The sequence below is a fragment of the Pipra filicauda genome, unplaced genomic scaffold (assembly GCF_003945595.2).
Source record: "Pipra filicauda isolate LSUMZ 115617 unplaced genomic scaffold, ASM394559v2 scaffold81_size6448238_pilon, whole genome shotgun sequence".
Lineage (NCBI taxonomy): Eukaryota > Metazoa > Chordata > Aves > Passeriformes > Pipridae > Pipra > Pipra filicauda.
In genome coordinates this window covers 6,303,421-6,443,814 of record NW_024104998.1, presented here as the reverse complement: position 1 = coordinate 6,443,814, position 140,394 = coordinate 6,303,421, and the positions used below count along the sequence as shown (strand labels likewise).

At 48.7% G+C, this 140,394-nt stretch overlaps 6 protein-coding genes across 10 annotated transcripts; 4 read left to right on the top strand and 2 right to left on the bottom strand.

The window, feature by feature from the left end:
* The first annotated feature begins 31,022 nt into the window (after positions 1–31,022).
* On the top strand, positions 31,023–37,136 carry PLEKHB1 (pleckstrin homology domain containing B1). The gene is made up of 7 exons (XM_027715398.2): positions 31,023–31,124; positions 32,238–32,300; positions 32,751–32,903; positions 33,716–33,818; positions 34,640–34,679; positions 35,652–35,757; positions 35,847–37,136. The coding sequence occupies exons 2-7, from the start codon at positions 32,264–32,266 to the stop codon at positions 35,981–35,983; spliced, it is 576 nt and encodes a 191-aa protein (XP_027571199.1). The 5' UTR covers positions 31,023–31,124; positions 32,238–32,263; the 3' UTR covers positions 35,984–37,136.
* A 3,492-nt stretch (positions 37,137–40,628) lies between these two features.
* Positions 40,629–83,682, bottom strand: RAB6A (RAB6A, member RAS oncogene family). 3 transcript variants are annotated; one of them, XM_027715393.2, is made up of 8 exons: positions 83,409–83,682; positions 58,159–58,217; positions 56,047–56,100; positions 54,196–54,301; positions 52,259–52,370; positions 51,132–51,225; positions 46,267–46,333; positions 40,629–43,618 (listed from the first exon to the last, which is right to left on the bottom strand). In XM_027715393.2, the coding sequence occupies exons 1-8, from the start codon at positions 83,476–83,478 to the stop codon at positions 43,554–43,556; spliced, it is 627 nt and encodes a 208-aa protein (XP_027571194.1). In that variant the 5' UTR covers positions 83,479–83,682; the 3' UTR covers positions 40,629–43,553. The 3 variants fall into 3 exon arrangements, with proteins under 3 accessions (XP_027571194.1, XP_027571195.1, XP_039246367.1); XM_027715394.2 differs by lacking the exon at positions 54,196–54,301 and adding an exon at positions 54,018–54,123 and having other exon boundaries at positions 83,409–83,681; XM_039390433.1 differs by lacking the exons at positions 54,196–54,301; positions 83,409–83,682 and adding exons at positions 54,018–54,123; positions 61,871–61,931.
* A 3,596-nt stretch (positions 83,683–87,278) lies between these two features.
* Positions 87,279–92,048, top strand: MRPL48 (mitochondrial ribosomal protein L48). Its single transcript, XM_027715392.2, has 8 exons — positions 87,279–87,562; positions 87,798–87,850; positions 88,015–88,052; positions 88,365–88,450; positions 89,349–89,521; positions 90,407–90,509; positions 91,174–91,263; positions 91,841–92,048. Exons 1-8 carry the CDS (start codon positions 87,542–87,544, stop codon positions 91,913–91,915), a joined length of 639 nt encoding a protein of 212 aa, XP_027571193.1. The 5' UTR covers positions 87,279–87,541; the 3' UTR covers positions 91,916–92,048.
* Positions 92,049–92,999: 951 nt separating this feature from the next.
* On the bottom strand, positions 93,000–94,189 carry LOC113984950 (cytochrome c oxidase assembly factor 4 homolog, mitochondrial). Of its 2 annotated transcripts, none has more exons than XM_027715399.2 (2): positions 93,927–94,189; positions 93,000–93,393 (listed from the first exon to the last, which is right to left on the bottom strand). In XM_027715399.2, the coding sequence occupies exon 2, from the start codon at positions 93,384–93,386 to the stop codon at positions 93,132–93,134; it is 255 nt and encodes an 84-aa protein (XP_027571200.1). In that variant the 5' UTR covers positions 93,387–93,393; positions 93,927–94,189; the 3' UTR covers positions 93,000–93,131. The 2 variants fall into 2 exon arrangements, with proteins under 2 accessions (XP_027571200.1, XP_027571201.1); XM_027715400.2 differs by having other exon boundaries at positions 93,967–94,187.
* On the top strand, positions 94,071–104,645 carry PAAF1 (proteasomal ATPase associated factor 1). 2 transcript variants are annotated; one of them, XM_027715389.2, is made up of 12 exons: positions 94,071–94,211; positions 94,618–94,655; positions 95,229–95,332; positions 95,649–95,738; positions 99,143–99,241; positions 99,987–100,137; positions 101,771–101,965; positions 102,252–102,343; positions 102,478–102,593; positions 103,668–103,750; positions 103,960–104,042; positions 104,385–104,645. In XM_027715389.2, the coding sequence occupies exons 1-12, from the start codon at positions 94,168–94,170 to the stop codon at positions 104,460–104,462; spliced, it is 1,173 nt and encodes a 390-aa protein (XP_027571190.1). In that variant the 5' UTR covers positions 94,071–94,167; the 3' UTR covers positions 104,463–104,645. The 2 variants fall into 2 exon arrangements, with proteins under 2 accessions (XP_027571190.1, XP_027571189.1); XM_027715388.2 differs by having other exon boundaries at positions 94,615–94,655.
* Positions 104,646–104,942: 297 nt separating this feature from the next.
* DNAJB13 (DnaJ heat shock protein family (Hsp40) member B13) lies at positions 104,943–108,913 on the top strand. Its single transcript, XM_027715404.2, has 8 exons — positions 104,943–105,034; positions 105,652–105,755; positions 106,011–106,172; positions 106,588–106,745; positions 107,412–107,525; positions 108,076–108,189; positions 108,276–108,352; positions 108,687–108,913. Exons 1-8 carry the CDS (start codon positions 104,967–104,969, stop codon positions 108,841–108,843), a joined length of 954 nt encoding a protein of 317 aa, XP_027571205.1. The 5' UTR covers positions 104,943–104,966; the 3' UTR covers positions 108,844–108,913.
* The last annotated feature ends 31,481 nt before the right edge of the window (positions 108,914–140,394 follow it).

Below are 140,394 nucleotides of genomic sequence, written 5' to 3'. Positions count from 1 at the left end.
CATCCAGGAAAACTTCATCCAGAAGAACATGTACCCCAGGAGAACATGCATCCAGGAAAACATCATCCAGAAGAACATGCATCCCAGGAGAACCTGCATCCCAGGAAAACATGCATCCCAGGAGAACATACATCCAGGAGAACATCCATCCCAGGAGAACATGCATCCAGGAGAATATGCATTCCAGGAGAACATCATCCAGAAGAACATGCATCCCAGAAAACACGCAATCAGGAGAACATGCATCCAAGGAAATCAACCATTTCAGGAAAACATCCATCCAGAACATCCATCCCAGGAAAACATGCATCCAGGGAAACTCAGTGTCACAACACACAGCGACTCAACATCTCAAAGCTCCTAAAATCAAAGGGTTTTTTAAGCTCCAGAGGATTAAATGTCCCACAGGACATAAGTGGGAACTCCAGATGAAAAAAAAAGTGTGGAATTCCTTAAACTGGCGAAGTTTGGCATCATCCTTCCACCAGGAACATCCTGGACACGTGTCAGGATTCAGCTGCTGGATATCAGCCCGACCACACCTCCCTTTCCCATCAGTCCTCCCATATCCCTAAAATAACTTTCCCGCTCGCAGGGTGCGGGCAGAAGGGCGGGAGGGCAGAGCAGGATTAGGAAAAGTGGCAAATCCCATCCACGTTTTCACTTCCTGATTAAAAAGAAACTCAAGTCTAATCCCCTGGAAAACTGAAGGGGTTGGGTTTGGAGCCAAAGAGCGGGAAAAGGACAACTGGGACTGAAATAACAACAGCTCAGCTCTCTGCCACTGGATCTTGGGGCCAGAGAGGATCCAGGACACAGCGGCAGGATGGGTGGATAATTCCCGATAATTCCAGATATTTAGTCACCCGCTCTAATCTGAACTCTAAGAGAGACTCAGGGTGAGATCTGGTTTATTTTGCTATTCAGTTCTAATTAAAAATGAATTGTTTTAATAAGGCCAAGGTTTTCCACCCACCACTGCACCATTCCCACCTCATCTCCCACCATTATATCCCTGGAATCTGCCTGTTCCCTCCAAAGCTCCCAGTTTGGCTACAAGGTCCGCAGAAAATTCCTGTGCTGATCCACAATTAACTAATTAATTGAGTAATTCATATGGATTAAGAAGCAATAAAAATCATTTAAGGTGGGCAGTTGCTTTTCCATAAAGGTGTTCCCAAAATTCCCCATAATTTTTCAAGGCCTTTAATTAACTTTCAATTACAAAGCCACTTTGAAGCAATTAAAAACGAGTTAACATTTCTTTCACTGGGGTGCATTAAGCACTTGTTCGAAAAATTCCCAACCCCTCCTTCCTTTTGGAGTCCTTGGCAATTTCCAGTTTTATTCCCTGGACTCTCTTTGCCACATGAATATCAGAGGAGCAATTCCAGTGAAAAACTCCCCAAAATTCAGAGTGATATCACCCAAATTTTAAAGAAGCCTCACACACTCAACCCCTTCCCCTTCCTGAGCACTGCCTGTGGATTATCAAAATTCCTGATAATATTAGAGACAATTAACAAGCTTTTTTACAGCTTTTGCAAAGGATTTTAATGATTTCCTGTTCCACCCCCCCCCCCAGTCCCAGCACAGGTCATTCCTAAAGCTAATCCTTATCCACAGGTTTTGTTCCTCCCGATCAGCTCAGGTCACTGAGCAGAAATGGGCCATTATTAATTATCCAGGAAATCCAGAGTTTCTGGTGTCTCCTCGTCCTCCTGAAGTTTCCCACTGCCTCTAATAAACCCATGTGCTCACTCCAAACTCCTCCAGGTTGTCCCAGAGCTCTGCCAACACTCCCTCTAATGTTATCCCACCCCAGACCTCCACATTCCACAAGCTCCTCTATTTTACTTCCACTGCTGACTCCTACTTGGAGAATAACTTTTCCTTGCACAAAAACACCCCGGACTTTCCTCCAAACAATTCCTAAAAATTCATCCTCCCAGTACTGACCACAAGTGTCCCCCCTTTAGAGACAAGAAATAATCCTCATTCCACAGACCAAGTCTAATCTCTCCAGAATATTCAGCAGCTTCCCACGGAAGCAGCCAAGTTAAATTCCTGAATTCCCTGCAGATCCAGGCAATGGAGGAGCACAGTTCCTCGAGGTGGGTATTTCCAATTTCTGTTGTTATTGGATGTTCTGCAGCTTTTGACACCCTGCAGGGACAATTAACTCCCTTTGGCATCATTTATAGGAATTTCTATGATTTTCCAGTTGAACCCAAGGCTTGTGTGCCCAATAAACTTGGGATACCCTGGTGCCCACCTCTTGAGAAGAGATGGATGCACTGCAAGAGGATTTCCAGCTCCAGAAATTATTCCACAAATAACAAAGACACACAATGTATTTTCAGCATGGGTCTTGGTGGGTGTTGGGGGGGTTGGGGTTTTTTTATCTTTATAAGAAAATGAGGTGGGACTTCCCTCACAGAATTCTTGGAGGCAAAGCAAGAATAATCCTGGAGTTACTCCTGGCAGATGTGCTTTCCAACCTGAATCTTTCTGCTGGGGATTCCCACGTTTCCTCAGGGAACAGCTCAGGGTTTGGGGTTGGTTTTGCTCCCCTGCCACAAGTTTTACTCCCAGTTTATCCACGGAGTTTTACAAGGTGCATCCTACCCCACCTTCCAAGCTGTTGAGAAAGATGTTTAATTGGCCTCACCAGAACATTTTTGGGGTGGGACTCTTGGAGTGCCCTGTGCAGGGCCAGGATTTGGACTCCAGGATCCTTGTGGGTCCTAACTCAGGATATTCCATGATTCTATTATTATATCCTACAACAACCAGCTCTCTGCTCACATCAAACCACTGACCTTTACAACTAGTTTTCCACCCCAAAATCCACCCCTCCCAAGGCTGTAGAATGTCCTGGAATTTCCTAAATCTAAGGAAGTGACACCCTCTGTGCTCCTATCACCCTCAAAGTTGGACATCTCCCTACCAGGAGCAACCGGGGAACACCGTGAGTGGTGTTTGCAACCAAGCCCCTCTGCACAAATGCAAATTCAATTCTGCTGGCACAGCTCAGATTCAGATCCGAGAAAAATTTGGGGAAGAAGTGATAAAACAAAGGTAAAGAAAATCATATCCAAGCCCCACCTCCGTGTGCTCTTCCTTGACCTGCTAAAAGCCTCCTGCAATAACCAGCCAAGCACACAGATGGCCCCTCCTGGGGAGGCCATTCACACTCCAAATTGTCCATAAAGAGGGGAAAATAAGGATTGGTGCTTCTGATGGAGAGAAAAAAAAGGACTTGCAAGAATTCCAAGCCCTAAATTTCACTGTATAGCTCAAAACACAAACAGACCTGGTGTTCCTCCACATAAAGGGTTCTGAGAGAAGAGCAGTGGTTTTGTAGGACCACCATGGGAAGGGCACAAGATCAAAAACCCGGAAAGCGGCTAAAAGCAAGTGGTGTGTCAGGACAACAGCAGAAATCCAGGGAAAATCAGGAAAATCCTGTCAGGAACGATGCGAAAGAAGGATCACTGAGTGACTGTCATTGAGTTATTTGGGACAAATCACCACAGAGCAACATCATCAGCGTCTGTCTCCGTTCACAACACGGTCCCTGGGCCACCCTGGCCACCTACAAATCCCAACAAATCCCAGATTAACATGGAGACTCCCAGAATATGCAGAGTAGGCCATAAGAAATTGGACAATGGGGGGAAAAAAATGCCCCCAAAACTTGCCTGCAAACCCAGAACAGGGTGAACAAAGAGAGGAGTGTCCCTGAACACCAGTGATTCCTGCTCACCCCTTCATCAGGATCAGCAGTGCTTCCCATGGACATCCAACAGGATTATCCAACCATGGCCAAACATCTCATCCTTGGCATCCTCAGTGAATGACCTGCTCACACCTTGGTGACAGTGGGAGAAAGGAATTGTTGCTCTCCCGAGGATAAATCATTGTCCTTGTCACGATCCCTGTCGGGATGTACAAGAATGAGCTCCAGAAAGTGTAATTTTTAACACTCACATCTCCAAAAAACTTCTTGGCTCAGCTCCAGGAAGGAAGGAGACAGAGAGAACAATCTTGTCTGATGTTTAGTGCTCCAGATAACACAGGAAAATTTCTCCTCCTGCCTCTTCCACAGCCCAGAAATGAGTAATTCCGTGCCAGGAGCTCTCATCCACTCCACAAATCAAGTCACTGAAACCACAGCCTAAAAACTGGGTTTCAAAAAGCCAATTTATTACGATTACTGTGCCCACACAGGAGAGCCCTTGTGTTCCTGCTGCATCAACAACCTCTCCAAAGCCACAGGAAAAAGAAAATCAATACTGGGGAGTTTTTCTCACATCAATTTATCTCCTGCTGAAAAAAAAGAAACACAAACCCACCTCGTTTCCGAGTGTGCCACACGTGACAGATCCCAGGTTTCCTCGGAGTAAGAGGAATAAAACCGGCTTTTGGCTGGTTTTAACCACCCAAGCCCTGCCTTGCTGGACTCAGATTTTGCTTTTGATAAAACCTGAGGGAAAAACTTGAACGAACTCAGGGCAGCCTGAGGAAACTTGGCAGTGGGACACAGAGCCTTTTGTTCCGGATCCTGCGGTGCTGGCGCAGCTCTGGAGCCCATTAGCAGGGAACGGGCTAAATATTCCATGAATCTGGATTTTCAGACATTTCCCAGGCCAGGTTCTGTCACCACAGGTCGCACAAACTGGGATGACAGTTGCTAAATTAAGCATATCCTGCACAGCAGCCTCTGCAAAGCACTCCCAGAGTCCTCATCCAGGAACAAATCCTTCTATTTATATATTTTATACATTTATTTTTATGTATTTTATATATTTTATATCTTTAACTTCATGTATTTTATATATTTTATATAGTTATATATTTATAATATTTTAAATCTTCATCTTCATATATGTTATATATTTTATATGTTTTATACATTTTATGTTTTATACATTTTATAGATATATCCAATATATTGAATATGTTTATTTACATATTTATTTTTATATACTTATTTTATATATTCTACATCTTTATCTTCATATAGTTTAAATATTTTTATATAAAATATATTTTACATATTAATTTTTACATTTTATATATTTATTTATATGTTTTATGTATTTCTACTCATATATTTATATATTTATATATAAATATATTTTAATATATTTTATTTTTATCTTTGTGTATTTTATATCTTTATCTTCATATATTTAATATATTTGATATATTTAATATTTAAATATTTAGTTATATATTTTAATAATTTATGTATTCAATCTACTTAATATGGTTATATATTTAATATAATATATTAAATATATTATTTATATAAGTTATAAATATAACTTAATGTGGTTATATATTTATTTTTATACATATTATCTACTCATTTAAAATATATTTTTATGTATGTCTATATACATCTCCAAAGTATTTTTTTCCCCTCCAACTACAACCCCCAAAATTCCACTGCACAAAGCCTTCCAGACTGGTGCTTCCACAGGAATCAAAACAAATCCCAGGACGGCACTCCCTGTTGAGCAGACTAATCTTGTCTCCCTCATTTTCTTTTTCCAGGTCATCAGTTTAACTTCCCTCCCTGGCAGCTCTGGGAAAGCCTCTTAAAGAACTTGGAGCCTTTCACCACCAGAGCCTTCCAACAGATCCCAAACAGGAACAAGTCCTCTCCTAAACTGATGCCACAGCTCTCATCCCCCAGGTGGGGATGACTTCCAAAGATTTCCTTGGATGCATCCAAAGCAGGACAACAAAGCCGGTGAAAGGGCTGTTGGGAATGTCCTGGGAGGAGCAGCTGAGGTCTTTGGGCTTGTCTACTGGAGAATTCCTTCCCACTATCCCATCTAGTCCTGCCCTCTGGCAGTGGGAAGCCATTCCCTGTGTCCTGTCCCTCCATTCCTTGTCCCCAGTCCCTCTCCAGCTCTCCTGGAGCCCCTTTAGGCCCTGCCAGGGGCTCTCAGCTCTCCCTGGAGCCTTCTCTTCTCCAGGGGAACCCCCCCAGCTCTCCCAGCCTGGCTCCAGAGCAGAGGGGCTCCAGCCCTGGCAGCATCTCCGGGGTCTCCTCTGGACACCCTCCAGCAGCTCCAGGTCCCTGTGCTGTTGTTCCCCTCACGTACACCGTGAGGGATCCTATGGATCCTATTCCAGCAGGTCCAGGCACCACACACGTGGGTCTTCATCTCTTCAGCACGTCCGTGGTGAATTCCTAGGGGTGGAATTTTGGCAGGAAAATAAGGAAAAGGAACATGACCGGCTCAGTGTGGGGGGAATGAGCTGCCTTAGTCTGTTCTCATCCTAAAAGAGTCTCAGCTTCCTGGGTTTGGAGCTGCCCAGCCTGAATTCCCGGGGACTCTTGGGCAACGTTAAGGAAATCAGGCAAGTCCATAATTTATGAACAGGAGATGTATTGAATGTGACAGGGAAAACAACGGGAGATTAGGATCCACAGGATGAACATTTGGGACAGCAGTAGAGCATTCCTGGAAGCTGGTTGTGCATCCTTAATGGTGCACAACAAAGGGGAATAAACCTTTAATGTGTAACAGAGGGGCTGGTTTTTGAGAATTGATTTTTATGATCCAATTTGTTTGGTTATATTTCAGTCTAAAAAAATAGGGGCTCCTGGTCAGACTTGGAATAAAACAAAGTTTGATGCTTTATATATATATATATATATATATATATTTTATATATATATATAAAATATATATATAATATCCATAATAGCCCTTCCTCTGTCTCTCTGTCCACATGTGACATGGTGATGCCACTCTGAGCATCCTGATCTCTGGGTGGGAACAGAGATCTGAGGGATACTGTCCCTGCTTTCCTGCGTTGTGGAGTTTTAGCCTGTCTTGTAAAATGGAAGAAGGGACTACAATCCATGGAACACACGGGGATTTTATTTAAAAATCCTCCTTTTTTGGGGAGAGTGGTTTAACCATGGAATGGCACATTTCACTCCATTTTCCATAAAATCTTGGTATGGAAGGGTGGCCATGCCCAGACCTGCTGTACATTGATTTTGTTTGCAAAAGCACTGTAATTATACAGTTCTCCTGCCAGTTTGGCACAGGAAGACAAGTGAAATCCCAAGTGGAATGTTTTCCCCATGGAAAGTCTTTCTCCACGGTTTGTTTCTTTCCCTTCCTTAGCTCCAACATCATAATCTGATTGGCAAACCATCTAAAAACTGGATTGCAGAGGTGGTGACGTGAAGTGATTGGCTCCAGAGGAGGGCAGAGGTGGGGGAAACATCCAACATCCTGGATTGTCCTCTTGGAGAGCCTGCCAGGCTGCAGTGACCTGGAATGTGTCCAGCTGTGCTGCCACCAGCAGCTCTTCATCTTTTAACTCCACTGCTGCTCTTGGTGGCAGCTGTTTCATTCTCCTGCCAAAGATAGTTCCAGGAGGGGGGAAAAAATCCTAAAAGAACTGCAAAGGAAGGAGTTGTTTGGAATATTGGGTCTCAACATAGTTGCTGCTGCTGCTGGTTGGGTCCATTTTTAGCCTGGTTTCCCAAAGAAATGAGGCTCATCCAGCAGGAACATCTGGCTGCTTCCTCGCAGGTTGGGAGAGCACAGCTCAGCTGCAGCCAAATTTGGGCCAAAAATAGGGGTTTGCTCCAAGTTTTGGTGTTTGGGGGTTGGGATATTCAAGTTTTGGTCGCTTTTTGGCCACAGGGGGGGATGATCTTCAAGGTCCCTTCCTTCTCTCACCATTCTGTGATTCCCTGACACGATTCCTTGATTCCCTGATTCCCTGTTTCCCAGAGACACGAGGCCCATCCCCATTTGCTCCAGAGTCCCAACCTGGATTTTTTTTGTTTGGAAGCAGGACAAGATCTGTCATTTCAGCAGCACCTCCCCAACACTGGGGTCATTGAAGAATTTACTCAGTGACCTTTCAGCTGCAGATAAACAGATCCACTCCTTAAACATTAACTCCTTCAAACCCATATTAATGTAGGATTTTTGGGGGAGGGGGGTGTTAAATTATCTTATATTTACCTCCCTGGCAGCTCTTGGGGGGGAAAAACTCCATCTTTTTAAGAGGATTTTCAATTATTTTAATCTGAAGAGCATTATAAACATTTCCCACTGTCCAGGAAGGACAATCTGGTGCTGTTGGGACATTAATCCTGGCAGGAACACAATAGGGTGAAATTGTTACACATGGCCTGGGGGTTATTCCAACACTGGAACAACTGGAATAACGGGGTGGAATTAAAAACTGTAAGATCCTGGTGCCCAAAAAGAGCAACATAAAAAACACAGAAATTAAAAATGCACCTTGTAGAAGCATAAAAAAAATATTTTCTAAACCCCAACCATCCTATTCCACTCAAGAAAAACAATAATCAGCAAGAAAATTCTCTTACTTCCATTTGGACAAGGAAAATTTACTGCGGAGAAGAACCCAGGAGTGGCAAGATGGAAGAGAGGAGAGATAATCTAATAGGGCCTTTTTCTATCTAATTTTTTATGATTCTGCTGAAAAATGACCTGAATAAGTGAAGTTATTTGCCCTTGTCCTCTTTGTTCATATTGGATTTGGTCATGAGGGAAATGCTGCCAAGGAGAGGATGTTTGACTCAATTTACTGCCCTTTGTGATTGCTCCATAAAATATTGGATATGTGATGGAAAAGGTGGGGGGGGTTTGGGGGGAGAAGGGGGTTTGCCGTGGAAAAAGAAGGAACTATTAAAGTAAAAAGTAAAAATGAAGGCAACGAGGAGTGATGGAATTTCCTGTGGAGAATGTTTATCTCTCAGAGGATTATATTTAACCTGGATGTGGGATCATTTTAAAAACCAGCCGTTGAGTATTGACCAAACAGCAGCATTTCAGTTCCAAGTAGGTCACAAATAACACTGGAGTCAGAAGCTCCATCCCTCTGCTGCCCAGACTCCAGGAGCTGAGGTTTCCTTTGAATTCCTGGGATTTATTATCCTGCTACTTTTGGACTCTGGCTGTTAACCCCTCCACTGCTCCTGGTTTTATAGCCATAGGCAGGAAATCCCAACCTGCTCTGCCTGATCTCACACCGTGCTCCAAGGCTCTTTTTTCCGTGGAATACACCCCCTGCCCCGACATCTGTGCCGACAAACCTGGATCACAGACCGTGATCCATAAATAACACGGAATTACGGTCACGAGCACCACCAATCCATTCCTTTGGACTCCAACGACCCCATAATTATGCAGGATCTGTTAAAAGCTGGGAACACGTTCCCTACACGCCCCACTCAAGATTCCAGTCAGAGCTTTTAGCATCTCCCTCTTCCCGTCCAATCCCGCCCCAAAAACAAGAGTCTGGGAAAACGCGGCTGCGCCGCCTTGGAATAAGCGGCGTCAAAAATTCCAAGCAAATGAGTACCACATGTCTGGGAAGCAGCTCCTTTTCCTGGGTTGACCTTGGAGGCTGAGGGGCTGCCCCTTTCCTGAAGAAAGGACTGCAGAAAGGAAAATATCCCGGCTGCTGCTGTGTAAGCACAGGGATAAGATCCTGAATCCATAAAGGACACGCAGTGTGTGTTCGGGATAAGATGCGATTCAACAGCTCAGTTTAAATATTCCCATTTCCCAGGAGTTTCCCTAAAAGCTGAATGGGCTCCTAGAGAGTGGGAGTTACTCCCAGAGTGGGAGTTACTCCCAGACAGGCATTGGATTTTAGGTTTTTATTGAGGATTCCCTAAATTGCTGCTGCTGCAGAATCCCCCATGGATTTACTATTGTCCTAGGAATGAAAACTGGGAGATAAAGTCAGAGCACAAGCCCTGCCTCACCTCCAGGTTCCTGGAGGTTGGATTTTTGGGGATCCCTGAAAGGATGTGTCAGACACGAGCAGCAGCAGGCCCAAGAATGCCACATGTTATTCCTTAACCTCTTTCCCAGCGAGTTCCTCCTGACCCTTTCCTTTGGATTAAATTACACACACTTACAAAAACTAATTGTCTCACACACATTCCAATTACAAGTCTAATTAGACTTTTCTAACTCTTGCCTGACTGACCTGGTGTGGAATCAAACCAGGCTTTTTGCTTTTATTCCATATTAAATTGGCCTGAAAGGCTTTTTGCAGCCCTGGAAGTTCAGGAGATAAAATAGAAGGGTCTGAGCACATAAAAGGCTGAGCCAACAAAGAGCTTTCCAAGCTCATATCTGAAGGATCCATCGGGATTTAATGAATCTTGGACTGTTCCCTGCCCAGGAGGGAGAAAGGTCTGTGTTTTCACCATTCTCCTCTCTCCTCTTCATCCTCCTTCCTCTCTTTGGGCATCAAATTTGCCTTGGTGGGAATTGCTGTCTTTACTTGGCTATTAAGTGTTTCCAAAAGACCAAAACAATGCTCCATTCCAAGCTTTGGGATGGTTTCTCATCCAAACAGAGGATTATGTCAGTCCCTCCTGCTCTTGGAACCTGTCAGTCCATTTTACATCACTGTTTTTTTGGAGGCTCTGAGCAGTCTATAAAAGTCTTGCAGCCACATATTAAGGCAATGATTGCAACCAAACACACACACAGTTCCATTCTGAATGGAATTCAAACAATCTTGACCACTGTGCTCAAAGGAGAGCAATCCATGATCCCACATCCAGCTGGCAGCCAGAAACAAGGAAAACGAGGCTGGTACTTGGGTTAGTCTTGTCCAAAAACAGCCATTCCTTGAGGAACACCACAGGCTCACGTCAGGAGGAATCACAGGATGGTCTGGCTGGGAAGGTACCCTAAAGATTGTTCCACCCCTTGCCATAGGCAGGGACACCTTCCACTAGCCCAGGTTGCTACAGCCTGGCCTTGGACACTCCCAGGGATGGGGCAGCCACAGCTTCTCTGGGCAACCTGTGCCAGGGTCTCCCCACCCTCCTAGTCAGGAATTCCTTTCCAATATCCCACATAACTCTGCCCTCTGGCAATGGGAAACCATTCCTTGTGTCCTGTCCCTCCATCCCTTGTCCCCAGTCCCTCTCCAGCTCTCCTGGAGCACCATCTCAGGCACCCCAGGGCATCGTGCCCAGCATGCTCAGGATCACCCCAAGGAGCAGATTAAGTCCAGGAAAGTGGGAATCCCGTTCCTTCTCTCCCTCTGCTGCAGGAACTATGCCCAAGTGAGCACCAGCAATTCCCACCCTCTTCTCTCCCACCATTTCCCTGTGGCAGAGTCCATCCCTAAGGAATCCCAGTGTGCACTCTCTGCTCACAATTCCCACCACCTCATTCACTCCTAATTAGCACGATGATCTAAGGTTCCTTTCTGATCTTAATTTGCACCACACCCGTTACTCCAACCCTGGTTTGGATGTGCACACACACCACAGAAGCTGGAGTCATTACAATTCCTACCCAGCTCCAAAGGAGAGAATCGGCCCCTTGAATTCCCAAAGAACTCGAAGGCTGCATTAATGACCCTCCTGGAACAACCATGAATGTCAAGTGCTCCCAGGGCAGCTTTTGAAGCCTCTCCATGGAGGAAAGGAGCCATCAGCTGGGACAAATCCAGGCTGGGAACTGCCAGGGGGATGGATCTGCATTTCAAACATTTGGTTCCATAAAACACTCTGAAAGCACGGAATATGAGGGAGAAAAGGCTGATTCCACAGGAGCTGAGGAGCCCAAACAGCCCAGTCCGGGTTCTGCTTCCTACAGGATGTGTCCCACCAGTCTCAGGACAGTATTCCTCATGGGAAGCACATAGAGGCTCTCCCACCTGCATGTGCTAAACAAAATTCCAGGGATGAAGCAGCGAGTGTGGAGCTGCCAAAAGGGGCTGGATCACTGAATGGAGATGGAGCCAAGATCTTTCTGTGAGGATGAAGGACCACACAAACCCTTCTAAAATCTAGTCTACAGTGACCAGAACAGGCTGGGAGAGCTGGGGGGCTTCACCTGGAGAAGAGAAGGCTCCAGGGAGAGCTGAGAGCCCCTTCCAGGGCCTAAAGGGGTTCCAGGAGAGCTGGAGAGGGACTGGGGACAAGGGATGGAGGGACAAGACACAGGGAATGGCTTCCCACTGCTAGAGGGCAGGGAGAGATGGGATATTGGGAAGGAATTCCTGGTTGTGAGGGTGGGGAGGCCCTGGTACAGGTTTTCCAGAGAAGCCCCATCCCTGGAAGTGTCCAAGGCCAGGCTGGAGCAACCTGGGCTAGTGGAAGGTGTCCCTGCCCATGGCAGGGGGTGGAACTGGATGATCTTTAAGGTCCTTCCCAACCCAAACCATTCCATGATTCTATGAAACCACCTGTCAATTAAATCCTGCTGCTGACATCCCACACTCCGTTGTTTTTCCCAGGAATCCATCAAATGCAAAGCAGTTCCACGAACACAAACACTTGTGCATCCCACACCGTATCAACGGGAATTCCAGTTTCCAAGGGGACTTTGCCATTAGTTCCTACAACACACCACCACTGAAATGCAGCATCCTCTGTTTCCTGCATAATAAAAAATTAAACAGACTCTCAAATTACTAATTAGATGCCACTGTTTAATTAAGTGTGCACAGAATGGCCAAAATAAAGGAGTTTGAATTTTAATGAAAAGACAACAGTGTCTGACTGACATTGGAAAGGTTGGACCAACAGTGAGGAGAAATTCCTTTTAGGAAAACAGAAGCCCAAAGAAATAAAAATAGGTTTACAAGCAAATAATTTAAATGAGCAATCTGAGATATTTCACTTAAATGTATCTAAAATCAGCAGTGCAAAAGTAGGTAAATGAAATAACCATCGACCATAGCCCAGGTTGCTCCAAGCCCTGTCCAACCTGGCCTTGGGCACTTCCAGGGATGGAGCAGCCAAAGCTCTCCAGCTTCTTCTTGCCAAGTTTTAAACCAGTATAATCCAGGACTAACTTCCCAAGCAGAGTTTCTAAACATCAAAATTTGGGTTGGTCTGAAAATTCCTGTAAGACTTCCAGGGAAATCTGATGTTTAAGGGGAAAAAATGGGGGGAGGGGGAAAGGAAGAATTTAATTCCTGTGGCTGAATGAACACTGACAATGTGAAGTTTTGGGGTTTTCCCAATCCCACAGGCAATTCTGCTGTGCAGGGATGAATGAAGCAGGTTAATCCCAGTGTGGATACTCAGCACTCCATGGGCTGCAGTTCCATCCATAATTCATGGTGCTGACACGTCTCCCTGCTGCTTGGGAAAGATGAGCAGAGGGAAACATGACACAGGGAAGAGCTTTTTCTTCCTTTTACTCTCATTTCCACCCTCCCAAAAGAAAAAAATGAAGGAGTCTGAAGAAGCAGAAATAGTGACTAATCCCAAAAGTTTAAGAATAAATGTATTGCTCCCACGCAAGGTTGTCCACGGCCACCTGAGCACACTCATAAAAAGCAAGTCTTACATTAAATTGTTAGAAGTTAGGTAGTTTACCTTTGCAGTTATAGGCCTGAAACTGCAGGAAAACATAAATCCCTATAACAACAGCCAAGATCCTTCTGATGGTTCAAAACTGAATGTTGCCAAACATGGGAGATTTTGGAAATAAATCTAAAAAACAGGGAGAGTTAACTACAGAAAAGTGAGTGATTTCTGGAATCATAAGATGGTTTGGAGTGGAAGGGACCTTACAGATCATCCATGGGCAGGGACACCTTCCACTAGTCCAGGTTGCTCCAACCTGGCCTTGGACACTTAAAGGGATCCAGGGGCAGCCACAGCTTCTCTGGAAAACCTGTGCCAGGGCCTCCTCACCCTCACAGTCAAGAATTCCTTCTCAATATCCCATCTAACCCTGCCCTCTGGCAGTGGGAAGCCATTCCCTGTGTCCTGTCCCTCCATCCCTTGTCCCCAGTCCCTCTCCAGCTCTCTTGGAGCCCCTTTAGGCCCTGCCAGGGGCTCTCAGCTCTCCCTGGAGCCTTCCCTTCTCCAGGTGAACCCCCCCAGCTCTCCCAGCCTGGCTCCAGAGCAGAGGGGCTCCAGCCCTGGCAGCATCTCCGGGGCCTCCTCTGGACTCTCTCCAGCAGCTCCACGTCCTTGTGCTGTTGTTCCCAGGGCTGGAGCAGCTCTGCAGGGGGGTCTCACCTGAGGGGCAAAGGGGCAGAATCCCCCTTGCTCTGCTGGATCAGCCCAGGGCACGGGGAGGGTTTCAGGGCTGGATCACATCCACCTTTTCATCCCCCAGCACCCCCAAATCCTCCACCCAGGGCTGCTCCCCATCCCTCCACCCCCCCAGCCTGTGTTTGTGCCTTTTTCCAGCTGCCTTTCCCTCCTGAGCCAGCCCTGGCACCGCTGGCAGGGCAGAACCAGCGGGGTCATGGCACGGAACACTCCACCAGTGAAGTATCATTTAGTTTGTGTGCAATTAAAACCATTTCATTGTCTCATCAGCTTCCCCGTGATACCCAATTAAGTAATAACACAAGGAAAGGGCTCTTAATTAATGAGGAAAATCCTCTACAAGCCAGACACAGGTGTGTGTATCTCAAGCGAGGCCTAAAAGAGTTGAATAGATCATTTAATCTTTATTAAAAAAGCCCCAAAAAACTCCCCACTCAAATTTGTACCTAATTAACTCAATAGCAGGATTCTCTCTGATTTCTTCCAAGGGGGTTAAATTCCTTGGCAATATTCAACAATCAAGTGGTTTAGGAAAGATTCAAATTAAAGCTGACACTTGGAGGGCAGAGTGATCACAATTTGCACGTTGTTATTCCGGGGTTGGAACAAATGGGTTTAAATCATGTTTCTTCCTGCAACGTTTGCACAAAATCAATCTCCTGTATTGGTATTGAAGGAGCACATTTGGATTTATTCTTATCCCCAGCTCTGCTGTTCGGGTTGAGCTAAATGAAAGCCCAGCACTGTTGGATTAATCAGTGCAACATCTTTTCAAAAAAAAAAAAAAAAAAAAGGCACTAAAAAAGGCAGAATATCATTCCAGGATTTTTTCTTTATGCGGTTCTGCAAGTGGGATGGCAAAATTTCACTGCAAAAACGACATTTCCATCAAGGACAGGAGTTTTGGACCCCCATTTCTTCAGCTAAAATCAAGTGGACATATGTTTTTCAATGCATTAAATGCACAGGATCATTCTTTAGGACTGGAAGGAAAATTATGGAGCCAAAAAGTGGAGCTGGGATGGATGAATTTACTATCCATTTGTCTCCCATCTCTGCTTGGTTTCAGTGACATTGCAACCTGGATCACTTGGAATTGTTCAAGCCACAGTTTTCTGACAGCCAATGTAACTCCCAGGAGCTGGACTCGCTGATCCTCGTGGATCCCTTCCAATCCAGGATATTCCAGGAACTCTAAACATCCCTGTGTCCCTAAGCTCCCCTGCTCATTTCCAGCCTCATTTTTTCCTGAAACGTTGGGAAATTCTCAATTTCTTCCCCTGAACGAGAATCAGATATGGAAGCAAAGTCCTAAATCCTGACTTGAGGAGCAGGAATTGCAGAAAACATTATTTGCAGAGAGTGAGGCACATGGAAATCTGCACTTGCCTTTCTTCCCAGATGCTCAAGCACAGTCACCTCCCTTGGGAGATCAGCCTTCCACCTCTTTTTTCCCTGGATAGTAAAGGAAACCAGTTTTCCAGAAACTCAAATCTTATTCACAGCACAAAACAGGTCTTTGATTTAAAAAAATAAAAATAAAAAATTAAAAAATGTTAAAATAAAATTCCGAGTACCTATCCAGGCTACAGGATCTGGTCCAAAGACTTCCACAGCAGATCCCGACAGGAAAGGCTGACAAAGAGGACAGAGCTGCCAACCTGCACTTTCATAACCTCCCACTCCAGTTTTTTTCCCTCACAAGGTTCTTCCCTAAGCTCTGAATTTCCTCCTTCAGCTGCTCATTTCCAGCCCTTGGTACAAAGAAGCCACCGAGAGGATTTTTCTCTTTGATCAATCCCGTCCCACTGTTCAGAAAACAGGTTAAAAGCCATTAATGCTGCTTGTGTTATCCGAGCACTTGCTGGGATCTCATCTTTCCTAGGATTTATTTAGCCCTGACTCTCCTCACAATACATCTGAGGTGTTCTTAGATCCCTTCCAAATCAGCCAGAGCAGCACTTGTGGTGGCAGAACTGGCAGGAAGGAGTTTGAAATGCAGACAAAGACTGATCAATGCACGGGGCATTTTTTGTGGAAAGCTCTAGGAATTGTGTCTGCCTGTCCCTCAGGGAAGTCTGGCTTCAAGGACCACTTGGAGCCATCCAGGAATACAACACATCACCTGGAGCCTGTGGATTTCAGAGCCTTTGCCTTGCTGCTCACGAGCCCTCACAGGATTCTTGTTTTACCACCCTTTGAACTCTGGTTTTTACAGTTTCCTAAATTCTTTTCCAAAAGTTGGGATGGGATCACTTTGGGGAGGAAGGAAGTTTACAGCTGGTGTGCACACAGCAAGTATTCAGGGGGTTCTGTGATCCAATCTAAGGGAACAGATTTATTCCATAAATAAGACTTTCCCCCTTAACTCCCAACAATACAATTCCATCCCCCTCCAATACAATTCCACGCCTGTCTCCAGCTCCAGTTAATTTGAGCTCTATCCCAAACACTCCTTCCCACAGTGCCATCCTCCACAGGAATTTTCTCCTAGAACCAGGTGATTATTTGAAGGTGAAGGTTGGTCCAGTCAGCAAAAATTAATATTTCGACTCCTCACACAACCTCAGGGTCACAACCACAGGTGACTTCCCACAGTTCTTCCTCCCTGGGAAGAAAACACTGCTCAGGATTCCATCAATTTAAAGGCCAAGAGGGATCAGAGCTTGCCTAAAACTCCCCTCCTGCCTACACCCCCTGTGCTAAGTCAGACTTAGGCGTGTTTTTTCTAGTCCTCAGCCTATTTTTGTGGTTCTTCCCTTCCCCTCCGACTGATCTGGGAGCTATTTCGAGATGCCGAGATGGAAATCAGGAAAGTCACAGGCACCAAACACAGAAAGGAAATCTGTTCTCTTCTAAGTATTTTCTTGCTCAGAAACCTTCAATCCAAAAAAAAAAAAAACCAAAAAAAAAATTGCCTTTTTTGCTACAGCACCAACCCTGGTGTTTACAGCAACCCTTGGAGCATCACTCATGACAAAAGGCCCTCTCCAGCTCTCTTGGAGCCTTTTTAGGCACTGGAATGGGCTCTGAGGTCTCCCTTCTCTACTCCAGGCTCCCAAAATCCTGTTGGATACACTGCTAGTTCATTGCAACCCCTCTAAAACCCATCCTGGTTTCGATAACCTGTTTGTAATAATAATATAACCTGGTTATAATATAAATATAACCTGTTTATAAGGTGATTATTATCATCTTTATTTGATAACATGCTGCCAATTCTCCTAATGACAATATCACTTGGTCCTAAAACGCCTCAGAAGTCCAGTTTGCTGAGATACAAGTGAAAGAACAGCTTCCCTGGATGCATCCCTGGAGGTTTTATCAGGGATACTTCTCAGTGCTGCTGCTTAATTTGACAACAGTAATTTAAGCACAGTCAACTGGATTTAATTTCCCAGTGAAGACAAAAAAACCTGGCAACTTATTTAGGCATTATTAACTCAATATTAAGTTGATATTCACTTGACTGGGACTTGCAAATAGATCTGCTCTAATAAGGTTGAGCTCAAGTCACCCCTTTAGTCACTGAGGTTTGGCTGTCTCAGTTCTTTTATAAAACCACTTTTAAGAGATGTTTCTTTGAATTCACTTCCTGGTGTTAATTGGGTTGGTGTTTTTTTTTCTGTTCCCTACAAATCCAAAATGAACCAAACCAGGAAGAAACCACCAGGGTTAATTATAACCAGGAACAAAATCTCCAGTGCTATTTGTGGCACCAGTGGATTTTTAGCCCCTCTCTACTCAATAAAACAAACACAGAAGGGAACTCTGGAACTACATCCCCACAGATTCAGGTATTTTGGGAAGGTTTAGGATGTGGTGTCCTTGAATCCTTTATGCAGAGTCTCCCAATTTTTGTGGTTTCTTGCTGTATCCAGCTCCTTGAAATGGAGGTAAAATGCCTGAGGGTTTTATAACCTCTCCTGCTACTGCTCATTCCTCCTGTTCCCACTCTGGCAGGAAACATGACTCCCAGAAAACTGCTCCAATTCAAACAGATTTCCGCTCTGGGAACCAGGAATAGACTCTGGATACTCCCCAATAACCTTAAAATGGATACTCCCATTACATTATTTCAATATAAAAAGATTTGCAGAGGGTGCTGATCTCCATCAGAGCATCTTCAGGAGAACAAATCTGAAATAAATTTAATATCCAGGTTTTTTTCTGCTCCGCCTTTACTCAATGGCAACATCCCTAAAAGTACCACAGGAATCAGCTCCTGGAGTCTACCTTGAGACAGGAAAAGAAACACGGCCCTGTTTTCTCCTCCCCCAGGCCAGCCCATATTTCTGGATCCCTTCCAGCATCTCAGGATGTGCAGGAACCAAAATTGGATTGTTTTCCCCGGTGTTCTTCCCACTACCTTTTAATAAATAGAAACACCCACAGAAAGCAAGAAATATGAAATAATAATAAAAAGGTAACAATCACAGGGTTTTTCAGGCCAAGTAAAAACTAAAAGCACTGAAGACAGAACTTTCTCCAGGTGGCACAGCAGGAAGCAAACTCTAGGAGCCATAAGCCCCTGGGCTTATCTCCATAGCCAGAAAATCCTGATAACACCAAGAAAAACACATTCCCGAATCAATGCCCTCCCTGCCCCAGGAGAAAGCTCTGCCGAGGTCCTTTCAGATTGAAAAACAAGATTGGCAAGCAAAGCCCAGCTAATCCTGGCTGCCAGCACATCCCAGGGAACGGGGTCTCGTCTCACATGGAGATAAGATCCAAATCAGGACTTTGGCGGATCAAAGGCACCGGCCTGGACTGGGAACCACAGTGAGGAAAACTCTGCAGTCCTGATGTCACACGGAGACATTTCCATAGGACAGGAATAATTTGGTGCTTCAAAAGGAGAAATTCCACATAGGGAACGTGAAGGAACCCAACCAGGTGACCACCACCAGAGGGACAACATTCCCACTCCTTTGTTCCAAGCACGGGGGGATGCTGCCACTGTGGCATCTTCCAAGGCTTCATTCATCTATGGAATAGATTCCATTCATCTATGGAATATTTGCCATATTCCAAATGGGAAACCAAGGCACTGCTTATGCAGTTTGGGAATTAGAGGGGAACTGTGGGCATGGAAAGAAGTAAATGCCACGATGGGATCACGGGAACGTGGTTCCTCACCGGCAAAATACAACTCACAGCACAAAAGGCTGGAGAATTGGGAGATGTCCCCTGAATGAAGAAGTTCAGCACAATTCTGACCCAGATGATGAATTCATCCCCAAAAACTCTCCATGGAAGACAGTGGAATTTGGGATGAAATGGTTAAAGCCGGCCACAAACGGTCTAAAAAGATGTGAGGGAAAAAGCCTCCCAAGGGCTGAACACAAAGAGCCTCAGGCTGTGTGTGGGGAGAAGGGGAAAATACATGGACCACAGGCAGGGAAGAATATTGGGAAAGCAGGAGAAAGTCAAGGACATCCAGAGGAAAACCTGAGTGGAAGTCACAGAACAGCTCTGCGCGCACGTGAGCACGTCCTTAGTGCTGGCAGGGAAAGATGACCTTGGAATACGGAGCAAAATGGGCTCCTGCTGCTTTCTCCAGCCTCTGCAAACGTGCCTTGGGCACCAGCATGGATTGCCTCCCAGGAGTACCTGGCTGCCATGGATTTCCTCTTCCCACGGGTCAAAAGGAACTGTGCACACCGGGAGCAGCGACGGCATCAGCTGGAACTAAGCAGGGGAGGAAAGATTTCAGGGATCCTGGAAAAGAGCTCCAAAGGAAAGTCTAAGGAAAGGCTTGGCAATCTTCGCATGCTGGCATGCCAGGCTTTTTCTTCCCACTGGATTGAGGGTGCCAAGAGAAACCTAGAGGAGCTGCCTGTCAAACAGGCAGGAATCTGCTTCCAAGCAAGGCAGCGGCTTTTCCAGGCTCGGGAATAGTCAGGAAATGCTGCCTCAAAATGCCAGCACTGCTCACTCCACACTCCATCCACAGCCTCCTGGTGCATCCACAGGTCATTGATCCCAGAGCTACAACAGGAATCTGGCACTAAAAGCAAGAGAAGGCCCCAAAGAAAGGTCATGGAACTGAACAAGGCTGATGGGAGAATACGTGGATTTGAGTGATGGAACGATATTGCAGGGAAGGGAGAGGCCGGGAACTGCAGAGCCAGCACCTTTCCCACTAATAAGACACCTTCCCAGATGAAACTGCTGATGCATCCAGGAAAGGGATGAGCTAAACACAGGAGAAGGACACTTAGAAGGGGAAACGAGGTTCAAAGTCAGGTAAGAGTGTCCATAAAGAAAATGAAGCTTCTGTTCTATCCGTGGGGTCGGGATAACGAGCAGGAACAAATGGAATCCTGACCGGCAGCAAGAAAAAAGGGAGCACGTGACTGGACTGGAAAATCAGTTCAGATAGGAAAGGGAAGCCACGGCTGCAGTCTATCCCTAAAAAAAAGAGGGGGGAAAAAAACCGCAGAGAAGGCAGAAGGGACACAAAAATCCTCATGCCACAAGGAATTACGGGAGATCGGCTTCCCGAAATCCCAGGTGACAGTTTCTCCCACCGAGTCACTGATTTGGGCCTCATCACGAGCAGTGAAGCTGCAGAAATCACTGGACTCCGGTGAGCCTTGACAGCAGAGAAAAAGAGCAGACATTTAAATCTATCTCAGTAATTGAATCACGATTGTGAAATGGCTGATTGCAATAATTGATTTCTGGGTGACGTTCGTGCTCCTGAGTTCTCATCTCGACGAAACACCAACGTAATCACAGAGTCACTTAGGCTGGAAAAGACCTCTGAGATACCGAGTCCAACTGGGATGAAAACAGGCATCACTTAAGATGCAGATTTTCTACAGATACAGAGGGGAAAAATTAAGGAATTTGCATATAGATGATCCACATATACTCGCTCCCAAAAGTTTCAAAGTGCCTTTGGGATCAAAAAGGAAACAGCTACAGAGCTTGGAAGAGCTTCTGAAGCAAATCAGAGATTCAACTCCCCTCACAATCAATGGGAAGACACTGGAAAAATTATTTAACAATTTCCAGAAAAGCAATTACAGGATAAAGCAAAAAAGTGGGTGACTGGAGATCAAACTGTGTCAAACCAAAACAGGTTGGTGGCACTGAATAAAGAGGAGAATCACCAGCAAATCCCAGGAGGGGTTGGGTGGGAAGGGACCTTAAGGATCATCCAGTTCCATCCCCTGTGCCAGTTACACATCCCACTATTCCAGGTTGCTCCAACCTGGCCTTGGACACTTCCAGGGATGGGGCAGCCACAGCTTCTCTGGGCAACCTGTGCCAGGGCCTCCCCCTCCCCACAGGGAAGAATTCCTTCCTAAAAGATCCAAGATATTGGAAAAGCTTTGAGCTGAATTGGTTAAGCACCCACTGGCAGCTTCCTCAGGAGGCTGAGTACCTCCAAAACGGGAAGATCTTAAGGAAAAATTAGAAACCAATTTGTCAGGGATGCTCTGGACAAAATGAGGGAAAACTGAGTCAGAACTGATCTGGATTTATAAAGAACAGGAACCAAATTAACGAGAGTTAACTCCATGTCATGGAAAATAGGCCCTGGCAAACAAAGTGATGTCATCCTTCCAGGAGATCCCAAACCAGGGAGAGGAAGGGAAGTGCTGAAATGGAACAGGCAAACTTTTGTTGAGCTTGATTAAAAAATTCTCACTGGAAATGTCACCAAAACACACGGAACAGATTTGGGGGTGGCGACGAAAAGAGCCAGCCATGGAAAATCACCGGCACCAAAGGGAGCTGGGGTAGAGCCCAGCACCATTCCAGAGGTGGGGAAAGTCCTGCAAATCCAGGGAACACAAGCTGAAAGCCACAACCTGAGGCACTGCCAGGCAAGAAATTGCTCAAGGCTCCCAGCACAACGCCATGAGTTCAACCTGCCCACAATAAACACCATTCCATTATGGAATCGAGGGTTCCCTCCTAAGGGAAAAGCTGTTGGGTATCAAAGCTCAGACAAGAAAAGGCCTTTGGAAGCAGTAGTTGGAAATTAATTCAAATTACACCTTGAACACTTCTAGGTTGGGGGCACCTGCCCCCTCCCTGGGCAACCTGTGCCAATTTTTACCACCCACATTGTTCCTTCTCTCCAAGGTTCTCCCACGGGTGGGGATGTCCCCCCATTCCCTGGAATCCCTCAGGAACCCACCCTGTCCCTGCTGTCTGCCCCAGCAGTCCTGGAAAGCAGAACCATGTGGGGAAGATACTCCTGAGCTGCTCCCCTACGTTTGCTTTTCCAAGGGCTTAAATATATGAACAGTAACAAAAAGATAAAAACAAAATATACAAACAAATAATTCTTATAGAAGCATTTTCTTGTCTTGGTTTCACCTCTCCCTGGAAGCACAACAAGAGGTCAGGGTGACACTTAGGAGAGTGTTTAGGTGGCCAAGTGGCCACCTCAGTCTGAACTCAGCACTGGCCACTCTTGTTCCACACCAGCTCCTCCTCCAACAAGCCCAAATCCAAGTGGAAACCTTATTCCAGCTGCCTATTCCACACAACCTCAAAAACAAGTGGAATGCTGTTGGTAAAAGTCTCATTAAAAAAGGAAAAAAAAGAAGAATATTATTTGTGGAATAAACTACTCCAGAATAAAACGTTCCCCACCACCCTGGGCATCCTGGGGGTTGACTTAAACAACCTCATAACTCATTGTTTTAAACAACCCCCTAAATCCCCTTGTCCATTAAAAAAAAAAAAAAAAAGCCAGTTGTCACTGCCTGCAAATCCAAGTGTAAAAAACCAACTGGAAAATGAGGGAACTGGGAACTTCCCAGCAGCCCCCAGGACGTGTTTCCTGCATCCCAACGATGGTATCGAACTCAGGGAGTCGGAATCTGATGGCAGAGAAAGCCCAAACCCTGGGCTTTAATTTGGGGCAGATAAAGAACCTGATGCCGTAAAAAGAAAAAAAAAAAAGCACATCTTTTTTATTAAGTTCCACAGCAAATTAGAAGGAAAAACCCTTTTCTGGTCTATTTTAACTTGTGCTGCAGTTGGCAATCTTTATCCATTTTATCCAAGAATTAGACATGCCTAGCAGGCACGATGGCATCTATTATTATTTTTTTTTTTGCCAGTTTAGTACTTTTCCTCTCATAAAATACTCTAAGCTTGTCTCCAATAATCCTCCCAAATCTCTAACCCTTGTTGAGACAAGGGAGGCAAAAATGCTCAGCCTCCAAATACACTCCAGCATTAATCTTCCTATTGAGAAGGTAGGAAAGGCAAGATAAACCCCCCCTTTTTCTGCTCTCACTTCTCATTTCCCCACCTTCCAGGTTTCCACGTGACTGTTTCAGTCCAGGAGAGGAAGGAAAGACAGGGAGAAGGACGGGAATGTGGGGTTTTTATTCAGCTTTTACAAATCCCACGGGGGTAATTTCCTAAATGTTTTGCTGGGGAGCATCAACAGGCCCAAAGTTTCCTCTCCATGAAAGGCACAGAGTCACCTGAAATTCCTGTGCAGTGCTCAGGGTTTCCAGCACATCCTTAGGAAACAAAACTCGGAGGAGCTTTGGGGAAAATTATCCAAGTCCCACTCCCACCCTAAAAAAATCCATTCAGCTCCATCAGCCTCAACAGCAGCTCATTCCCTACACAGGGAATGAAAAATAAAGAGCTTCCACGAATTCCAGAAGATCTGCAAATGCTGGATATACCTTAGAAGCCATATCATCCTTACTTCCTCCAAAAATCAGGCTTAAACAAATTTTATTGGGAAAGAATTCCTGGCTGTGAGGGTGGGGAGGCCCTGGCACAAGTTTTCCAGAGAAGCTGTGGCTGCCCCATCCCTGGAAGTGTCCAAGGCCAGGTTGGAGCAACCTGGGACGGTGGAAGGTGTCCCTGCCCATGGAAGGAGATGGAACTTTTAAGAGTCAGTATTTTTTAATTCAGGGATTTAACAGGCAAAAAAAACCCCACCCCAGACAGGTGGATTTTATTTATTATCACTGAAACAAAAACCTTCGCCTGGTCCCTGAGCGACACGAGAATCCAGGAACATCCCACGGGACCAATCCACTGGCACTTGGAACCAGCACAAAAATGCAGTTTAAGTAGTTTGGAAAAATATCATAAAGTAAGGCAAGAAGACTTTTCCCACTCAGTCATTTCGGAATTTCTATGGACTGAACATGAGAACTTACGGATTTTAAGGAGTAAAACCGAGTTGATGAGGAAGATCCCGGTGTGGGCACGTCAGGGAGTTAATGCAGGACCAAAACACAGGAATGCTGCAGCACATGGAGGGACTTTATGGATTGCAGAGGAAACAGAAAGTACAGGGAGCTCTTGTGCTGCGGAAAGGGAAACCAGGGGCCTCTGCAGATACAATCAGGCCCCAAAGGCAGGGCTGGAGATAAATGAGGATCCTGATCCGCACCGAAGGAAAGAGGGAGCAGGGAAAGGAAGATATAAAAGCAGTGTTTCCCTTTTGGCAGCTCATCCACTGCTCCCAGCCTGGGAGCTGGGAATGTGCTCAGAGCTCAGGGGTGGAAACCTTTTTCTCCTCCAGAAAGGTCTGAAATGCCTGTGGCAAAAACACCTGGATTTCAGCAAGGTGGAATTATGTTTACCCACAGCTCTCATGGCAGGTGGGACTTGGTGACATTCCAGCAGGGAATGTCCCACTTCCCCAGAAAGGAGATCCAATGCCACAGTGGTTGCCTTCGAGAACGTCCCGAAACCTGGATTAAACCTTTCCCAAACCTGGATTAAAGCTTCCCCAAACCTGGATTAAACCTTCCCAAAACCTGGATCAAACACCCCCTTCCCGTGCCTGCAGTGGCTGCATTTGCACCTCCGTGTCCAAACCGAGGTTCCCGAGCTCTTCCAGCAGATTGGATAATTCAATTTAGGCTCAATTTAATTATGGTTTTAATTATGCTTTCAGTGGAGGTACTGAAGGCCTTTCCCAGAGCTGCTGCTCCAAAGTGGTTTTATTTGCCTGAGGAATGTTTGCAGGAGCACCAAGAGCAGCATCACCTGTTTTCCCTGGTTTTCCCTGTTATCCCTGTCATGACTTATGGATCTAAGGGACCAGGAAAACTCAACTGCACAGTGGGGTTTTAAAAATCCCTGGATAGTTCACCTGCTGCAATGCAGACTTCACGTGGAATCTGACAGATGATCAGGAAGGATCTCCACATGTTCCCCCTAAAAGTCCATATCCCAGAGTTATTCCACATTAGTTTTGATACAATAAGTATGATTTCAGTTTCTCATTCCAAGGAATATTTCCCACTACTGAACTAATCCCAAACACCTTCGTGGCACACAGTCATTCTGCTTCCAATCCCTTTGTTCCAGAGGAGAATGGATGCGATTCCACCTCTCCAAAAAAAGTGTGTCTTTGCTACCAACCAGGAATTTCAATCAGCTGAAGGATACACCAAAAACCCCCCAGATCTGAGCAATAATATCTGTAACCCTTGCCCCACATTCCCTAAAATAAAGGCCACATGATTTGGGAAAGATTCCTTCTGAAAATCATCACCATTTCCTCGGGTAAATAAAAAGTTGGGATGCAGAACCAGGTAAGTTGATATTTTCAACTTCCAGAACAAAAGTTAATCAGATTTAATAGATATTTCATGCAAAATGCACATTGCTGAGTGATATAAGTCCTTTGATAACTACACACATCTTACAAAGATAAATCTGCAAAGCATTTGTAGGTTGGGTTTTTTTTTTTTTATATGCTCCATAAAGGTCAAGAAAATCCAGGAAACAGTTAAAATTTAAAAGCAGAAAGAACTGAAAAAAAGAAAAAAAAAAAGAAAATAAGCATTTGGCCTCTTAGTACTAATTTCCTTTTTCTTTACATTGCTCAACATCCCTCCTCAATTTGAGCCCTAATCAACAACCACTTCACAGCTCACATTTTATGAAATAATGCAGTTGATGCAATCAAGTCCAGCAAAATGTTTCCCTAAAGATGTTTCCATCATTCCCATTCCTTAAAAAAACAAAACACACACATACACACAATAAAATAAAAAAAGCTCTTCCTCCATCACTATTTTACAGCAAGAATAAACACACCACCGCATCTTAAATCATATTTGGATTAAAACATAAATAGAATCACTTGGGGTTTCTTTCTGGTTGGTACAACATGTCTTTGTCCAGGAGAGGGGGGGGGGAAGAAAAACCCTCAACCTGCTCATTTTTCCACAATTGCCAACATTCAGCACTAAATAAATGAAATTCAGCCTATGGAAACACAAACCATAACCTGAAAGCTCATCAGCATGGGCAGGGGAGGGGGGAAAAATTGCCCCCAAAACCCCAACTGGCCCCAAACCTCTTTTTCCTAATGAATATTTATTCTACTTCCATACTTCCAGGCTCCTCTGCTCTCCATAAAGCCCTGAAACCAAGCACCTTTTTGGCATTATTTCCACCCCCACCCTCCCCCCGACATCGATGGACTTCGCTGCCCTGGAAAAGCCACGACGCCAACAAACAGAGGATTCGAGCCACAAATACCCAACCCCCCCCCCCAACCACCACCTACAAAAAAATAAGGGAAATAGCCCCCATTTCCCTAAAGACAAGAGGTATTTTATACGGATAGGAGAAATAACGCCGCCTTACATCGCCCGACCTGGTTCTCCCCGCTCTCATTCCTACGGATGCTGCGCCGACATCCCCCCCCCCCCCCGCTCCCTCTCACCGAACCTTTTAACCGTTTTCAAACCAGCCCGACCATTTTAAAACCCCATTTCGACCATTTCAAAAAACCCATTTCGAGCGCTTAAAACCCACCGTGACACCCCCCCACCCCCCCCCATCCCCCGAAGGGCAGCGGTTTTGGGGATGGGGTAGGGGAGGGGTGGCACCACAACTCCCATCCCGCCGAGTTGCAGGCGGGCTCGCCGGTATTCCTGGATATTCCCTGATATCCCTCCCGCCGTCCCCACGTGCCCCTCGGGATATTTTTTTTGGGGGAGGGGGGGAACACCCACAGCCCGGGCATCCCACCCCTGACACGGGAGGGGGGCTCAAAACTGGGGGGGGGTGCAGCCCACTGAGCCCCCCTTGGGGCAAATCCTGACACCAAGGAGGGGGGAACAGCCCAAGGGGGGCAACGGGGTTGGAGGGGGCAACAGGATTTGGGGGGGGCAACAGGGTTTATGGGGGGGCAATAGGATTTAGGGGGGCAACAGGGTTTATGGGGGCAATAAGATTTGGGGGGCAACAGGGTTTATGGGGCGCAACAGGGTTTGGGGGAGGGTACGGGTTTTATGGGCGGGGGGGGACACACAACAGGCTCTGGAAGGGACAACAGGCTGGAGGGGGGGAAAGGGGGTCTGGGAGGGGGGCAACAGCTCTGGGAAGGGGGACACACACAACAGCCCCTGGGAGGCAAGGGGGGCAACAGCTTTGGGGGGGGCAACAGGTTCGGGGGGAGGCAGAACAGGCTCGGGGGAGGGACACACAACAGCCCCTGCGGGGCGGGGGGGCAACAGGCTCCGCGCTGGGGGCAGTAACCCCGCTGGGGACACACAGATCTGGGGGACGCACAGCCCCGAGGGACACACACACAGATCTGGGGGACACACAGCCCCGGGAGGGACACACACACAGATCTGGGGGACACACAGCCCCGCGGGGGACACACACACAGCCCCGGGGGACACACACACACACAGCCCCGGGGGGGACACACACACAGCCCCGGGGGGGACACACACACACAGCCCCGGGGGGGACACACACACACAGCCCCGGGGGGGACACACACACACAGCCCCGGGGGGGACACACACACACACAGCCCCGGGGGGGACACACACACAGCCCCGGGGGGGACACACACACAGCCCCGCGGGGGACACGGGCTCTGCGGGGGGAGCGACAATCCCGGCGCCGTGTCTCGCCCCCCCCCAGGGCTCCGCTCCCCCTTCCCCCGCACCCCGCGGGAGGGGGGGATGCTCCCCATCCTCCTCCCCATCCCCGACGGAGGTCGGGGGGACCCCGCACTCAACACCCTTCCCCGACCCCGCCTCTGTCACCCGGGGGTGTCCCCCCGCCGCTTCCCCTCGTCTCACCTGCGGCTGCTCGGGCGGCGGCGGCCCCTGTGCCGGTACAGCACCTCTCCCTTTCCTCCTCCTCCTCCTCTTCCCGCTGCTCCCGCAGCCGCCAGCCGGGAATGGGAAAGGGGGGAGGGAGTGGGGGGGCAGTACCACCAGCGGGACCGTTACAGCCTTTGCCCCGCGAGGACTACAGCTCCCGGCATGCCCCACGCGCCGCCGCTACGACCGCCGGCGGCCGCCCCGCGCGAAGCATGACGGGTAGCGTAGTCCCCGCGGCGGGCGGAGGGAAAGAGACACGGCGGCAGGGCCCGGGCGGGCGCGGGGCGTGCCGGGAACTGTAGTGCGGAGGGCGCGCCGCAAGGCACGGTGGGAGCTGTAGTTCGGTGAGGCATGGCGGGAGTTGTAGTCCGCGGCGGCTGCGCGGAGCGAGAAGGCCGCGGGTCGGGCGGTGCCAAAGGGGGATTCCACGGGGATCTGGGTTCGGGACACGGCTCCGGGAGACTCTCCACGGGTCTCCGGGCCAGGCAGGGCTGCGGGACGGCAGCCGGAGGGGAGTGGGGAGCGGCGGGGCCCGGCCTTACCCGCACATCGACCCCCCCCCCCCCCCCCCCCGCGCCGTCGTGGGGGTCTGTCCCCGCCTTCTGACCCCAAAACAGCTCCTCAAAACAGCCCCTCAAATCCCAAACCAGCCCTTCACCCCACAACTAGCTCCTCAAGACAGCCCCTCATCCTCCAAACCAGTCCCTCACACCCCAAACCCAGCCCCTCATCCCAAACCATCTTCTCATCCCAAAGCAGCCCCTCACCCCAAAACCAGCCCCTGCCCCTGTTTAGAGCAGGGAAAAGGAGTATTTTGGGAAAGAGGTGAAGAATTCCCACGGGTCTCCACCCAGGACTGACACGAACAAGACTCTGTCCCTGCTTATCTCCTCTTAACCCCTCAAAACTTGCTGCTGTCTGAAGTATTTGGCCTTTTTTTTTTGTGCAGATTCCCACTGGAAACGTTGTTTCCCCAGCAATGGACGTGGAACAGCTCCCTGGAGAGTCAGGGAATTGGGCAGGGGTGACAAGGTCCCTCGGCAGGAATGTGGGACTGAGCAAGTGTTGGATGTCGCTCCCCAGGTTTGGCTCTGAACTCCCAGAACTTCTGTCCCCAGGAGTCAGGGAGAATCCACAGGGAGACCCTGTTTCCCTGGGATGTGGGAAGAGTTTCAAAATTCCTTTGTTTCCTGCCCAAAATCCTGGAGAACCCAACCAGGCACGAGCCCAGCTGGAGGAAAGACAAACTGGAGGTGCCAAAGTCAGCCTTTTTTATTAAACAGCACCCAATTGCTTTGGAAAATGGGGGAGAATCCCAGATTTGGCTCTCCTGAGCGAGGGGCCGAGTGTGTTCCCCCATGGAATCCTCTCCTTTCTTCCACCACTGGCTGGAAAGAACCTCCTGGTTCCTTGGATCGCCTTTTCCACCCTGAGGACCACAAATTTATCCTATTTAATGAAAAAAAAAAACACCACAGTTTACAAAAAAAATTAATAAGCCAGGCCCCCCAAATCCCACACCAAGAGGAAAACCGATGGAAAAGCTTGGAGATAAATTTATGCCAAACTGGGCAGCCCAATCCCTGTGAATAACCCGGGGTAAATCCAAATATCAGTCCCCATCCCTTTCTAAGGGAACTTTTTTTACAGATTCGTTGCAGGACAAAACATTCAGCACCTGATTTCCAAATAATGTCCCTGATTTTGGGAATATTCAGCACCCCCAGGATGTTTTGCAGCTGGATAACCAGGTGTGGAGGGACACACCAGGCTGTGGGTGTGCCCTGGCTGATGGGGGGGATCCCAATGTAACTCCTTTGGGATCATCCAGCCCTGCTGGATTAATTTAATTCCTTCTGCAAAGCTGGTGCTGGAGGGAGAGGAGAGGAAAGGGCTTTCCGTGGAAAAAACTGCTGGAATAGAATTTTTTATGTATTGTTTCATATTATTGGGGGGGTTCATATATATTAAGGGCTGCCATGTACTTAATAAACACCTTTATAAAGCCCAGCCTTGACTGCACCTGACTTGTGTTTGAAGGCAAAGAACAGCAGCTGGACACTGGGAATTCTGCTCCATGAGGTATCCCAGGCCTGTTCCCAGCACGTGAGTGGAGCTGTAGGAAATGTGCTGTTTCCTTCCCTGGGCAGCTTTTGGGGGAGACTCTGGACTTCCACCACAGGCCTTTCCCGACAGAAGCACATCCCTGTCCCCACAGAGATCCTGCCTGCTCCCAGAAATGCCCGTGTGTTTCCCTGGGAATGCCTCTGCTGTCCGGAGCAGGGTGGAGGGTTCCAACAACGTGTAATTCCAGGAGCTTTTCCAGCCCTTTGGGCAGGTGTGACTTGACCCCACTCGTCTCCAGAGCTCGGGATGGTTTTAATTCCAGCAGAAGGCCTTGATTTTGGCCCTGAGGATTGTTCCCTCCACTTGGGAATTTAACTCAGACGAGCACTCTGGTGCTTAAAATGTTGGGTTGTTCCCAACTTGTGCTTCACGGCAGGAGACGCCTCCTCAGAGCCATTCCCAGCTCCGGAGGGAAATCCTGCATCCCCCGAGCATCTCCTCTCCCCATTCCCATTCTGTGTGGGGTAGGAGCCCTCCCCCCGGGCACCCCGTCCATGGCTTTGGGGCTCCCGTTTGGGCTGATCCCCCTCCTGAGGGCACCCACATCCCTGGATGTGCTCCGGCTCCCGAGGAAAAGACGGGATTTGAGGGGATGGGAGGTGCTGGATCCACCACGCGCATCCCCGGTGGCACCGAACCCGCCGCGCAGGGCAGCGCGCGCCGGCTTTTCCGGGATAAACCGCGGGGAAGCGGCACTTTTCCCGCTTGGCCGGCGCTTTGGGATGCTGGTCCTGGACTACAGCTCCCGGCGATCCGCGCGGGCGGGAAGGGCCGGGCGGCGGGAGCGGAGCGCAGCGCATCCCGCAGCGGAGATCCAACGCCTCCGCCCGGTGAGGGATGCGCGGGGAGCTCCGCGGGCGCGGGGGGACCGGGGATGGGGATACTTGGGATGGGGATACCCGGGATGGGGATACCCGGGATGGGGATACCAGGGATGGGGATATAGGGGTGGAGGTACCGCGGACGGATGGGGATACTGGGGATGGGGGGTACCAGAGATGGGAAGTACCGGGATGGGAATTACCGGGGCGGTGGGAGTGCCAGGGGGTGCCAGTACTGCGGGGTGGGGGTACAGGGGGAAAAGGTGCCAGGGGAGGTGGGATGTGGGCTCCAAGGGGCTGCAAGTAGAGCAGGATGAGGGTGGGATAGGGATGAGAGGGATGGGGAGACCTGGGGGAGGGTGCCAGGGGATGGAGGTGTATCCATGGGCTGTGAGCTCCCAGGAATGTGGGCAGGGAGGGGTGATGGTGCCAGGCTGCAAACTTCCTGGGGATGTGGATACTCAGAGATTCAGGTGTTGGGTAACCCAGAGTTACAGGGGGGGAGTGGGAAAGGGAGGCTGTGCCTTCCTGTGCCCCCAGACCCGGTGGGGATCCAGCCAGGCGGTCCTGGAGGCCATCCCGGAGCACTGAGCTCAAGCACTGGGATTCCCAGCTAAGTGGTGGATGGGAGGGGAAGGCATGGCCAGGGAACAGCTCTTGCCTGTCCCTGGGGTGCTGGCTCTGCTCGGGGACCTGGGGAGCGATGACTTCATGGCCTTATTATGGACTAATTTCCACCCAGGCAGGGAAAACAAACAAGTGCAGGTGTCGTTGCCCGTGGAAAGTTACTGGGGCCGTGGGGAGCCACTGCCTGTTTGCATCCACGGCCCGGATTTCTCCACTTACCTCCACGGGCTGATAATCCCTAAATCCCAATGGGATTAGTGGCAGAGAGCAAGGTGGCTGGAGTTCCTCCTCCTGCCTTCGCGACGTTTCCCACATGACGAAATCCCGCGTCTGTCTAACCCCGATTAACCCGCGCGCTGAGCTCATCCCCAAAAAAAACCAGGAGCAACAAGAGTGAATCCCCACCCCACTTCCCTCCCGGAGGCTGGAGGGAGGTGAGAGCCGGGGGGAGAGGCAGGAGCTGCTGTTTTAACCCCGTTATTTTTCCCGTGCCAGCGGATCCGGGACACCCTCGGGCAGCCATGGCGCTGGTGAAGAGCGGTTGGCTTTGGCGGCAGAGTAAGTGCGACCCTTCTGCTTTCCAGGCTGGGAGCCCTCCCTGAAAAAGAACCAGGAGAGGTTCTGAGATGCTGGGAAGAGGCAGGGAGTGGGGGGACACGAGGAGCCCCGACCTGGGCGGTTAATCCACGGCAGGGAGATTGTGGGATTTACGTAAGCGGGGAGAGGGGCCGCTGCCACGGGAACAGACACACGGCTCCGTGTCCGGGGCTGGAGCCCTTCCCGGGCAGCTCCAAGACACCCTGATGGCTTTTTTGGCAGCCCCTTGAAATTCAAAGCCACCTGGTCACGGTGCCCTGGACGCCCGTGCCAGGCACAGGTGTCCAGCGGCTCGCGGGAGCTGGAGGGATCCGGCTGCGAGTCCGGGGGATGGCACGGGGGTCTTGTGAGCGAGTTGGTTGTGTCCCAGCGGGATCGCCGGGGTCCTTCACCTCCTCCCCGTGCCACCAGGCTCCATCCTGCGCCGCTGGAAGAGGAACTGGTTTGTGCTGTACCTGGACGGCAGCCTGGTTTACTACCACGATGAGACACAGCGGGACATGGACGGCCGGATCCACATCAAGTACAGCTGCCGGGACGTCCGGATCGGCCGGGAGTGCAAGGGTGAGCCAAGCCCCACATTCCCAACCCCATCCCAGGGCTCTCCAGGTGGCTGTGACCCTTCCAAATCCTGCTCTGCCCGTGCACATCCAGGATACCCCAAAATTAACCCGGGCTGCCTCATTCACTCCTTTCCCAAGCCATCCCCCAGGAGATGCTCATTGCATCTTCTCTCCCATTGCTTTTCCATAAGGAAGGAGGGAAGGAAGGAGGGACTCTCCTTCTGGTTTGTGCTTGTTGAAAACATGATCCCACGTTCCTGACTCATCTGTCTCCGTCTCGCACAAACAGGGAGAACAAAGCCTGGCTTGGCTGGGCCCCACAGCCCACGGCTGCTGCACAAAGAGCCTTTCTGGGGCTGGAGCTGCCGTGGGAGCACAATCCCAAAGCTTTGTGTGCTCACCCCAAGGGTCCTGCTGAGCCTGGAAAACAGGGCAAGGCACAGGAGCCTCATGGATTTAAGGTTTTGTTCCTGCTGGAGCTCGTGGTGCAAATCCAGTGAGGAGCGTCTCCCGTTCCTACGAAATTTGGGTGCACTCTGGCAAGTTCAAAGCAGATGCAGCTCGGGCACATTTTTGGCAGTTTCTTGCCCTTCCACATCCTTTCTGCCCTGGGGGTGGAGGTTTCTGCCCACCAGCCCAATCCTTGTGTTCCTTTTAACCTTTAGGATCCTGACAGAGCCCAAATGAATCCCCCAGTGCAGTTATTTAACGCTGCATCCATCAGCTCTTGTGCCAGGGGGATTTGGAGCCCAGGGGCGGACAGGGAGGGTCTTGGGTCTTAGCTGAGACTGATCCCTGCCCTCACATTCCCAGATGTGCAGCCTCCCGAGGGGAGGAGCCGGGAATGCCTCCTGACCGTGGTGCTGCGGGACGGCTCCAAGACCACGCTGTGCGCTGAGAGCCAGGACGACGCCGTGTAAGCTGCCACCCCCTCGGGGCCCTTCTCATCCCGATTATCCCAGCCTGGGAAGAGCCCTGTGCCGCTCCCACCACGTCCCACCCGTGGCTAAACCCCCTCCCACAGCCCCTGTTCCCTCAAACCCACTCACGGGGCAAAAGGCGCAGGAGAAGGTTTGGGTTTCCCGCTGGATAATCCCGAGGCAGAAGCAGCTGTTTTTAAGCAGTCCGTCCCCTGTGGGGTGGGATTTCCTCATGGATCACAAATCCCCTCTTGGCCCGACTGAGGATCCCTGGAAAAGGGTTTCCATTGGTTAATAGGATAAATAGTGGGAATGTGAAGTCCCCTCTGGCTTTAGGCAAACCCCTGTTTTTAGCACTGCTCCCCTTCTCTCGATTTCTAAAAAAAAAATTGGGAATAAGGTTAAAAATTTATTTTTATAAAACTGGGCTTTTTTTAATAAAAGCTTTTTTTAATTGTAAAAAATTAAAAGTGGGAAAGCTTCAGCTGAGCTGGGATGGAGGGACAGTTCAGCCATGGCCAAGCTGAGCTTGATTAACTGAGTTTGGCCCCAGTTGGATGGAAATTCTCCCATTACCTGCTTTTCCCCCTAAATTTGGATGCCATATTCCTGCCTGCCCTGATTTTAGCTGAGCCCATTCCCAGGAACCGCCCTGTGGTGTTTGGCACCTCCTGGCACCTTCCCATCCTCACCTGTTATCCCAGCACTCCTCAACAGGGAATTAGGGATTAGTGCCACATCCAGGTCCCCGGGGGAGCAATAGGGACAATTCCCACCCCCAGCACCCCCAAATCCAAGTCCCTCTGTTTTGTTGCAGTGCTTGGAAGATGGCTGTGCTGGAGGCTAAATCCACCCCGGTGAGGCTTCGTGCCCCAGAGCAGGGGCACATCCCACCCTGGGATTTGGGATTTGGGATGGAGGGGGGCAGGTTACCCCAACCCCAGCCCTCACCCAGGGCTGACCCAGAGCTTGGGGGGCTCCTCGAGACCCCTCACGCACAGGGGGGCACAGGGAGGGAAGTCCCTGGAGCCACAGTGGAGAAGGGGGGAAGTTTTGGATGCCCCCACTGGTGGGAGGGGACAGAGCCGAGGGGACCCTGTGCAGTGCAGGGGGGGTGACAGGGCAGAGTTAAGGTGGCAGGGGACACAGGGCTATGGGGACACAATTAAGGGGAACAGGAGCAGAGTTGAGGTGACAGGGACACAGCTAAGGGGAACAGGACATCACTAAGGGGAATGGGGGCAGAGTTAAGCTGGTAGGACACCACTGAGTGACAGGGACACAGCTGAGGTGACAGAAACACCATTAAGAGGAATGGGAGCAGAGCTGAGGTGACAGGGACACAGTTAAAGGGAGTGGAACACCATTAAGGGGAGTGGGGGCAGAGTTGGGGTGGTAGGACACAGTTAAGGTGATAGGGACACTCTTAAAGGGAATGGGAGCAAAGTTAAAGTGACAGGGACACCAGCAAGGTGACAGGGATATCAGCAAGGTGACAGGGACACAGGTAAGGTGACAGGGACACTGTTAAGAGGAATGGGGGCAGAGCTGAGTTGGTGGAACACAGTTAAGGTGACAGGGACACAGTTAAGGTGACAGGGACACCGCTAAGGTGCCAGGGCAGGGTCAGAGTGAGGGGCAGCAGACCCAGGGTGGCTGAGCAGGGGCAGACGATGCCGATGCTGAGCCCAGGCTGCCCCAGCCCTTCAGCCCCTCTGGATCCCCCGGCAGCAGCACAAGGGTCCCCAGGCGGCCCCGGCCCCGGCCCCCCCGGGGTGACAGGGGGGCACAGCCCCCCGAGCCCCCCTGCTGACCCCCTGCTGCCCCAGGTGCACGTGTACGACCCCTACGACGACGACTATTACCAGACGGTGCCGCTGGACTCGCACCAGGCCGCCTACATCAGCTCGGGCCACTACGGCCACCAGTACGGAGGTGGGTGGCCCTGCTGGTGGCACTGGGGGGGGTGCCAGGAGGGCGGTGCCCCCCTGGCTCACCCCCTTCCTCCCCGTTTTCCCTGGCAGGTCCCGGGGTGACCCACGTGATCGTGCGGGAGGATCCCTACCGCGTGTCCGGGGACCAGATGGCGCTGGGGCTGCTGGCGGGGGCGGCCACCGGCGCCGCCCTGGGCTCCTTCATGTGGATGCCCTGCTGGTTTTAGGAGCCCCCCCAAACTGGGGCACGGCCCCCTTAACCAGGTCGCAGCACCCCCAGCCCAGTTTAACTCACCCCTGGCTTGGAACCTGCCCTGAGCCCCCCACCAAAACCCTGGGGGCAGAGACCCCACACCCACCCTCCTGCCAGCCCCAGCTTCTGCATTGAATAACCCCCCCCATGCTTCAGAGACCCCCTGAAACCCACCCCAGAACTCCACAGCATCCGATTCCCAGCGGGAAAGGGCCTGGGAGCTGCCGGGGCTGTCGGCAGAGGGGGGGGTGCAGTTCCTCACCCCGAATCTCTAGAGGGAGCCGGCTGCACAAATACCTGGATTTGGAAGCAAGGGGGAGTTAATTTGGGGGAAGTGGCTGGATTTCTTTTTGGCTGGGTGAGCTCCATGAAGAGGCTTTTTAGGGGCTTTTTCTGGGAGAGGCTCCAGCACTGGAGCAGGAGTTGACACAAGGGACAGCCACAGGGATGCTCAAGAGAGGGGTAAAGGATTAAGGAGGATGAAAACCTCTGCAGGATTCCCACCCCTTTCCAGTACCACACCAGTCCCCTGGGCTGGAGAAATGGTGCAAAACCCCCAGGAACTGGAGTTAAACCCCTGGGAACTGAGCTGGGAAGAGCCCAGGGAATATCCTAGCCAAGTGGGAGGGACACGCAGCACCCTGATTTTTAGGAGGGGGAGAAGGGCAGCTCTCCCTGGGGACCAGGATCCTTCCTGGCAGCCAAACCAGGAACTTCTCAGCTGGGATTTGGGATAGAGGGGACACACATGGTCAGGCCTGGGGACAAGCAGCAGCTCCTGGGTTTTTTGGGCAGCACAGGGAATGGCACAGGAAGGGGATGAGGAGCAGCTGCTGAGCATCACCCTTACAACCAAGGTTTTATCCTGGAGACAGCACTGACATTAAACAAATGTAGGAATTACAAACAGACCCCACAGCTGGATAAAGAACCACCAGTGACACCAGCACCCAGCTCTGCCAGTAAAGCCCTGGATCAGCTCATCCCTGCACCGAGGGGGTTTGGGATATCCCCATGCACATCCTCATCCTCTCCTGCCTTCCCTGCCTCCCTCCTGCTGCATCTGCTCCCCGGAAGGGAATAAAAACACAACCCCTGTGCGGTCTAATAAAGGCAGCGAAAAACCAGCCCTGGCCTGTGGTGAGTGAAGTGGAGGAGGGGCTGCTCAACCTGGGCCATTCCAGAGGGGGGGAAGGGTGTCCCCCTCGAGAGCTGCACAGCACCAGCTCCCCTGTCTCCTCCTGCACCCCTTTACCTCCCTCCCTTTCCAGCTGGGAGCCCCGAGGGCAGTGGGAAGGCTCCAAAAATGCCTCAGCTCCTCACAGGAGTGGGGCTGGAGCATCCCCAGGGATCCCACCCCAGCCTCTGAACATGCCATAAAGACCCCAAAGAGGCACAGAAGGGACAAAGCTGTCCCAAAAATCCTGCTTCTGTGCAGGGGAACCACCATCCTGCACTGGCAGAGCAGCTCCTTTGCCTCCTGGATTTGTGGATGAGGCCTCTCCGCTTGGGAAGGGACCAGTGCAGTGACAGGCACTGCCATCCCTGGGTTAATCCCACCATAAAACACCAGCTCCCAAGGGCAGGAGAGGAGAAGGATATGGCCCCACACACCCCCGTCTTTTCATCCCTTCTGCCCTCTCCATGTCCAAGCCGCTGTCAGATGCTGATCCTCAGATGCTGATCCAACACCCACAGCCAGAGGGCAGGGATAGATGGGATATGGGGAAGGAATTCTTCCCTGGGAGGGTGGGGAGGCCCTGGCACAGGTTTCCCAGAGAAGCTCTGGCTGCCCCATCCCTGGAAGTGTCCAAGGCCAGGTTGGACGGGGCTTGGAGCAACCTGGGATAGCGGGAGGTGTCCCTGCCCATTGTGTCCATCTCCCATCCCTCCCAGAGTTCCAAGGTACTGGGAAGAGCTAGGGATAGCTCAGCTCCAAGGCTGAATTTCTTCTTAATATCTAATTTAAACCCTTCCAACCCAAACCATTCCATAATTCACTAAACAAGGTGCACAACATCTGGAAGTTTTTCAAGAGCAACGTGACCCAGAAATCCTCCCTCCTTCCTAGGCCACGTCCAGCTGCTCCCCCAGCTCAGACTCCCACACTCCCCTTCCCTGTGGTACCTGAACATCCAGGGCTGATCCCGCTTCTCTCCTGCTGTGCTGGTCTCCCAAAGACCCAGGGGCATGGAGCAATCCATGGGAAGGGCAGTGATGGATCAGCACGTGCCTCCAGCAGCGATTCCGGTGGGAAGAGCTGATGGCAGTCAAGCCCTGCGCTAGGAAGCTGAACAAAGGAGCAATTAAATGTTTCAAAAATCAGTCTGGAAGCACAAACACCAGACCCACAGTCCACAAAACCACCTGGACTGGGCTCTGCTCCGCTCAGGAAAGGGGCTTCCTGGGAGCTCATGGTGCTGCCACCGGGCAGGACCAGAGGGAAAAGAAGTGCTGAGGAACAGAAATTAGGGATAAGCTGCTCCATTCCCAACTCCAATCCAGACTCACATGACTCCTCTCTCCCAGCAGGGAGAGCTGACGAAGATCCAGACATTGAGCAAAGCTCAGAACAACTCCCAAACTCCTTGGAAACGAGGATGGACACGGCAGGATTCACAGGCCCAAATGTGCCCCTAAACTGCCTGGAAAGATGAATCCCACAATATCCCACAGCACAGAAATCAGCTGGGGGCCATGTGACCCTCGCTGGGATCCAAACACACTTCCCTGGAAATCAAGCAGCTCGGGAAATGTCAGGATCGAACCTTGAATTTCCACCCAAGCTCAAATTCCACCCTCAAACTTCCAGTCAGATTTCCTACCGAGCTCAGATAAACACGGGAAAGGCCGGTGCCAAACCACCAGCAGCAATCAATCAATCCCATTTTCTCCCTCGCCTGGAAAATTTGGGAACAGCACCCCGAGGCAGAGCTGTGGGGCAGCAGGAGCATCATCATCCAGCTGCCTTCAGCCCTTCCCTCCTCCTCATCCTCCCGGGAAGGGCAGAGCTGCTCCCAGCACTGCAATTCCACTGAGGTTTCATTCCCGACACACCCGCGCCCGGCATTTACATCCTGCTCCTACAAGAGGATCCCAAATTTCTTATAAAAAGCCACTTTGCTGCCTGCTCAGGGTGGTGAAGGGAAAGGTGGTTAAAGGGGCAGGGGAGGGGAATAAAATAGGTATTTTTGCCAATTGAAGAAAAGTCAATTAAATCAATGAAAGACCCATTGAACCGGTGAAAACGAAGCCCAGCAAGCCTGGAAATCTCGGCTCAGGCAGCGGGAGAACGGCAGGGGAGGAGGGAATGCAGATGGGAGGAGAGGGCCGGCTGTTTGCAGCTGCCTGTGCCGCAGCCTGCCCATCCCATTTATCTTCCTTCCGGAGCTGGGACATGCCCAGCATGGAAAAAGGAGCTGCTGCAGCAGGTCGGGAGAGCCCCCGCGCTCCGCTCTGCCGAGGATTCCGCCGCTGGAAGCACAGCTGCAGCCAGAGGACGGCGCCGGCGGCTGCAGCGGCTCTGCAGACGCTGCCAGGAGGATGCTGTGGATGCTCCAGCCTGGAAAAATCACAGCTGATCCCATCAGCGGGCAAAAAAACCACAAGCACCATCCAGGCTGAGCCAGACGCTCCCTGTCGGAGTTTGGAGCAGGGCTGGGAGCAGAGCTCGACCCACCGGGACCAGCACCCTCTGGGAGCCCCCCACCCTTTCCCTGCAGTTTAACCCAGCCCCCCTTCAGAGGAGGGAAATTGGGATCTCAGTGTCCGAGGTGGCAGACCCAAGGCTCAATTCCAAAGAGGAATTGGGACTGTCACACTTTGGAGACACCACCCTCTGACATCCCACTTGGCTCCTTCCATCCCAAACCCACTGCCCAGAGAGGAATGTGGGGTTTCCAAAGGCTCCCAGGACCTGGAGGTGCCAAGTACAAGGAAGAGAAATTAACCCTGTGACAAAAACCTCCTCCAGTGACTTGTCCCCACATGGCTCTTCCCATATCCCTGAATTCCAGCACATCCCCACAGCTTCCCAATTAGTTGATTCACAGCCCTTCACCAAGTGACCGAGGTTGGGATGCTGGTGTTCCCACACCAAATCCAGGGAATTCCCTTCTCTACTGACCAGGGGCTTGGAGCAAGCCGTGTGGAAGATGTCCCTGCCCATGGTAGCAGGTTGGGACTCCCTTCCAAGCCAACCATCCTGTGATTCCATGATTCTCTACTCCAGGAAAGACAAGGATAACTCATCCACGAGCATCTGTTACTGGTACTCACCTCCCTGGCCCCGCCTGCCCAGCTCCAAGGCTTAAGGAGGATCCTCCTCAGGGAAGGTGGGGTTGGTCCACCCGTGTCCCAGGGAAGCTGAGGCCCTTGGAAAGGGAACAGCTGGATGTCAAGAGCGGGAAAGGCCCAGAAAGGCACAGCTGGAAAATGGTAGAGACACCGCGTGGAACTGGAGGAACAGCAAACGCACAACTCCACGTCTTCCCTCTGCAAAGAAACCCCCCCAAAACATTCCTGTTGCCCTTAAAAAACTTCTCCTGCGGCACTTCCAACCCCCAAATCCGGAGCTGCACCTCCCACCTGTGTTGTGATGGAGAGAAGAGACCCAGAGCTTTCCAATGAGACAGGTATTTATTTAGTTCAAGCGCTAAGGATTTGTTCTGTTGTCGTCGTCGCCATTATCAAACAGAGCTGAGGTACCAGTGACATTCCAACACGAAGAAAAGGAACCTTTCCCCCCCCACCACCCCCTTACACAATTTCTTCAACTACTTTTATCAAGACAAAAGGTGAGGCATGGAAAAGCTGCGTGATGGGGCTGTACAATGAGCAGGGCAGAGCAAGGAGGGGAAAAGAAACAGAGCCGAGACCCTCACTCCAAAAATCACACCAAAGGCAGCACTAGAAAGGTCTGTTCCCACAGTTCCCAAGGAGCAAAGGAAAACTAAAACCTGAAACCAGATGGTGCAAAAAAAAAAAAAAAATAAAGATCATGTTGCTTCTGTGCTCACTTTGGAAGGGTGTTTTCTCTGGAGAACTGGGATTAGGGCTGTGGGCACGTTAAGCCTGGACTAACAGCAAGGACTATCAGAACGTACCTGAGCACACCCAGGGACCCCGTGGTGGAGAAGTGCCAAACCACACCCTCATCCATGTTCCTGCAGCCCCAGGGAGCTGTGGGAATGCTGCTCTCCAGACCTTTGTTTAGCGGGAATCATGGCCAAACCTGCTCTCAGGTCTTGCAGGAAAAGCTGGGAAACCCCCGGGCTCAGCCAGCTCCTTGCAAATCCAGTGCTTAAAGCTTGGGACCACGGGAAGCAGAGGGGGCTTGGGTCTACCAGAAGCAAGAAAACCAAGGATGTGCTGGTGGGAAACAGCCAACTGAGGACCAGGAGAAGCTGCATGAAGAACCAAAGGAAGAAGAAAGCCAAGGAAGAAGCAGCGGGATGAGGCATTTCTGCACGGGTAAGGACAGTACAACACAGGAAAAGCAGCCAGGTTTCCTTCCCCCAGACAGGTTCTTTTTAAAGAAAGAATGGTCCTTTGTCACATATCATTGATGTTTATTTCAAGACATGCCACGTCAAAAAAACTCCTTTAATGCCTTTAATATTGCATTAGAAAAGCACTTTTACATCTCGTTCTGCCTTTGAGTTATTGTTGTGCAGAGTTGCCAGAAACCCAGGGCAGGGCACGAGCCCCTCAGGAATGAAGAATTCCAACTCTTTTATGCCCGTTTCCTGGTGGGAAGTGGTGGTGAGGACGATTTCCCTTCCTCTCCCCCATTTTAAGTGGCAGGGAAAAGGGCAAGGAGAACCAAGGAGGAGCCTGAATATTCCCTGGCAATTGTCCTTCTAAGCAGCAATCGCAACCCAGACTCAGGAATTCCTTCCCTGCAACTCGGCCAGATCTGCCCAGCAAACAAGGTATTTACAGGTGTGGTTTTTTTATTAACTTACACAGCAACTTCACAATGAACTAGTAAAGATTAAAAGGGTGCACTTCTAGTGTGTTCCATTCTGTGGGTCTCGGGGAGCTACATCCAGCAACACCAGCAAAAGCTCTACAACAGATTCCTCAGCCAAAGGAAAAAAAAAACCCCACAAAATCAGTACTGAACAGAGTAAAAAAAAAAAAACAAAAACAAATTAAGCCAAGAAATAAATACCAAAGAAAAAAAATGGTTACTTGGAAGCTTAGTTCAATAGAAAACTGAATTGCTACTTGTTTAACCAAACTATACAGCTCTAGTGAACCGAACTAAACCGACTCGGAAGACTGAACATAAAAAAAACCCCAAAAAGCTAAAAAATAAAGGCATAAATCTGCATAATCAGAAGTTGGTTTCCATCCTACTCAAGTCCCTCCCTTTCCATCTAAGTTGTCTCAACTAGATTTCTGTAGGATCGAAGTAAACACCCCCTTCCCCCACCGACCTACGCTCTGGAAAAGCAGGAGCAATTCCCTCTCTGCTGGGGCAGCCACCTGCTCTTCCCTCTCTCTCCCAAATTTCCAAGGTTTCGATCAGCTTTGACAGGTTTTAGTGCCAGTCCTGATTTCACTATTTCCCCTTAAAAAAAAAAAAAAAAAAAAGGAAAATGAAAAAGAAGCAAAATGCTTCCTCCTCCAAACACCTGGAACATTCCGTTCCTGTCCCTCAGGCAGGAATAATTCACTTCATCCATGTTTTCTACTTACAAAGGAAAAAAAAACCTGCTCTTAAAACTCATCTTGCACTCGAAACATTATTTCCCTGTTTCCTGCAAGTGTTTTGCTAATGCACATCCACCCTTTCCTCCCCTCCCCAAAAATCCTCCAGAAGCCACTCATCCCACTCAGAGAGCCCCTCTCCGGATTTCCCAGCACGCTTCCTTGGAAACGTGGAATTCCCAACTCCAGCAGCCTGTGGTGGTGTCAAAGCCCTGCTGGGGTGGGGTTTGGACACCAGGCAGACTCGCTCTGCTCAAGGGAATTAAGATCTTGGGTTCACTTTGTTGTTGGATTATCAAGGAGAAGCGTTTAGCCCTCGGCATGCGCCGCCTCTGCCCACGATTCCCGCTGTCTACGCATTCCCAGATCCTCAGAGAACTCCAATGGGTCAGATTTGCAAGCCTTCTTCTGCACATAACATCCCATCTAAGTCCAATCCCAAACTTACTCGGTTGCCCTCATTCCAAAGTGCGGTATCATAACATATTAAAAAAGGAACAAATATTAAGAAATTGTACCTATTTTTGTCTCTTTTTTTTTCTTTTTTTTTTCCCCATTTTTTTTAAAGTTATAACTAGGATACGCTGGGATATTTTGGCTTTTTTTTTTTTTCTTATAAATAATGAAGACACTGACATTTTTCTCTGTGTGTGTGTGTGTGTGCTTGTGAAGCCAATAATCATCTCCACGAGACAGGCAGCGATGAGGAACTGGGATACGTTATCACGGGAAGGGGGAGGTTCAAGCCAATATTCACACTGCAGTCAATGGAGAGGACAGGGAGGGGGAGCAGTGATGTTCTGGAGAAAGGTGGGAGCCACATGGGATTAGCAGGAACAGCCTCCTTCACTGACAGGCTGCTCTTGAGGCTTTTCCAGTTTTATGTCAATCACTGGAAGGAGGGAGTTAAGGCAAACGGGTCTCCAGCTCTGTTTCCCTCACTGGTGTTTTCAGTATTTCCCTGGAATTTCAGTGTTCCCCCGGAATTTCAGTGTTTCCCTGGAATTTCAGTGTTCCCTGGAAGACTTGGAAAGACCAGCTCCAAAGCAAAGCTGAGATCAAGGTTTCTCACCACACCCTCGGGCCCATGATAAATATGCGGATAAACAACGTCAGCCCCCAAAGTTGTCTCTGACCAGAGTCTGCTCTTCCCAGCGATCCCAGGGATCTCCTGCTGCAGGAATTAAAAATGTGTGGACACCCTGAACGGTCTAATCACTGTTTCCACAGAATCACAGAAGCATTTAGGTTGGAAAAGACCTCCAAGACCATCAAGTCCAACCATTCTGCAGCACTGCCCAGGCCACCACTGACCCCTGCTCCCAAGTGCCATATCCACATGGCTGTTAAATCCCTCCAGGAATGGGGACTCCATCCCTGCCCTGGGCAGCTGTGTCAGTGTCTGACCACCCTTTCAGGGAAGAAACTTTCCCTAATATCCAACTTAAACCTCCCGTGGCACAACCTGAAGTTGTTTCCTCTTATCCTGTCGCTTGTTCAGAGGGAACCAGTCCCAGCCTGGAAACCCCCAGTGTGGAATCAATGCTGGATTCAGTATTCCAGCCCAGATTGCAGCAGGCACCCAGGAGAACATGGAAGCTCTGGAGGTGGCAGAAGCCTGGAAGAACCCAGGAAGGGGCAGCTCACTTCCCTCCCAAACTCCTGCTCCTCTGCTCCACAGGTAACAGGCAAGTACTTCCCTCTGCCTCCCCTGTCCACACTCGGCTCTGGGACAGGCAGGAGAGGGTTGGAATAGTGGGTATCCCATCCCTGGAAGTATCATAAGGCCAGGCCTGTCCAAGGTCAGGTTGGACACCCTGGGCTAGTGGAAGGTGTCCTTGCCCATGGCAGGGGTGGGACTGGATGGGCTTTAAGGTCCCTTCCAAGCCAAACCATCCTGTGATTCCATGATTCCAGAGAGATGGTGTGCTCTGTCAGAAGCCCCAGCAGCACATTCCAGCAAGGCCATTCCTTCTCAGGCTGTGCACATCCCTAACTCCCCATGTGCCATCCTGAACATTCCCATCCAGTCAAACCTCTCCAGTCAAACCTCTCTGCTCACCCCACCACCAGCCAGCAAAGCCTGAATTCCTCCTTCCAATGCCAGCTGATATCCCACAAGGACACTGCAGAGCTGGCTGCTCTGAACCTGTGACAAGCTGCTCCCTCTGCAGCACTCGGATTCCCAACGGATGCCCTCCAGTTCCAACCTCAAGGAGCCTTTCCCAGGAGGAGCTTTGAATGCTAATCCCCAACCTCAGTGTTTCCCTTATCAGGGAACACAGAGATCACACTGCTGGGACTTCCAGCTTGTCCCCTCAGGGGGGTGAAGCTGATTTTAGAGAGGTTTGGAGAAAATAAACACGGGAAGGGAAACAAGAGACCAATAATTCAAATATTTGGTCCATCTGGCTGCTCTGAACTCGCTGGGTATTTAAGTCAGAGATTCCCTGCCAGCTCCATCTCTGAGCACAACTGGTCTGAGATCCCTGAACTCTCCATGTCCTGCAAAAAAAGCTGATGGAAAATCCACTCCCAATAATCCCGTTCCATTGCTGCTATCTGCAGGCTGCAGGAAGCCAATTCCAAGTGCCCTCATTGCACTTCCATTTAGGGCCTGGTGATCAAACTCCCTGATAGAGCCTGTGCACTCTACCCCCACCTCATTAATAAAGATTGTTGCTCATTAACCTTCTGGGAACCTGCATAACAAGGCTTTGATCAAAGCACAAAGCTGTGCCTCAGCTGTGCCATCCACAGCTTCCCAAATCCTCTTCCCTGCACTATGATGGAATCTCAGCACCGAGCTCGTCCCCCTCCTACCGTTCCTTCCACGTCCTTCCTCCAAGGCACCATTTCTCCTCCATTTCCCAGACGCAAAGAAAACCAACAGCCCTGGAAAAGTTCCTGTTCCAAACACACCCACCTGGCCAGGAAAGGGATTCCAGTTCATGCAGAGACCTTTATCCCTTTTCCAGCCCTCATGCCATCAGTTGAGTCCTGTCCTCCCTCACACCACACAGATGCTGCCTGGGCTCCAGCACTGTCACAGGCTGCCCTGGGAGGTTATGGGATCTCCATCCTTGGAGATTTCCTGAGTTTCCCTGGATGTGACCCTGAGAAACTGGCCTAGATTTTGGAATGAGCCTTGCTGTGAGCAGCAGGGTTGGAGAAGGGACCTGCAGAGGATTGTTCTGGGATTCTGTCAGTCAGATCTGCAAGAGCCACAGGGGTTTCCTTTCGGCCTCTTTGCAGCTGTTTTCCCCCACCCCACATCCAAACTGTTCAAGCACCAAGCAAAGAATTCCTCTGGATCTGTTTGCACCTTCCCATACTTCCACCCGTACCCCCTCATCCTTCCCCTGCTGACTCCACCCTCAACACCCCCAAGCCCAACCTCCCACCCCACCAATCCTTCTCCCTCAGTGCTCCAAGCTCGGAGGTTACTTGCCCCTATTCCCCCTGTTTTTGGGATGTCCACAAGCTGGCTGCAGTGGGTTTTCCTCCAGGGAATGCCTGGCACAGCTGCATAAAGGATACTGTCTTCTCTACTTTTGTCTTGTGTGCTTTCCATCCCAGGCAAGGCAGCTGCCACACGTCGGAAAAGCTGCAAGAAACCACACGGGGAACAGATGAAAACAATCCAACCCCCCGGGAAGATACAGTTCAAACAATGACTCCACACATCCCCCAGCACTATTTGCACTGCTCAGCCCCAAACAGCCTGACACCAAATATAACCTTTATTCCCTGGAAACAGCACAGTCTCTGCTGTTATGGAGGCTCCCTGTGATCCAGACAAAGGAATGTGCCCAATCCTAAGCCTCACCTTTTGGTGCCATCGTTATCCCACGTCCACACTCGGGGTCTGAAGCACAAAACAATTTGGCATTTGCCATCCCAAAGCAGTTCTGCCCCTCACTTGAACACCAGCTCCAGTTTCCCAGCAGAGTTTGGGCTCAAACTCCCTTCCCAGTTTTATTCCACTTGAAGGAGGGTGAGAGTCCAGATGGAACGGGACTGATTCCCTCTCCTGCATTTCCTATCTGTCCCTGAGGCTCAGCCTTGTAGCTCCCACCACATGGCTTTTCTTCAGCCTACAGATTAATGCACAAGAACTCACTGGAATTCCCTGATCCCAGAACAACCCCTGCCTGGGAACAACCCAGCTCTGGGCTGTCCCTCAGCTGAGGGTGATCCCTGCCACGTTCAGTTTGTGGGAACCACACAAGGACAGCAATGATCTCTTTTCCACGTGCCTGGGGCAAGGACAGGACAGATCAGATGGATGGAAGGACAGATAACAGCTTTACTATCCATCAGGGTTATGAAATGGCCACCTAATTGGTTCTTCCCTTGGGAGAACAGCCCTGGCAGAGTCCTGATCCCATTGGGATGCACCCAGCACACACCCAGACAGAAATCCTTTAACATTCCTTAATATTTTTCCCCTATTACAGACAATGTTACTATGTACTTCTGGCTTATCAAGCTCTAGGACAGCAGCTGCTTCCAAGCCCTCCAGATCCCCATCCCTCAGTGTGTTCCCACCCCGACAGCAGTGCGGGATCCCAGAATGCCTGCTGTTGGGTCTGACGTCAGCCTTGCTGTGTTCCATTATTCCATGTTTTCCTGCCTCTCCTCAAATGACACAAAGCTAAACCACTTATTCCCAGTGACCCACTTTCCACAGAAAACCGAGCCACGCCCCTGCCAGCCTGTTCACATCAGGAATGTGGGTACCTGAGCAGCTTTTGGATCCGTGTCCAAGGCTCTTTGCCAGTTTGGCTCCCAAATGGTGCTGGGGAGACATTAAGACAACTGGACAAGTCCCCTCCAAGCTCACCGAGACCAAGCCCCCAGGTCTGGCTGGGATCTTTGCAGGGAAGTCTGGTACACACTGGAATGTGGTCCAGGACAAGGACAGGGCTCTGAGAAGTCACTCCTTGATGTCACTCACTGATTTCAGGCCCCAACTCCACAGTAACAAAGCTCAGTACACCCCTCTGTTTCCATGAACCTCTGCCACAATCCAGAACTTTCCCGGCTCCCGGAAAACCTCAGGGAAATTCTCCCAGGCCAACAAGATGGATTCCTCACTGATGGAATCTTAAAGAGTATTTTGACCCAGTCCTTGGCACAGAAGGTTTGGAAGGGTCCAAGGCTAGGCTGAAGCACCCTGGGCTAGTGGAAGGTGTCCCTGCCCGTGGGACTGGATGAGCTTTAACTTCCCTTCCACCCAAACCATTCTGGGATTCCATTTATTCCCTGTACAATACATAGAAAGCAATGAGGGGAATGTATAGAGGGAAAGGGTTGGGGAGTCTAAAAAATCCTCAGCTGAAGGAACCAGCTGGAATTGCTGCATTTAAACCAAGCTGCTGACAGGAAGGCCGTTTAAAATACACTAATCCTTGCTTTACATTAAGACCAGGAATAAAACGATGCTTTTAGCTGCATTTTTCCCCCGAATTATGTGACTAAAAATAGGAATTTGGCAACTAAGAAAATCAACTTTCACTCTTATTAACCTTCTGCCTTATCAGCCACAGCATACGTGGAGAGAAATCCAATTAGGGGAGCTTCCTGATGATTAGGAAGCTGCCTTCCCACAGGGCCTGACACAGACCCAGGGACTATACACACATAGATATGTTTAAATGTTTGTTACAGGGACTGTATACACCCAGATATGTTTAAATGTTTCTGTGGGTATAAAAACACACATATTGAGGGGCATTCAGGACTTCTTTTTCCCAAATGCAGCAGCTGAAAGACTAAAAGAGCCACACAAAGTCTCTCTGCAACCTCCTTCCCGATTAAACCCTGGGGGAAAACCCTCATCTCTCACTGTTAGTCTCAAGATTTGCCAGACTGTGCCTTTCCTCCCACTCCAGCCAGTAAATCCCCAGGGATCAGGGTCACAAAGGACTGTAGGATAAAGCAGTTTTCCCTGTCACCCTCCTGCAGCAATATGGGAAGGACAGGAAGATCCCTGCCCAGATGGAAAAGCCAGGCAAGAAACCGATGCAAAGCAAACAAAACTCTTTCCTTAATTCTCATTCTCTGCAACTCTGGGAATAATTCTTGGCCATCACACGGACAGAAATCAAGGGAGAGGAGGAGAAAGAGCCCGGGGTGAGTGAGGGGCCACGTCCCTTCAGCTGCTGCCATGAGAAAGTTCCTCTGCCAAGGGCCACATCCAGCCTGTGGCTCCTGGAGAGCCAATATGGAATGTGCCAGGTACTGCTGGAAGCAGGAATTCAAGGGCTCTCCCTCCCCTCTCCTTCGACAGGGCAGCAAAAGCAACCCTGACACATTCTGGGCATGAAATCCAGCGCCTGGCAATGAGATTCCCTGAAACACAGGCTGTGGAGACAGAGCAGGGATCCCAAAGTCTTTTAAAGCCTTTTCAGGGCTGCCAGAATGAATTAAAGGCATTCAATGAAGCAAGTTATCCACTTCTACATCTGAAGGCTCCTGGGAAGTTTCTATACTGGCAGGCAGGAATTTTACATGGAAGGTAAAAAAAAAACAAATCTCCAAAACAAACAGCTCATATTCCCTAATCCACACGTTCCACTGACAGTATCCAAGCTGTTAATTAATTCCTAAATCTGAACCTGCCTCTTAGTGACAAACCAGTGAATCACCAACTACTCCAAAACTCACCTTTACATTAGTATTTAATAACTAATATCTTAATTTTGACATAAAATTTCATTTCATGTAGTAAAAAATTTCATTTCATGCAGTCAAAATATAAAATTTCACTTCATGTAGTCAAAAAATAAAATTCCATTTCATGTAGTCAAAATAGAAAATTTCGTTTCAGGTAGTCAAAAAATAAAATTTCATTTTATGTGGTCAAAATACAACTGTATTTGTATCTAAAATAATTTGACACTTGAATTAAAAATCCTAGATGGAAATTAACTTGGACTGGGATTGTTCTACGGAATTAAAATATCTTCTTAGTTATCAGTTATGGGAAGGTCAGATTTGCACTCAGCTGATTAAAGATCTTATTAAAGGGAGGGGATCCATTCAGCAGATGTAGCCAAGGGGGATAATTTATTGGTAAATAAATTAGATAAATAAGATACTAAGTTAAAATAAATTCATACAATTCAATAGAGAAGCTGCAAGAAAACAGGAACCTCTCTAAGTAGTGGTATTAAAAGTCTTATCCTCTGAGAATTGTTTCAACCACCACTTCTTAAACTAATAAAAAATGAGAGTTGTAAATATTCTGCAGCTTTGAAATCATTGAGAATTCCAATCCATGCCTACAACAAGGATCAAAACTGAGAGGAAAAATCCATTTTTAGCTCTTTTTGAATAACCACTCGTGTCTTTGCTCTCCAGGGCACACCCCCAGGCCTAAGCACTCATTAAGGACTGCAGCAAAGATCCAAACCTTAATTACCAGCCTGTGTTGTGGCAGGATAATTGTGGAGCCTGGAATGCAGCACTTCCATGGCTGCTAATGCACTGGATCTCAGCACTGAGATAACACATCTAATTATTCCATTAGAGAGGGAATAATTTTACTACTTCTACACAAAGTCAAGGGACATTTTAATAACAGCCCCTTCAGTCCTGTCTATCATGGACAAAGGAGTTTATAATCCTATTTTAGCAGCTACTGGGACCATTCTGCACATGAACTGGGCAACTACATGTATAAAACAGAATGTAAGGATACACACACACGGAATCCCAGGGTGGCTGGGGTTGGAAGGGACCTTAAAGCTCATCTCATTCCACCCCCTGCCATGGGCAGGGACACCCGCCACTAGCCCAGGTTGCTCCAGCCTGGCCTTGGACACTTCCAGGGATGGGGAAGCCACAGCTTCTCTGGGCAACCTGGGCCAGGGCCTCCCCACCCTCCCAGCCAGGAATTCCTTCCCAATATCCCATCATTTCACTGCTTTCCTCATTAAAAGCAGCTCAGCATCTACTAGAAATAAACAGCTTTGGCTCTCCAGGAACATTTGCTCCCACTTCCAGTGCCTCCCAGCAGAGTGGGAACCCCAGTTCACACTCCTTGTGCATCGGCAGCATTTCAAGCCACCAGGCTCCTCCTGGAGTGGTTCATTCCCTGAAAGGGGATCGGGAACAGCCCTCAGACCTGTGTTTTCCCAACTTTTTGCCTCCCTTTCAGTCTAAACCCCAAATCTGGATTACCAGAAATCCAGGAATGGATGATCCTGCACTCACAAAGCTTCTTCCATCACGTGGAAAGAAGTCCCAAGGTCAGGGATCCTCCTGAACCTCGGCCAACAACCCAACTCCGAGATGTTCCTTGCTGTGCATGGACTACAAACATCCCTCTGTCCAAGTTTTCCCAGTGTCCAGGGAAGTCCTGGTCCCAGGGGGGTGTTTTGGCAGGAGCCACTCACCTGTTTTACATTGTATCCTGCTTTTGCACTAGTTTCAATGAACATTACATTCAACTCTTTGGCTTTTCTCTCTCCTTCCTCGATGGACACTTGTCTGGGGGAGACAACACAGAGTCAGGAAAAAAAATTAAGATTATTACAGTTCTGAAAGCATTCAGTGGTTTTTTTTCCCTGCATGACAGGTATCACCACTTCAGCTATCAGACAGACTCCCAGGGCACATCTGGCTCCCAATATTTCCATGGAAGAGCCAACCAGACTCCCCCTAAATCCCTGTCTGAACAATTATCCGTCAGTGCCCTTTAACATTTAAAAATGATCATAAAGAACAAACTGTTTTAACCAAGGTCCAAGTGTAACCATCTCACATGGAAGGAATTTTGTCCCCTTTTTTCCTTGGATAGGTGTCCCTCTCATTAATCATCCTGTTAGAGCTAAAACAAGGGGGGAAATTTGGGTTCAAGAGCTGCCAAACAAAAATCATGAGGTATCTGAGGGGTTATATATATTTTTATTTATATATATATATATAATTCTTAACAGGAGGCCATAAATCTGAAGGAAGTGATCTCAAAGAAACAGTGATTTTGATCAAATCCAGAATCCATAGGTTTGGCTCTGTGACCCTTTATCATTTGTGTTAATACCATAAACCCAAAATAAGCAGCAAACACAGCAAAAGCTGAAGATGTACAACATCTAATAAAAATAATTCAGCTTGCAAACTTCTGAGAAGCCCTGAGGAGTCTCAAAAGGGAGCAACCATAATTTAGATGGGATTTATATTTGCACCTATCATTTCTTTCTGAGCAGATTTATTAAGAATAAATCCTTGTCATCAGTTTATTCATTTACTGATGCAGGTTGGAGTTAACACTCTGTTTTATCCTGAACAAGTTGGTGGTGGTTTCTCAACTCATTCCCAGCTGGAAAACTTGGTTTAACCAAATTCTGCCGCTGGAAATTCGGTTTAACCACACAAAAGGGGGTTTAAAATCGAGATTTCTCGAGTCAGAACTAAAACAAGCTCGAGCATTTTGGGAGCAAAAATACATTTAAAAACCCCTTCTAAACCAGCAGCAGAGTAAGAAGAGCATTTAAAAGATGAATTCATGATTCCTCCATACCTTTTATCTGCTAGATCTGTTTTGTTCCCCACCAGCATGATGATGACGTCACTGCCCCGTTCCGTTCTGACGTCATCAATCCATTTTGTTGTTTGCTGGAACGAGTTTACATCTATCAGGGAACAGTGGAGAGGATTATCACTGCAGGAACCCCTCACAGCCCTAGGAAAAACAGCTGGCATCTGAAATCAAAGCTCCATTTCTGTGGAACTGGGATGAAGACCCAGCAAGTGAAACCCTGAATCTCCCCCACTACAGGATGTGAAAACTTTGGCATTAATTTCAGGTGCTTCATCACAGGGGACTCAAAGCCAGGGAGGGAACTGAGTCCATCTACGATTTTGCCTTTGACAGCATCTAAAATGAGTCTTCTCCCCGTGTTTCAGCTCCTTTATTTCTAAAATAAAATATGAACTATTTTCTCTAGAGAATAGGGGTTAATTTGTGCCTTCTGCCCGTGGCTTGTGCTCGTGCTGTTCCACTGCTCCTCCAAAGTCCTCAATCCCAATTACGAATCCCGTACACTTTAATCACCTTTTATTTCCCTAGGCAATCCCAGGGTTTTACAACACACCGGCAGCTCCTGGGGCATTCAACACTTGCCTTCAAAACAACTTCCAAATCACTTGCACGGAACCAGACAAAGAAATTTAACCTTTTCACAGGCATTTTAATTTAATGCTGCATCCTTAAGAGCTGCAAGGGAAGAATTTCAGACTGTGTGGGGCTTGAAAAGTTGAATCCCATGAGGAAAAAGGAGTTGGAGGGAAGCTGCCACGGAGCTCAGTGTTACACAAAGAGCATCTGAGCTGCCAAAGTAGTTTTAGTACTTTAAAAGGGGGGGGTTTCTGCAGCAGTTCTTGCAAAATATTGATTTCTTTAATGGCTTTTACTGCAAAGTTATATATTGTGTTAGACAGCCAAGACTTGATCATCTGCCAGTGTCTTAATTCTTCTCTTTACCACTCGGTAATGTGGAATTTGCCAGGTCAGTAAAAAATTTCACCTGTAATTTTAGCTCAAATGGAAGTGGTATTTTTAACAATTAAAGCTTTTCTAGGCAAAGCCCTGACTCCTTCAGTAATCTTCTAGTATTTATAAATCAAAGCACTTCTGCCCTAGTGTAGAATTAGGCCACTGCTCTCAGCCTGGAATTTAGTTCTCTCCTAAAACACAGTTCCTGCTCTTTGTCAGTAAGTTAAGGGGTGTCTGGACTGAGGGGAGGGACAGAAGGAAGAGGGTTGAAAAAAGCACTAATATTTTTAGTTGACAAAAATGTACATACCTTAGTAAGAAATGAGAGAGCAATTGTTAAAGGGGGAGGGCTTGGTGGCAACTTTTATACATTGCAGAGTGCGAGAGTGACAAATTCCAGGGAAAATGGGATGTTAATGCGTGTTCCCCGCCAGCCCATTCCCAGAGTTTTTTGGTGGGAGAGGGTAAATGAAGTGAAGCAAGCTACAGAAAGCCTCCAATTGAGGAATTCAGATATCCATGAAGACCCAAAGTCACAGTGATGTTATGATTAAGAAGCAGATGAAAGGAAGCAGGCAGGCTCGAGGTGACCGGAGTAGGGAAGGGTTAAAATGATGTTACTGTGAGACATTTATACGTTACACCAGCAGCAAAACGAGAAAAAAACCCACATTTATTTCCATGCCGGGACGAAGATCAAGCAGATGACGTGAGAGGACATGCAAAGCTAAGCTAGAGGATGGAAGGGGCAGAGGATTAGAAATGCAGAATTCCCCCCACTCACTTGTGATATCATAAACAACAACTGCAACAGTGGAGTCACGAATGTAGCTAGGGATCAAGCTCCTGAACCGCTCTTGACCTGCTGTGTCCCACAATTGCAACCGTACCTAACAAAATCAGTCAAACAAGCAAGAAAAATAAGCACAAGGAAGGTCAAACCCCGGTGCAGAAATACCTACTTGTGATATCGTAAACTACTACGGCAGCGGCCGAGTCGCGGATGTAACTGGGAATGAGGCTACGGAAACGCTCCTGCCCCGCGGTATCCCACAGCTGCAACCTGATCTGTGGGCGGGAGAGAGTTAAAAGAGCCAAACTGCCACAAAAATGAGAGAGGAAAGAGGGTTTAGCGTGGGAAAAGGCTGAATAAAGTGAGGGGAAACTCATGCAGGGGCGCTGGCGCCTCGCGGTGACGTCTCCCGAGGGATCGGCAGCAGCAAAACTGAGGGGGTGCAAGGAGCTCAGCTTCCCGAAAAATGGCGAGCAAAATCACTTGGCTTTCAAGGATCAACAAGAAAACTACGGCTAAATGGTGGAATCACCATCCCTGGAAGCACTCAAAAGGCCTGTGGATCCACCACCATCCACAGAAGGGTTCCAAAGGCCTGTGGATCCATCACCATCCATGGAAGGGCTCCAAAGGCCTGTGGATCCACCACCATCCATGGAAGGGCTCCAAAGGCCTGTGGATCCATCACCATCCATGGAAGGGCTCCAAAGGCCTGTGGATCCACCACCATCCCTGGAAGCACTCAAAAGGCCTGTGGATCCATCACCATCCACGGAAGGGCTCCAAAGGCCTGTGGATCCACCACCATCCACGGAAGGGTTCCAAAGGCCTGTGGATCCACTACCAGCCCTGGAAGGGCTCAGAAGGGAAGAACTTCAGACTGTGTAGAGCTTGAAAAATTGAATTCCTTAAGGATTAACCTTAAGGATTAACCAGATGGACCAACCACCAAGCCCTGGAAGGGCTCCAAAGGCCTGTAGATCCACTACTATCCCTGGAAGGGCTCACAAGCTCTGTGGATGTGGCACTTGGGGGCAGGGGTTGGTGGTGGGCCTGGAAGTGCTGGACTCGATGGAATTAGAGGGATTTTCCAACCTAAATGACTCTATTATTCCATGAACTGTTCCCATGCAGTTCTCCCCACACAGGAGTTTCGTGCTCTGCTCTTGTCCTGAGGACTTTGTGAGTCCTCAGGACTCACAAAGGCAACCTCCAGCAGCTTGAAGGATGGTTGCTGGTGGAAAAGCTGGAAAACCTGCTCCTGTCAGTTTTCCAAGGAGGATAAAATGCCAGCTATAGCCCTGTACTGCAAGGTAAGGTGCCCACAGATGGGGCTGAACGTCTCTTACCATCCAGGTGCTGGAAGAAAAGGCAAGATACACTTAAAAGCAACGTGTGCAGGGGTCAGTTTGGGTTTGGAAAGCACATCCACCCCTCAGGCACCTCCCATGCAATCCAATTTCCTGGAGGTTTATATCCACCACGAGCTCCTGCAGCACTGCACAGCTTTGCTTCTGCAAACAGCTCAGCAGATGAACTTCTTAATTAAGGATCCGAGCTCATTTTAAACCCCAGGTTTGCTTCCAGAGAGGAGTGATGTCATTCCAGGAGCTCGGGCTGCACCAAGCTGAGAGTCAGGGATCATTTGGGGGTCACCACCAGAGCCACCCTCATTTTAATCAAGGAATATCAACTGGCCACATTTGGCAGTTTAGATTTTATCCTTTTTGTGGCATCAAAACCTGAAGGGGTCTGAATTCCCACTGTTTGCACCCCTCCAGTTCTCTGTCTCCTCTCTCTCCTCACACGGGGTGACACTAAAGAGCTGCTGTCAAATGGCCCTCGAGGAGGAACCAAATGGATTCCCGTCTCCCACTGCTGCGTCTCCACTTGTCAGGCTGGAAGCAGCTGGGAGATGAAGGCTCAGGCTGTGCTTCCAAGTGATCTCACAACTGGGGGCTGCCCAAAACAGATGCTGCTCCTCATCCCCACTGTGCAAGGACAACAAAAGCTCACTCACTGTTCGATCCTCCAAGTACATGGTTTTCGATAGGAAGTCGATGCCAATTGTTGCCTGGGAAGAGATGAGAAAACCAAGAGTTCTTAAATCAAATGGCAGGACACCTGCAGGGATTTCCAGGGGAAAATCAGCACCTTGCAGGAAAAATGGGCTGCTTTTCTCACTTACAGCTCCATTCAACGAGCGATTTCTTTAATATCTCCACAGTCAGACCAGTTTCTTGAAGCACAAAAGGTTATCAACTTCAATTTATGCATACTGACAGTTTAATCCATACAGTTCTTTAGGAATGACCCAAATTAGTGTCCTCCAGCTCAACCAGGGTATGTGGGCACATTGTCTTCTTCCCAGCTGCCAAATACCTTCACGGCTCTTCCCTTTTTTCCCTCAGATTAGGGCAGAAATCTTCAACAACACATGGGCACGTGGACACATGGCCCCCAAAAACTAAAGCTTAGCTCATCTTCACTGCACCCAAACTTCCAGACACCACTGGGAGCTTCCTGTGGGACATCCTGAATAAATGTTTTAAGGAAACTAAAGTGCTATCAAGAGCTGCTTCTTAAATACATGACCTTCATCCCATTTTCCAAGGCTGCAGGGAGGGTAAATCCCTCTTCCCTCCTCTCCTGGAGCCCCTTTAGACACTGGAAGGGGCTCTGAGGTCTCCCTGGAGCTTTTCTTCTCCAGGCTGGACAACCCCAGTTCTCCCAGCCTGTCCCATCAGGACACAATCCAGGGAAAGGATTCCAGCACTCCCTGTATCCCAGATTTTTATTAAAACAGCAATTCCACGGCACGTCACGTACGGTGCCAGAGAACAAGGGAAATCATTCCCAGCATGTCCATGGGGGGGAATCACTCCCAGTAAGACACACACCTCCAGTGGCACAGTTTTATTCCAGTTGTTTGGGTTTCTGACAGTCCAGCACCTTCATATCAATAAACACAGGGGCAACAGAACTCCTTTATCCAGCAGGGAGCAAAAGGCAACCAATGCCCAGCAGGGATTTTATCAAACACAGCTTTCTGTTTTGAACAGCTGAACACAAAACCCCTCGTTCAAATGACACATTCCAGGAAAATACGTCTTCAAAATGTATCCCGAGCTCAGAATCAGCCCTGAACTCACCTCCAGCTGCACTCAACCACAATCCTGGTTTGGGATCATTAAACCCTGGCTTTGGAATTCTCTCCGGAATCCTGGGCATCGAAAAATGTGGTTCTGGGTTTGACACCAACACTCACTGTGAGTCTGCCCAAATTACTGGGGTTTTTTATGACTGATTCCTTCTTCCAGATCAAAAATAGGACGTATGGCCCCACCTCAGTGATGACATCAGTCAAAGAGAGGTTTTTGGATGAATGGCACTAAAACAACTCCATTAACACCCAAACCAGACACCCATCAGTGATCCCTAAACTGAATTTTTCTCGTTCAACCCTTAAGATTTCTTGCTGTGGTTGAAACAAGATCCCTGGGTAGACACCAAGCAACAAAAGAGTGACATTTTTCCTTTTTTTCCTCCCATTCCTCCTCCTCCCAGCCCCCTAAAAAAACCTTCCCATGCCTCAGGGAACAGATTTTTCTCAGTTCAGTGTATCCAGAATGTCACCACCTGTAACCAAGTCATGAAACACGTTCTGCTTGCCAGAGACACACTTTAGAAAACTCAAGTATTTTTAGAGCTTCCCACCTTTTCAAGCTCATCCTGAATTCTGGGAGTGGGAAACAATGACTGGAACAATCCTGGAATGGACAAAGCTAATTTTCTAATTTTTTTTTCTCTGTTTTTTATGATTTTCTAGCTTGTGACAACTTGTTTTATAAAAGAGCTGGGTACCTGTTAAGTTTTCCCCACACAGGGATTAGATCTGGGATGGTCTGGGAACAAATGGTGGGGAAAAAAAACATGGAAGACTTAACTATTCCTTGGGTATTCCTGTAGAACCACAGCTCATCCAGCAGAATCCAACCCTGAAGTGCCACTGCAGGTGGTTAAAATTAAGATTTCACAAGTTCAGACTTTAATCAGTGTCCCAACTCCTATGGAATGGCCTCTTCCTGCCACGGAACCCACTTGGACAAGGCAATAATAGGGATTAATTTACCTGGTAGGTGTTGTCAAAGCTGTCATACATGAACCTGGTGATCAAGGAAGTCTTCCCCACTGCAAGAAGGAAAAAAAACATGGATTCAAGGAACAATTCCAGCTGTAAGCACACAATTTAAAAATGATTTACTGTGTCCAATAGATCCAGAGTGTGCAGTGAAACTTCCTGCAAGGAAAAGAGCAGTTATTTGATTTTACAACTGCAAAGTCACTGGGAGACACGTTCTTATTTCCTGTATCATTCCCAAGCATCTGTTTTATCCTTAAATATCGGTGATTTGAGATGAAAATTGAAAGAATTTCTACCAGGTAATTCAAAGACTTGAGTTGAACTAAATGAACAAATTTAATAGGTCTGACAACCCTTAAAACTAATTATTATTAACAAAAGGCTCTTCTCGCTCATATTTTATGGATAATTTTTTCCTTCTCCAACATCTTCAGCTGGAAGGGATCAACAAGATCCCCTGGGAAGTGGAGCATCCCAACCTGCCTCACTTCACTTTGTATAAATCCTCTTAACTGCAGGCAGAGAATTCCAGAAGCAACTGGAGTTACTCAAGGATACACCACTTCCCACTGCTTTCTCCCAACCTCCTGGAAGCTGGAATCCCCACTGGCAGAGGAGAGGAGCTCAGTGACTTTTGCTGGACACCAAACCCTGCAGGTGCAGGGAAAAGGCAGGAAAAAGGGGCACAAAGGCAGAGCTTGTGTTTTCCAAGCAATTTTCCAGAGATTTTAGTTCTCTGCCAGGGTGCCCAGCAGGAGAACAGGGGGGTTTAAGCCATGATTAAGGTCCCTTCCTACCCAAACCACCCTGTGAGGATTCTTTGATTTCTAGTGCAGGATTTTTTCACCAAAATCTCTTGGATCACAATTGAGCAGCATTTTGATCCAGAGGGAACCAACTGCCTTTGGGAGATTTTCCCAACCCAAAATCTGAATTCCCAGGTGAGTTTCTCACATATTCTGCTCCCCCTCCCCCAAAAGTTCAAAAGCTGGCTCTGCAAAGGGGAAGCAAATACTCCCTTCTGGGAGGAGGTTTTGGGAAGCAGCACATCCCAGATGGGCAGGAATCCTGACTCCCTGGTTATTTGTCCCATAGGTGTGCAGGACAAACAGCTGCTGTGTTTCATCCCAGATCCAGGGACGATCCTCAGCACAGGGGTGAGCAAATCCAATCCCTTCCCGCTCCAGCACAGGCTGTAAATCCCAGGAATCGATTTGCAGCACCACAAGCTGGTTTTCCTCACGTGGCCACTGATGCAAACAGACAAATTCAATTCTTTCCAGCTCCAATCAAAGCCCTGGAATTATTTGCTCTGCTAAGTCACAACCCCTGAAGGACACTGAAGTACTCCAGGCAATTTTTCCCTTTCCAGCTGTACCTGACATGTCTTGGATTGGGTCTGTCCCTAAATTATAAACCTGAAAATACCCTGTTTATTCCTGGAGCTTCCCTGCCCTCCCTTCACTCCTTTCCCAGAGAGAAGGGAACAATAAGGTGCTGCTTGACTTGTTTATATTTAAATATCTGCTCCAACAAACATTTGGACAAAGTGGCTTAATGGACTTGCATCCAAGACATGTCTTTTCCAAACAGACATTCCCACCAGAATGTTGACAGGCACCAGATCCAGTTGGTATTAATACCAACTGCTCACAGCTCTAATTCCATCACTACCGAGGCATCACCATTCCTGCTTTTTAAAAGAACTCAACCAACTCCCTTGAAAAATCCCAGAAAAGGGACCTTTTTCCTTCTTTAAATCCTGGCAGAAGTGAAAGCCCACAATTCCCACTGTACCTATAATTAAAGGGAACAAAATATCAGGGGCTCCCCTGCTACAAGTTTAGGTTATATAAACAGAAGACTTGTTTATTCCAAGCCTGGAATATTCCCAATGTCAATATTCCCTACTGCCAATGGCACAAACTATTCCCAGCCCTACAAAAAACAGTGGGATGAATCACCTTGGGATTCATATCCCATCCTTTGCCAAAGGGATGTGGATGGATATGCTGGTTATCCTAAGCCATGCTCCTAAAAAACCCTGTTCCAAGGAGCTTGAGCAGGGAATGAAAACAGGGAGAAATCCATGTACTGTTAAGTTCTGTTGAGCATCTTTCTCCCACACGGAGCCCTGGGAACCAAAGCCTGGGAATTCTGTGTGTGCTGAGCAGGGAGACATGGATGAGTTTTATTTTATTCCACATAATCCCGGAAAATGCAGGAGTGACCTCAGGAGGAGAATGAAGCTCCGCAGGGAGAAGCAGCACAAGGATAACATGGAGACAAGAAGAAGCAGCTGCTTGAAATACAGATGAGAAACAACTGGATAAGTAATCCAGGGATTCTGCCCAAAGGAAGGGGATAAGACAGGCAAGATTTCAGCTGGGTTTCATTAAGCAGTGGGTTGGTTTTAACCCAGGGAGATAATTTAATCTCTTGGAAAAAATTCCACACACAAGCGTGTCCAGGGCAGAATTAGTCAGCAGAAAGGGCAAAATATTCCTGCTATGCTGCTGGGATAATTAAAAAAATAAGGATAACATTATTCTTGGAGGGATAAAGGTAAGGGAGGAAATGCTGGGAATGGAGGAAAACCTCAATTCAGGAGCTGAGTAGGAAGCTTTTGGCAAAAAAATGAAAGGCAGTTTGCACAATTCCCACTAAACACCTGAAAGGTGAGGGACAGAAGTGCCCAGGAAAAGGGGTTTCCAGCTGCTTTTCCCTCTGGAGATCAGGATTTAACAGCTAAAATCCAAGTCCAAGCGCAGTCCTCCCAGAACAGGCATGAACTTGGAAATGGAGGCTATTGAACTCTGGAATAACCTATTTATTCGAGCAGTGGATCCTCCTCCCTTCCTTGGAATGCAGAGTTGTCAGGTGTCATTCCACAGCAGGAATTTACACCCAAAGCATTCAGAATTTTTGGAAGCAGAGGGAAGCCAAGTGATTATCCAAAGGAACCCTTTGTTTCCACATGGCACCTGGATCAATTGTGGACATTTTTCTGTTATTAAGGGGCCAAGCAACAGCTTCAGACTGGCTCCTTCCAACTTTTTATGCAGGAAGAATTCCACATCAAACAGCTCCTCATCCCACAGTTGTGGTTCGGATGTCATTGTTAAAGTGCTGTGATAATAAAATCATGGGATGGGGTGGACTGGAAGGGACGTCAACATCCAATTCCAACCCCTGTCATGGGCAGGGACACCTCCCACTAGTCCAGGTTGCTCCAACCTGGCCTTGGACACTTCCAGGGATGGGGTAGCCACAGCTTTTCTGGGCAACCTGGGCCAGGGCCTCCCTACCCTCACAGCCAGGAATTTCTTCCCAATATCCCATCTAACCCTGCCCTCTGGCAGTGGGAAGCCATTCCCTTTGTCCTGTCCCTCCATCCCTTGTCCCCAGTCCCTCTCCAGCTCTCCTGGAGCCCCTTTAGGCCCTGCAAGGGGCTCTCAGCTCTCCCTGGAGCCTTCTCTTCTCCAGGTGAACCCCCCCAGCTCTCCCAGAGCAGAGGCCGCTCCTATCATCTAATTATCCATGTACACTCCTGAATGGGAAGGCAACCAGCTCCAACAGGAATGTTTAAGCTTGGATCTGCCTTGCTCCAATGGTTTTCCTCTGGCAGATCAGCTCTAGAGGTCACTGGTGTCCCTCCCCACGTCCTGCTGCTCAGCCCTCGTTAACACACACTAATTACCTGCATTAATTCTGAGGGGCTGCCATGTTCCCATGTGTCCTGGCACAGGGAGAAGTTGATCGTCCCGGTATAGAAAAATAGGGAATTCCTAAAAGGAAAGGTTTGATCCCTGGTTCAGCACAGAAACAAGCAGGTTCCCGAATCTTAACATCCTGCTAAACCAGCAGCTGGATCAGAGGCAGCAACAACCCAAAGAACCCACTTAAAGGATGGGAATTGTGACGTTCCCACCAGCGGAATTGCCATGAACTGAACTCCAAGCCTTCAGCTCATGGAGTCACTCCGATCAATGCCCTTTGTCTGGGAGTGCTGAGCCCCTGCCTGGCAGGGATTCCGGGAAGAACATCCAGCTGCAAGACGGGATCGATGCTGATCCCGTGGTTCCCGCGGCTTTGATCCGAGAGCAGCCACTGGAGAGATTCCAAGGTCGTTCCATGTGATTCCTGCCAGCCGCCTTGTCCTGCTCCCAGGGGTTTGTGTGTCCAACCCCAGCCAGAGGAATGCCATTGACTGATGGCGGCTCCGACTCCGGAATGCCGGATCCCACCCTAAGGAGGCTCTGGGGAGCAGGGAAGAGACCCATTGGATAACACGGATCATTCCCTGCCAGCACAGGATTAGGAGGACACTCCTTGCCAGAGTCTGCAAAGGAACAGTCAGGAGAGACCTACCCAGGAAAACTGGGATTGTGCCCCTCGGACTGCGTGAGGACTGACAGCCCTTTTCATTTTCCTTAGGAATGTTTGCCTCTCTCATACATCTTGGACAAGGATTCCCCTGGAAAAGTCACACTTCAGTCTCCGAGTTCAGACCAGCAATCAGGAAAAAAAAAAACAACAATATCTGCAGAGCAAAATAATCTTAAAAGTGATCACCACATCCAGTCTTTCCACTGGAGAGCTGGAAAACTTCACCTCTCCCAGGCTTGGATAACGAAGATCCAACCGGCTTTAATTGATTAATTAATTAGTTAATTAATTTTTAAAAAATCCCTGAGTTTATCCACAGTGAGGAATTTGAGGACAGCACCCAGTTCCATCTCAGAGCAGAGGCAAAAGGCCTCTCCTTGCTCTAATTAAAGGATTTTTTTCCCCTATGGATTCCACTCCTGCTCTGTTGTCAAACCTCCTTTATCCTGCATTTTTTTTCCTGATGGGAGATGAGATCCCACCAAAGGACCATCTGAGCCAATGCTCTGCATTCTTAAGTCCTCAATAAATTAAAAAAAAAAAGAAATAAAATCAAGGAAAAAAAAATAGAAGCAGCAGAAAGCCTGCAAAGGATAAACCTTTGGAAATCCATCCCTGGAGCCCTCTAAGTAGTTTTGTTTACAACTAAAATTATGGAGTCTGGCAGAAAAAAAAGGGATATCTTTAATTATGAAAAGTATCACTACAGATTTCTATAAAAATATATAGAAATACATATATAAAACACAGGTTTATTTATTTTTTCAGAGCAAAGGGCAGCATTAAATGCCCATTTCTCATCCATTTTCCAAGGCTGGCTTGGCTGGCTGCTGGAATGAGAGGCTGCCTCCATTGATCCCAGGGAATAAGAACATTTTGTCCTGGTAACACTACCAAAATTGTGCAAGTGGCTTTGGTGCCACTTCAGTGGTTCCTGCATTTCACCAGCCAGCAAAGGCTCCTTTATGTCCCAATAAAATGGCTCCAACAGCCTCTTCTAGGAGAATTTATTCCCAGCTCAGCTTATAAATTATATTGTTGTGCTGTTATAAAGATGGGGCTTTTCAAGAAGGAATTTGGGGTTTGATTTAAGGAATTAATGCAGGATATCCAGAGAGTTAAACAAAACCCAGGTGTGGTTTGCATCATTTCTGGAATTAGAGCTGTTCCATCCTTTTCTCCCTTAAATATCTTGTCTTTCATTCCTGCCAGAGGCGACTCACCTTGATTTGAACTGACTCTATTTCTGATATTCCTTCCAAACAGAGCAAACAATGGGACTAAAGCTCCTGGAGAGATCAAACACAGGGAGCAGGCAGCGGAAATTAAAGTGCTGCCAGTGAATCCTTCCGAGGGAGAGAAGCACAGGGAGCACATTTTGGAACACAAAGTCTTCCAGCAGTTTTGTCCTTTCTATTTTAGTCCCATTTTTCCTCTGGCAGAGGAAATTTGCAGCTGGATTTTTCTACATAGGAGCTCTGGAGATGGAAAACATGGATATTTAAGTGTTTCTTTGGACGTTTTGGTCCACGAGGATGCTTCTAAAATGCAAAAAAATATAAATAATAGATGCACAGAATCAGTTTGGTTGGGAAAGACCACCAGGATCAAAGTCCAACCATCCCCAAGGCCACCACTAACCCCAAGTGTCACATCCACAGGGCTGTTAAATCCCTCCAGGAATGGGGACCAGGAGCTACCACGGGGCTACAAAAACACACCCACGTGGCAAAAATCAGTCCAAAAATAAGCCAAAGTTCTCCAAGAGCTTAGAACCTGCTCCAGGGAAAAACAGCCACAGAGATGCTGCTGGCAGCAGTTTGTCCGTGATTTTAGGGGGAAAGAAGGACAGGGAACAGGAAAACCATCTCAGAAAGGGGTTTTTGGCAGTTCATTTGTGCAGTTTTATGGCATCCTCCCTCCAAAAGTACCTCCAGGAAGGCAGAGAGGATCAATAACGTCAAACAACTGACCTTGGATGAATCCCTGCCAATCTCTCATTTCTTTTTCAGGTCACCACCACAACAAAGCTTTAATTAAAAGGACTACTGGAAACTGTTTGATACAGCCGTGGATCAATCCCTTTGGCCTCAGGGATTGCCTGGAGCACTCAGCTTGGGAATCATGGGCCTGTCCCCACAAAACACGTGGTAAATTCAGGGACTGGCACTGGAGGATTCCCATATTCCTGTTGCATTCCCACAGCACCTTGGTGAACTACAGGGAAAGGCCTGCTTTGCCTTTCCCAGTTTTCCATTGCCATTTGTCAGCCAGCAGCTGATGAAACAGTAAGAAATAATTAATCCCAGCCATCCCCACAGTTACTCCAAGGCTACTTATATTAAAAACAATCAAAATTAACTCCACAGAAGCTACTGGAAAACGTGAGAGACGTTGGGAAGTCTAATCCCGAAACACATGGATGCCCCATCCTTGGAAGTGTTGGGCAGGAGGAACCTGGTCTAGTGGAAGGTGTCCCAGCCCAGGATAATCCTCCATGTCCCTTCCAACCCAAACCATCCTGGGATTTCAGGAGTCATATCAACTATTTATTTTTGTCTCATCCCATATTTGACATTCGTGATCCACGAACCAGTGGAACAACCAAACTGGGCTCAGAAACACCCTCTTTCCTCTCAATACAGAGCCCTGATATTTTTAAGAACTGAGAGATCCTGAGCAAAAAGTTGCTTATTTTCCCGTGGTGAATTCAATTCCCTTAATCCTTACAGAGATTCCAACCAAACTGGGCTTTCCAAGGCAAACTGAGACAGTTTTATTAGAGCTCGAGGTGCAGAGATTTACTCATTATGACAAATTAAGCCAGAATTTTGCTGCTGAGGAAGAAATTCCCACTTTTCTCTGACAATCAGGTGCCTCCAACTTCACCTGGCTCTTTGTGACGGGAGAATTCCCGGGGCAAACCTTTGAAATCCTTCATAACCCAGCAAGTTCCCGAAGCAGCAAGTGTGACATCAGCCTTTTAGCTCAGCAGCTGCTCAAAAAAAAGCTGCAAGTATTGAAGTGGAGCAGCCCCTGAGCCAAGGAGAGGAGCCTCAGTGGCTGGTGGGAAGGGCCCATGAATATTTAGGAGTGGCTGGTGCAGAGCAGCAGGAAGGGAAGCGGGAATGGAATGAACTGGGATGATGTAACAGGGAATGACACCTCCCCAGCAGCTGAGCACACCCAGAGCTGGGGTGGGAATGGCTGGGATGCACTGTAAGAGCAGGGACACAAAGGAAGCAGCACCATTTTCAACTCTGATCCTGTATTTCACCTGCTTTTCCTTGCCCGGACAGAGGGGATCATTTGATTTTCCGACAGATTTACTACTCGACTTGTTACAGCTCTGGAAAAAAACAGTGGAATTTGCAGCTCCTTGAGCCTTTTGTCACTCAGGAGGCAAAGATTTAACCCTGGCCAGCACCAAATGCTCCTTTGTAATGGCTTCTAATTGAAGTTAATAATCCTAATTCCAAACCATGTCCCAAATGATGCAAGTGTCCCACACATTTAGGACCTCGAAGCCCTGCCCTTGTTACTGAGAAGCAATGAGAAATATAATTTAGTTCCAACCCAAGTGACATCAGAGCAAAAAGGGGTTTTAGCTCCAGTCAATCTTTCCAATCCTGGGCAATAACCCACAGAAACAAGAGTTTTCATTCCTGCTCTTTCCCTTCCAGCATTCCCAAAAAGGGCCCAATTACTCCTTTACCTCCACCAAGCAGCAATCAAGTGATTAACACTTCAGTGACTGGCTGTGAAAATGTGTGTGAGCATGAAAAGCTCATTAATTTTCATTCCTCCAGTGCTGTTTTCCACCACAGCTCATCCCAGGCAGGAGGAAATGGAGGTCAAGGCACTTTTGTGACCTAGAAAGTGGTTTTTCCCAGTGCCCAGCAAGGCCTGGAACTACACCCACCATCCTGGTTTTACATCAAATTTAATACAAGGCAGAGAAATCAGCAGAACCTGAGGATCTACTTCCTCTCTTTTCCAAACCCACCAGCTCGAGGCTGTTCATGTCTTAAATTTGAAGTTCTAATCCTCAGATTAGCTCCACATCTGGAGAGAGACCCTTGGGATTAAATCTCTGGAACGCTGTTGATATCTCAGCCTCCGTCCCTGGGAATGCACCGTTAATTAAAGCCATTAAAACACTGCTCTGTTCTTCCTTAAATGAAAAGGGTTTCATTTTATTCCTAATTTCACAGTGTAAATTTTTCCTGATCTAATTCCTGTCATACACCACCTCAGCTTCCTTCATATTTTTGGCAAAATTGAGACCTTTAAGGATCATCTTGTGCAAACTCCCTCCTGTGGTTTTCATTCACAGGCAGAGCAGCGATTTTTCCCAAAGGATCCCATCTTTTCCCAGCCATAACACGTTGAAAAATCAGCTTTTTCCAGCTGACAGCTGGATGCTGAAGGCCAACTGGATAAAAGGCTGCTGTGCCACTGCTCCAAGTGTTCAGCACCATATGGATGTGTTTGATCCTGTCTCCAGGCATCTTAAAACCAGCAAGAGAAGCAGAGAATTGTCACTTGTATTTAAGGTTTGGCAGGAGCTGAAGGGAAAAGGAAGAGGCAGGAAAATGTATTTTCTATTATCCATTACTTCCTATTATCCATCTTTTTTCTATTTCCCATTATTTTCTATTATCCATTATTTTCTACTATCCATCTTGTTTTTTAAGTCAGTGGCCTGTTTGCTTCCTTTAGACATGTCAGAATCCCATTTTTTTTTAGCACTGCACTTTTTCCAGAGGGAGATGCCAGTTACTTTTAGCTGGTATCTGTATTTCTCAGGGATAAATTAAGCCAGATGTTAGGACTGATTCCAAGGAAGAAGGCACAGCCTGGACACACAAAGCTGGAAAAGGCTCCCCTTTTACATATATATATATATATATATATATATATATAAAAATACAAAATATATATACAATGTATATATATTTGATATATTTTGGGCTTGGAAGGATCACAGAAATCAATAAAAACTGGTGCAGGCTCTTTACAACCTTCATGACAAACTCAGGGCTCTTTCCCACCAAGTAAATCCTAATCAGCACTGGCAGAGTTGATAAAAGTAGAACAATATCCCTGATTATTAATGCACAGGGAAGATTTCCTTTGGGATCCACCCCAAGCCCAAAAATACATGGTGATAAATAGCTTCATTAACTCTTGTGGGGTTCGGCAGTAATTAGCTTTGCTTTCCCTCCCAAAATGGGAAATATAGGAAGGAGCACAATGCAAACAAATCAGGCAGAGCCACCAAGAAATCAAACTCCAACTGAACTCAAAACCACTCAGGTTACAGGCTTTGGAGCTTTTTTAAACAATCAAGCTTAAACTGTGATTTTTTTCATATAAAAAACCTGGTTGGTTTTTTTACCACAGTGCAGAAAAGAATAAACAAGAGGCAGCCCCTCACTGCTGAACAGGAAGGAGCAGATCCATTACACGGAATAATTTGATTATTCTGTTAATAAAGTAAAAAAAACATGGAAAAATTCACTTTAAAATCTAGGCCTTGTGTTGTAAAGATGAAGCCCCTTGTCTGGTTTTCTGCAGAGCCAGAAAGTGTCTCCCACTTCCCAGAGCCAAGAAAACCAGGAGCTCTGGCTTGGGGGAAGGGTCTTGGGAATGCTGTGATGGGGTGAAGGAAATGTGCACATAAAACACCTGGAAAACCAGGGAACAGCAGGAGGAGTGATGGAATCTCCCTGATTCCGTGCATGGTGAATGTGGTTTCATTCACATGAGGAAGAGCAAACCCAAACTAAGGTAACAAGAAGATCAAGAACTCCACAGGTAAGGAAAACAAAAGGAGACTTGGGAATTTTGCCCAAGCCATAGGAGGGAGGGGATAAAACACCCGAAAGAAAGGTCCCAAACAGTTTCAGCTCCTAAAAGGTACCTGAGGACCATCCACAAGTGTCACCAAAACATGGAGAACCCAAAGGACACCACGAGGATCCAACTGTGTTCCAGGAATCATGGATACACTCAGGTTTTCATGGATATTAAACTAAAGGCACTCACAGACCACCTTTACATTTCAAAGCCTCTTTATTATTTTCCAGGAATGAAAAAGAAATCCCAACATTTACAGACTCAGGAGGGTATTCCTCCACCACATCCTGAAGATCCTGTTTTCCCTTTTCTCTTACACAGTTTCAAACAAGTTCCCAATTAGGCTTTAAATCTTCTCCAAAAGGACTTTATCTGAACTGCTCACAAAATGCCTCAGAACTGCTTTGGGAGCCTCAGCCAGAAACACTGGTGACACAAAGCAGCACTTTACAAAACTCTCACAGCGCTGGAAAACACTGGGAAGCGCATCCCAGGGATCTCCTGCCCAGGGCTGGATGCCCATGGAGCTAAGGAAGAGGAAAGATTTAGCAGTACACAAGTCCACATGACCACAGTCTCGACTCAAAAACTTCTTGGCACCGAGAGGGGAGGAGGGAGCTCCCAGCTGTGGGAATTCCAGGTGGAGCTGAGCAGCAACTCAGCCGGGAAGAAGAGTTTAAGTAAAAATTGGGAGATGTTATTGGGAAGCTCCTCCTGCACCTCAGAAGTGGGTTTGGTTTCCAGCTGATGAACAGCAGCAGGTCCTGCAAAGTCCCCCCTTCTGGGCTTGGCTTTAATCACTGAAGTTCATCCAGCACATGGGAAAAAACCATTTAAGCCCAGATTTGGGAGGCAGGAGTTGGAGGATGATGGAATAATAGGAAAGGAAGGAGGAATAATATCAGTTCTTGGCTTGAAGTCGTCATCGTTCCAGTTGGGAATAGTTGCCTGTCCCAGAGCCTGTGTGAGGTACCAGGATCTGCAAGTCTGAGGGTTTACAAGACTCAGTTTAACAATCAAAGAATGAATCAATCCTGCGCAATTCCACTGCTAAAACAGGCACTGAATAGCACGTGGAAAACAGTTCTACAAGTCCCACTGGAGAAATATTCAATGGAATTTATATTCTCAGCAGGTCAGTGACTAAAAGCTAATCCAGGCTCCAAAAGGACACCTGGATGCCCAGGAAAAGCTGGTGCAACACAGCTGTGTCCTTCCAGCTGCTATCCCAGTGTCCTCCAGGTGGGAAGGGCTGAGCTGGGCCACAGCCAGGGGTTCAAGGAGTCAGGGGACAGTTATTATTTAGTTCTCACCAAACCAGCCTGTTCAGCTACTGCTCCAACAACCCCAACACCGCCCTGGCTCAACATTTCCTTAAGAACTCCATTTTTGGATAAAATATCCATTTGGGACTGTGGGCTTTGGGTTGGAATTTCAGAACAACTCTCCTTAACTTTGGCCCAGGTTATTCCAACTTTGGCCCAGGTTATTCCAGCTTTGCTGTGAGCACATGGAGACAAAGAAATGCTCTTGGAGACACCTCATCCCCACCCTCCAGCCCAGGCAGAAACGCAGCTACACAAACACCCCGGGAGCCCAAGCAAAGAATGGATAATTTTCCTTAAATATTCCCACTTCTTTGCATTAATGGTACACAAAATTCAGTGGGAATTTCACTTCCAAGCTGCATCTCCCCCAGAAGGTTTTATCCCTTGGGTTGGGTGGTTTCAAAGAGCTCTTGTGAAGTTCCACCCCTGAGCATTTTGGTGAAGCAACACATTCATTATTGAGCCATTTAATACCCCTGGAATCACCTGGAGCCCAATCAAGGGTTTCAAGGCCAAATCCAGGGATTAAAGCCAAAAGAAGGTGGGTTTGGGTCATTAAATATTTAATCTGCCTTTAATTTTAACTGTGTCTGTTCATTAATTGGGTGGTGCTTTGGTTGGGGTTGGTTTGTTGTTCCAACTGCCCACGGAGCTGTGGCAGGGAGGCTCGGGACGGATATTGGGAAAAGGTTCTCAAGGCCCCAAGGCTGCCAGAGCTCAAAGAATATTTGGAGAACACTCTCAGGGACAGGGTGGGACTGTTGGGGTGAATAAAATACCTTCATTTTAGTTTTCACAACTAAAACAACATCTTCTGTCCTTCAGGAGAGGCCCCAAATTGAGGGAAAATCAAAGATATCACTGACCAGCTACATAGATCCTGCTCCTTTAGCACATTCCCATGGAATCTGTTCAGTGAAGCCACTGCAGGTACACCAAGAGGAATTTAAACTCCCTCTGAGTGTTGAATGTTTGAAGGTTACCACGTCCTCACCACTTCCCGATGACGTTCAGGAAAAAAGGAGGAAAACCTCCACTTAGGAGGCAGCCAAACCCCAGAATATCCCAGGATTACTGTTAAAGCTGCCTAATAAAGGGGAAATATTTGAGTAGCTGGAACATCTGCAAAGACATCCAAGAATATCCCAATTCCTGTCACTTGACTTGGAGCAATCCAGCTTTAACCTTCAGCTACTTGTTCGCCCTCAAGTTTGAGCTGTTCTCCTTCCCACTTCACTGGATAGGACCTGGAATGCTGATGGCATGGAGACACTTCATCCCTGGCACTAGAGAGTACCTTACACATTACCTAAAAGAAGGAAAACCAAGTTCATTTATTAAAATTATTTTAAAATATTATTAAAAAAAATTATTACGGAAAAAAATTAGAAATGGGGTTAAAAAAGACGCCGATATCTGACAGTTATTGGTGATATCTGAGGAACTTTTATGGAAGTCCTTCAAGAAATTTCTAGACTAAGTAGTTGATTCTCTCTTCAAGTAATAAAATTAGAATTTTTCCCCTTGGGAACTATCCAGGCAAAGCAGCTCCAGCAATTGCATCATAAGATTCAAAGGGTTTGACTAATCCAAGGAGAGTCCCTACAGAAAATAGTCATTAAATGCTGCAAACAGGACAAGAAGTATTTAAAAACAGCTCAAAAGGGGTTAATTAACTCATTATAGAGGTGTTTTCAGCTACCAAACACTGAGGAGATTCTATTCAGACATGGCAAATGGATCAGGAAGTTGAGAGCCAGGGATAAAAACCTGGAAGAGCTCACTGTGAGCCAAGAGGTTCAAACCTCTGGATTCCTCCACAGGATCAAAATGGGGTTTGTGATAACGCCAGATGAACATTTTAATGGCTGTTCCAGGCACACACAGGAGCTGAGTGATTCACCCTCCACTTGGAACTGCTCCAGTCCACTCAGGGCCAAAACAGAAACACAGGATTGTCTCGTTTGGGAAGACTGAGACTTTTCCCAAGACAGGGATTCCTCTGCTGGAACTACTGAGGAATAGGGAGAAAAACAGTTTTCCTGGGCTAATTCTCATCCTTTCAGATCATAAACAAACCCAGAAGGGCAGGTGAGCTCTTGCCTACCTTGTTTCCTTCAAAACAAATATAATCCCTGAATTTTGCATCCTTAAGGAAGGAGATTGGGGAAAGCTCACCCTGAACTGGTCAGGCAGTTGGACAAAATGGACATTATGGGTCCCTTCCAACTGGAACAGCCTGAAGTCTCTGATAAAATATTCCCATAAATTTAAGCTTCATACTTCCTGCCCAAAGTGCTCATTCAGCAACATTTTCCCACGTTGTTATTCCTGAACACTTAAAATGATTAAGCATCTTCCTCCCTTTCTTGGCTCCAAATCCAGCCCAGGATCTGAGTGCATTTATTTCTGCTTTGTTTGGAACTTCTCTACTCCACTTTAAACCCCTTCCCAGAGGGGTTCCTGCTCCCTACAAGGAAAAGCCAATATTCTCCTGTTCCCTATTCAAAACAGGTGTATTGCAGAAATCTGGGATTCGAGGCCCTCAAAGGAACTGGAGAAGAACCTCAAAGAAGCCTGGAATGAAAGGGCACAGCACAGACCTGGACTTCCAGGAGTATCCAGAAGTTTCTTTGGGTTCTGGAGCTCTCCATCCTCTCCAAAGTACAATCTCTGTCCTCCATTCCCATATAACCTCCCCTGCCCCACGTTAGTTAATAGTTTAAGGATAATCTAATGAGCTGAAGGCAGATAAATCAAAATAATTGTATTATCAGATGCAACCAACGTGGGGTGAGATGGAGAAAAGGAGATAAAACCCCACAGAGGGGGGAGAGAAGAGTCTGTCCCTCAGGAAAAATTCCTCCTTCGTGGTGTCATGGAATAGGACATGGAAGCTATGGAAAGGATGGCAACACCCAGGCAAAGAGAGCAGGGATAAAACAGGCAGCCACCTGAGGATACATTCCTGTAGGGAAACATTCACTCCTCTGAGCACTGAACATTATCCCGACGTGTTATTCCACAAGGGAATCCAGGCATCCCTGCACCACATGCCAAATGCAGCCCTTGGAACACCCCTTCCCAAAGATGTTCTGCCCTTGGAAGCACAACAAGCAGTGCTCAGTCAGCCATTCCAAGCAGGAATTAGAGAAGTCTCAGGAGACCTATGAAAATGCCAGGGATTGCCACCCACTTCCCTTCCTTTCATCCTTGAACTCAGGGAAATTTTCCTAATGTTTCCCCAGCACCATTATCCCACTGGCAAAACAAGCAAGTACTTCCTCTTCCTCCCTCCTCTCCTGACTTCCTACAGGACCACAAGGAATATTCTGCCCTCTCACACTGAGGAAATTCTTTTCCTGCCTGGAGAAAGGAGAAGAAGGAAGAAAAGGGGAGGGAGAGAAGGAAAGGGGAAGGAAGAAGGAAAAGTGGGAGGAAAAAGAAGGAAAAAGGGGAGGAAGGAGAGAAGGAGGAAAAGGGGGGGGAGGAGAAAGGGAAGAAAAGGGGGGGGAAGGAAAAGGGAGGGAAAGGGTGAGAAAAAGGGGGGAGAGAGAAAAAGGGGGGAGAGAGAAAAAGGGGGGAGAGAGAAAAAGGGGGGAGAGAGAAAAAGGGGGGAGAGAGAAAAAGGGGGGAGAGAGAAAAAGGGGGAATAGGGAGGGGAAAGGGGGGAGAAAAAAGAGAGGAGAAAAAAGGTGAGGGAGAAAAAGGGGGCTCCATACAGCTTCTTCCTCAGTGATTCCATGTTATTCCCAGAACCCCCCATGTTCTGGGCAGCACGGGAAGGACCAGGACTTGACCTCTGCTCCTTCCCCACGGGAGGTGCAGAGGAGCTTCCACAGGAGCTCCCCCAAACTCCTTCTCCAGGCAGACGCAGGCCAGTGTTCCTTCAGAGGGAAAATCCCAAACCAGTCCTGATTTAAGGCAGCTTGTGAGGGGGGAAAAAAGCGCCCAGAGCAGATTCCTTAAGCACAGCTCAGCTCTGGGGATGTGTGATCCGAGCTGACAGGGATGTGTGTGCAGAACACCTGGGGAATGGTGCGAAAATAACGGAGCTGCACATCGACACACACGTGATGCAACCCCACAGCAAGGCAGGAAAACAGCTGGAGAAACCAGAACACAGGGATATAACAGGCTATGGACAAGGGCAGCACAGAACCCGGGGTTTCAGGAAATAAAACCAACCACAGTCTGTATTTTTAGCAGCAGAAAATACAAAACCATGGTTTGGTTTCTACCAAACCATGTGGAAACTGAGATTAGCACAGTTTGAGAAACTCTGGTGTCCTCGGACATGTGGCCAAAGCATCCCACAAATCCTTTAGGTTAAGGATTCAAGGAATATCCTGACACCACACTGCCTGTTCCGCCTTCAGGATGCTGCTCCTGAGCTGTGCCAGCTTTTCCTCCTGGGAATTGCCACCAGCACAGGCACTCCTGCTCCACCTGCCCCCCAAATTAAGAACTCCAAGCTCAGCTGATGTTAACCCAGCACAATTCCCAACCTTTCAATGGACAGCCTCCTAAAAACTTCCTAACTGAGACACAGACACTCTTTAGGGAATTTAAGCCAGCTGACAATGAACTTGTCCCTTCCCAAGAGCCTTGGGAAGAGGTCATGGAGCCTGAAGGGTCTGCAGACCCCAGGTTTGATACCCATCAACAATAATTTAAAAAATTAAAAAGTTAAGTCTTTAAAAGACAGAAAATTGTTTCCAAATTGTAAATGCAACAAGTTTGGTTGGTGTTTATTTTATGCTGATCTTTTCTAGAAAAAGGCTGTTCCAAAAAGAATTGTGCAATTCAAGTATGGGGGAAAAAAAAAAGGAAGTGTTTCTGTGAGAAACTGGGTTTGGAGCAGAAAATTCTTTAGAGAAGAATGATCTACACCCCAGCTGGGATCCAGTGCCTTGAAATAAATACTCTTCTCCAGCAGAACCTTGAAATAAATATTCTCCTCTGCTGTTTTCTAGAAGAACAATCCCTTCATATAAGAGCTCTAAGGACCAGAGAAGTTCCTATTTAACTCTAATATTTCTTATGACACAGAAAAGATTTGTGGGCAGTTCCTCATACAAGTGTGCACAGAAGATAATTTGGGATCTTCAGGTTGCCCTGCCTAAAAAAAAAAAACAGCTTTAAGTGCACCACAGCTTGGTTCTTGAGTCAGGTGTTTTAGGAAGTAGTTCAGAAGCACCAAATCCAGGGAAAAGCACAGAAACAAAACATCCAAAGATCTCCTGTAGGACATTTCTTCCCCTCCTCCACTTCCCAAAAGGTAACACTGGAAAGCCTTTGCTCTTCCTGGGATCTGGAACCAGATCTTTGACCTTCCTGGGACTTTGCTCTTCCTGGGATCTGGAGCCAGGTCTCACAGCTTTGACTCATTCTTAGCTGTGCAAGTCTCCACCAACCATTTGAAGTGAACTTTTAGCATCCCCAAGGCCAAGGAATTTATATTTACCTGTAAATTACTCACTGTGACAGCCCAGAGTCCACCAAACCTACAGAGGGAAACCTCTCAGCCCTTTGGATAGTGAGAGGGGGGAAGTATTTTAACCCCAAAGCAGCAGGTGAGACAAGATTGGAAAAGTTGGGGTTTTTTTGTCCCTGGGAAAAGCTCCTTTTCAAGTCTCCTGCTGCACTAGAGCATCCCAATAAAGAGGTCAATTTTGTGGGACATGAGTGTTTGATCTGCCTGCTGTTTATGCAGTGTCGGGGGGGGGGGAAGGCACATTGTGGTTTAAGAGCAGCTAAAAATAGAAAAAAGTGGAAGAGAATCATGGTCAGAATTGTAGGATGGTGGATAAAAGCCACTCTGGTGAGTGTTCAGGGAAAAAAGGCCAAAGATAACTCCACTGGGAAGTCGGAAGCACAGAAAGAATAGGGCCACAATTATGAGTTGAACAGATGAAGGACTGATATCAAGAGGCAGCTTGGGAAGCTCAGAAGGGATCACAGGAACTGGAAGAGCAAGCCTGTGTACGGCATTCCAAGGTCAGGAAATGAAACAGGGAAGGATTTCCTTGCAATGATCCACCAAACTCCAGCTGTCTCCAGCTGCCGAGGGATTCACCTCCAGCTTTATCCCAACCAGCAGCAGTAGAGCCATCCTGGTTTTTAGGCAGGGACAGTGATTTTCCAGCCATTTTGAGAGAGCCGAGGACACAACCCCCAAAAAACTGCTTCAGCAACAAATAAGGGAAGTGAAAAAATAAACAGGGAATGCAGACAAGGCAAAGGAGGTAGCAAAGCTCCAGCATGGAGAGCTGGACACTGCTGTCCAGGAAAGCCAAAAAGGAGGCAGAACTTCCTTGGAAAGGGAATGTTCCCTCCACTTCCTCCTCCACTGGGTGATTCCATCACCCATCCAGTTCAGATCCCTTCAGTCTGGGATTATTAAATAATTAAATAAAACCCTCCTGTCACTGCCACAGAGGGTTCTCATGGCCATTCCTGTGCCAGCAGGACAGCAATGAGGGAATATTTCCTACTCCCAGAAAAGGCGACATCTCCATTAAACCAAAGGAAGTTGCAGAGAAACACTCCTGCACTCCCATTGATCCAACTGCCTGCCCGTTCCTGGGCAGCTCCAGAGCCTCTGCAGGGCCAAACTCCCACCCTGTGAGCGGGAATTCTCTCTTCCCAACTCCAGCAGCAGCTCCCTACAGCAGCTCCAGCAGAAGCTCAGAGTGACAGGGATCCTGTCAATCCAGCATCAGCCACTGCTTGGAGCTTTGCCACCCTCCCAGGGCCCCTCTCCTTTTAGTTCACAGCTATTCCAGCTCTAATTCCCCTTCCCCTTGCGTGGCACAGATCAGGAACACTGGGAGAATGACCTGGCTGTAACTCAGACCTAGACAGAGGCACGGACAGGAAGCAGGGAATAAACTGCCCTCTGCTTTAATTACAGAAATGCTGGAGTGGGTTGGTTTGGGTTTTTTTCCTGCAGCAGTTGCTGATTTGCTCCTTCTGGAAGCAAATCATTACAAAGAAGTCCCTTAGCGGGACAAATGGCACTTGTGTGGCACAAATGTCACCAGTACAGAGGTTTGAGTGATCCCAACTCAAGGCAAAGAGACCAACTGAAGGAACATTTTTCTCCTCAGCAGGTTTCAAACCTGCCCCTTCCCTCGGTGCAGCTGAACACAAACCTGCTCCAGCACTTCTCCCCAACCCTTTCCATTCTGGACAAACACGCTTTGGATTTAAAGCAAAGCCTGAATTCTGTGTGTTGGGAACACCTACACAAGTCTGGCTGAGAGAACACCACGAGCCTGTGAAGCTCGGAATAGCTGGGTGGCATCTCCAGGGAATGCTGGCAGCCACTCAAGGCATGGATCCTCTTCCATGAGCCCCAAATCCAAGCATTAAAATGGAAGCAACTGCCATGGGCAAAAATGCCTAAAGAGAAGGAAAAAACTTTGGAGAACATCCTCACTTTGTCAGGTTCTAACCACCATCAGAATTTTTCACATCAGAACTTGGTGTTTGGCTTTGGAAAAATACTTTGGAAGTCAAACTCCAAGACATCCCAGGATGCATCCCTCAGCTTCCCGCTGGAACTAAACCAGCTGGCATCACCCTGGGCATGCCACAAGTCCAAGGGACTCGGAAAACCATGCTCTGGCATTCCGGCAGCGCGGACTCATCCCGGTTTTCCAGCAGAAAGGACGCGCTGACAGGGGAACAAAAAAAGGAAAGTTCCACCCTCACTCTAAGAACTCCAATTAAACAAATGCACCATTGTGCTGGACAGCTGAATAAGGACTTCCTTCCCAAGTGGAAGGCTGAATTCCCTTTTCCAGACTCCACAGGAGGCAGCCAGAAGCCAGCGACGGGCTCCACAACCCGGAGCTCCCGCTGAGGACAAGAACTTATTTACATTTAATTTCACATAATATTTGCTTCCCAGATTATCTTTTTCCTTGTGATGCATTTGGATAAGAGTAAAATAGTACTGAAAACACATAAAAAATCTTTTTTTTTTCCAGTTAATATCACTCCAATATTCCAAAACATATTTAGCCCGTCGTGGTTTGCACATAAAAGGCAAATACCTGCTGTTAAATAATTGATTCAACTGCTCACTGTCCCTGGGCCTTTCAGTATACTAGAGCCAGAAGAGTTTGGGTTATGCTGAGGGGAAAACAAAGAATCCATTTAGCTTTTCAACTCTGTGTTAAGCTCAGTGAATAAACCAAGCAAAAGGGCCTGAAAAATTTTACTTTCACTGCAAGGCCACATTTTGTTTGCCAAGACACTCATTTTTCATTTAAACTACTTCCATAAATAATTTATACTAATGTGTCAAAAATAGAATTGTTTTGATTATATCACTTAATTTTCAAAATAGTGCTTTTAGAGAATCACAGAATCATCTGGGATGGAGAAGCCCTCTGAGATCATCAAGTCCAACCCTTGTCCCACCTCTGAGGTCTCTTCCCTGCTCCATCCCAGACATGGGTCAGCATTCCCATATCCTTTCAGAAACATCCATGTATCACAAGGTAACTGCTTTACAGGTAACAGGACTCACAGGTGAATTCTGAGGGGTGACTTGAAAAATCTGAGACAGCCAAATGTGATTCCTTCTGAGCCACAGTCAAAGCATGGAGAGCTTTAGTTGGCTCGTTTTGGGGTGGTTATTTGGGGTTTTATCATCATTAGTGAACACAACAGGTACTTGGATGTGCATGAAGGCAACAAAAAGCCTTTAAACATCTGCACTAAATTATCAGGTAAGGAGAAGGCAGCTATTTCCTCACAAATTCGTTACAGGAGACAGGTTTTTAACCACCAGTGAAGCTGAAAAAAATGGCTCTGATAATTCCCAAGTGCTCCATTGTCTGCTGAGGTGGCCTCAGAGGAGGTTCCTTACCTTTGTTTCTCCATTACTCCCATTTACATTTCCACCAAAACCTTCAGAGCTGGGCTTTGCAGAGCGTGGATCAAATGCCAGGTACCACCACACCACTCAACAGATTGTGTCACATCAAGGGACAAGATGATCATTTGGTTAAAATCCCAAATTATTTCTCAGTTGCAGACAGAAAAGATACCAGAGCAGAGAAAGGCACAGCTACTCCTCCTTTCCAGAGCAGATGCAGCTCCTTCAGAGGCTTCCACAAATAGCCAGGGATCAAAAGGCACCACGAGAACAGGCACCACAAAACACTGAGGCCTTTTTCTCCAGCAGGCATCGCTGCAGGAAGGGATGGGGGAAAAGAGAAATGGTGGAAAAGAGAAATGGTGGAATTCAAGGTCCTTAGGACAGCGAGGAGGGATCAGACCCCAAGGAGGTTACACTGGGAAAGAACCACAGACTGGTTTGGGATGGCAGGGACACCTCCCACTATCCCAGGTTGCTCCAACCTGGCCTTGGACACTTCCAGGGATCCAGGGGCAGACACAGCTTTTCTGGGCAACCTGTGCCAGGGCCTCCCCACCCTCACAGCCAGGAATTCCTTCCCAATATCCCATCTATCCCTGCCCTCTGGCAGTGGGAAGCCAATTCCCTTTGTCCTGTCCCTCCATCCCTTGTCCCCAGTCCCTCTCCAGCTCTCCTGGAGCCCCTTCAGGCCCTGGAAGGGGCTCTCAGCTCTCCCTGGAGCCTTCTCTTCTCCCAGCAATCCCTGTGCGTTCCTCCCAGGCCACTTGTCCCTGCTCCCACCCTCTGTGGACTTCCCTTTTGGCTTTGAGGTTGTCCAGGAGCTTCTGGTTCATCCATGCTGTTCCTCCACCCTGGTGTTTCTGCCTGACTTCCCCTTTGTTGGGATGCATTGCTGATATTCCACATGTACCCAAGAAACCCAAGTTCAATAACCCCTGGAAAATTCACACAGTCCAAATACAACCCCAAATATCCAAGAAATTAAACAGGAGGGAAGGGGATGAGCTTTTAAACCACCAGTGGGACAAACCAACAGCTCCCTGGAGCTGGTAAGCTGAGAATTCCTTAAAACCAAGGGAGTTTTAAGTTGCACAGGGATGGCAGTCCCTGCAGGACCGTGGGCAGGGTGACACCAGCTTCAGGTTACACTCGAAGCACCCGCAGTTCTCCAGCCATCCAGTAAAACACACACTGCTCAGCAGGGCCTGGACCAGCAGTTATGCAACAGCACAGCTCGTTAGTGCTCTCCAAACAGTTATAGTCCATGAGTTATTACGCTGCCCCTATCTTTGCAATATTAAAACTCTCAGTTCCTGATTAAAAAATGGTTGTAATTTTCTCCAGGATCTTCCTCAACGCAGAAATGCCACCACAGAGAGAGAGACAAGAGGGACTCCTTTTGGACACACTGATGCCCTTCAGACCTGCTCACCAATGGAAGCTGCAGCATAAACTCACGTGATGGGCAAATATTTCTGTTGCATTCAGTTCTGCCCATTCAATCAAAAAAAAAAATCCATTTATGAAGAAGTAGAGGTGTTCCTATGCAACAATTATTAATATTTGAATCTGTATCGTATTTTCTGCAAGCCACCCCAATATAGGTGATGTGTACATTAACTGGTGTGACCCAGAAACCAGAATTCCTCAAACCTGAGGTATTAGGGCTGACAAAACCCACCTGATAAAAGCAGATCAAAGGCAGTAAGAAACACACTTCCCCACACACAATAGCTCCATCTAATCCCCCAGCACAGAGCTCTCCCTGTCTTTTCAGCAAAGATTAGCATATTTAAAACTGCTACACTCTGTATAATCTTCAATCATTGAGGAGAGTAATTCAATTAAGGGGAGTGCTGGGGAAGTTGCTGGTGTAAGTTAAAAAAAATAAGGGATGGAAAGAGAGGAGGAGGAGAAGGTTCTCCTGGCTGGACACGGATGATGTTGCAGGCTCATGATGCATCCCCAGCACATGCGGCAGGGCTGGGCTGGGGAGGGGCTGGGGGACAAACCCTGGAGATTTTGGGGAGCAAGGAGCAGGGAAAATCAGCATCTTAGCACAGGAAAAAGAACCTGCAGCTAGTGGTGAACAGCAGGAGGAGGCAGGATCACTGCAGTCCACGGGAATACAGCACTGGACTCCCACAACATGGCTGAGGGGAGGGGAGAAAACCAGGCACTGCAACCCCACTCCAGACAGGAATAAAACACTCCCAAATCTGCCATGGAACGAGGCTGTACCACTGCAGACCCTGGAAGGAATTGCAGTGCAGATTTCCTTAGCCATAGCATTTGTTGGAGAGGCCGTGTACAGCTCTGGCTGCTGAGGCAGCTCACGGCCATGGCAGCCCTTTGTGACATTCCATTTGTCATCCTGGAGCCCTTGGATGTACACCGAGCAGGAGCACTCAGCCTCCCCAGCAGCAGCAGTGGGATACCTCTAATTCTGGCCTTCCAACAGGGCACACAAACCTTCCAGCCAAACAGGGAGCCAATGCACCAACCCAGAGCAACAGTTGTACAAAGATCCCCCTCAGATGCAAAACCTGCTTTTGTAAAAACTTTTATTCCTGCAATTCCCTCGCCCTTCCAAACAAAGGTGTGAGCACAGCCCACTCCAACTCCCTTTCTTGCAGCAGCAGAGATTCTTCTGCAATGATTTCCAAACATTATTTGGAATGGGAGCTATGCTCCCTCTGGGCAGGAAAAAAAATAAAAAATGGCAGGGAATGACATCATGGCAGAGACGTCTGAGGAGACTCAATTCAGGAAAAGCCATGTCTCCAGCACAGACTCATCCATGAGCTCCGTGCTGGAACGTGCCCACGCTGCAGCACCCACAGGATGCAGGGACACACTGAGCATGGAGCAGGCATGGAATCATCCATCCCCAGCATCCCAGACAAAGGCAGGACTGCAGCTGCTGGCCAGGCCCTGGATTCAAATCAGCTCCCACCCATCCCTAAGCCCCGGCAAAGGCAGCAGTTGCAGGGATGAATATCCACTCAGGAGCATCTTGCTCTGCTGTACCCACAGAATCCTTTCTCTCCTCCTTACATTTGATGTCATGATCAGGAATTATTTAAAACCTCCCAGTACAAACAAAGATGATGAGCTGAGAGGGGAAAAAATTCCTACAGGAAGGAGATATCTGACGTTATGTCTGCTGCAAGAGACAAGAAATGCACGTGTAAAAGAGCTGCTCAGATTTAAGAGCTGCACCAGGTGCCACAACCTTCCATGCAGGAAAAGCTTCGGGATACTGAAGCTCAGAAACACAGGAATACAAGCCAAACATTTTGCAAATGGATTGCTAATATTTAAAATTGCTGTTGTCAAATACCTGGGGAAAACAAACAAACAAACAAAAAAACCCCACAACAAACCAGCATTTTCTACACATGACCCTCTTCCAAAATCCTCATAAAATGGCTGGCCAAACATCACCTCAGCAAGTACATCAGGTGACTAACCCCCCGAAAAATAATAAATACCCAAGTTGCACCTGTGCTCTCCAAATTCCTGACACGAAAAAGAGCTGCTTCAACCCCAAAACCACAAAATAAAAAAGGATTAAAGACAGAGACTAAAGAAACCCACCGATGTATAGGTGAATAATTTCAATGACAGCCTTATCATCAAGCTCATCCACATGAGTGAGGAAATACCGAGATATAAGTCCTTTCCCCCCCTCAAAAAATAAAAAAAATCCAAGTATTTCATAATCTCTCACACAGAGACCAAAGGTGGCTGAGGGAGCAAATACCCCGCCCTGAGACAGAAATATTCTGCACCTCCTCATTATGTCAAAGATCGCTCAGTATCTGAGCAGGATTACACAAAGCAGCTGATAAAGGAGCTTTTTTGCTCTTTTCAGAAAACTCTTCCAAGGGAAAATGTGGAATGCAGTAATGGAGAGAGAGGCCTTCCGCTCAGGAAGGAGGAGACAGCGTTTAGGTTGGGTGGTTTTTTTTCATTCCAGAGACAGGCAAGAAAACCTCACTGGCTGAATTAAATATTCAGAGCGTTGCTCTGCCAAGACAGAACTCCATTATGGAAAAACGCTGTATTTACACGGAAAACAGCGAGGATTGAGGCTCCTACCCCCCAAAAACCAGAGGGGCCGGGATCAAATGAATCAGCAACTGTTCCTGAATCAGACAGGCTTTGGAGGGGGTGTGGGGGTGTTAAACCAGAGCTGAACACCTCAGGCTCCCAGGAGGGTAGGTGGGTGTCAGGGACCCCCAGGACGGAGGGTGGGTGGGTGCCAGGGAGGATGAGGAGGGTGATACTCTCAGACCCCCAGGAGGCTATGTGGGTGGATGGCAGTGAAAGGGACCCCCATGAGGGTGGGTGGGTGCCAGGGAAGGTGAGGAGGGTGATCCTCTCAGACCCCTATAGGGGTGGAAGGCAAAGTGAGGAGGGGGATCCTCTTAGACCCCAATAAGAGTATGTGGGTGGATGGGAGTGAAAGGGACCCCCACAAGGGTGGGTGGGTGTCAGGGTGGGTAAGGAGTGGGGTCCCTTTATGTCCCCACAAGGGTGGGTGGGTGTCAGGGTGGGTAAGGAGTGGGGTCCCTTTATGTCCCCACAGGGGTGGGTGGGTGTCAGGGAGGGTGACGAGTGAGGTCCCTTTATGCGCCCACAAGGGTGGGTGGGTGTCACGGAGGGTGACGAGTGGGGTTCCCTCCTGCTCCCCCGAGGTCGGGCGGGTGTCCGAAGGGATCCCCCCCTTTCCCGGCCCGAGGAGGGCGGTGACTCACCGCTCTGCTCGCCCAGGAACACCAGCTTGAATTTCCGCAGCGGGTTCCCGAAGTCCCCGCCCGACGACATGATGGAGGAGCCGCCGCCGCCCCGCGCTCGCTCCGCTCCCCGCGGCGGGACCCGCGACCGCTCCCGCTGCTTTCCGCCCTCCTCCTCCTCGTCCTCCTCCTCGTGCTGCCGCTCCCGGGCGAAGGCTGCGGAGCCCGGTGAGGTGCCGGTGTCTGTGTCTGTGTCTGTGTCGGTGCCGGTGTCGGTGCCGCCGCTCCCCCCCCCCGCGCTCCCGGAGCCGCCGCTCCGCCCGCCCCGCGCACGCGCCCTGGGAGCCTCCCGCCCTCACGGAGCGGGAATGGGGCGGGCTGGGAGGGACTTGAGGGATCGGCCCGTTCCAGCCCCCGTGCCGCCGGCAGGGACACCTTCCACCAGACCGGGTTGCTGCAACGTGGCCTTGGACACTTCCAGGGATGGGGCAGCCACAGTTTTTCTGGGAAAACCATTCCAGCCCCTCACCACCCTCACGGCCAAGAATTCCTTCCCAATATCCCATCTAACACTGTGCTTTGTCCATGTGAATCCATTTCCCTTGTCCTGTCCCTCCATCCCTTGTCCCCAGTCCCTCTCCAGCTCTCCTGGAGCCCCTTTAGGCCCTGGAAGGGGCTCTCAGGTCTCCCCAGACTCGTCTCCAGGTGAACATCCCCAGCGCTCCCAGCCTGTCCCAGAGCAGAGGGAATCCAGCCCTTGGAGCCCTTTTTGGGACAGATCTGGGCCATTTTGGTTGCTGTGGGAGCTCCCACCAGTTCTCCAGCTGCAATAAAACCCCTTTTCACCACGTCACCGAAACAGCCTCGGCATCAGTGCAGCACAAGGATGTGCCCAGCCCACACGGGCTCCAGGGAGGAACCAGCACAGTGCTTCAAACCAAAGGCTTAATCCCAAATGGATACAGATATTCCTCTCAGAGCATCTCCAGAGACCCTCGCTCCACGATGTCCCCAGCACATCCCTCAGAGAGGGTGACATTTTCCAGGAAGGTCAATGATTCCCACTCATCCTTTTGTAGGGGACCCTCCGCCTTGGGGCCAGCTCTCCCTTTATAGCTATTTTTTGCCCATTTCTCCCCATTTTGCCCTCAAGGTTCAGCGCATTAGGAGGTTCCCAGCTGCATCCTGGCCCTTCCTGGTTAAACCTTGGCTTTGGGGTGTCTCCTGTCAGTGCAGCCTTGCTCCCTCCTCTCCCACACTGGTGCAATCCTGTCCTGATTGAGACTCTCTGGCTGGAATGTGAACACAAAATGTGATTTTGGGGGTTTCCTGGGGCTTCACCTGCTGCTTCCACTGAATATCCCACTGAAACAAGAACATGCTGGATGACAGAGCCCCCCGGGGTCTGCAGCTCTTGCCCCATGGTCGTATTCATGTTGGTCCAAATCTCTTGCAATCTACTCAACAAGGTCCAAATAAAGCTCCACAGGGTATTTTCCACCTGGAATCGAGTAGGTTGTCCACCTTTTTTCCCATTTGGGGGATTGTTCCAGAGCCTCTCTGCTCTGATGGTCAGGGAAATGCTTGTTTAATCCCCTGCTTTGAAACCCTTTCTATTTTTGATTGTTTCATTTATACTCCCTTAACATGATTCACTGCTTCTCCAAGGTGTCGTTTTGCTTTTTTTTCCAGGCCTTGAACTGCCAGTGAACTAAAAGAGGAAAAAGTGTCTTTAACCAGGTGATTAAATTTGAACAAGTTTTAATGAAGATCTGAGCAGGAGCAAGAGCTCACATCCAGCTCCACACCCAGCACCTGGGAGCACATCCATAGCAGTTGTGTGGCTGCTCTCCTGCACCAAGGGGAATCCAGACTGTCAAAGACCTGCTTTAAATAATTTCAAATTTTAAATACATATATTATCCTTGTTTATGTGTCAGGATGGATTCTGGGATCTTTCCTGCAGATCCCATGGAAAACAATGGCTGAAGGCAGAGGAGGAGACACAGAAAAACAGAGGTTTTCTTCCACGGTGTGTTTAAACACTTTTGGATTGTTTTTGTCATGGGACAAGCCTGAAAAGAAGTGGAAACTTCCAGGTGCTGGATCTCAACTCTCCCAGGGCAGCTTTGCTCCTCCAGGTTGCTGCTTGAGGAGGGGCAGGTGCCAGAATTCCGGCTGTGTGGGCACATCCAGCTCTGTGGCAGGGAGAAACCTGCAGTGAGGCAGAAGAGGATGGATGAAACAATCCCTTTCTGCAGCCTGGGAAGCCTTTAAAAAAGTAGGAAAAGCTGCCTGGTGGTTTTTTTAGTGCATTACATAAAAAAGGAAATCATTGAGTCACCTCAGCTTCTCTTTCCAAATGTCACAGAAAGGTTGGGAGGTTGTGCTCCTGCAACAGGGATTCTGCTCCCTGGCTGTGAAACATCCAAAAGGCAAAGAAAGGCACATTCTAGTTGGAAATAAGGGCCATGTTCCCAACAGGGAGGCTGCTCAGCCACTACAACAAGCTGCCAAGAGCAGCACTATCTTTGTATCCAGGGAAAATCAAGAGCAGGAGAGATGAGAAAGATGCTGTCGTGGAGAGAGGAGTGATCTGCTTCCAGGAGGGGCAGAGGGAATTAAGGGGTGCAGCCCCATTCCATGGGCACTCAGCATTTGAGGGCATGGAATAAGGAGTCATCTTGGATGTGCTCTTAATGGTGGTGCTCATCACAACTTCCCCAAAAACACAGGCCCAGCCAGTCCCCTCCAGGCACAGCAGCCCCTCCTCAATTTCCTCTGGGGATTCAAAGCTCCTGGGAGGAGAAGCCCAGGTTTTCTGGAATGGGAGTGCCGGCCTTAACCCAGATCTGCCTCCTTCCTCGAGCATTCCCCTTGCCTGGGGCTTGCCAGGTGGGATCAAAGGGCAGGACAACATCCACGTGGGCCCTTCTGTCACGGGCCGGGAGCACCAGGGAAACACAGCTTGGAGCTGGGAATCTGTGTCCTTGAGTTGTGGAGGAGGGAGCAAAGGTGAGGTGAGTTCCCTCTGCCCCCTCCACGTTCCCTCCAGGAAACAAAGGCACTAGGAGACTTGCCACGTGGATGAACTCAGATGAACTGGAGGGAGAAAGTCCACCAGGAGCCCTGACAGCTCCAGCCAAGAACAATTGGAGAGGGAATGAGTCCTCACACAAAATTCCAGCTGATCCACCCAGGAGGAACAGATCTGAGATGGGGGCTCTGGAGCATCGGCCATGGAAGGAGGGGGAAAAGCGGGGCTAGGCAGGAGAGAAGGGAGCAGGGAAGAGCCTGGGAGAAAGGATGGTTTGTGTGGAAGAGGCAGGAGGAAGCAGTTTGGCATGGGATGGGTTTTCCTGACACAACTCCAGGCTGTCCAGGCTTGGGGGGGCTCCAAGGACCGCACAACGTCCATCTCTTCCCAGGCAGACCCCCGTGCCCTCCTTCTCTCTCGCCGCTGGGAAATCAGGGAGGAGGTCCCTCCCAGCCCAACTTTCCTCCACTCAGGATTTAGTCATTCTAAAGACATAAATAAAGAAATAAAAATAAAGGACGAAGTAAATGGCCGCCGCGACGCCACACTCAAGATGGCCGCCAGACCAACACTCAAGATGGCCGCCAGACCCACACTCAAGATGGCCTCCCCAGGGGCGGGGTCGGACACCATACTCGGCACCGCCACGTGGCCACGCCACACTCAACAAGGCCGCCACGCCACACTCAACATGGCCGTCGCACCGTGATGGACGCGACGAGAGGCCAATCAGCGGGCGAGGAGCGGGCGGAAGGCGGGCCGTAGCCGGCGAGACGCGCGGTGATTGACGTAGGGCGGGGCGCGCTGTGCAGCTGCTGCCGCCAGGCGGCGCTGCCTGGTGTGTGCGGGGACGGAGGGATGCGGTGTCCGCCATTACCACCTGGACCCCCGCACCCTGCCCGCCGCCTCTCGCAGGGCGCCGGGGCCCCGCCAGCATGGCGTGTTGTCCAGAAACTTCCCCCTTTGTGAGGCCTCGGCGGGCGGAACGCAGGGCTGCCCGAAAATTGGAATTGTCGATGGGCGGAACGCGAGGCGGGAGCCGCGGGGCGGGGGGGACCCGGTCTTGGCGTACCAGGGCCCAGTGGGGAAACGGTTTGAGCGACGGACCGCGGATGGGATGATGGCGGCGGTGCCGAAGGTACGGGGATCGGGAATGGGAACGGGAGTAGGGGACACACAGGGAAGGGATGGGCCTGGGAGCCTGTTCAGTGCCCCATCACCCTCTGAAGGAACAACCTTTCCCTGATATCCAGCCTAACCCTGCCCTGACACAGCTCCAGACGTTCCTTGGCTCCTGTCCCTGCTGTAATCTGGGGGTGTTGGTGACAATTCCCTGAGGATCTGCCACTCTCTTTGTGTTTCGGCCATTCCAGGTGCTGTGCTGGGAGAAGGGAGCGATGCTCAGGCAGCTATTTGCCCTTAGCAGGTGAGTGCCTGAAACCAGGGAGTAAAACACAATAACAGGCATTAAAGCACCCCAAAAATGGCCAAAGGAGATTTGCCACATATTTTTCCATGGGAGGAAATTACAGCCTTTAATAATTATCTTGTTTCTTACAGAGCTTTTAATCATTGTCTTGTTTCCTCCAGAGCAGCAACACCCAGAGAAAACCATCTGTGTGCTGCAGGTAAAGTCTGTTGTTAATCCAAATAAGTGGAGAATTTGTGTTTCCTTTTAATTTTAGGGGTTTTTTTAGCCAATTTTGGGCTGGTTAAATAACCTGAGCTGATGCTCTTCCATATGTTCTTTCCTAACATTTTCTTCTTTTTTTTGTAACATTTTCCTGGTCTCCCAAACTACCCACAGCCTCTTTTATTGTTTCTTGTTGTTTCCTTGAGAGTTCACCTGAGAAGTGAATATTTTTAATCTCTTCCTTCCTTATTTGTGGCTGCCCACACCGAGCTGTGAGTTGGGACAGGAGTTCTGCTTCCATTTCCAGGTGCTGCTCTCCTGAGTTGCCACAGATCCTACAGATCCCGTCCTACTCATGGAATTGGGAGGTATAAATACCTGCTCCCACCAGAGGTAGGCAGAAGGAATTATTTTATGAATTCCATGGCTGATAAATCACATCCAGAGGGAATAATGGCATCGTTTCCTGCTGCTTCTCTTGGAGAAAAGTGTTATGTGACATTCCTGGAGGGACAGGACAAGGGGCATGGGTTTAGATGGGATATTGGGAAGGAATTCTTCCCTATGAGGGTGGTGAGGGGCTGGGATGAAATTCCCAGAGAAGCTGTGGCTGCCCCATCCCTGGGAGTGCCCAAGGCCAGGTTGGAGCACCCTGGATAGCAGAAGGTTGGGAATGGCACTGGATGAGCTTTAAAATGCCTTCCAACCCAAACCACTCCATGATTCCATGAAGTTCCCCCACTCACAGCCTTCATTTTGTCCAGCACATTCCTGTGGAAATTCCCTTGGGAGGAAGAAATTTCCTCCTCCTGCTGAATTTCACACCTGAATTACTGTGAGCAGGTCCTGTTTTCATGTCACCTTTTGACATTCCCTGGAAAGACAATCACTTTTTGTGGAAGGAGGAAACACCACCAAGCCAGCTGCCTTGTGGACAGGACCTGAAAGAAAAAGGAGTTGTACTCCTGCTGTTTCTACTCCCCCTTTTTTGTTTTTTTTTTTTTTTTTTTTTTTTTTACCTCTGGGAGAAATTAATTTTCTCTGGAAGAAATTAAAAATACGGACGTGTTTTCTTTGGGGTATTTTTCCTGTGGTGCTGCCATCCAAGAACTGAGCTGAGAAGAACTGTCAGGATAATGCCATCCCAGTTTTTAGGCAGGGAGAGGGAGCACAGATGGGCTGGGATGTGGCTGACAAACCCCTGTCAGAGGAGAAGCCCCACGGGAAACCTGGCGGGGTTTTATTTCCAGCGTCGCTCAAACTCCCTGTTTTATTTTATTTTGGAAAACAGACTCCAAAGAAGAAAAAGGACAGAGTGCAGATGAAGGAGATCAATCCTGGCACTGAGTTTGAATATGGAGATGTCAACATCCAGATGACTTCCTATGACATGTGCCTGGTGGAGCACTTTGCCCAGTATGTCCACAGGCTCTGCAACAGGCTCTCCATCAAGGTCAACGAGAGGTAAGGGACACCTTGGAGACCAGGGCACCATCCAGTCCTTCTGATGCCCATGTGGATGTAAATCCAAACCTCTCCTCTGCCCAGGATTATGAGGAAGGTTCAAGTGGGCTTGTTCCAGCAAGGAAAAAATACCTGGCTCCATCTCATTCCTTTGCTTTAAGCTTGGGATTTAATGCCTGAGGGATCCAGTCTGTGCAGGAATTTTGGTTATCCACCTCAGTGCTGAAGTGCTCCCAAGGAGCTGCAGGCACTGGGAGAAGCCCTGAGTTGCCATGAGGGAATGAAAACAGTGGTGGATTCTCCAAAACATGGATTTTCAGTTCTGCCCTCTGAGCTTGGACCTGGCTCAGTGTGTCCAGAAAGGAAGGATTTGCCCTTGGAGTGAAAATTTTAGTGGAAAAGGTGGGCAGAAGGATGTAATTGGTGCTGTGGAAATGGGGATAGGGATGCTGAGGTCTCTGGAATCCTGCTGGGAGCAGGGTCTGCTCCACTGCCCAGTCGTATTCCTGTTAAATTTGAAGGGAGAACAATGTCTTTGGAGTGGTGCTTTGCAGCAGCAGTTTTTAGCTCTGTCCCTGATGACAAAATAAGTCAGAACTGTTGCTTTCCTTCAACTACAAAGAATGTAAAATGTCTCAGGCTGGTGTTTGGAGCCAGTCCAGGTTTTTCCTGGCAGCAGGTGCTCCAAGCTTCTCCTTCATCCCCCTCCCATAAACCCCTGGCCTCTGCCAGTGCTTCCTTTGCAGGACACACTGTTTGCAGAATTAATTCCTCATGGAAAGTTCATCTCCTTGGATGGTTGATCCGTCCCTGTAGAGCACTGGGAATGTCCTTAGGACAGGGAATGTCCTGCCTGTCCTAAGCTCTGCCCTCTGGCTCCCCCAGCTATGCCATGCCCACCAAAACCAACGAGGTGCTGTTCCTGGAAGAGAAAGGATCCAAGATGCAGCTGGATGCAGTCCTTACCACCCACCAGAGGGTTGTCCAGGTAGGAACTGCTGTTTCCTGATATTCCTGTGGTTCTCCTGCAGCACAGGCTCTCCAAACCCCTCCACAGTTGGAGCTGAAAGGTGTAATTTGGGCATAAAGCCTTAATTTGATCTCTTATTGAAAGTTCCCCCCAAAGTGGAAGTAGGAAGAGGTTTCCCGGCTTTATGTATTTTCAGGCACCACATTTATTATCTATTTTCTGCAGAATGCTCCATACAAGAGGTAGAAAAGCCATGTTTAAGGATGGATGATTGGAAAAATTCCATGAAATTTAAAAATACCATTAGGAACAGCTTCAAAAGACCCCAGAGCCCCTTCCAGGGCCTAAAGGGGCTCCAGGAGAGCTGGAGAGGGACTGGGGACAAGGGATGGAGGGACAGGACAAGGGGGAATGGATTCACATGGACAAAGCACAGGGTTAGATGGGATATTGGGAAGGAATTCTTCCCTGTGAGGGGGGTGAGGCCCTGGAATGGTTTTCCCAGAGAAGCTGTGGCTGCCCCTGGATCCCTGGAAGTGTCCAAGGCCAGGTTGGAGCAACCTGGGCTAGTGGAAGGTGTCCCTGCCCGTGGCAGAGGTGGAATGGGATGATGTTTAATGTCCCTTCCAACCCAAACTGTGCTGGGATGGTTGTCCTGGAGCTGTGTCATTCCTTCCCTCAGATCAGTGGTTTGAGTTCCACATTTGCTCCAATACTCCTGGAGGTTATCCAGAGTAACCAGCCCGAGGGGGTCCATCTCCTCATCAAACAGGTATGTTTGCATTTCCCAGTGCCCTTCCTTTCAGGAAGCAGAGATGATCCATGTCAGGAATTTCCTTTGAGGATCCAGACCTGGCCCTTTGGCTGCTCCTGCTCTGGGCTTAGGGTATCCAGGATCTCCCAGAGCCAGGCCCTCCCTTCTCCATGAAAATCCACTGCTTCCAATTCCTGAGGAGCGTTTCCTTCCCCATTTAGCCTCCTCTAATTGGTGCCACTTCCCAGCCAGTCCCACAGATCCACAGGAGACGGCAGGTTGCAGGTTCCTTTCCTTTGCTGCCACACATTGCCCGTGAGTCCAAAGGGCATGTTTCACTCCAGCAATGCTCCACCACTTGTCCTGGAATCCCCAGGAGCTTCATGGAGCAGTTGGGAGCAAAGCTGAGACAGGAAACCCAAACGCTGTGCCCTGTTTTGATGGAATTCGCTCTGGAGTTGGGGGTTAAACTTGGGTTTTGTGAGAAGCCCAACAGTTTTCCAGCACTGAGTGACTTCCCACTCCCAGGGCATTTCAGCCTTTAGTTTTTCCTGTTAATCCTGATTTCCTTGGATGGTTTTCCCTCCCTCCACAGCACACAGAAGCCGACTTCAAGAGCAGATTGAAGGCTCGGCCAGAGCTGGAAGAGCTGCTGGCACAGATAGGCTGAGTGAGGAAAACTGCTCCATCCAGGGGCTGCTCCAGCCTCCAGAGGGGGATTCCATGAGCACTGTGCTGAGAACTCGGTGAATTGGAAGAATTCCCACTGTTGGTTGTCTCAATAAAGATGAATAATGTGTTTATACCTGACTGGTTTGTACTGGGAGCAATGGAATTCCACACTATGGAATGTGGCTTTACATTCCTTCAGTTCTTCCTTATTCTTTTATTCCTGTCCTGCTTTTGACAGGTGGGAATTTCTGCAGAAATCTCTGCAGGTGAATAATGCTGTGCTGCAACAATCCCAGAAATTCTGTTCTAAGCAGATTTGGTGGATTCCAAGAGAAAACTATTCCAAACTGGTTTGTTTGGAAGCTTTTTTCCCCACTTTTTAAGGACCTTCCACTAAACACAGGAAAAGTAACTCATTAACGCTCTCCCCCAAACTGGGGCTGTCCAGCTTGTGCTCCTGATCCTGCTGCAATTTTGGGGAACCCAGCACCCACCTTTCTGGGAAACAGTCTGGGAAGTTCCTTCTGGCAAAAGCCAGGGATGTCCTTCCCTTTCCAGCCTCCAAAAGGCAATTTTGCTTTGTTTCTCTTGCCTTATTTGCCAGGAAGTGGTAGACAGAGGAGGATCCTTTTTTCCCCCGCTCCTAATTATCCTGGGGCTTCCCTGGAGATAAATCCCATCCCCAAAATCCCATTCGGTGGGACAGGAGGTTATTGGTGCTGGGAAAAGCCTTGGGAAGGACGTGGAGTGGAAATCCACGGCAGGGCTGTTGTGGAGCCAGGGACATTTTGGGCTGGAAATCCACAACCATGGAATCATTAAGGTTGGAAAAGCCCTCTGGGATCACTGAGTCCACCCTGTGGCCAGTCCCCACCTTGTCCCCAGCCCAAAGCACTGAGTGCCACGTCCAGTCTTTCCTTAAAAACTTTCAGGGATGGGGACTCCACCACCTCCCTGGGCAGCCCCTTCCAATGCCTGATCACCCTTTCCATGAAAAAATTCCTCCTGATGTCCAGCCTGGTGCAGATTGAGGCCACATCCTCCAAACCCCTCTGACCTTCCCACTTTGCTGCAGGCACTGATGAAGAGGATTAAATTCCCAGATTTAATTTCCCACGTGGATTTCCCGGCACTTGGGTAAAAAAAAAAAAAATCACGCAAAAAAAGGGGGGTGAAAGGCACAGCTCCCCCATTCCTGGGGGTCCCGGGTGGTGTCACTGTGCAGGGTGTGCCCGGCTCTGTCCCTGTTCCCGCTGTTCCCGACGGGCCATGCAGGCTCCGAATGCCCGGAGCTGTGTCTGGCAGTGCCGCCAATCCCGGTGCTGTTCCATGCACTCCTGCAGGTCCCGGTGCTGCTCCAGGCAGCCCGTCCGGGCGATCCTGGCATCCAGGGGGTCCTCACCCTCCTCATCCTCATCCTCCTCCTTCCCCGCTGGCGCACGGCTCCAGGAGTGTCCCGGCTTGGCCATGGGAGAACTGGGAAGGAGTGAGGGGGTAGGGGGTGTTATCTGGGGGGGATCCTGTGCTCTGTGCACCCCCCAGGAGGGGCTCAGCCCCCCTATAGACACCCAGGACCCTCCAAAATGGGCGCTCAGTGCTCTCCCTATCGCACCTCACCCCCACCCGTGGGTGCCCAGCACTCCCACCCCTCACACTCCACGGGGTGCCCATCCCCCCATTGGTACCCAGGACCCCCCAAATGGGTGCTCAGCACCCCTGCAGACACCCAGGGCCCCCAAACCGGGCGCTCAGCACCCCCCGACCCGTGGGTCCTCAGCATCCTCCCCGACCCCCGCCTACCCACCCACGCCTTACACCCCCAGGGGTGCCCACCCCGCCATGAGTGCCCAGCACCCCCCATACGTGTGTACCCCCACGCGTGGCTGCTCAGCACCCCCAAAACGGGTGCTCGGCACCTCCTCCACCCACCTCACCCCCACCCGCGGGTGCCCGGCACCTCCTCCGACCCCTCACTCTCCCACGGGTGCCCACCCCCCATAGGTGCGTACCCCCCCAAAGGTGCCCGGCACCTCCTCCCTCGCACCGTACCCGCACCCGCGGAGCTGCCGCTCCCCCCGAGCCGCCGGTGCCGCCTCAGCCCGGCCCGCGCGGCCGGAGGCGGAAGGGGCGGTGTCCCCGCGGCGGGGAAGGTGTCCCCACGGACGGGGTGCTGCCGGTGTCCCCGAGGAAGGGGAGGTGTCCCCGAGGAAGGGGAGGTGTCCCCGCGGACGGGGCGGTGTCCCCGCGGCGATGGCGGCCCTCCGGATCCAGAGCGACTGGAGCCGCGCGCTCAGGTGCCAGCGGGGCCTGTCCCTGTCCCTGTCCTTGTCCCTGCCCCGGCTCCTGTCCCTGCCCCTGTCCCACTCCCTGGTCGCGGCCCCTGGTCCCTGCCCCTGTTCCCTGTCCCGGCTTTTCTCCCTGTTCCCTGCCCTTGTCCCGGCTCCTGTCTCTGTTCCTTGCCCCTGCGCCGGTCCCTGTTCCTGTTCCCTCTCCCCGTTCCCTTCCCCGATCCCTGTTCCCGTTCCCTGTCCCTGTTCCCTGCCCCAGTCCTGGTCCCTGGTCCCGACTCCTGTCCCTGGTCGCGGCCCTAGTCCCGGCCCCTGTCCTTATCCCTGGTCCCTGTTCTTGTTCCCTGTTCCTGCCCCTGTTCCCTGTCCCTATCCCTGTCCCGCTCACGGCCGCTCCTTCTCTCCGCAGCAGGGACGAGGGCGAGGCCTGGCTGAGCTGCCGCTGCCCCGGTGAGTGGCCGGGGGGTCCCCCGGGGGTCAGGGGGGCCCTGGGTGTGACAGGGGGATTGGGGAGCCCTGTGGTGCAGAGAGGGGTGGGGGCAGTTGGGGGGGTCGCTGTGGTTTTAAGAGGGGGTGAAGATTATTGGGATCCCTGGGGGTTAGGAGGGACTGGGGGAATTTTGGGTCCCTGTGGGTTGGGGGAGGTGGGAGCACTTGAGGACCCTCTGGGTGAGGAGTGGATGCAGGTGGTTGGGGGGTCTCTGTGGTTTAAGAGGAGGTGGGGTCCTGTCATTAATGGGGTCGTTTTGGGGTCCCTGTGGGTTAGGAGGGGAAGGGGACTATGGGGGGATCCCTCTGAATTAGGAAGGGTTGGTGGTGTTTAGGGTCTGTGTGGAGTAGGAGGGATTGTAGTTGTTTGGGGTCCCTGTGGCTTAGGAAGGGTTGGGGGTATTTGGGGTCCATGTGGATTAGGAGGGGCTGGGGGAGTTTGGGTCCCTGTGGGTCAGGGAGGGTGGGCTGAGGGTCTCTGTGCCTTGGGGGTCTCTGTGTTGTGGGGTCTCAGGGCTGCCCCTTTTCCTCCAGGGAAGCCCACCCTGTACGGCAGCGTCACCCGCCGCGGGCTCAGCTCCGAGGGCATCCCAGACATCGCAGCCTCCGAGGGATTTTTGGTTCAGGAAGTCACCAAGGTGCCAGGGCTGGGGGGGGGAGGTGTGTGACACAAAGAGGGGACACACTGACAGCCCAAAGCTGTCACCCTGCAGGGTCCTGTCCAGCCATCCTAACCTCCCTCTGGGCACAGCCCTGGGGCTGCTCCAGGACATCCCACAGGGATGGGGCTCTGTGTCCCTTCCCACCTGCATCCTTGGGAGACCAGCCCAGCACTGACCTTTCCATGGGTTTCCAGGCTCTGGGATCCCCCAGCTGGCTCCAGGTCACAGCTCTTCCTCAGCAGGATCAACAGCACCTCAAATTCCATTTTTTCCCCTCTCTTTCCTCCCTTAGAAAAGCATCCTCATTTCTTGTCCTCACGAAAATGTGTCCACAAAGTTCCTGGCCCCGTACACAACTTTTTCTAGGATTCATCAGAAAAGTGTGAGTATCCTGTGAGGTGGGAGGGGAATCCCTGGGGGTGACTGGGAACTCTTCACAACACATCCCTGACCATGGTGTCCTCGTGCTGGGGGGGGGCTGGAGCGTGGATTGGTGTGTGGGGGGTTGGAATGGACATGGAACTGTGATCTTGTTGTGGTTTAGGAAGGGTATTCCCCAATGTAGTGTTCCCAATGGATGGAGAGGGGAATTGGAGGCACAAAAGATCAGGGATTTAGATAAGAACGATGAACAATTTACTGGGAACAGCAGTGGAATAAGGAAACAAACAGAAACAAAAATACCAATTAACAGTGTACAGGCCAGGGAACAATCCACATGGGAACGCTCACAGTGTGCCACCCGAATATCCCTGGGATCCCTGTAAAATTGAACCCTGTCCTAAGCAGAACCAGGACATTCCCACCCCTTATTGTAACCCATCTGCATCGTGCCCAGATCCTACCCCTCCCCAGCTACATCTACTCACACAAACATGGGTCTCATTCCCATTTTTTTCACTGGATTTCTGAGCCTTACGAAACCAATCCAGTCCATTCTTTGAGACCTCGCTCTCTTCCAACACTTTTCTTCGGGAGCTCTTCTAAAGCTCTCCTGTAATGAAAAATCCGACTTTGAATTTGCTGGAGTTGTTCCATCCAGGAAGCTCAGGGATGTCTTCAGCAAGGATAGCAGGGCTGCGGCAGATGGGGCAGATGCCGCAAAGCTGCGAGACCGCCGTTCTGATGCATTCCCTGTGGAATTCATGCCCACATTCCAGTTCACACCTGTCTTTGCCTAGCATCTCATGGCATACTCTGCAGGGATAATAATCACGGTCCTTGAACCAAGGAAGGAACTTAACCCCTGCGAGGCGAGAGAGCTCTTCATCGTACTGGCAGAGACGGGCGGCCAGTCTGTTCACCGTGAGCCGCGCGCTCCATCCGATGGCTGGGAATGTCTTGGAGTAAGGCCATGGAGCGCTTTCTCGGAGCCTGTGCCACGTGTAGAACGTACAGAAGGCTCTCCCCGGATCCAGGGGGAACTCCTCCCTCACAGTCCCCTCGTAGAGCACCTGCAGCACAGCCAATTCCCTCAGGTACTGGACACCGTCCTTCAGGTACCTCCACGTTTTCCTGGGCACAAACAGATCATTCTTGGCAGGACACCATTCCTTCACGCTGGACAGGAGCCTCTTCCAGAGGCTGAGGGGTTCTGCCGTCTTCCCGATCCCCTTGTCAATGTGCACTTTCCAGGCCAGGCATCCCAGCTGCCTGGCTTCTCTGCCATCCAGTATTATATCCTGTGCCCCGAAGGCCCAGCACCGCGCCAGCCAGGCCAGCACCGACTCGTTCAGCTGGCGCCGGAAATACTTCCGGATATGGCGCAGCCTATCCAGGCATGGGCATTGCAGGCTCAGCGCTGCCCCTGCCTCCTCTTCTTCTGAGGACCCCGTTTCCTCTTCATCCCTCACCGGGGGAACTGATTTGCTCTTGGATTTCTTCAGGGCAGGGGCAACTGCTTCTGGCAGGGGTTCAGCTGCAGTTTGAGTGGCCACTGATTTGCTCCTGGATTTCTTCCCCAGAGCTGGAGTTTGAGTGGCCACACTGAGAGTTGTTCTCTCTTGCCCCCAGGGGAGCTGCCCGGCATCCAGCAGTGCCCGGTAAGCACTGGCCATGGCCCAGCACAGGGCAATAAGTCGCTCCTCCCTGCAATTGTCACGGCATTTTTCTTTCAAGTATTCTGCCATTTTATCAGGGTCCTGTAGTTCTTCAGGGGTGAACCTCCAAAGCATCGAAGGAAAATAGTCCTCCAAAAGCTGGCCGATTTTCTCCCACCTTCCCTGCCACTCCTGATTACACACCCTGGGGACAAGTGCCGGGAAGGCCCTGCTAAAAAATCCTCTTATCTTTCTAAACACGGTGCGGACCACACCTCTAAGCATGTAGTAGACCGTGCCGAGGAAACTCGGCAGACACAGCAAAACGAGGATGCTTTGCATAACACTGAAAGGCAATTCAAAAGCTCTTGTGTACGTCCTGAAGGAGTAATAGCGGTGGAGAAGCTGGAGAAAATAGCCCTTCCCTGTTCTCCCCGCGGACTGGGCAGGTTTATTAATGGACTGGCGGACGCAGAGCGTCACGTCACAAATTACTATCGCAACGAACAGCACCAAAACAGCGATGAGTCCTTTCTTTGCCCTGGGATAGTACTTCAGGATGGGCTCGAGCGGGTGTTTATAATAAGGGCTAAAGAGCATAACGCACAGGTACAGGTGCAGCCACCCCGTATCCATTGCCAGTTCCTAAATACGGCCAATGCTGGGATCCGAATCGTCCCCGACCCGCTGCGGGCAGATCTGTTCTATCCCAACCCTTCCTGCCCCCGAATTAGGCTGGGGTGGTTTAAGAATGGAATTCCCGAATTCCAGCCGGTGGCTGGAGAGGGGAATCGGAGGCCCAAAAGGCAAAGGACGGGGGTTGAGATAAGAACAACTCACTGGGAACAGCAATGGATGGAACAAGGAGCGAACACGCGGGATGCGGCCGGGAAGGAGGAAACGCGTTTTCCCGCGTTTCCTCTTTGTCCCGCCCGCGCATGGAGGGGCGGGATCGCATTCCATTCTGGCCTTGCCCCTCCTACCGCCGGAAAAGTTAACCCTGTCACGACTGGAACCTTCCCTTCCAATGGTCATCCGCATTTCTTGTTCCTGCCTGGGATTTCACCGCTGCAGCGTTTTCTCCCAATGCACGGACTGCGAACGCAATTAAAAAACTGCAGTGCAATTGCAATTACCGGAATCACAGAATCCTTAAGGTTGGAAAAGACCTCCGAGATCATCGAGTCCACCCTGTGCTGGATGCTCACCTTGTCCCCCAGCCCAGAGCACTGAGTGCCACGTCCAGTCCTTCCTTGGACACCTCCAGGGGTGGGGACTCCAAACCTCCCTGGGCAGCCCCTGCCAAGGCCTGACCACCCTTTCCAGCAAGAAATTCCTCCTGATGTCCAACCTGACCCTCCCCTGGCACAGCTGGAGGCTGTTCCCTCTCCTCCTGTCCCTTGTTCCCAGGGAGCAGCGCTCGATCCTCCCCCCCCTGGCTCCCCCCTCCTGTCAGGGACTTGCAGAGCCAGAAGGTCCCCCCGAGCCTCCTTTTCTCCAGGCTGAGCCCCCCCAGCTCCCTCAGCTGCTCCTGGTGCTCCAGCCCCTTCCCCAGCTCTGTTCCCTTCCCTGGACACGCTCCAGCCCTTCAGTGTCCAAGCCTATGAGGTCCTTGTTTCAATATTCAGGTGTTATCGCCTAGAACTGTACAATGATGTACTTAGCACGTCTCCCCCAGTACAGAATTAGTCTCCTGAGCAGAAATAGCTCTATAAAGCTAATTTTTGGTGCTTTTCCCCTCCTGCAGATCACCTGTCTTGACATTTCCAGTGGTGGAGGACTTGGTGTATCCACCAGCACAGATGGGACCATGAAAATCTGGCAGGCTGCCAACGGAGAAATAAGAGTAAGAGCATCTGAATTTGATGTTTCGTGTTGGGTGGGACATTGCTGAGGTCCTTTGGCCCTGACTTTGGTCAGGCTGTTCACACCCTGGGAAAAATCTGGCTTTTGAATGAAAAGCTGATTGAGATTTCCCATCTTGGAGGCTTTAAGTCAAATCTGTTGGGAAGGGTGTCTTCTCCCAAGGGGAAATGTTGCTCAGCAATCCAGAGTCCCAGGGCGAAAATGGAACGGCTTAGGAATAACAGGGAGGGTGCAGCAGCTGTGGTACAAGCACTGAATTTGTTCTGCAGTAGAGAAGATTATTAAAAAAGAAATTATTAAAGAAGATTATAGATTATTAAAGAAATTGTAAAAGAAGACATTAAAAAAGAATTTTTTTAAAAAATGTTTCTGTGCTGGATTAACCACATCCTGTCTTATCAGCCTGCTCAGTGAAGGTGCTTCTTGTGGAGCTTGACCTTCAGCTCCTTGTTTGGCAGAGGATAAAGACATTTAACCTGTAATTAGAAGCAAGTTTAGTGTCCTTTGCTACATAATTAGCTGCTCAAGTGGTAGAGGGAAGCCCAAAGTGTCACCTCTTCACCTCAGATTTAGACAAGCCCATTCCAGCAACACAAACCCCAAGGATTTGAGCTTAATCCTCTTGCCCACGTGGGAATTCCAAGTTTTCCAGTGTCACAGCTCCAAGATTGCTTGGCATGAAGGTGATGACAATGGAACTAGCACACAGTTCTTTGTTTTTCCAGAGACTATTGGAAGGCCATGTGTATGATGTGAATTGTTGCAGGTTTTTCCCATCTGGCCTCGTGGTGCTGAGTGGGGGAATGGATGCCCAGCTAAAGATCTGGTCAGCAGAGGATGCCAGCTGTGTAGTGACATTTAAAGGTCACAAAGGAGGTACAGAGCCTTTAAAATGCTTCATCTCCTGAGTGTGAACTTGCCTTGCACCCCAGGGCTGATGTTCAGTCACCAGTACCTTTTTTAAGCTCCCAGAACTTGAATAAAAAGGTTGGGAGTTCTTTGTAGTAGAAGAAACTTGTTTCTCTCTCCAACCTGTTTTTTCTTAATTAGTTTAAAAAGAGGGAGGGTGCAATACAGCAGGCTGTTGCTCCAGAGGTGGAGGCACAGGGATTCTGCTCCTCCAGGGCAGTCTCAGCTCTCCAGAGCTCCATCCTGCTTCCAGGAGCTTTGCTGCCTGCTCTGGGAATGCCTTCTGCTTGCTCTCAGGTTATCCTGCTCACCTTCAGTAGCGCCAGGGCCTCTTCCTTTTGGTTTTTGTTTGTTTTTTTCCTTGCCCAGAAAACCATACAGCAGTTTATTATTATGGACTTGCAGCTCCCTGTGCTGGTTAAAGGGAGTAAAGCAGGACAAGAGCAGCTGGGAGGATACTCAAGTAATCTCTGGAAAGAAGATTTGGTTTCCAGGATCCTCCACTGGGAGGGTTTAGGATTGAGGCCCAGTGCTTAGGCAGGCACCTGTTCTGCTCCTGTTTACACCTGGCCCAGAGCACAGTGGCCACGGTCTGCTTGTGGCAGGTGGTTCCTTCCCAAGGGATGGCAACTGGAGCACTTGGGTTATCCTGAGCAAGTCCAGGTGAGGTGTGGATGTGGCATCAGATGCCCAAAACGCTGCCCAAAATTATCTGTTCCCTGAGCAACCAACTGCTCTGGGCAGGCTCTGGTTTTCTGTCTCACAAGGTTCCGGGCTTGACTGAGAGATTAATAAACCCCTAAACTTGATTAACTCAAAAACCCATCTTACACTGAACCTGGCATCGTCCTAATGCAATTTGGTGATTGGAACTAGAATGTTTTTGAGGTCCCTTCCAATTCCATAATCCCTTTGTGTGGATTCAAAAGGCTTTGGCACAGGTGTCCTGTACCCAAACCGTGGCAGTGTTGGGACAGTGCCTTGGCCGTGGCTCTCAGGGTGACTTTATTCCCTGCCTATACCTCCAGCCCAAGCTGCTGCAGTCACTCTGCTTGGCTTATCCTTGTCAAGTTTAATGACTCTTTCTGTAAGGAAAGTGTCAAATTAAATCTCCTGACCATCTGACTGTTCCCTGCTAAAAAACCACTGGGTCATTTTTCACATCCAGATTTGACAGCCCACAGTAAAATAAAGTAGTTAGGGGATCTTAGCACCTGCACAAGCTGCTCTTTGGGTGTTGCTGTAGCTGGATAACAGGGATGCTGCTTTGGGGATTATCCAGGGATGAACTTGGGAACATTTAAGAGTGCCAGGCCAGGCTGTTTTCTGCCCAAATTAATTTTGTGCAGTGTCAGCTCAGTCTGAAGTGAGGTGTTGCTGATCATTTGATGGATAATGTCTTCCCTTTGTGCCAAGTGGTGGCTCCCACGCTGTAAGGTTTTCTGGGAGCTGCTTCCTTCCACAGGCGCCTTTTCCTAGAGGCACAACTTGCCTGTGTGTGACTGGTGTCACTGGGAACAGTGGCTTGGGGCGTTGGGTTCGGCTTGGGAAACGAGGTGCTTTTTGTGTGTGTCTGAACACGGCCTTTGCTTCCATGCAGGGATTTTGGACACTGCCATCGTGGATCGAGGCAGGAATGTCCTGTCCTGCTCCAGGGATGGCACTGCCCGGCTCTGGGACTGCGGGAAATCCGCCTGTCTGGGTGTCATTGCCGACTGTGGCTCCCCCGTGAACGGCATCGCCGTAGGCACTGCCGACGACTCCCTGAACCTGGGCGCGCCCGAAAATCCTCCCAGTAAGGCTCTTCCTCTGAAAATTCCCCTTCACTTCCCTGTCCCAAACTGCTGAGGTTTGTCACCAGGAATCCCTTGGGAAGGGAGCAGAGAACTCCTGTCCTGGGCAGCAATTGAGGCTTATCGAGCAGTTTGGGGGATTAAACTGAGCTCTGCTCAATTACCGGCCTTCCTGGTGTCTTGGGATCTGGGGGAATGTTGCCCCAAGTTCAGTGGCAGTGATCCAAACTCTCAGGATTTGATCCCATCAGGATCTGTTGCTGGAATGACCTGTCGTCCTTTTGCCAGGTGAGCGTGAGATCGGGACAGAAGGGAAAATCCTGCTGCTGGCCCGGGAGGACAAGAAGCTTCAGGGAGTGGGACTGCAGAGCAGGCAGCCGGTAAGGATCTGGGATTGCCAGAGCATTGGGATGAGGAATTGAGCCAGGATAAACCTAGACAGGTAAAATGGTCAGTGTTATCCCAGCTCCATTTTCCACTGAGGTTCACACTCGGTTCGTTCCCAAATTTCCAGGTGTTCCTCTTCGTGGGATCTGACGCCTTCAACTGCTGCACGTTCCTCTCGAGCACCTATATCCTGGCAGGGACTCAGGATGGGAACATCTACCAGCTGGATGTGAGGAACACAAAGTGAGTGAGTGCCTGGGGCTGCAAGGCTTTAAACAACCAGGGTTTGGTGGGAAAAGAGCTGGATGGAGGGGGCTGGCAGGCAGTGCCACTTCCAAGGGGTGCGTCCCGTGGCACCAGAAGCTCCAGAGCCTCTGGCAGCCAGTTCTTTCTCTTGGGAAGCACTGGAGAGGTTCCTGCTGCTCAAGTGGGTGATCCAATGGGATGTTCTCTGGAAGGTGCCTCCTAAAAGACTACAGGTTCCAGGCAGATTCCTTAGTTTCCAAAAAGCTTTTCCATCTTGAGCCGTGACAAAGGGTCCTCTTGGCATAGCCTTACCTTGCAGATTATTGCTTTTTTAATATCTGTGTGATTATTCATTATAATAATATAATTATATATAACATATTAATAATATAACTATATTATAAATAATTATAGTGATATAATATATATTGTGTATATTATATACATAATAGATAGTATATACATAATATTAATTTATATTCTATATATATTCTATATTTTCTTTATATAGAATAATTCTGTATACGATATAATAATTATAAATATTTTTATTACTTTTATTGTTAATTCTGTATTATTGTTTATTATATTATTTATAATCAATATTATAGTTATATAATTATTAGTTATGTTAATATACTGTGCATATTATGTTATATAAACATCTGTATTATTTTATATATCCATACATATATATATAATCCAAGTACACAATAAATGTAGATAAGTTGAGTAGAAAACTTCTTAACATCAATATCACCCCCCCAGAAAAAAAAGCACAGCCCCTTCCTTTCCTTCACCTGAGAGTCTTTGAAGGATCCTGATCCTCAGTCCAGTGTAGGACTGGAACTGAGCTGTGGAGTTTTATTGGTGTTCCCTGAAGAGAATCATGGAATGGTTTGGGTTGGAAGGGACCTTAATGCTCGTCCCATTCCACCCCCCTGCCATGGGCAGGGACACCTCTCACTATCCCAGGTTGCTCCAAGCCCCGTCCAACCCGGCCTTGGAGACTTCTCTCGGCGACAGCTTCTCTGGGAAATCCTCATCCCTTGTTTCTGCTCTTTTTTCCAGCGCTCCAATCCAGGTCATCCACAGATCGGGAGCGCCGGTGCTTTCTCTGCTCCCATACCAAGATGGATTCATTGCCAGCCAAGGTAATTCCAGTGCTGTTTTGGGAGAAATCCTGTAGTGGAATCAAGGAACTCTGTGCTCTTTGGGAATTGTCCTCTTGCCCCTTTGCCTTGTGTCCCTCCAAAACGGGGCCTCCAAGGTGCATCTCACCCATCGGAGCCTTTTCCCGCTGGAATTTCTGTCTGTAATTAACTGCTCATCTCCCTAATTGGCTGATGTCCCTCCCTTCCAGGGGATGGCACCTGCTTCATCCTCCAGCAAGACCTGGATTATGTCCTGGATCTCACCGAGGCCGACTGCGACCCCGTGTACAAGGTAAGGAATAAGGAGTATCCCTGAGGAGAACCTGGAAGAGGGAAAGCTGCCTTTTCCCTCAGCAAGTTCGTTCACACAGTTGACTTTTTGATCTTATCTTTAGATTTTCCTCCTGAATATTCCCAATGTTTTGCATAAACAAATCCTCTGTGGTATTCCCTGGCTTCATCTCCATCGTGCAGGAGCAGAACTGTGGAGTTAGAGTGGCTCTGGCAGGGCTGTGTTTCTATAAAAAGTGTGGATTAAGGATTCTGGAAAGATCCTGAGGGAAAAAGTAGGATTTTATGTGGAAGTGTCACTTCCTGTGTAAAAACTGCTTTTTTTTCCCCCCCTCTTCCCCAGGTGGCTTCTTGGGAGAAGGAGATTTACACGTGCTGCAGAGACGGGATAGTGAGGAGATACCAACTTTCTGACCTTTAAGTGTTTGAAGGGACCAAATAGTGAGGAAATGTGTCAGGATGGCTCTTCCAAGCTGATTTTCCTGGGATGTGTATGCACAATTTGAGGCTCTTGTGGTGACAGAGTGTTTTGGTGGCTGATCATATTTCTGCCTTCAACACAACTGGGATCAAATTTTAATGTAGAGATGATGTTGTGTTGCAATGGAGTTGTTTTGTTGTTTTTTTTTTTTTCAGTGCTGAAAAAGTGCTGTTTGTAGGGGGGAAAATAAATAAATGGGGGGTGGGGGAGTGCTGAAAGTGACTGTGTCACAGTATGGAGTGAAATAAAGCGGCTGCTTTGATAACACCGGTGTGGGAAAAGAATTTCCCAAGGAAATTTGGGAGGTTTATAAGAAAAAAGAGAGGAGGGGAGGGATGGGGGGGGGGGGGGTCAGAGTGCGGAAGTGACGTGGAACTACAACTCCCGTGATGCCCCGCGCGGCGCGAACAGGAAGTGCCGCGTTCGCCATAGCAACGAGACGCCATGGGCGTGGACTACTACGCCGTGTTGGAGCTGGACCGCGGGGCCACCGCCGACGACATCAAGAAGGCGTGAGGGACCCCCGGGACCGGGGGAGTTCTGGGGGCCCGGGGGGGAGCGGTGGGAGCGGGGGCGACCTCGTGGGTGGCTGCACTTGGCCTCCCCGTGTGCCCCACAGCGGGACTGGGGCGGGGGTGAACGGTCTGAGAGGGCTGGGAAGGGCTGGATGTGGGGATGGGGTCCCTGCTGTCCCCTACAGAGAGTCCAGAGGGCAATGAGGGCTGGAGCCCCTCTGCTCTGGAGCCAGGCTGGGAGAGCTGGGGGGGTTCACCTGGAGAAGGGAAGGCTCCAGGGACATCTGAGAGCCCCTTGCAGGGCCTAAAGGGGCTCCAGGAGAGCTGGAGAGGGACTGGGAACAAGGGATGGAGGGACAGGACAAGGGGGAATGGATTCACATAGACAAAGTACAGGGTTAGATGGGATAGTGGGAAGGAATTCTTGGCTGGGAGGACGGGGAGAGCCTGGCACACATTGCCCAGAGAAGCTGTGGCTGCCCCTGGATCCCTGGAAGTGTCCAAGGCCAGATTGGAGCAACCTGGGCTAGTGGAAGGTGTCCCTGCCCACAGCAGGGGTGGGATGAGATGATCCTTAAGGTCCTTCCCGACCTAAACCATCCCATGATCCGCAGCTATCGGAGGCTGGCCCTGCAGTACCACCCCCTAAAATGCAAGGAGCCCTGGGGGCCCTCGAGGTTCCGGCAGCTGGCAGAGGCCTACGATGTGCTCAGCGACCGTAAGTGGGGAGGGGGGTTCCCTTCCATGGATTTTAGGGGCAGGAGGGGCTGGAAGTGGGTGTGAATCCCTGGTTCCTGGCACCCCAGGGAGGTGCCACCAGCTGTGTGACTCACAGCTCAGCTGGGAGCTGGCACACGCTCCGACATCCATCCCACCCATTGCTGGGAACTCCCTTATGCCACCTCCACCCAAGCAAATCCCGGATCTCAGGCTGAGGCTCTCCCCCATTCCCAACCCCTCCTTGTTCCCTAAGCCATGAAGAAAGGCATCTACGACAAGTTTGGAGAAGAGGGGCTCAAGGGTGGCATCCCCCTGGAGCTGGCCAGTGACAACCCCTGGAGTGTGGGATACGTGTTCCACAACAACCCCGAGAAAACCTTCAAGGAGTTCTTTGGTGGGGACAACCCCTTTGCAGGTAGGATGGGGGATTCTGAGGCGGGCGGCTCAGACTCCATCCATAGTTGCTGTGATTCCATGCTTGGAGCTTTAAGCTTTCCAGGGATGTTTCCCTGCCCAACTGCTCTGGGATCCCTCTGGTAACTGGAGTTTAGATCCTGACTTCCCCCAGCCGTGGGTGGGAGAGAGGGCTGGAGGTGCATGTTCAGGCTGTCAGCTCTCCCTAGCTGCTCCTGTGACCTTTCCTGGGAGGATTCCCACCAAAAAGAGGGATTAGGGGGACGAGGCTGCTATAAACATGAGTGAGGCGGAAACACTCCTGGAAAAAAACCACTTCAGGTGGTTCGGGGTGGGAGAAGAAGGGAGATGAAGACCCCTGAGGCCCCCCCGGCTCTGACCTGAGGGAGGGGCCATCCCTGTGCTCCCTCCTGCAGAATTCTTTGCCGAGGATGGCTCGGAGGTGCTCCTGCCCTTTGGAGGGCCCCGGGGCCGGGGGGCGCTCCGGCAGGACCCTCCTGTCATCCGGGACCTCTACGTGTCCCTCGAGGATCTGTTCCATGGCTGCACCAAGAAGATCAAGATCTCCCGCAGGGTAGGGCCGTGGAGCTGGATTTTGGGATGGGCTGTCCCCTCTGTCCATGTGGGATGTTGAGGGATTTGGGGCTGTGCCGCAGGGAGGGATTGGCACCAAACCCAGCAGGAGCTGAACCAGTGTCCTCCTCTCCGGGCTTGGCAAAGGGAATTCAGCATGGGAGGTGATGCAGGAGCTGGTGGGAAGCAAGGGCTGATTTTGGAGGTGGATGTAGAAGGGGGTTGGCATGTTCTGGGCTCCCACAATTCCATTTTCATACTGTGCTGTGCCCTTTGTGCCCTTTGTCTCCTGGATCCAGCCCTGAGTTTCTCCTGCTCTAGGACAAGAGGAAACTGCCTCAGGTTGTGCCAGGGGTGGTTTAGATTGGATGTTGGGGAAAATTCCTTCCCTGAAAGGGTGACATGGGAATGGGCTGTGGGCAGTGCTGGAGTCCCCATTCCTAGAGGATGTGTGGATGTGGCACTCGGGGACAGGGGTTAGTGGTGGCCTTGGCAGGGCTGGGGATGGTTGGACTCAATGGTCTCAGAGGGCTTTTCCAACCTTAGTGATCCCACAGTTCTGATTTGGACCCACCACGAAGTATAATCCATCCTTTCCCTGTTCTCTGCTGGCTTGTGCCAGGGGATTGGAGCAGTCCTGACCCTCCCTCTTTGGTATCCTGCCCAGGTGATGAACGAGGATGGCCAAACCAGCACCATCAGGGATAAGATCCTGACCATCGACGTGCAGCCGGGATGGAAGCGCGGCACCAGGATCACCTTTGAGAAGGAAGGAGACCAGGTAATCCCAGGATCCCAGAGTTCTTAGGGCTGGAAGCAACCTCACCCTCCATGGAAAGAAGTTCTCCTGTGACATGAAGTTCTGGTTTCCCATTGTTGAGGGCACTTGGCAGCACAACCATTGGAGCAATTACAGCATTCCTGTGTTCGGAAACACTCCGAGGAGCCATTCCTGCCTGGATTTTCCTCAGATAAAAAGCAATAATTGGAAGGGGTGGTTTCCTGCCTGGCACTTGGGAAGCCCAGTTTAATTTCCCTTGGCTGAGCAGGAGTCTGAGAAAAGATTCCTTTTTTCCTTAAAGAAAGAAAATACCTTTCCCTTCTCCAGCTGAAAGCAGCAGCAAAAGATCAGGAATTTGTGTCAACTTTCCCTGTGTAAAATCATTTCCAGGTTTTCAAGGCCAGGTTGGATGGGGCTTGGAGCAACCTGGTCTAGTGGAAAGTGTGGAGGGTCTGTGGAAGGCAGGTGGAATTGGATGAGCTTTATTATCCCTCCCAACCCACCCTGTGATTCCATGATTCCATGATCTCTTTATTCCCCTCAATTTTAGGGCCCCAACGTCATTCCAGCTGACATCATCTTTGTTGTCCAAGAGAAGCTTCACTCAAGGTTTAAAAGAGTCGACAACAACCTCATTTATGTCGCCTCAATCCCACTGGGAAAGGTAAAGAGCCGAGGGGAGGGACGGAGCTCCACCTCTGGCCCCTGGGGCTGCAGGAGCAGCTCCCAGTGCTGCTCCGTGCTCCGTAGGCATTGACTGGATGCACCCTGGATGTGTGGACACTGGATGGGAGGCTGCTCAACATCCCCATCAACGACATTGTGGAGTAAGTGCCATGGGGAAATGGGGCTTTTCCATGGATCCTGGTGAGCACGGAGGTGAGCGGGCGCTCTGAGGAACCTCCAAAGCCTTTCCCAGCAGTTCTGGGGCTGGAGGAGGAGGATGATGCCCACAGGGGGTGACTCTTTGGTCTGGGGCCGTTTTTGGGTGGATGGGAGTCAAGAGGGAGATGAGGGTGGATGGTGGAGCCCAAAAGAGGAGGAAAAGTCTCTGGTTGAACTTGACCTGAGACAGCCCCTGGGGCTCTGCAGGTGGGGCTGGGGGTCCCAGTGTTGGAGATCATCCTGGGGCTCCTCTCAGCCCCTTCCTTTGTTTGGCAGCCCCAGGTACTGCAAGGTAGTTCCTGGGGAGGGAATGCCACTGCCCCAGGACCCCCAGCAGAAGGGGGATCTCCTCATCTACTTCAACATCTGCTTCCCCAAGAGCCTCAGCCCCGAGATAAAAACGCTCCTGAAAAACGCCCTCGTGCCTGAGTAACAGTGACCTTCCCCCTCTGCTCCCTGAACTCCTCTGTGCTGCAGCTCAATAAAGTCCATTTCAGTGTTTATTTGGTTTGATTTTCATGTGTAATACAAGCATCGGTCATTACTCTAGGCTGTTCCTCTCCTTCCATGGATGCAGCACTGGACTGGGACCAGACTCCCTCTTCTCCTGCTGCTCTGGAGAGAGGATTGTGCCAAGGCTTCTGAGCAAAGGAAAACAATCAACCAAACCAAGGGCAGTGCTCCTGCCCTGGATCCATTCAGCACCACATGTTCTCCAATGTTTTCATCAGCACTTATCCATCTAAGCAAAGAAAACAATCCCTGTTCCCCCCCCTTCTCCCTCACACCTACCCTAAGGTGATCCTTGATGTTCCAAGGCCCTGGATCTCTCCTGGCTGCTGTTCAGTGTTTGGTTTGGTAATAAAAGCAGTAAGTTAGTAGGAAAGGAGCGAGAAAAGTGGAGACACTCTTATGGCTGTGCCATGAGAGACAGGAGAAACCTCCTGACTGCAGCTTCCAGATCAGGAGCTTGGGATCTCTGTGTCCTCCACAGATGAGGAAAAAGGCTTCTTCCATGACTAAAGGTGGCCTCCTCCTTTGGAGGTGTGGAAAGTGGAATGGACCTTTTGCCAGGAACCCCTGGGGTTTCAGAGTCCTGCAGTTTTTATCCACACGAGCTCTAGGAATCCACCAGCTGGAAAACTGCCTCCATCCAGGCCTCTCTCCTCTTCAGCTGACAGGGTCGAGGAAAGCTGAAAAAGAGCCTGAACTGGAGAAAATGTGCCAGAGCAGAAGGAACAGAAGGTGAATGAGAGAAAACTGGCACATAATTCCTGACAGGAAGCACAGCACTGTGGGAGGAAGCATGAGGAGAATAGATGTGTGATTCCAAAGGGAGCGAAGCACCTGAACTGCTGTAGTTCCAGGGATCTGAACATCAGATTCCAACTGGCAGATACAGCTACTGGAGGGGAAAGGCCCAGCAGATTGCTTCTGGAATAAAACAAAAATGTTTATTCTCCCAAAATGTGTTTGTATGGGGATGAGAGGAAATGCCAGTGCAGGCACTGGAGCGCAGAGAAACAAGGCAGCAGATCCTTGGAAACCCTTCTCACAAGTCTTCAGGGCAGCAGAGGATTGCAGAAAACACAGCCCATAATTGAAAAGAGACAGTCACTGAAAACCAGTCAAAATTCTCAGTGGAAAAAAATAACAGGAAGAAAACAACAGGTATTTTTTTACTCAATGTCCACACGATCTACAAGAACTGAAACACTTGAAATGAACCCTTGGCTCCTCTTGGAGGGAGTCAAGAGTTGCGATGTGGAAGCGTAATGAGTTGTTTTAGCATTCCAGTAAAAATAGTATCAAGCAGCTACTGTTGATATAGTTACAATGACACCAGCTTTCTCCCGTTATTATTATTGTTCACCTCTGTGCCTGTGGCCTGCAGGGGATTTTTTGTTTTGGTTTGTTTTTTTTTTCCTTCAGGTTGCAGGTAATTCAATGTCCAGGTTCTTCCCCAGGTGATGTGCTGATGGTGGTAGTGGGGGGTTTTGGGACAGCCAGGTGCTGCTCCTGCCCACTGCCATCTTTCTGGTCTGCAGAGTTAGAAATATAATGTTACCAGGCCTGGAAAATGCAGGAACATCTATGGTCTGATCTTTGGGGTAATATATCACCCATGGCTGGAGGAGCAGAGTGTTTGAAAATAAACACACAATCGTGTTTGCTTTTAAATCATGAGGAACTTCAAGCCCAGCCCAGCCACCCAGGAGACCAAACCTGTACAATTCTACAGTACAAGGCTCTGTGTTTACTGCCAGGACACAAATCAGGAAAGATCCCCTTGTTTTCACTCTCTGCTGCTGTGAAAGCTGCATTTTTTTTTCCTTAATCCCTGAGGGCTTCTGCTTACACGGGATGGCAGAGAAGATCCGTTCTAAATGTTTTATAAACTGAGAGGAAACTTCCCAGATCTCTCAGTGTGGCAAACAGAAGGTCCAGATAAGAAAGTAAAAGACAGAGATGCATTTTGCTTTTCTAACTTACTGTTTAGCTCTGCCAGAAATGTCCAAATGCCATTGTGTTCCTGAATGGAGCTGCTCTGTGGAGCATTGTGTTCTATCACATGGAGCTGCTCTGTTGGTGGAGCTGCTTCACTTTAAACACCTCAGGATAATTTTCCAAGCAGTTTTTTTTCCTCTGGGTGGCCTTGTTAGGAGAGGATCTGGCACAGGTGTGTTTCTTGTGGTGTTTCACATGGAAGGATTAATTAGTGGACACTAAATCCAGCAGAGGCTTGGACTGGGAGATGCTCCAGTGCTGGGCACAGGGAGAGCTGCTCTTGGAAAACCATGATGCTCCTTCACATCCATGGTTTGAAGAGGGAGATGATGCTGAAGAGGGCAGGACAGTGTCTTAAGGACAGCAAAATATGCCTTATTTCCTTAAAGATTTTTAACCATTCCAACTGTTTGGCTTAGTCAGGGAGCAGAAGTTGGAGTGTTGTCTGTCAATCCATCCCAACCAGGCCTCTCATTTATTATCCCGCTAATATTTCAGCAGAGTGGCACAAACCTCCCCACTTTGGTGTCCCTCCAGGCTTTCCCGGGGCCGCCAGGAGAGGGCACATCTCCATCAGGGATGTCACTGCTGCTCAGCAGCGCCGAGAAGGATTTTCCAGCTCACTCCGCTCACTCAGGACTCTGGGTTTTCACCATTTAGTGCTGCGGGGTTTTGCCTTCCTTTCTTCCCCTCTTTTCTCCTCAAGATGAATTTGCAGGTTGACTGGAAACTCTGTTCTACTTTGCCACTGGGAAGTAGGAGGTGTGGATCTGTGGAATTAATTCTCAAAACTGTTAAGGTGGAGCCACAAAGGACCTTGTAGGACTCTCATCTGTTACTTGCCTGAGGTTCCTGGGGGGTGGTGTGCTCTTATTACTGTGATGCTTTCTATGAAAAAAAACCCAAATCCTAAAAAAAGCAGATTTTTCTGATCTTGAGAGTAGACGGGGACTCACATCTGTCATTTGTTTCTGGTCTATAGGATGTTACAGAAGTAATAAAACATAACAACCACTCATTGGAGCCTGACTGAGAAGCAAATTTCCCTGATTTGTCAGAAACTAAACCCATTAAACTTATCTTTTCAAAGCAGAGTGAGGTCGAAAACATGAAAACTCGCCTATTTAAAGATTGTATAAATAGACCATAATTCAGTGTTCAGTGGCACTTGTGATACTCCAGAAAAGGAGCCCACAGCCTAAATTTTGACTGGCAAACTGCACACCGTTCAGCACTAGCTAATTAACACTGCTGGTGAATCTCAGACAGCCCCTGAGAGAACCAAAACATCTACCCACTGAAGATCTATTTAAAAACACCCCGGGACACAGTGACTTCACGAAGTGATTCCTGTATGAGCAACAGCGGGCTCTGCATTGTTCACATTTCAATTGTTTTCTGCATTTCTGTTTCAAATCCCCAATTTCGGCATCCTCCTTTCCAGCTGGGAGCATCAAACATCCTGAGGGGAACGCTGGATTTACGGGGAACTCCTGAAAACTGAGGGCTCTCTGACACTCAGGGCTGGTTTCCCTGGCTGTCCTTTAAGCCTCGCCTAAGTAAAGCTCCGCATTATCCAGGCCGGTGGGGCTTTCCTGAGAGCGGCTGGTGAGAAAGGAGGGATAAGCTTACAAAGCTTCGTATTTGAGCAGGGATTAACAAGGCTTGGAAGCAATTTGCAAACTCACAAGCTCTCCCTGGCTGCTGCTGCCAGAAGCCTTTTCTTAAAGCATCTCCCCCCTCCCCAACCCCAGGCAATATAGGGGGCTGGGGGGCTTAGCTGTGAAAGTCCTTGTTTACAGGCTGCTGGTAAATCCCAGGCTGTTTATTCCATCTGTCCCGGGCTCTCATTAACCCCCGGGGTGTCATCAAGCCCCTTGCTGGGGGCAAACCCATTCCACGGGGGGCTGGAGCCAGGGCTCAGGGACACCACTTGCAAACCCCTTTTCTGGTCTGGAGGGGGTTTTGGCTGCACTGTTGTGAGTCCCAAAGGCTTTATTCAGCAGAATAACCACCCAAAGGTGGTGGGGCCAGACTCCCATCAGGGCACTTCTCCTCGACAAAGCACTGGCCAGTGAGGTTTAAACTGATGGTTGTCTTTGTTATCAGTCCTGAAAAAATCTTGGTGGCGAGTTGTCACTCACCCTTTTGAAGCTCCTGTGGCTCAGCCAGGAGCTTTGAGAGACATTTTAAACATAGTCCATCTTCTGGCCAAACCAGACTCCTTGGCATTTAAGGGAATTTCAAAAACCCAACCCACTCTGCTGTCCAGGGGTTTTGTGGGCCCTCAGGGACCAGGTGAGCACAGACATCCTGCCTACCAAGACCTGTGACCTCCTCAGGCCCTTGTCACCAGCATCACTCCTGTCTGGGGGCTGCCTCTGCCCCTGGTGAAGGTCCACACCCCGTTTGGGATGCTGGATGTGCTTCTCAGTGGGGACCCAACTCTTTGCAGGTTTGCAGCATGCACCAGTGACATCCTTCAGACCGTTCTACCTTTGCAGAGTTACTGGCCCAAGCCAAAGAAACCCCTTGGGACTTGCTGTTGTCAAATCCAGGGGTAAAACACACCTTCTAACATCAGAAGGTTCCACCAAGCCGAGAGCAAAAGCCTTGGAATCAGCAAGGAACGGGCCCACAAATAAATAGCTCAAGGCTCTGTGGGTCTGCCATTCAGGTGAGGCAGTTCCATTTCCACACTGGCAGGAGGAAAGACCGTTTGAAAAGTTTAGTAAACAATGTGGTGTTTGTAAATCCAATTGGGGAACACAGAAACACACCCCCCTGCCAGGGCTCAGAGCAGAGCAGCAGAGAGCAGCAAGGACAAGCTCGAGATGGGGTTGTTATCTAACCCAGACAGCTCAGGAAACACAAACCCCAAATACCTTAAATGCCAGGAAAATCAGTCTGTTTCCCAGAAGTTTTTACATCTTGAACATCCAGCTGAGCAAGTGGCTGCCACCACACTGGGAGGAGATACTGGATCTCCTGGTTTCCGCTTCATCTTTCGTTTCTCAATAGACTACAGGATATTTGTAGCAGGAGCCATAGGAACTCTGCTGCCTTTTCCCCTTAAGAGAATTATCTGACTGCCCTGGTGACACAGGACAGGATTATTTGAGGGATGATCACATCCTTCTCCTTGAAGATTGCTTTGGTTTGTTTTCCTGCAGAGCTGCCTCCAGCCCTGGGGAACAACAGCACAAGGACGTGGAGCTGCTGGAGAGAGTCCAGAGGAGGCCCCGGAGATGCTGCCAGGGCTGGAGCCCCTCTGCTCTGGAGCCAGGCTGGGAGAGCTGGGGGGGTTCATCTGGAGAAGGGAAGGCTCCAGGGACATCTGAGAGCCCCTTGCAGGGCCTAAAGGGGCTCCAGGAGAGCTGGAGAGGGACTGGGGACAAGGGATGAAGGGACAGGACAAGGGGGAATGGATTCACATGGACAAAGCACAGGGTTAGATGGGATATTGGGAAGGAATTCTTGGCTGGGAGGACAGGGAGAGCCTGGCACACATTGCCCAGAGAAGCTGTGGCTGCCCCTGGGTCCCTGGAAGTGTCCAAGGCCAGATTGGAGCAACCTGGGCTAGTGGAAGGTGTCCCTGCTCATGGCAGTGGGTGGAATGAGATGAGCTTTAAAGTCCCTTCCAACCCCTTCCAGGCCATTCTGGGATTCTGTGATTCCATATTTATTGCCGTGACTGTCTCTGTGCTCCTGGTTGTGAGCAAACTGCAGGATCATCAACAAAAAGTGCCAAAATTTCCAAATATGCTGTGTGAAACTTGAATGGAACTTCCCTAATTTCAGCAGCATGAGCAGTGCGGGGCATTTCTTTACCTCTCTCTGCTTTCTTAGGTTAAGCCACGTGTTTTGCTCCCTTAAGCCTGGACGGGTAAGTCTGGTTTTCCACTGGGCCTCATTCCTATTTTCTCAGGCTGATAACTTAGTGCTGTTTGAGGTGTCAGCTCTGAAACTCTGCTCCTGCTTCCACTGGAATTAGTGGGGATATTGCCAGTGGTGGCAGGGGAAGGAAGATCAAACCCTGAGTCTTTTGCTGAAGTGAACTTTTCACTGCTCACTAATTCAATCACTTCATGCACTCTGGTTTCCAGCACAGCTGTAACTCCCTTCCTTCCTTCCTGGAGAAAAAAGAAATGAGGACAATCAGAGAATTAGATGCATTACAGATAAATTGGCATCTCCCAGCAAAATAATTGCCTGCTGTCTCTGTACTTGCTGTGGCAAGAAATCTTGGAGAGGAAACGCAGAGGAGCCCGAGGGAATGTGCAATGGAGTGCCACGTGTCAGTCAGCAGGGACACCAGCACATCCCTTTCTCTGGGATCTTTTGTGTATCACAGCCATCAGGTTCCAGCAGGCTGCTGGAATTTCTCCCAGCTGCAGGAAAAACGCCCTCCCTTGGATGTTTTCTTAGCAGAAAGGGAGCGTGTTCCACATGTACAGCTTTCAGCTGGATGCTCCCCGGGGTTAACTCCCTAGCAGGAGGGAACAAGAAGGCAGTTTCCTTCCAGGATGCTCCAGCTTTTGTCTGCAGCAGCTCAAGGACCTCCCTCTGGAAGTTTAACAGCCAAGGGGTGGTTGCTGCCCAGGAGCCCCCTCAGCAGTGCTCAGGAAAGCTGGTGGCACTGCCTTGTCACGTGGATTTGAGCCACCTAAAGCTGGTCTTTGAACGTGTTCCACGTCCTCCTGTGTGATTTATTGGTTTTTACTGATGGAGACAGGCTTGCCTGGCTGCCTGGTGGTTCCTCTCTCCCTGCAGCAGCTTTTGATGGGCAGTTCAGCCAAGTTTCAGGGAGGGGGAAGAGTCTCCGAGGTAACTGAGGGCTTTGTGAAGCTCAGCAGCACGGTGAGGAAATGACAGACAGTGTCCTACCGAGGGAAAAGTGGGCAGAAGGACATTATTATCTGCTCTGGCCCCAGAGGAACCGCAGCACGTGCCAACCTCCTCTGGGATGGGTGTGATGGGGCACATGGAGCAGCTGGAGCTGCTGCAGCATCAGCAAAGGGAGTGGGGATCAGAGACATCATTCCATAAGAAATCCTGGAGCTTTTACACTTTATGTTTGGTTTTGTGGCCCACAGTCTCCATCCTCCTCTATTCAAACCCAAAGCCCTTTGTTCAGTGCATCAGCATGGCAAGTTAATCTAAAGATTTTTATAAGTCAAGCTGATGGCATCTCAGTTTTCATACTGAAGGAAATTAATATTTTTAGGCTAAAAAAGCCCCAAACAAAACCAAACAAAACAGCCACCCAAGCTCTAGAAGTTTCTCTCAAGGAGAACTTGCTTTCATTTCTTCCTCAGGCTCCTGGTTCTGTAGCTGCACAGCCCCTCGTCACAAGGAGCAGCTATACTCTCTGGAAAGGGGGGGGGAGAGGGGAATGATCACCAGTTTTAATGTTTCATATCTGTCTCTCTGGAAAATGTGAGGTTCCTGTTAGAGGCAGTAACTGGTTTAATCAATAAGCTAAATAAACAACACTCATCTGGAAGGAGTTAGCAGCTCCATGGAGCAGAGGTGAGTGAGGAGTCGTGCCTTTCGTGCTGCTGTGGGAGATGAAGTGTCCAGCAGAGGCTTTGGGAGAACTTCCCTGACCCCATTTGCCCATCTAAGCTCCTGCTGAGCATTACTGTGGATCCCAGGAATGGCTCGTGGCTGCTTGTAGCCCACTCTGGAAGCAGGAGCCTCAGCTGGAGACAGCCATGCTGAGGGTGGGATGGCTCTGTTTGTACAGATCCTCCCCATTAACTGCTAAAAGGATCATCAGATAATTCCTACAAGGAGGGAGGGCCCTATCTCCTCACCTGGGATGGAGGCAGCAGGAAGAACCTGCCCTCACATGCTTGAGCAGGCAGAGAAACTCACTGTGAGGTCTGTGAGGGGTCAGTAACACATGGAAATGTTTATTTTGGAAAGTGGTGCATTTCTGATGATGAACTTCACAGAGCAAATGTCTAATTGCCAGCTTGACCTCTGGCATGCTTGGCTGACCCAGCAGGGCTGCTGGCACCATGTGTCCTCACCCCAGAAACACCTTTTCATCCCTTTTACCTGTCCTTGAGCTGCTTAGCTCTAAATCAGGACAGGAATGCACCTCTAGATGTGAAAACTCATGGCTCTGCATAGCACTGCAAATGGCATTTGCATCCCACCCCCAAGCCAAGGAACAGAGACGGAGCAGGGGCAGCCAGAAGTGATGCAGAGCAGAGGATGGCACCTCCAAGAGCCTTTCCTTCAGCAAATCACATCACTAAACCATCCCAGACTGGGCTGGTTTCACTGCTCAGATATGTGAAGGTACAAAAGGGGAATCTTCATCCCAGACTGGGATGGTTTCATTGCTCAAAGATGTGAAGGTACAAAAGGAGAACCTTTTGCCAGACAAAAACGAACAGCCCTGAGAAGCATCAAAACAGAGGAGCCCAGTCCTTCTGTTTTATCCTCAAACCAACCTGCTGAGATGAACCCCAGTGACAGAAGGATCTGGCAAATATATCTCAAAGCAAAACTTCTGAGCTTTGAGGAGGTTTTTCTTCTGCCTGGCCCCCATGGTTGGTTATATCAAAGCAAACAGCACATCTTTCAGCAGCAAAGAAAAAAACTCTTGTTGACTTCAGCTGATTCCTTTCTGTGCCTCCTGAAAACCATCCTGATGTGTCCCATGACTGCTCATCCCAGGGACACACACAAGGCTGCTATTTTTAGTATAATTTAAACAGAACATTTTTTTTTTACATTCAATTAATAAATTAAATCTAGTTAACCCAATTTATGTCCTACAGGAGAAAACAAACCCCTGTTTATTCTACAAGTATCAGGGCTGTTTCCCAAATCTTAGATAAAACCTAAAGGGATTGTCACATTTTACAGTCTCACATTCTCAGCCTCCATAATTTTTTTACTGTCAAAGCAACTTTTCTATCACTATTTTTGAGATTACCTTCACAATAACGGAGGCTTTTCCTCTTCCTCTCTCTTTTTCCCCCCTGTTTGTTTGGGTTTTGTTTGGCTTGGGTTTTGTTGGTTTGGTTGGGTTTTGTTTTTATTTTGGTTTGGTTTGGTTTCTTTGTGGTTTTGTTTTGGTTTTTTTTTCAGGTTTTGGGTTTTTTGTGTTTTTGTTTGTTGGTTTGGTTTGGTTTTGGTTTTGGGGTTTTTTTTGTTTGGTTTGGTTTGGTTTTGTCCATGAATATTCAGATGTCCTTCCTGGGCTGTTTTTGTGGTTTGTTTTTGTTGTTGTTGGGTTTTTTAGATTTTTGTTGTTGTTGTTGTTGGTTGGTTGGGTTTTGTTTGGTTTTTGTATAATTTTAGTCCCCATAAATGCACCACATGTGAATGAATGTAAACCTGAGTTAGTAAAACTGTCCACGTAGGTGTCACATTAGCTCCTGCCCTGGGTAGAGGGCTCTCCAAGCATTCAGGTGTGATGCAAAGTCCCTGGAAAAGAATAATTTGAACGAACAAGTAAGTAAAAAAAATTCCTAATAGATACCTGGATTGCATATCTGGGTATACTTCCATTAAATCTACTAAGTGTTTATATTAACCAATTTTTTTAATCCATGTGAAGCAAATAAATTTATAGGAAAATAACAGGTATTTTGCAGACAAGTTCACCAGAGGGTGATGGGTAAAGACCATTTGCAACTTTAGCTAGAAGTGAATCAGAAAAACATTCTGAACAGAAGGGTCATTGAAAGTCTGCACGTTTGACAAACCTCTCTGCAGCAGGATTTGTTTTGTTTTCAGTTCGTGCTCAGGGGCTGAAAATCAAACACAAATGTCAAAGGTTCACCTAGTTCTTCAGCCTGCTTTTTTGTTTTCTTTTGTTTTTCAAACGCTAAAAAAAAAAAAAGACAAAAAGAGAGAGGGAATGGTTGTCAGAAAGGGCTTTGTGAGCACACACAGCCCCTCTCAGTCAGGTATTTTTCTTGCAGACATCTGAAGCTTTTCCTCCTGGTAGGATGTCATTAGCATATAATTAAGGTGCCAGATCTGTGACATTTTCCTGTATGCTTAATGGGGTGAGTCCCTGAGGTTTCTTGGGAGGCTTTTCCCCCCCAAACCGAGGTCAAACAGTTAACCAGTCATTCCTTTCCTCCTTCTATTTATAAGCCATGCAAGGCACAGGATGTAGTAACATTCTCTTGTGGTTCACCAGAAGGAAAATATTCCAGTTCTCTTTGGAGAAAATCCTCAACAGGCCCCCACAGCAGGACTTCATTTATGGCTTTCTGGGGGAACCTCTCAGTGTGTCCTCCCCACCAGGCCCAGCAGCAGAGGAAACCACTGTCTGCTGGTAAAAACCTTCCTCCCCTTCTCTTCTACCACATCTCTCCTTCCTGCCACTCTATATCCTAATGGATTTGAACATTAAAGCTCTTCCTCAAAGCAAACACTGTGCTTTCTCCCAGAACCCATGACCTGGTGTGGGAGAAATCTGAGCCAAGTGTTTACCCGTCCACAGAAGTGCCAAAATGGGAATGACACCGGCTTTGCAAGGGCACCTGGAATTCTTCCCGTGTTAGGGACCCAGCAGGGCTGTGTCGATGTCCTGGCCCTTCTCTGAGTGACTCTGAGCCCAGGGCACGTAAACAAAAGAGCCACGAAGGGCTCCATAAAGTCTCCTCATTCCCAGGGTGCCTGGGGATGCTGCCGGGCAATCCATCTGGAAAAGCAATTCCAGCTCCTTCCCCAGCAAAGGAACTCAGGGCTGAGCCCCAGCCCCTCTTCAGCCGCAGACAAAGAGGAGAGAAAAGAGGCTCTCCCAGCCCCAAATACCTTTTCGCGGGTGAGGAGGAAACGTCCCCCGGGTTTTGTTTTTCCTTCCAGGATGCCGGCATCCCGTCCTTTTGAAACCTTTGTGTTGGGGCGCCCCGGTCTCCACCTCCACTCAGCACCGCCCGGGGGGCTTTTCTCCGGGAAGAACTGGGGGGAGGAAGAAGCAGAAAACATCACTGGCTTTTAAAGAGAGACAACAACAGCCGGGTGCCTCTCGAGATCACAGACCTCAGGCTGCCCAGCGCTTGAAGCTCTCCTGCTCTTTCCCTTCCAAGATGCTCCTTGATGTCTGTGTCCATCCCTCCCTCTTTATTTAAAGCCCGAGGCATTGCAAACCAGACCAGCGCTGCCAGACAATGTCCTTCTGGCTGGGAATCCAGCACTGTGGCGAGGACACAGAACAGGAATTAGCTGTGTCCAAAGAAGGAGCAATTTGCCTTCATCTGGCGTTTCAATGTCTGTGGCAGTTAACTTTGGAACCCAACAATGGCAATGCAAACATTTCACTGTTTACCTACTTCTCATTTGAGTGGGAACATCCAACGTACAGACTCATTCCAGATATATTCTTATGCTTCCACAGTAAAAAAAAAAAAAAAAGGATCTCACCCTTTCTCTCCCTGCCAGGCAAAACATTCAGCTGCCCTCTGCGTGGCTGTTTTCCAACCAACATCCAGCAGCATGCTGAATACAAAACATGGTGGGGCAACATTCAATTAATGCAATTAAGTAAGACACAGACTCGTGTTTCATGCTAATCATTTCCGTAATCCAACAAAAGCCTGCCCCACTTTCATTTTATCTGGAGCTGCCACCAGGTTTCCAGTCTGCTGCACCAGAGCCATCCAAAATGTAGGTCAGGCTTGCCAAGTCCACTTCTGCATGAAAGAAGGCATGTTCTGCCCCGGGGGAAGGATCCTCACGGCCTCTCCCACTGCCAAAGCACAGCCAGTCTCCTGTGACAATTCCTGATGGCTGAGGGAGGAGAAAAGGAGTGGGAAGTTACACCCCCACGGGGCACTGGCTGTGTTTTGGTGGCATCAGCCCCCAGAGGGTGGCCATCCATCCATCCATCTCCAAACCCAGGGTCCCTGGCAGTGGGGAAATCAGTAAGTAAGTCTCTGACTTACAAACGTATTTGAGAAATGAAGACAAGAAATAAAGTGAAATAACATATACCAAATAACACTAAATAAAGGGCCTCTGGTGGCACTGCCAGTGCAGAGGCAGTAACTCGACAGCCACATGTGATTTCCCACTGCTGACCACTGAAGGACAAGAACAAACCTTTTGTGGGGCTTCATTCTCCTGTAGATAAATCCAGCATCAGACACTTGTGCAAGGGTTCAACGTGTCCCACAGATCACCTGCCAACACACGTTATGACTTGGATGCATCCACAGCAAACTCTACTTCAGCCCAGACCCCTGAGGTGGGAATTCCTGCAGCTGTGCTCCAGGTGGTACTGGAGTTGTTAGGATTTTCCAGTTAGTTGTAGATCTCTGGGCTGCAAGCCCACGAGGACACCAGCTCCAGGGAATGTGCTGTGAGTCTGACCCAGGTCCTTCCCTGTGTCCTGTGCACTGGGGTGGATAATAAGCTCACTGAAGCTGCTCGTTTCAGAGAAAATGCTCCTGATCCGGTGAGTCGGCAACGTCAGGATGTTTCCACATCGAGCTTCTGCTGTTGAGCTGGAAAAGCTCTGTGCATCTGCACAGGTTGGGAGAGGCCAGTGTGACAGACAGCTCTGAAGATGGTGCAGAAGGGGAAAAGAATGAAAATAAAGAGGGAAGGGAGTTCAGGGGAAGTCCCAAATGGAACAAGCCACTGATCTGACAGAGTCCGGGTAGCAGGTGACTTCTCCCCTTGTCCCGTGTAGTCTGATGTGACACTGGAGGAAACACGGAGATTTCTTTGCTGCTGGCACTGTTCTGCCTATTCACCACCTCCAGCTTTTGCTCTGGAGTGCTCAGGCTTGTTGAAAGACAACCTGTCCTCTCATGGTCTCTGCTGCCGAAGCAGGATCTGTGCAGCCAGAGCATTCCTGAGGCAGCTGCTCCAGGGCCTCTGCTGCTGAACCTCCTGGCTGATCATTAAACGGGGATGAAACCCTCTGGGAGCAGTTTCCAAGAATGAGTTGCTGTTAATTAGCAATGCACTTGTCATATGATGTGCAGGGATCATAGAGAAACTTCAGGAAGGCTGAGACTTGCTCCAGAAATGGTTCAGGGCTGTATTGGGAACCGCATTAGCAGGCAAGATTTTATTAGATCTCTTTAAACTCACCACAAGTTCTTTCAAAAGTTTGTGGAAAAGACATAATTCCATCTGTTGGATCATCCAGAGCAGGTGAATAAAGGCCTGGTGAGCCTTCACAGCCTTCTCTGCATCATTTCTAAGGGGTGGAGCACTAATTGCCAAGTTCTCCATGGAAGGTTTTGACAGGCTAAAGGTAACAAACATTCCTAAGAGCTGCTTTCCAGGGAATAACATATCTTGTAGCCCTTTATAGAGCACCAGAAATGACTAAAGCTGCTGTGGGTTATCACTGTCCCTGAATACCTTCTACTTTTACAACATTTGAGGCCTTTTTGCAATGGGGAGTCTGACAGGAATATCAGAAGCAAAGCACCCACTGCAGGTGTGGAAGCTGAGCTGCTTCCTTGCCAAAAAACAGCTTTCCCAGAAGTTTGCTGACACTCCAGAATTCCATAGATGACCACATATGTGTCTCTGTAGGAGTGTGTGCACACGTGCCTCCAGCGCTGCAATCCTGTGTCTCATAAATCACCGTGGCCCTATAAAACCCAATTACTAATGTGTTTAAAATAAAATATGAATGTATATTTATAACCATGTGTAATATTTTATATAACACTCTGGAACAGATGTCCAGGGAGCAGCAAAATTTTAATTAAGGTTTTTCATTGCTTTTCCTAAGAAGTCCAATCACAGTCTCACTGAAAGACAAGAGTGAGACATTAAAAAAAACCCCACACACAGTGACAAATGTTTACATGTATTTTATAACTTATCTGTGGCTCATCCATTGTAAAAAAAGCCAAGATTATCTGGTATGAGGCTCTTTTCTACATATGTTTCTGTCATGATCAGGCCATGCATAGTGGGAGAAAACCTTCAGTGTCCTGAATTTCTCTCTCTCTTTGTCACATGATTTATCAGCACTTTATAAAGAGGCAGAAATATGTTTTATCTCCAGGCTGATGTCTTTTTAAGGGTGTCTCTCAGCAACTCCAGCTCTGCTGGCTGAGGACCTTACAAGTTCTACTGAATTTACAGAATCACAGAATCACTGAGGTTGGAAGAGACCTCTTAGATCATCAAGTTCAACCTTTGACCTAACACCAACTAAACTTAAGTTTGATATTTTTTTTCTTATGTAAACATTAATTTTGCCTAACTAATGTAAGTGGCCTAGTTAGAGCCTGTTTCTAAGTAGGTTTAGAATTGTTGGTCATTCTGGGCTACTCCTAAAGCAGCACTGTGTTAAAACATTCTCCTTCATTCGGTTTGTTCAGTATTTTAAATGAAACTTCACAGAAAAAAACACTGTGAAATCAGCAGTAAGATGCTCACTCCTGATTCTAATCCCTCTCCCTGGTTATATTTAAGCATTATTAATTATGATTAAGTGCACGATCAGTAGACAGAGCTGTTTTTATGAATTGCATTCAATATTCAGAGAAGGCTGCTGTGACGGGTAGTGATGTGTGAGTAATGGGATGGAAATAATTAACAGGTGGAAAAACACACTGGTACATGAGACACTCTCTGAAAAGGGCACTCAGTTCTTCCTTGGTATCTTACTCATGAAACAACAAAAGGAAACCCACACAGCTGAAGGCTGAACCACTCCTTTGGAAGTTTTTCATTTCTTCCCTGAGGGAAGCTAAAGAATATTTTTAAAGTAGCTACAGTGCTATAAATCCTGCTTTTTTTTGGTCTCAAGCATTTGTTTCTATAGTACATCCCAGAAGACCACCCCCTTTAAGCAGAGCCCAGAGCCCTGAGGATATGGACAGCATCCCTTCCAGCAGCTTCCTGGTGGGCCCAGAGAGGGCAGAGAGTGTGGCCCTTCCCAGCAAGATGAACAAGCTTTTCTGCAAACTGTTGTTTTTAAGGGGAAACTAAAGTCTTTCTTCATTTTTTCCCCTTTTTTAGCTCCTGCAGTGTTTGCACCTGTTCTATGAATCTACTTTATGAAACAGGCAACTCCCAGACCTGTCCACAACCGGCTTCCTTTCCAAACTCCCCTCCACTCCTCTGTATTGACCTGGCAAGTCAAGTTTCTGAGACAAGAGTGCCTCTAACTCACTGCACTGCCAAGGGAGCCTATTTCCTAACTAATGACAAGCTGACAAACACCTCCTGAGATGCTGGAGGTGTTACCCCTTCCAGAGCACTTCCCTCTTTTTTTATAATATCCTTATTGATCCTTCTTTCCCTTAGCACACGTTCTGCTCTGAGAGCTGCAGTCACTCCAGGTCAGCGATGTTTTTGCACCTGGAAATCAGTCCTAGGGCAGGTTTTCAGCCAGTCTGTCACCTCCAAGATGCACACAAGACACTGTGCAGTCCATCCAAACAGAAACTCCGACTCCTGGTCTGGATTTCCCAGACCTGGCGGGTTATCTGTGCAAACGACTGTTTTTCAGGCAGAGAGATTAGGTCTGACAGTGTGCCAAAAATGAGTGACATCAGACATCATGAGGGCTGTGAGAGGCACAGGAGCAGCACGTCCCTGATGACCAGATGTGTCCACGAGGAATATGTGTGGCCTGGCCTGGTTGTCACCCCGGGCCTCGACGGAATCATCGGTGCTGACGTGTTTGATGCTTGGAGAGAGAGAGAGAGAGAGAGAGAGAGAGAGAGAGAGAGAGAGAGAGAGAGAGAGAGAGGTCGATAATTTCTCTGCCAGAAACAGGCCACATTCATTCAGAAGGGAAAAAAAAAAGTGGCATTTTCCCACCCCTAGAAATGGGAATGCTTGAAGAAAGGTGCACTGAACTGGATGGGCACGCAAGCCAGCACCCACCCACTGTCACCTTGGGGGGAACACCAGGGGATCCATGGAAAAATAGTGTTCTCTGCACTCATTTCTGCATCTTTCCCTCTGAGCCTTGCTGCTTGTTCCCCTTCCCCGTGCAAGCCACGACTCCCAGACGTGCTCCCCACATTTGTGTGGCCACAACTTTCCAAGTGCACAACATTTAACGATGCCCAAAAAATCGTAATAAAATATAAATGGAGGGCAGATGGTCTAATAGGACCAAGCTGAATTGGAGGATTAACCAGACCACAATAAAAGCTGTTATTACAGGTTGTCATCATTGGTGAGTTATTTATTAGCTCTAAACAGTGTTCCCTTCAGATACCAAATGTCAAACGTTTTAATATGGAGAAACCAAATCTTCCCCTTCCAGCTGCTCCCGTTCCGTCCTGCCAGCTGTACTGTCTCATCTTCTGAGACCTGCCAAAGAGCCCAGCATTAACATACCTTATTATGCACATTATTTTGCCAAAAGAGGCCAGATGAGGCCAAACCATTCTGATAATAAGCCCTGCTGTCATTAAACACTATTATGCATGCTAGTGTTGATCCTAAAACCTTTGTGGAATATTAATGAGGGCATCCTTGGCATTTGCTGGGAGTGTTCTGGAGTAAATGAGTTCTGTCTACAGTCTGAAGGGATCTGTGACTATATTGGTTACTTCTGTAACTCAGGAAAAAAAATCTGAGGTGGCTGGTATGCAAAATATTTCCAGTTCTGGGGAGATTTCCTCCTCCTCTAAAAATCATGCAGCTTAAAGGAATATTGGTTTGAGGATTTGATTTGGATCCTCAGCAGTGAAGAAACTGTGGACAAAGGAGGGAATTGCCTGGGGATGATCCAAATGTTTCACCTTCCTTTCTTGAAAACCTTTTTTAAGGTCAATTTGAAATGGAAATGTCATTGTGGAATGAGAAGCAGAAAAAGCCAGTGTGAAAATAGAAGCTGAAACATTTAAAATTCTCTGAAGGCTTTTTATTTTTTTTTCAACTGAAGTAATGTAAGTTGTGACTAGCTTTGGTTAACCTAGAACTACATTTTTCTGTGATTTTATTGCTTGGGAAAGAGGAGTCACCTGCTTTAAGTGTTCTGACTTTTGAGGGAGAAGTATTTAACATTTATCCCAATGTTATAAAGTTCTTTTGACTGCAAGTTTCATCTATCATTGGAATCTTCTGACTTGTTTTCTTAAGTTATTTATACTTCTAAAATTCAACTGGTTTTCCTTCTCCTGTCCATTTTCTCCAAGTCTTTTGATAGTTTTTATACAGCATGATTTCAACACAGCAGTAACACCAAAAAAAATGGTGGGGGAAAGTGCCATGAGCTCTTGCCAGGTTCTGGTAGTGAAGCATGTTTGGGAAAAAAATCCATTTTTTCTTACTTTTCCATCTCAGTGTGACTGGCAGGCCATTTCTGTCCTTGTCAGTGGTTAATAAAACCAAAAGGAGCAACAAGCAACTTAAAAATTGTTATAAAATATCGATCTCTGCTTCTGTTTCTAATAAAGACAACCAACCCACTTGCTGAAAACTATTCAGCTTGGATTCCACGAGCTTCAACATATTTTTAGGATCCAGGCCTCAATACAAAGGCATCCAGAGGAAGTTGGACAATTCCTCTTAACTTAATTCAAAATTAGCCAAGGAAGACGAGGCCAGAGCAGCCCTCAGGCTGGTGGAAAGCAGAGCTCTTTTTGTTAATCCAGCCCTTCTGCTCGAAGACAAAACTGGGGTGGTAACACTTTTGGGGCCATTCTGCAGAAGCTGAGCTGGTGGCACCAGGCTTTGTGTCACATGCTGGACAAAAGGCAGGGTAAGAATTTTGCTTCAGTCTAAAAAAACTCCCACCATAAACCAGGCAGCTGCATTTTTTTTTTTTTAACAGACAAATGGCTCTAGACTAGAACGTACCTGACCCATGCGCAGCACGTTTGCTATTCCCCAAACGTTTGCCCCAGCTTTCAGAAAAGGATTTGTGAAAACCCCATGTTAAAAAATAGCCACCAAACCTATGAGCACTTCGGTAACATTTTCTGCCACCAGAAAGAAAGAAATATAGAGCACAGGCCTAAAATCAGAGCCAGAAAAGAGGACCAAAGTATTTTTAGACTGTCCGGGTTCCCAGCCCAAGCGAGGGAATGACTTTAATTAAATTTAGCCAAACCATTCCCTCTGTGGTTGACTCCAGTTGTAGGTCTCCCATCTTGGAGCAGCCCTTCCCAATTGCACACAGGCAGCTTTGTTTACAGCCTGGGGAAGGATCAAATGGGGAGGGAAGGGGAGGGAAGGGGGAGCAAAGGAAGGCTCCTCTGAGCGATCCTTGCCTCCAGAGGAAGCTTTATAACTTCACAAGCCAGGGTACAATATGTTCAACATATGTCAGTCTTTCCTCCCAGTAAGAGAGATGAATCACCTGTTTTCCCTAGAAGGGAAATGTTTAAATCCTCTCTGTTCATTAGGAATAGGGAGCAGCTTTCTCATTGTGATGCATATTAGTAACAATCCCAGCAAGGAGAGTAACATATGCAGTTGATGCTTCAGCTTGGCCACTGATGCTGGCAGAAAGGATCTTGAGGAAAGGCCTGTTTTCCATGAATAATGCAAATTGTTTGCAGTTCCAGTAATTCAAGGCTCGCCTCATTCTGCATGGGGTCACACTTCCTCCCCACGGGCACTAATGGAGTGGCTGGGAGCCCGCTGCACACTCCAGAGGAGGAACTGTGTCACCTCAGAGAGACAACCTGGCTCAGAAACACACGAAATTAGGGCCTGGAGAGGAGTTAGACAGGCAACACATCTTCCAGGGGAGTAAGCTTTTAAAAACACCTCCAGTAAAACATGTACGTGTGGAATTCAGTCCACCCCTGTGCAAGAAGGCATTTCAACCCGGTGTAATAGCAACAATTCATGGGCTTAAGTGCTTGCCAAAGGCCAAGTTTCTGTCAGAAACTCCCCAGAATGAAGTGTGGTTTGCAAATCAGGCTGCAGAGTTAAGGAAAACATTGCTGTGTAACCTCAAGAAGAGCGACGGCGGCCCCGCTGTAAATCTGATATTTGCAATTATTTCCACGATGACAACACCCACCAGGCAGAGCTGGAACCTATTTGTGCTGAGGACGCTGCAAACAGGGTAAAAACATACTCCTTGTTCCAGAGAATTCCCAAGATGAGCATGAGACAAGCCAGGGAAGGGCAGAGGGAGCCCAAGGAAAACGTAATATCATGTCAACCTGAAATGATTTGTCTGGTGGAGGGTTTGACTCTTCAGGCAATTTGTTGATTCTAATAAATTGCAGATATTTCAGCCAGCTACACACAGCATTATTCTGTGACAGAGTCAGGGGGGCCTCCAAGCTCATTTTACTGTTTGCTTTGAACCAGCTTCTTTTGAGATTGTCATATAAAGGGGAACATAATTCTTCTCCTGCCTGCCAGGAGCAGAAAGAACTATTATTTTGAAAAGGCCAAACTGTTCTTACAATCAGCTTTTCTTGGTGTATGAACGTGTGGGTTTGTGCAGAGAGCCTTGCTGGTGCTGAGGCAAAGGAGAACACCCAGCCCAGGGCAGGTCAGGCCCCTCAGAGAACAGGTTTGTCATTCCCACATTTTTGTGGGAACAAGAGATAAAAACCAGCCAAAAAGCCAATATCCCAGTTTGCTTCTGATCATGGGGCAGGGCAAGAATCAAGGAGAGGGGTGCAAAAGAGAAATTGTTGCTCTAAACTCAGCTTGAACTGAAATAGTTCAACAAGAGAAAATCAGGAAAGTATCCCGGGAATAAACGTATGGAAGGATTTATCGGGGAAGCAAGTGGAGCAAACTTCAAAGAAAGACCCTTGCTTTGTGATTTAAAGTGTGTCTTAGAGTCTCTGATCCCTGGAAGCAGAGATGGTTTCTGGGGAAGGAGCACGTATTCCCAACCCTGTTCCATGCATGCCTTCCCTACACACCTGTGAGCAGGTAAGGTGAGCTAGTGGAGAGTACAGGTGGACTCTGCCTCATCCCAGAAACGTCAGTGGGACAGTTCTTCCCATCACACCGCTTTCAAACACTCCAGTCTGTCCACTTGCCCTCACAGCTCTTCTTTTGTTCATTTAATGATGGATTAGTCAAGGCCTGAGTGCTGATCAGGCTGCAGACTTTCCCCAGCTCTCAAAGTAGAAAAAAAGGGAAGGTAGACACCAGTGGTCAATGAGATCTGCAGGATCAAGCTCCTACTGATGCCTTTGTGTCAGCAACTTCTTATAATATCTACGACTCATTTAAATCCTTTGTAAAACATGCAGGGGAATATCTTGTACATAATGCATGACCTAGACTGTTGAAGTGTTAGGAACTGTGTTTCAATAGCTCTAAGATCTTAAGAAATCCATAATAATCCATAATAAATCTTTCCCCTGACTAATTCGTCTTGTACCTCTGCCTGTCACTGGGACACTCCCCGCTCTGCCTTGGCCTGAATATTGTAGGTGTTAAATTTCTCCCAGCACCTTGAATCCTGTTTAAGGTTTTCCAGCGGCACAGAAATATTCCCAATTGATTTATGCAAAGTAAACATTCTAGCTAGTGTCAGAATAGTCTGGGAGATTATTCTTGTTTTTAAAATATTTCTTCTTGAAGTTGAAAAGTTTAATTGTAGCCCCAAGCACAAGAGTTGTGGCAAACCCTGAGGCTGAAACTGTGCTGCCTTTGGATCTTGGACAGCCTGTTTCATACACATGTTGTTTTCCTTTGGCCAAGATGGAGAGTTAGGGTTATGCAAGTCTATTTTGGAATTAAATAAAACATGAAATAAAGTAGTTTATGGGCATGTAGGTAAATGCATAGACAGCACTTCAGATTAATACCTTTATTATCAGCTGGGATATTTAATCCTTGAAGAGTTACCTGGCTGAAAGCTGGAAGAGTCTTTTCAGTGAGGTCTTTCTGGTCACTGGCTGGACAGCATTTAAAGAAGTCGTGGTGCACTTTTCAGTGAGGACATGCCAGCCTCACCCCTCTGGCCTGTATTTCTCCCCTCCATAAAACAGACCCAAAGGCTGAGGGCCCCGAACAGGCTGAGCACATAATGGCAGCTCTGTGTGCCCACGGGGTCGCTGCCTCCCGCACTCCCAATTTGCACTTCATAAAAGTGCCGCAGTCCAGCGGCTCATAAACCCCATTCCAGGGAAATCTGGGGTGGGAGAGAGGTAGGACTCAAGCACCATCGAGCTATTGCCCTCGAGAGGACACTGGATTTGCCACCTCTGCCAGCTCGTCAGCCCTGTGTCGGGTACCCACGGCCCCAGCTGGCTCTGAGCCAGGATGGGACAACTCTGGGAAGTGCCTCTGCCAGGCACTAAACCCATGGATGAAAGCCCAGGAGCAGATCACTTGCCTGTGCCACAAAGGTGGTCTGCATCTGACCTGCTGTGAAAGGGAAACCAGAACCAATTTTACACCAACCTGCCCAGTCAAGTGGCCTTTCCATGCCACAGGAAACCCTGACATGGAAAAATGAGTTTTCATTCCAGAGCAACAGTCAACCTGGAGTTTCATAACTTCCAGGGAATTTAGGTTGCCTACAGATATTTTCCAAGATTAATTTTGAGTCCATCTGTGTAGCACAATCAACATGGTGCCTGTCTTTTATTACTAAATATATCCATTTAATGCTAGGCTGTTTGTTTAAAAAGCCACAGTTAGACTTTTTTAGACTTCTTCCATCATGTTTCCTCTTCACGCAAAATTCATGGCATAATATTTTAAAATTCTGTGTGATTCTCATTCATTTCAATGTATAGGGGGTATGGAAAATCAACTGAATTCCTTACAGAAAGTTTCCAGATTTAACATCTTGCTGTCTGCGGAGGTAAATGCATTGGGAACAGAATATCCTGGAATGCACTGCAGGGATGTGGTCTAAGTCCTTACTCAGGCAGAACTGCTGCTGATTGCACAGTCAAGAGTCTAACACACAGAAACCACATTCCCAGAACCGTGCAGGCAGTGCTACAGGAATTATCTGGATTTACTACACGCATTTCCTCGAGCTGATAAAGGGCTCCACTTTCAATCCTGACCCCAAGTGTCAAAATCTTTTGTGTCTCCTAATTCACTTTGTATGTGCACACCAACGTTTTACAGTGCTGTAGCTTCTCCTGCCTGCTATAAATCTCCTTAGAAGGGATCAAGTTATACACACTGAGAATTCACAAAGCATGTTGAAATCTTGGCCCCGCTAAAAGGAGTGGAAGCCTTGCCTGTGGCTTCTGTAAGTGCAAGATTTTACACACAAACTTTAAAGAACAAGAGGATTTCTCTAGCATTAAAAGTGGTTTTCTTCTCCTTGTTGGCATTTAGAGTTATACAGCACTTTTCGATTATTTCTATTTTCAAAACCGGATTTTGCCTTGGTTCAACAGGAAGAAAAGGCAGTGCTCTGAAGTGTGAGTTTTGAAGTGTGTTCTCCAAAGAGAACACAGTGCCTGGTCTACTAATGAACTGTAATAATCCTTTTCTTCAAGAGGTGCACTTAGCCCTGAGCCTAATGGGATGCCAATTCAGACAAGAAACACGTTCTGGGCAAATTTTGTACATTAGTACACAGTGATACCTACATGTACACACAGACCAGCAAAAAATGGCTTTCCTGTGCCTATCAACTCATTTATCTGACTTGTGGGGCAGCAGAACAGAAATAAGATGAAAGTTATGGTAATTTGGTTTTCCCACAAATTCCTTTTGGTTGGCTCACTGTGTATTTTTGTCCGTTTTCCCCTGTTTTCCATGAGGAGGAATCCTTTGTGTCAGCCCTCACTTTGGGTAGATGTTGAGGTAAGTCCTCAGTCACTAGATGAGGCATCTCTGTCACCTGGGTACAGCTAAGAAACATCCAGGAATATCACTCAACATAACTAATTTCTCCATTAGGCTCATCCTGAATTCCTGTTATATGTCTAAATAATTTTATTTACTCCAGGAATACATCTTCAACAGAAATTCAATTGAATTATCACATCACTGCACCGTCTATCTGGGTACAAAAGTCTGACTCAAGTCAGGCTTGCAGATTGAATTAACTGGCTTATCTTGGAGGAGAGGCTGAAATAAGATCAGATCCACATTCTGTGGGGCTCAGGAGTCCACTGGCTTCTCTGAGGTGGTAGGGGCAAGCTCAAAGAGTTCTCCAGGGTCTCTGGGTCCCTTCCATGTGTCTGGTTTCCCTGAGCTGCACCCCAGAGAAAGGCATCACTCCCTTTTGGGGAGCCCTTAAAACAGAAAGGGGGGCTTGGCTGGCTCGGACCTGTGCTGCTTACACCAGAGCTGAATCCAGCCTGCCCTGTTTCACATGTCCACATTCCACTAAATCCCTTGTTCTGCCACTAAAAATCCCCTGCTGCCAATCCAGACAAGTGCCCTGCAGTCAGTCAGGTTTGTTTTATTGCCAGTCCACCTGCACCTATTGCACTGGACCAAAAGGAGTATTTCTAACTTCATAAGTGGCCTCAGGAGTAATTTTTTTTTTTGTAGGCAGTGGCACTATATGGTCCTTTATAGGGCTCTTTTCAAAGAGCTCTTTATAGTCCCCATTCCTCATAAAATTACCAGGCAGGGATGATCTGGATGGATTTTGGAGAAGGTTTTTATCTGCTTCAGGCCCTTTGTGAGAGCAGAACAGCCTTGCTGTGCCAGTGAAAATCGGTTCTTTTTTCCTCCCTGTGGGAGAAGGCTTTCTGTAACAGATAGGACACACATGGACAAAGTGATGTGCTTCCCGTTTTATTCCCTTTGTCCTCAAATTAACTCTCACAGAGAGGCCTCAAGTACTTTAAAGGGCAGCCCCGGCAGGGCTGTGACTTCCCCAGGCTGCTCTGAAATTGGAGTCGCTATTCATCAGCCCGTGATCAGCCCGGCCTCAAGGGGGACTTGATTACTTATTGAGTCCTTAAAATAACCCTCTTTATTTGCATTCCCTTTGCCTGCAGAGATCATTCGGGCCCATATGCAGCACTGTTTGGGTTTAAGTTTCCATTTTGTTTTTAAGAACAAGAGGTCTCACATGCCTAAAACGACCTCTTTTCCCCTCCCTTCTCTCATTAAACCAACTGACAACTGACATGTTTAACTCTGTCAATGTTGGTTTTTTTTAATTTTTTATTTTTCCAAAAAAAATCATAAAGTTCATGGCAGGTTCACGTGTGGAAAGACCCTCCTTTCGTCGGAGAGCCAGCTGGACCAAAGCCATATCAAAAACTTCCTGTAAGGAAGGCATAACCAGAAAGGAGGGAGGAGTGCCCTTTCTGCATTAAAAGCCTCTGTGCTCTGCCAGCCTGCTGAGCTGGGCTCTGCAATGTCACAGCTGTCACTGTGGGCTTGAAACCACATCCACAGGGACATTTCTACGGATGTGGACGGCGAGCAGGGGGCACTGAGAGGTCACATGTCCACCACCACATCCCACAGCAGAGAGCACACGTGTGGTGGTGGGACAGGGCACTCGGGTCCTCCCGCTCAACAAATCCCCCTGCACGTCCTTCCTCTCCCGTGAGAGTGTCTAACAATGATCCTGAACCGAGGATATGAGCCTGGATTTCACCCCTGCTCCAGGGAGCACCGTGTGATGTGCAGCTGCATCCTACCACAAGGCAGTTGTGCTGTGAGCAGGTTTGCTCCAGAGACCATCCCAGCCAGTGGGAGACTTTCCAGAAACATCTACGAGCTTCTAAAGAGCCACGAGGTGAAAAGCAGAACTCGTGACCCCGTTCTGTGTCTGCACAGAAAAACACACCTCCTTGCCTTTCTCCAGGGGGTAACTCACTGCAGAGCAGGGACAGAGGAGGCCACAGCTTTGTGCAGGACATCCAAACACCGTGTGCTGGCTGGGTCCTAAGGCACAGTCGTGCCTGAAGCCGAACGCTGGTTTCCAGCCAGCCAAGCACAGAACAAACCCTTCCTTCTGAATGACCTCCTCAGACTGGTATTTGAATCACACTGGGAAAATAATGCCAGCGAAAGTTTGCCAGGGAAGATGAAAATCCGAGTGTGATGTAACGTATGTGCTGACTGGGCTGTTCCTGCCCGAGTTTTCAGGGCAGGTGTTGGCAGCTCAGGGCCTGGGCAGTCTGTGCTGCACGGGCTGGAGGAGCTGCCTTGGCAAGAGCAGCAGCACATGGAGACTACGATTTCCTTGGCTGCCCCTCCACTGATTTGAGCTCAACACTTGATTATGGCTGTTCTGGCTCTAAGGTGTTATTGTTCCACGATGCTCCCTGCCACAGCCTATTTTGGACCTCCGTGTGGAGGCTCTCTGTGGAGCATCTGTGCTCCTCCAGCAGGGAGCTGCACTCACCCTGACTCACTTTACAACCCTCATGGTTTTTGAGCAGCAAAAGGGGTGGAATCCTAGCTGAGGGTTTGTCCTTGTCTCTCCCAAGGCGAAGAAGGGCAGGGAGTCGGCAGGCCAGCTCCCCTCCAAGGTACAGGTCTGTGCCACCAGGGAGACCCAGAGGTGCTGAAGGCTCTGGTGGCAGCTATCCTTGCTGCCAGATGAAGAGGAGTGAGAGCCCTCTGGTCATCAGGGACAGCACAGTAAGTGCTGGCTCAGTGGGTCTGCACAGGACTAAGAGATCCCAGCTCCTTCAAATTGCATCGGGCTGGAATTCAGCAAACAAATACGACAGGACAAAACATGCACATTTGCAAAGTATTAAGAGGTGTCTTCACTGCAGGACTTGGCTTTGCCTTCACTTGCCATCCCAGCTTTGTTTTCCAGGGCCCCAAAGCTCGGCTGTGGGTTGCTCTTGAGGGTCCAGCTTCCCTGATATATGAAATGCTAGTAATCTTCCAATCAGTTCCTGCAGTTCATGATGCAGCCCCTCTTCCCCTGTTTTTTGCTGTGTAGCTGTACCATCTGGCTGAGGAGGGGGTGCATTTCCACATCAAGGCAAACACATGGAGGTTTGCCCTGGACTCTGGTGGGAGTTTCAGCCACCGAACTGCAGAAACCAGTCAAGTCCAGCTCAGCCTCAGGCAGTTGGCTTTCAACTCGCTGACGTTTTGTGGTGATACCACTTCTTCTCCAGATCAGCTTCCAGGGTTGCATTCCTGCTGCTGCTGAAAATGCTATTTCCCCCAAAACTAACAGCAGGGATCAGAAGGGATTTTTTAGCATCCCAACCACGATCCTCAGTTAACTGAAGAAAATCCACCCGTTTAAAAATTCCACTTAAACTCATCTCTTCACGTGCCAGGAGTTTTCAAACAAAAGTAGTTATTGTGGGTGTGAACCTGTTCCTTCATATCAACAAATTAAACACCACTGAGGCCAAACTAAGTCAAAACTACCTGAAAGCTCTTCTTCCTCCATCTGGAAGACCCAGAATGAGAAATCTGTTCAGATGTCTGAGTGGTGCCTTCCCAGCAATTCCTTTTTTTTTTTTTTGAGGTGGGAGAACAATGCCAATTCAAATTGGAAATTCCTTCTAGTAAATGAAAGCACTTTATAGGCTTGTTTTGAAACCCACAGCTTCTCAGCATTTCCCACTTCAGATTGTAACCAATTTACAACTGGAAGGGCTCAGGCTGAAACCCAGGTAATTCAACAAGCAATTAAAAAGAACTCAATTCTACAAGTTAAACGACTTGCAAAAGCGGTTACTGTAGCTCCGCTGGATAGTGCATGTAGGTTTTTATGCCCAGGGGAACATCACTGAGGTAATTGCCTTTCCATTTAGAATAAATATGGTTTATTCTTCGCTGCTTAAATTGGTGTTTTTAAAAGAGCCATCCCCATTAACATGAAAAAAGAGACGCTGCACTTGAGGCAAAAAAACCCTGAAAGTGCTTGTTAAACAAGCAGAGCATCTGCCACTAACATGAACTGCTTTGCAGCTGACTTTTGTGTGGTTTTTTTGCCCCAGTCTAAGCAGAGTTCACCTGCATAAATTCACAACTCCAGCATCTGACAGCGTCGGAATAAATACCTTACTTTTCATTCACCTAGCTCCTTTGAGCTCCTCTTCGCAATTTTCCACCTAAAGCATCATTCACAACCATGACTAACACTAAGCCATTTTTGTTGCCTGCATATGTTGCCATTTTAGTTTGTGGGGAGATTTTAGTCATTCATAATACTGCTTTGATTTGAATTAAATCTTTCTGAATGTGCATGCTGAAGTCACCTCTTTCACTTCAAATTATCGAAAGAACAGACTGAAAGAAATACCTACATGTTACCAGGCATGCCCTCCCAAAATGAAATCACAGATATGAAGGAAGGAATGATGGGAAGCAAGGAGGAAAAAAGGAAGGTGAAGACTTGCTGTCTCTAAAAGAGGAATAGCAAAAAGATGGAAAGAATTCAAAGAGAAGGCAGAAAAAAACCCCACCAGATGCAGCTTGACTTAGCACTGGGGATGCACTGGAATCTCCATTGGGGATATTTTTGATCTGAGAGTTCTCAAAAACTTTCTCTGCTGGAGATTCCACAGTTTCCCAAGGCAAGCTGGTCCAGAGCTTTGTCCAAAGCTCATTAGAAAACTTTCCTCACATACAACAGGTATGTAGGCTGTCTTGGTTGTTCATATCTGTATTAACAGAGCAATATAAAAGCATAAAAATAACACTTAGGAAAATGTATAAGGGAAAGAAAGAGAAAGGAAGGATCAAAGTAGAAAGATATGGAATCACCACCAGTTGGATCCAGCAAAGAGACTCGGCAGCTGCAGTTTTAGTGTCTGATGGTCTTGATGAGTGACATTGGCTCCAGGAGGGATCCCTGGGGAACCCAGCCCAGGGCAGTCTCCCAGGTTGATAGGGAATGACTGAGAAATAATATCTCACTATCTTGCCCTTCCTTCCTCTGTTTTTGGAGCCTTGGGCAGAGGCTGAGCCCTGGCCTGGAGTTAAACTGACTGAACAGGTCGTGGGAAACTGCTGGACCTGAGAGATAAGGACAGATAAGGTGACAGGAGTCACAGAGAGCTGGATTTTGCAGGTGGTTAGGGAGGTGTTAAGTGAGCAGAGGCCACAAGTCACAGATAACTGGGCAGAAGCACTGGGGAGCCTCTCAGGGAACAGGACCCTGCAAGGCCAACAATTCACATACCCAAGAACACCTTGTAAAGAAAATATTGCCCAGGCACCAGTGTCAGAAACACCACATTTGGCACAGAGGTAGCAAACCTGGGCCACGTGAAGAAAAAGTAATTATGGGTGGGTTGTTTATTTGGAAGAAGCCTGGGGTGGAGAAATGGAGTAAGAAAGCACAGCAAAGCCAGAAGAAGAATTAATAGAGGGAAGATCACAGTAATCTTGTGATCACATTTTCATGCCAGGCAGTCCTGAGCTTGATTACAACTCATGCAGGGCAACATCCCAAACGTGCTGCCCCCATCACACTACAGAAGCCCAGCCTGCCTCTATGAGCAGGAGGATGGGGAGAAGGAGGGCTGCTTTCCCAGACAAATCCAGGGAACATGCAAAGACAGATCAAGCATCCTGGGGTCACCAGGTCCACGCCCGTGCCAAGTCTGATGGCATCACCATCTTCCCAACAACTTCCTCACACTCCTGCAGAGCTTTTATTCTAAACTTGGTGACTTACTTGTGCCTGTTTACAAAATGGCTCCACAGACACAGGAGTGGGAATTAGAGGCCAGGGAAGGCACCTACTGAAGTCAGTGTTGTCACCAAAGCCTCCATCCCACTAAACCTTGGCCCAAGAATAAAAGAAAATGAAGTTACACTATAGCTTTCTCCCAGCCAAGATTCAGACCCTTCTGAGTGAAAAGTTATGTGTTCCTGACTCTCATTTCCTCTCTCTCCTTTTATTCAGACATTTATTTATCATTCAAAACCAGAAACCTGGGGATTCATTTATTCTTTACAGCATGTTTTTCTTTCTTCCAGATCTTCCATGCCACTAGGAAGGAATATCTGTCAGCTACTAATTTCCTCCCATTCTATTTATATTTGCATTCTTTCTTTCTGTGATAGCTGCTCCACTTCGCCCCCTGACATTTTATTAGCTCCAAACGGGAAAGCCTGGCCCCACTGACGTCAAGAGGAGTTCAGCTATTGATTCCACTGAAAATGCAATTCCAAACAGCGACCTGACAGGCTGCACAAACCTGTGCCCAGGCTGTCTGCATGCAGGGGGCTGTCACCCCCATCACACCTCACTTTCATTTTCCTCTTCTCCATCTCCAGATCCAGCTCAGAAATACTCACAAGGATCAGTAACACGCTGGAAAGATGTAAACCTTGATATTAACTATCTGCTTGCACAGTTTCTCTGATGTTGGCTTCAGTTCCCCAGAACTGGGGGTTGTGCTTGGCTGCCAAGTCACTGAGCGACTTCCTCTGTTTAACCAGAATTTATAAGCCTCACTCTTTCCCAGAGTTCATGACTCTTTTGTAAAGTGTTTTATGATACAGTTGTTACAGAATCCACCATCACAGTAACAGCTACAGACAAGGCTGCACTGTGGGCCTGGCCCCGAGCCCGTTCCATTGAGTGGAGGTTTTTCCATCGCTATCAGTACGTCCATACATCAAACTGCCCCACACATCCCACCGCAATAACAAGGCCCCAGTGTTCGGAGGGACACGTCTGGCCACTGTTTTTCTAGGGAAAAAAACAGAGATCGTGAATGTAGCCCCGTGCAGAGGATCCACAAACAGCTTGTGCACCTCGGAGGGCCTTCAAACACACGTGGAATGGGCTTTCAGAGCATTTCCAGTGGTACCCAGCACAGGAGCCATGCTTAACCATGAATTCACACAGGAACTTCTTTTCTTTCCCTTACATCCATTACTTCCAGAGGCTGTCCATGTGAGATTTAATGTTGACTGCTCAGCACTGAAAGGTGGAGCAGCCCACGGAGTGTGATACATCCTCTTATCCCAGGGTTAGGTCAGCTCAGCTCAAGAAGTCGTGGCCCTGCAGGAGTAAAGTAGAGCTGGGCAATGATCTCCAAAGGGCCCAGCACATCTGCATCCCACAGGTGACTATGCCACAGCTCCAGCAGCTGCCTTCCTGTGCTTCTTGACCAAAGAAATACTGTATTTCTGCATGGCAGTGCATGTGTGCACCGTTTCCTTTCAGACTGTGTGTGGGGCATTTAATTCAGCAAGGGAAGCACCTCCTGTGCAAGAGAGCATTTGGGACACGGTGCCATCGGAGGCAATTAAGGAAAAAGCTAAATCAGCACGTTGTATGACGTGTAGTGATGTCACAATAAAACCCTGGGAGGGATGCTGTAAATCAGCTTTTTGATGTCATATTTTTAAATCTCACAGAATACAGTAATTATCAGAGGAAAGCATAATCTCGGCCTCAGATGTTTGAGATGACTGAGCTGTTTTGTGACTGAATCCCAGTGCACTGACAGTGTTCTTGTCCACACAGTTTAAGCTGAACACCTAAAGGTACTCAGATGTGACACTGCACCGGAGAGATCTTGTTTTATAGAACAAAATGTTAATACTGCCTCATACAAGCAGAGCTTTTTATCCCATTCCTTTAGGTTCAGATTCATCCTTTGTAGTCTGACTTCAGGACGTGACCAATGCCAGATGCTGCAGCACAAGGACTGGACCGTTTTAGAGCATGTTGGATAGCAGGAAATATTTTTCCCAGGATTAGTTTGAAGTACCAGTTGGACCCAGTTCTGAAGCACATGGGAGAAGAGAAGGGGTGAGGCTGCACTTTCATAAATTCCCCTTAATGTAGATCTGAAATGGTGATTTTTTTGATTCTCACGTGAATGCAGAGCTATTTTCTCTCCTATTAAAAATCATCAAGGAAAAAAAAATCATTGTGAACCAAAGGTTTTAGGACAATAAAAGGACAGAAAGATCTTCCTGGTGACTGCTGGGACCCAGCTAATGCTGAGTGACCAGTGCCCAGTGCTCTGGTCATCTGCTTCCCTAAAGTGCTCCTCCTATAGAAGTGTCTGGTTTTCCAGTATTAACCTGTAAATTCCCTGGGCCTGAGAGAGTTTAGCAATTGCTCTGTTTTATTTGCTGTATTTCTGTTTTTAAAGCAAAGCAGCCTGTATTTCCAAATCCCATTGTAATGGATAAAACCACGAGGAGATTCCCTGGAAGTCCATGTTAACATGCCAAGTCAGTCACAGTGTAATCAGCCAGAGCTGTTACTTGTTGAAATCATGTCAACAAAAATAACTCCCCCTTCCCCTTCAGATCATTCCAGCACCTCCTTCTTCTCGACAAGGACTTCGAAAGAGAGACCAGCTCCCCCCTGCCCCTTTCACGCTGAAGGCAGGGAATGAAACACAGATGTGTTAATCATTGTAAGCCAAGGAATGGTGGAAAACAGCGAGGAAAAGGAGGACAAAGCTGTCCTGCCCCAATCCACGATGCCCTTCCAGGGCAGGATGAAACCCTTGGGCAGCTGGATCTGCTTTCCCTGGTGTAACCACTGCATTCCCTGATTTATGCCAGAGGAGAAGGAGCCCCACTCCTGGGAAGCTTTATCTGCAATTCATTTAGGAAGGAGGCGGGTCCTCCCCTCTGCCCTGATTGAAAACAGGCGCCTCCTGCTAATTGTGCTCCCTAACCCTTGGTGTGTACGAGCAGGGGAAACTCGAGGGGAACAGGGTTC

Coding starts and splice junctions, on each gene's coding strand:
- LOC113984950 (XM_027715399.2), bottom strand. CDS start 93,386: ATGGCCAAGCCGGGACACTCCTGGAGCCGTGCGCCAGCGGGGAAGGAG.
- PAAF1 (XM_027715388.2), top strand. CDS start 94,168: ATGGCGGCCCTCCGGATCCAGAGCGACTGGAGCCGCGCGCTCAG. Junction 95,333..95,648: donor TGGTTCAGGAAGTCACCAAG/GTGCCAGGGCTG, acceptor TTCCTCCCTTAG/AAAAGCATCCTCATTTCTTG. Junction 102,344..102,477: donor GACTGCAGAGCAGGCAGCCG/GTAAGGATCTGG, acceptor CCAAATTTCCAG/GTGTTCCTCTTCGTGGGATC.
- DNAJB13 (XM_027715404.2), top strand. CDS start 104,967: ATGGGCGTGGACTACTACGCCGTGTTGGAGCTGGACCGCGGGGCCACC. Junction 106,746..107,411: donor AGATCAAGATCTCCCGCAGG/GTAGGGCCGTGG, acceptor TATCCTGCCCAG/GTGATGAACGAGGATGGCCA. Junction 108,190..108,275: donor CCTCAATCCCACTGGGAAAG/GTAAAGAGCCGA, acceptor CGTGCTCCGTAG/GCATTGACTGGATGCACCCT.
- RAB6A (XM_027715393.2), bottom strand. CDS start 83,478: ATGTCGTCGGGCGGGGACTTCGGGAACCCGCTGCGGAAATTCAAGCTG. Junction 52,371..54,195: donor AGTAGTTTACGATATCACAA/GTAGGTATTTCT, acceptor GTTCCCTGATAG/ATGTAAACTCGTTCCAGCAA. Junction 51,226..52,258: donor ACAGATCTAGCAGATAAAAG/GTATGGAGGAAT, acceptor TGTCTCCCCCAG/ACAAGTGTCCATCGAGGAAG.
- PLEKHB1 (XM_027715398.2), top strand. CDS start 32,264: ATGGCGCTGGTGAAGAGCGGTTGGCTTTGGCGGCAGA. Junction 32,301..32,750: donor CGGTTGGCTTTGGCGGCAGA/GTAAGTGCGACC, acceptor CCGTGCCACCAG/GCTCCATCCTGCGCCGCTGG. Junction 34,680..35,651: donor TGGAGGCTAAATCCACCCCG/GTGAGGCTTCGT, acceptor CTGCTGCCCCAG/GTGCACGTGTACGACCCCTA.
- MRPL48 (XM_027715392.2), top strand. CDS start 87,542: ATGATGGCGGCGGTGCCGAAG. Junction 87,563..87,797: donor TGATGGCGGCGGTGCCGAAG/GTACGGGGATCG, acceptor CGGCCATTCCAG/GTGCTGTGCTGGGAGAAGGG. Junction 88,451..89,348: donor AATACCTGCTCCCACCAGAG/GTAGGCAGAAGG, acceptor TTTGGAAAACAG/ACTCCAAAGAAGAAAAAGGA.